This window comes from Pseudopipra pipra, chromosome 1, assembly GCF_036250125.1.
Source record: "Pseudopipra pipra isolate bDixPip1 chromosome 1, bDixPip1.hap1, whole genome shotgun sequence".
In the NCBI taxonomy this organism is placed as follows: domain Eukaryota; kingdom Metazoa; phylum Chordata; class Aves; order Passeriformes; family Pipridae; genus Pseudopipra; species Pseudopipra pipra.
In genome coordinates, this window is record NC_087549.1 from 101,839,569 (window position 1) to 101,983,747 (window position 144,179).

The window sequence follows — 144,179 nt, forward strand, 5'->3', positions numbered from 1 at the left end:
GTTGCTTCACTGTTTATCTCAAAACCTGTAGTTATCTGCAGACATCAACCTATCCAGTTTTTATTTGCATTAATAATTTTCCGCTTCAAGTTCTAGTACTTGCATGTAGAATTCAATATTGAATAATTGTATGTTCACACTATATCTTAATTGCGTTATTACATTCTACTTATTAAAATAAAAGGAATATATATACAGCACATAGTAATAATAAAATAATGAATAATAAAGGCCAATGAAAGGTTAGGAGTGTTTCTGTGTTTTAAGTCTGTTATCTCCTTTCTGATTTATCCAAATTGCCCACTAGCACACGTGAGGTGGGAGCAGGCTTCCTCCCCTTATCTGCTCTGCCTGTAGTGCCCACAGCTCCTAAAGGCCAAGGAGTTTATGAATCTACTCCTCATAGTGCCATGAAGGTGGGTTGACATTATGCAGGAGTCATGATGGAAGAGAGAACAACTGAGATTAGCTCCATTGGATAGAACATGGTGCTAATGACACTAAGGTCATGGGTTTAATCCCCATATGGGCCGTTCACTTAAGAGGTGGACTTGATTCTTGTGGGCCCCTTGCAACTCATAATACTCTGTGATTCTGTGAAACATACAACTTCTGTAATTAAGGTGGATCCAAAGCTGCAGTTTTTTTCTCTCTTACTAAGTTAAGTAGGGAACCAGAAAGGAAGACTTGACTTTTACAGTAACTTAATTAACTTTGATTTGACACTAGGCTAGGCAAGCACAGAGATGCAATGGCAAGTTGCAAGCTAACCTTGCTAAAACACCTTTCCTGTGTTTTGATATACAAAATATGTGTGGGTATCTGTGTTATAACACAATATTTGTATATTATTTTTAATTGTCCTGTATCTGGACATTTACAAGCCTTTCTTGTTTTACATGACAAATAATCTAATAGTTTCCTGTTGAAAAAAAGCAAATAAATGTAAATATTGTTTCTATGTAAGTCATAGAAATGAGAGAAATATTACAGAAGAGAGATATAAAAAGAACTATGGTAATGCTACCATAAGGATTTGTTAATTTGATTAGGCATTATACACTTGGAAAAATATGTAATAGTTGTATTACTCAGAAGAAGGAAAAGGTGAGCTGGAGAAAGGAGAACTGGAAGGGCAAAACAAAAGGGAAGAATAGAGAGCAGGGAAGGAGAGAAAGTGTGCTTCAACAGAAATCCTCTCAGCTTTTGCCCTGGGTCTGCAATCAACCTTACAGGGCCAAAATGTTTGATAGTAGTGATGTCACTGGCCTGTGTTTTGTATGGATACTCGGTCATTTATGACCACTGTGTTGACACATCATATGGTATGTGATTTATAACAACTGTAGGGTAAATGATATTCCTCTAAGCAGGAATTTAAGGATAACCAATGTGCACATGAGATAAATGTGTACAGACTCACACGTGCTCAGAGTGCACCCATAGGACTATATATGAAAATCTGTCTGTATAGAAATTGACAGAAATATAGGTGATGACCCAAGTGTGGATACATTTTCAGTCTGTAGCACACATGTATTAAAATATGTGTGTAACTTATTATAGTTCTTTGCATTACAGTAAGAGATATAGAGTGATACAGAAAGTGCATTCAGTATTCAGTTTGTGTATGTTGTCCAGTCCTATCTATTTCTTGTAGCTTATAGCTTTAAACATTTGCTGTAAGGGAAATACTGATGGTATAGCTATAGATGACTCGAAAAGACAAGTGGCTAACTTCTGCTGTCCACCTGTGTGACCCAAAACCACCTTTGGGCACAGTTAAAGATGATAGCAGCTTCTGTTTGTGTGTTGTCTTTCTGGTTCAGGCCCTTGGGACCCCACCAGCTGAGATCTTACTCAAGGAGATGGGGCTGGATGCTCTGCTTGGTGGCATTGTAGAAAAACCTTCAGCGATGAATCACATTGCTCACCACACATCAGATGTTTTTCACCCCACTGCTACTCCCTCCCTGTGGACCCCAGAGCAGGGCAGATGAAGCACAGGAGACTTTCCCCTTGCTGTAGTCGTTTCTGGCCCTACATACCCGTGGGGAAGCAGCAGTAGCCCCTGTGGAGATGGGGCTGGGAAAGGCAGGTGTTGTTCCCACAACCAGAACCCGGCTCCCAGGGGTGGAAAGTGGGGGTCAGGAAGTTAAGAAAGGTCGGCCAAGTCCCACTGGCTCTTCCTAATCCTTTTTTCCACACACAGCCCCTTGAAACTCCCCTGATTCCTCCCAGCACAGTGTCTGGGGGAGTTGCTCTACTGCTGCAGGATTCAATTTATTTTTCTCGCTTCCAAACTATGCTTCTGCAGAGTCTCAAGCCAGTTTTGTTTCAGCTTGTGTCAAGCAACACACAGGAGAGATGTGACTCTATTACACTTATTTGTTTTTCTTTTCCTTCCTTTTTTTAACCTTTTTTTATTATTATGATTTTGACAGGAAATCTTGCTTCTTTTTCTCTTGCATAAGTATGATGTAACCCTGTGAAAACAAATACAGTTACTTGTTTACATGTGTAAAACTGAAAGGAGAGTTTTGCTGATGAAGTTATATCTGAAGGCTAGAGCTGTATAAAAAATTTATTTATTTGTATTTGTTTGCTAGCCAAACCAAAAAATCAACAACAATAAAAAAAATTCTTTTGGTCCACCCAGAATTAAAATTTGTCTATTTTCTTGCCAAACAGCAACACACAAATTTGAAAGAAATGTCATTTCAGGTCAGAAGACATTTCATGTAGGATTTTTAACATTCATTAAAGATGAATATATGTAAATTTCAAAAGAAATCCTTAATGCAAAATGAGAACTGGACAGTTTCTGTTTGAAAACAATCAATATGCTCTTTTCTGATGTTTCAAAATGTTTCTTTTAACACAAAAATTTCATTCTGTAGTTATAAAGATTGTTCCTTGCAAGGAAATTAGAGCAAGCTTTTTGATACTGATGATGCTTCCTTACATAGGAATGGAAAGGTTAAAAAGTGGTTAGCTAACAATCTTCTTATGTATAGCTGGAGAGTGTACTTTTTTATTGTGGCTTTATGCAAAGCATCCAGGCAGTAAACCAAATTAAAATAGATAGACTATAGTGTCAAGGGAAAGTTTTATCCAAACAAAATTTAAATAAATTCATGCATTTCACTAAGTTAAAAAATCAAAAACCAAATAATTTTGCACATAGGTAATGGTCTTAAGATTTTGTCATTTCTCTTCCACTTTTAAAACAATAAAACAATAAGACCCAAATGTGGATAAAATCTTCTTACTCTTCCCACTCAAAGCAAGCAACTTTTTCCAAGTTCTTACGCTGACAAAATGTGTTTCTTAGGAATTAATGTTTAAAACTATATAGAATAAGTGTTTTAGTGCTCTAGTTAAGGAAAAATAAACAACTGCATTAGCTAATCTAAGTTCAAATAAACAGATGCATAAGCTGGTCTATTTCAAAGCAATACAGAACTGAACAGAGACCATTAACACTCAAAACACTTCGTAAGGTTCAGAGATGGTTAACCTCTTCAAAGCAAAATGTGCTTAGGTCTTGTATGGCTGCACTGAGGGAGTGAGTAATAACACCCCTATGTAGTGGTAAGCTGTAACTGCAGATTTTCTGAGCGTGTATGCTAGTGCAGAAGGCAGCTCACATGAACTTAATTTTAAAGACGAAGAGAACAAAAAATGTGGTCTCATTTATTTTTCACTGCAGCCAGCAAATTTGACCGAACATAGTGGTGTCCAATGCTCTTTTAAATCTTAGCAAAAAATCTAAATTTTCAGGAGCTTTAACTCCCATGTGCCAGAGAAAGACCCTCTGAGATATTGCCCAAATATTGTGACATGGTATTGACCCTTGCTTATTCAGCTCTGTGTATAAATGATTTGTGGATCATGAAAAAACTTTCATGAAGGAAAATCCTGGCTACCTGCACAGCTTAGTAACAGAGATGGAAAGCACAAAATCTGTGCTTTGGTGCATTGTGAATTTTTAAACAGATCTCTCCAGTTTGTCCCAAGTCCACAGACTGTTTCCACACAACACCCTCACCCAACAAAAAAACAAACTGCCCCCCCCAAAACCCCCAAACCAATAAAAGTCAAATAACCACAAAAAAGGAGACTAGTATTCTAAAAGTGTGTGTGTTAAATACAGAACCATTTGACGTAGCAGAGACTGAAATAATTGTATATAGGTCTCAGAAAACATAAGAAATAAGAGGGCCTCATTAGGTACAATAGTGCTGATATCCTGATGGGAAACAAAAAATCTGCCAAAGTCTTCTTTCGGGCATTGTTTTGCAAATGTTCTAAATGCAAACCAGCATGGCTTACTTTGTACAAAATTTTGATTCAATAATTTTTCTTTATAGTTCTATAAAATAATACAGAGTATTGCTCAACTTTTTAGTTTCTTGAGGGGAAGGGGGAGACATTTAACACTTTCTGAGAAGCACCCAAACAAGATTTTTTTTTCCTTAGGAGTCCAGCCCAGGTTTTACTCAGATTTCCGTACAAGCCAGGCTAGGATTTAGGTGTTTCAGCCAGCACTAAGTGACTATACATACAAATGTAGGCATGATCAATAAGGTTTCTAGTTACAGAGATCACTATTAAAACCTTTGCAATGAGCATTTGAACATAATTAACATTATTACATGATTTACAGTATCCCCACACTATGAACACCACAGTAGATAATAAGGTAAAAGGTTGAATTGTAAAAATTTGAATTTTTTATTCCTTAATAGGGAGTCTCAATGCTGTGATTTAAGAAACTCCCAATAAGTACAGAAGCTGCAGGAGGCTTTACATGAGAAAGGAAGAATAGTATTTCTTTTTAGAGCTTCTTAAAACTTTGTTCCACTTATGAAATCTTCTACAGTCTGTACTATTATAACTTAAATATTCTATACTATGACTCCAAATTTACATATTTTAATTACTTTCTGTTTCTTTCTCATGTAGAAGCGACTGTTTCTTCTGTTGGAAGAATTCCACTTGGAAATGCCAACTTCAGGAATCAATAAAAATGCTGTAAGAACTCCTGACAGGTTTGAGGTCAAAGCTTTTAAACAGGTTTCCACATTTGCCAGGTTTTACAGCCCATTTTAAAAATATGTGCTAATATCAAAGAAGCCCAGCTGCGCTGAAATGATAAACATGACTGGGGATGGTTCAGACTGTGGATGATCTCTTCAAAACACAGGAATGAGGCTTGACTTTTCAGGCAAGGGAGAGAAGCAATTCTGGCACCCTAGGGACTTCCTGCATTGTTCTAGGTGGGTACACACCTTTTTCCAAAATGTGGGCCCAGGGAATGCCCACTTTACACTAGGAAGCCATAAGCTACTTCAGCTGAGATATGGTATCTCTGTGTCACCCCACAGCTTGCAGTGTAGACAAGTCCTGAGTGTTTTTGAGCTGTATGAACATAATCACAAGCTGAACAGTTTCGTTGTTCAATACAGTTTTGTGCTGTGCTTGGAAATTGAATTTATAAATGCCTTTCCATAAAAGCATCCTAAGGGTAACAGATGCCTAAAATACATTGGTTCCATTATCAAGGAGTAGATTATTCAAGCTGAATACACAGTATCAGAGTTTACTGATTTGTATATAATCTACATTCTTAACATTTTCCCGGAGTGCTGTTAGTTTGGGTTAGTGGGACTTACTGTACTCTCAGTGTTGAAAGATGAATAAGCCTGTCAACTGAACAGCATAATAAATTTGTTAGGCTGCACATGTTGTGCTCCACCTCTCCCTCATTCTTCATCATGTATAATGTAGCCTAATGCAATATGGCAGCTGTTAGCAGAAAAATGGTGCAGCAGCCATAAAAAAGTGATTTATGTCTTAATACCAAAGCAGCTAAAATTAAGAAGCTGGTGTTTGGGAGGGCAGAAAACAAGTGAAATGTGAAACACAACACACACACACACATATATATAAATAAATAAATAAATATGTATGTATATATTAATGAAACATAGGAAGCTGTGAAATGTTAGACTGACAGTGAAATTCTCCCTGGGTATCCACTGCAAGGTCAGATTAATAAAGGGGGTAATTGATGGTGATGGTTGTGGATGTTCAGAGTTGCCTGCATGTCACAGCTGCTTATGCTGGAGTATTGGAAGCATGTTAAATGTATCTCCTGACATGAACCCAACGATCCTTACTACCAAATTGCACAAGAAAAGCTAATTTAAGGTGGCAGCTGGCAGAAAGAAAACATATCAAGCTGAAAAGTTGTTCTTAGCAGCCATAATGTAGAGAGGAAACAGTGGGATGGGAGAAATAACGTGGGCCTCATTCCTCTGCTTTGCTTTTCTGCTGGTATAAATTCACCAGTTTAAGGCTGCAGTCATGGACTAGGGGTTTCTCCCTGGATGCTGAAACTCTGAGCATCAGAGAAAATTCTTTATTTGGTTTACAACATACCCAATGTGACTAAACATGATCATGTAACATCTTGTCAGTTTTGCCACTGAACGATGTAACACATTAATCTAAGACACAGTGAATTATAACTACCACATCAGATTACTCCTTGGTTTCTGTTCAACATACACTGTGTGTATATATACTATAAACACACATATGTCTATGTACGTATATACTCAGGCTGCTGCTAAGTGTGATGTTTTTGCTTTAGTGGGTGGCACTATTCCTTCTCAGTCAGTACTAAACTAGTTCTTCCCCCCATGGTGCTTAATGAATAGTGGAATATGGTCAGGTCAGAGAGGTTAATAGCCCTACTTTTGTGAAAAGTGCCAGGGGATCTTTCTTAGCAAGCAGTGAGAACCTCACATTAAATACCATCTGAAAGACAGCCTGTGACTTGCTCAGAGTCAGACTGGGGTGTTGCTGTAACGCAGAAATAGGGGGAACCATGCTACATATTTAAGTGACTGAGTCATCCTGCCCCCATAGATATTTACCAGGTGCAGTGAAACTTTGCTTATACAGAGTTACAAAATAATAACCAAAGGGAGTATAGGCGGAAAAGAGCTTCTCTTGGGCACATTTTTTTTTTTAATAAATATGAGAGAAGCTTTCACCTGATTGTGTTTAGTTGTAAATAATCTGGATAGGGATCTCTCAGACCCTTTGCTATCTTATTCTGGGTGCAATAAGTACTGAATAAATTGGAGCAAGCAAGACCTGTGGCAAAAATGGGCATGCTTTTTGTTGTTACTAGAGGCCTCATCTTGGACAATTACAGTCCTTTTAGGAAAGGGCTATGGAATCCTAGTTCCTATGCATTAGATCCTGAGTCACTTTTTGTCTACCAGGATAGAGATTATTTTAAAAGGATGTTTTATGTTTTGGTCATATCCATGATAAAGTGCAACAGCTAGGAGGACTCCATTTTGTGAAGCTCTTTTGAGCTCTTGCCTAGTCTTAATATTGTGCTATAGGGGGGTACTGTAACTACAGAGCATTTCTGTACCTAAAGACTTGTTAGGTCACTGCTACCATACTGAACTGTTCAATCACGGTTCAAATCACATTGAGGTCCTTAAATAACCATTTCCCAGGGGCATCAATGCATTAATGACACATTATCTTCTAACATACTGATGACCAGTTTCCTCAGGATTCAGCTTCATACGTGGCTCCTCTCCCCTCCTCAGCCCTTCAGTCCAATTCTGCATGTGCAAAGGAGCCCAATCTGTGCTAGCCCATTGGCAGTGACTTCTATCTCCACAAGCCACTTGAGGATTAAAATACCAATCTTTGATACATAGTCCCATTTTAGAAAAGCATATATGGTTTGGGTTTATTTTTGCAGCACTGCTTTATGCCAGGGGGAAGGACCGTGCCTTGCATTTCCATCACAGGAATAGGCTGGCTCTCTGCAACAACATACCAAGGAGTTCATGCTGCTTCTGCACTCATGACTGGCTTTGTCTTTGCCCTGAGCACCATGCGTAGGGAACCTGTAGCTCCTAAACATTGTAAAACGGCTTAGGAACAATCCTGTTGCACTGAAGCAACAGGCCAGAGAAACATGTGCCTAGCTCAGTGGTATTCTCAGGAAAAAGACTTAGCAAAGACAGCAGGATTCATCTCACTACCTATGTGGGATTGAGATGCCTCATAATTGTGTCTCACCATAACTGTTTTCACAGCTGTGTGGTTAAATTCTACTGTGTAATTACAGTATGATACTATTAAACATAAACTTTCTCACCAGTTTCTCTGCAATCTCTCTATTGTAGGATACAAAATAGTATCTTTACATTTCTGGTAAAAAAAATTCATAAATCCCTTTGTTAGCCAATACTGAAATAGTGTTTTTATATTTGTTATAACCACTGTTTGCTCACTACTTGTCTCTGGAAAATTGTAATTGTTTCAGATGTCCGAACTAGATATTCAGAGTAATTCCAAGTGCACAGCAATCAGTCAGACACTGGTATGGCCTGTTACCTGATTAGATTCCAGAAACTAAGCACAAATCATTTTAGGAATTACTTCAGTTGTCATTGCTTAGTGGTATTAAAGGTGAAATGAGGAAATTTTTAAATAGTGAGAAGCAAGATTGCATAATAATTTAGGTAAAAAAGTGAGTAACATGGCACATAGCTGAGACGTTAGATGAGCAGAATGTAGTGAGTGTAGAAGAGCAACTACCACGCATCATTGCCATAATTCTATTAGACTAGCCATTTCTTGAAATTCGAGTAAAGTGTTAGCATTGCTGCCAGCAACAGCTTCTACAAAGACAAAATTTGATGAAAAAGGATGGTTTGTATTTTTATGGGCACTGATTAAAATGTATTTGGAGATAAAAGGTACGAGCAATATACACATATTGGAAAGCTGAAGAAATTGCTTTTTCATGAAGTGTAGCAGTTATTGAAACTGCAATAGAAAGAAGTGATTGCTGGCCACCACAGAAAGATCTTTTTGCCCAATTAGAAATGTGTATTTGATATCAGAAACTAAAGCAGTGCAGGGAAATTGAAGCAGGCTGTACTTCTTTGCCTTTCTCTTTTGGAATGACTGTGCAACATATATGGACCAAAGCAAAGGGCTTTTCTTGTGGCTGCGATCCCTGCCATTTCTCCTTTCTCTGCCAAATAACACAAAGACATTCCAAAACTGGGCAAGTTTTTGTCAGATACTCCTAATCTTAAAGAATTATGATTACATGGAGATTTTACTGAACCATCATTTTTTTATTATTGTTATATTTCAGTTTGGTCAAGTATGCTGCTGAGAAAGAGTGTTTCTACCTGTTTTCTATCTTTCAGTGGCAATATATTCTTTGGTTCTGTATCCTTCCAGCTTCGCATGAATCACTAAAGCACCAAATCCTTTACTTTTCAACAACTCCCTTAGTGGATGCAAACCTTCCTTTGATAGAAGTACCATAACTACCTTGTTTATGAGGACAAGGACTAGGGCTCCATGTAATTTTTCATCTAAACAAATAACTAAATTTATATGCAGCTTTACTTCCAAATCAGAACTCTCATGCTGGTCTTCAAAATCTGTCTTGTTTTTCTTGCTATATTTTGGAATACTTCTCTGACTTCGTGCCTATTTACTCTCTTGCCTGACAAAGTATATACAAGCATTGCCAGGATCAGCATTATAAGTAGTATATGCTCCTTCCACCCCAGAGTTTTCTTCAATGACACCCTGAACATCCTTGCAGAGTTGTAGAGCCTCTGTTCACACTGGTTGAAAGTACCTGGGCTTGGATCAGGCATCAGAAAGCATTTCAAGAAACTATGTGCCTGTGCTTATGTACCTTTTTGCTTTATGTACCTTTTTTTTCTCCTTTTTTTTTTTTTTTTTTTTTTTTTTTTTGTGTTCAATGAAGGATATTTTTGTGCTTGTTTATTCTTAAGTTTGCTAGATCCTGATTTCAGTCATCCTGGACTACATCAGAAGTAATACAAATGCAGTAAATTGAATCCCTTCTGGTGTCCCTGAGATCAGGTCTGAGTCACTTCTCCTATACCTAGTCTTTAAAATCAAATCTGTTCTTTTTTTCTTTAAAACTGTCATTATGTTCTGCTGTACTTTAAAGTGTAGTATTACTTTGAAAAAAAGAGCATAAAAATGACATTTCAGGGTTCTATATTTGTCTGACAGTTGTTTCTGTTGCAGAAGTGCTCATTTTATAAGTTAAAAAGCTGTCTTTCCTAATACAGTGTTATGATTCAAGTTATTGACACACCATCATCAGATTCTGCGACCAGTGTAGGCTATATTACATTGTAAAGCCTCTGTCTGCTTGCACCACCCTGTCTTCTTTAAATCATGCCCCTGGTAACACCTTTTGCATTGCATAAGCACATTGGAGGTCTAAAGGAACACAAAATGCAAGGCAAACATACACTGCAGAAAAAAAATGCAGCTCAGGTTTTGTGTTAGAATGGCAGGGATCACTAGTATTAATAACAGTAAAACTTTATATTTCCTACCAGAAACAAACATAGATCCACTCAAGGTCATTCTTTGGAGGCCAGGTTTGAGGCATAGAACTTTCAGTACAGAGATCTGGTCACCGTTCTGCTAAATGTACCAGAAAAGTTTTAATTTTATCTCAATGAGAATCTAAGAAAATCTAGAGAGTACCTTTCAGTTTTTCAGAAGTGGTGATCTGTTCAGCTGCTTTGGCAGGAAATGTGTTTCTAAGGATGCATAGGCAGCACTTGGCTGGGAAAGGGGTTACCTGAAAGTGATGGATGTAGCACCAAGCAAACTTCCACATATCCTTGCAGTCAGAGGTCTGCCTTTCATTGTATTTTATAAAATATATTAACCAATTTGGCATTAAAAGTACAACTTTTGTCATATTGAGAATAACAACATGTTATACAAAGGAACTAAGGCTGGAAGTTGAGGGAAATTAAAAAAAAAAAAGGAAGAAACAAAGCAAAAGTGAAGACATGGAGCAGTTGTGTTTAGTATGGGGGGGAAAAAAGAACCCAACATCTTTCCCCTCCATTTTTGTCTTTTTTTTTCTTTTTTTTTTTTTAATATACTTGAAAATGCAACATTTGGAAAAATCTACATGTCTAAATTTAGGGTCTGTGTTACTTTACTCTGCATTTCTTTATCACACTTTAGTCATCCATATATCATTTTGTAGAAAGCATATGTGTCAGGCTGATGCATGTCTTATTTTATAAATATTTATTACCCACTGGTGTGTTCCTATCTTTGAAGTTACAACCACTTCTCCTTTTCAGTCCATGTTCCCTCCTTTTCCCTGTTAAAAAAAAAGAATCTTGTCAAACAATTTTGTTTATGTGGAAATGCTATGAAGACTAGTTTAGTTTTGGTTTTAGTCTCATCTTTATTTTAGCTTGCCTTGCTCCCCCCCTCATCCCCCTTACTTTTCTTTTTAGAAAGTGTAGGCCCAGAATATTAATGTAAACAACATGATCTCTGTTGCTATTGCGTGAATGCAGGAAGGCAAACCTGGCTGTTCACAGGCTCATGTGCCCATTGGTCTGTCTCCCCAGGGATGCCTTGAAACAGTTTGAAGGAAATGTGACTGGCCTTTGAAGAAGGCCCAGAGACAATCATCAGAGGCTGTAACTGCTCCACAATGAGGATAATACAGTTTTGTGATTTAACAGGAAGGGATCTTAAAAGCCTACCAAACAAAATAAAGCCCAACAACAACCAAACAAACAAATAGTTAGCTGCATCAGAAGGATAACCAAACTGTCTGGTTTGCTGCAGCATAACTTTAATTTTGTCTTGTGACATGGAGTGAATTCTTTCTGACACACAGGGTCAATGTTTGCTCATAAGATGATCCACCATGCTGTTCTACTAGAGAAAGTGTGATATTATACTTAGGTAAAAGTGACATAACTAACTGAGAATCAGAAGCAATCAGCTTTTCCAAGCAGAAACATGATGACCTAAAAATTGTGTCTTATTTTTCTTCCCTCCGTCTATTCCTCTAAGGAAATTGTATGTGAGGAGTTAGAGTGAACTGTACTCTGAGAGAGCAAAGGGAGGTCCAATTGCTCTCTTAAGCTGTCTAGTGAGAGTTTCTGTTTTACCCTCGTCTGCCATTCTCTTTTGATACTGAAGCTGGCTCCCTGCCAAGTCTCCAAACCTTACCACAAGAAGTGTGTGTCCCCCCCCCAAACCTCAGGGAGAAGAGGGAGAAAAACAACTAAGAAAACCCGAAATGAGAGAGAGAGACAGTTAAAGTGATATATATAAATATATATAAATATATTTACACTTATGTTACAGTTATATACAATTGAAATATATACAATTTCACAAGGGAAAGGGAAGGGGGAAGGGAAAAGAAACAAAACCAAAATAAAATATATATATATATATATGTATATATATCCCGATTAGTAGCCCAATATCTAACAACTAAAAGAGTTAGCAAAGAAATATCTCACTACTCTCCTTGGGACAGCCGAGAGTCGCTCTGGAACGATCGCTGGCAACCTCCGCCTCCCAAGGTCGGCAAGGCCTAACCAGGCCTCGCTCCCCAACATGACAGACTCAACAGCAGGGAACCTGCACCTCCAAGCCACCGGAAGGAAAAAGAGCGAAGGCCATTCCTCCTTTCTTCTTATAGTCTGGCTTATGTAAAAATCGTAGGGAATGCTGGGTAAATCTGGACCCTTCCTTGGTTACAAACTGGTCACCAAGGAAGGCCTAGGCCAAACTACCACAGATACCCAAAACCATGCCTGTGTTTTCCAGTTATACCAACCAGTCTAACAAAGCAACAAACGCTGTCTTGACTAGCAATCCCCTAATGTTCAGCTTGCTTTTCTTACTGATGATGAACATTTAGCTCACACTGATCATTATAATGCTCAAGTCCCTTCTTGAGGAGCAGCTAATTTCTATGCAAGTGTTGAAGGCCAGGTTGGATGGGGCTTTGAGTAACCTGGTCTAGTGGGTGGCATGCCTTCCCATGACAGGGGCTGTGAACTAGATGATCTTTAAGGTCCCTTCCAATGTGAATCATTCCATGATTCTATGATTACTGATTTTCAGCTGTTCTTTCATTATTTTGTGAAGTTCTTTAACAACTCCATGCCATCAGCCATTTTTCATTCCCTTTTTCAGATTTTCATGCTCACACCACAGTCCCTAATGCTGAGCCAGGCACTCATAACATCTCTCCTTTTCCTTCATCTATTTTAATTAAAAATTAGGGAAAAAAAAATAAGATAAATTAGTTTTGTGTGTGTGTGTTGTCTTCTTTATTGCATGATGAGTTGGTTTCTTTAAGAAGAGTTAGTCTTTGTAAATTCTTCCTGGAAAATCCAAGCTGACTATATCAGTGTGTTTTTCTTTCCATGAACTTGCTGATTCCTTCAGAGAAATGAAGCAGGTTTTCCATATAACAAGCACATGTTGACCCTTATTGCACTTATCTTCTTAACCTTTTAACTCATTCTTAGATATTACAGATTTTACAGGGTGCTCTGATTCTTTTCAAACTTAATGTAATATGTTTTTAGAATTATTTACTGATGTTTCTCTTCCTTTCAATTTTTCCTCACTTAAATATTACCTTATCCTGCTGACCCATCATACTGGCTTTTGGGGTCTTTTCCAGTACTGTGACTTTAATACAGTGACTTTAATACAGTCTACAAACTGCTTTGAAATATTTTGCCCTTTCAGCTGTGCCTTTCAGCTTCTTGAAGTCTTCGTAGGTTTTTGCAATTTCTCTTTCTGAAAACGCATTCTGCTGTAGCAGAGGTAGGTAGAAATATGGACAAGTACAACTTACCTTCTTCCTATTTCAGAACAATGTTATGATAGTAGATTATTACATTGGGTTATGCATAGAAGTTTTCTTCTTTTCTGCATCTGTCTAGATGCTCTCTGAAGAGCTCATGAGTGATAGCAAAAAAATTAATCTCTGCATCATGACTTGATGTCAATGTTACTACATGGGAGTAATTGGAGACACCCGCTCTTGCTGTGTTTCCCCTCTTTGCAGTCCCTCTACTCTTCCTCAGATGCTGCAGACCCTCTCGGTATCTGCAGTGGGTAACTAGCAGGGCAGGTCTGGTACTGACCTGCTTCTGTTTGGACTTGGAGTTTCTATTTGTAGAGAATGTCTCTTATTTGTTGACATAATTAATTTATTTATCTGATCTTTCTTCTTCCTGTCCAGACGTGGGGGTGGCAGAAAGCTTCTATACCTGAGAGTATTTTTTTAGGCTATGGAAATAGGAATGGAGGAGCAAAGCCTGAAGCCTAAACCTAGAGATGATTTCGCCACAACAGCTGTGTACAAATGACCAGACTGTCCACTGAAAGCGTGAGAAAGGAGTAGGATTTGCATGAAAAGGTATGTGTTTGAAAGCATGCCAAATTTGAACCTGATTCATACAAAGATAGTTTGCCATTGCTGAGAAAGACCTGAATTGCTTCTGAGGGTTTTGTCATGTGCTAGAAATTTTTTTTAAAAAATTGAAATAGTGTGATATCTCAGTTGTTAGCCAATCTGTCTGCCCAGACTTCAGATACATTTGTAGCCTTCATACACTCTCATGATGGCAAAACCAATGAGTGTCGAAAGTCTGAAAATGGTGCTGTGTCTTCTTCCTGCAATGTGTCATTTCTGAGGCTAACATGACCCTGGGAAGGGATGTGTCAGTGAAAAATACAAACAGCTCAGTTGAGAACTAAGATTTCAACCTTTGAATGGATTCCTTCAGTAGAAAGACTATGTGAAATTGCATTCTGTACCTGGGAATTTTTCTACCTCTACCCTGATTTCAGTTATCTTCACGTTTTCCAAAGGCATTCAACTCTGATCACTCTCATATGTAGTTCAGTAAAGTGCCCATGTCATCTGCCACCTTACTATTTGCTCTTCTATACTCAGTGATCTTTCTCAGAAAATAGGGCTTCATTTTACTTTCATTTAAGCCATCCAGGTCTGTAATGCCCATCTGACTTCATTAAGATTGAGACAAGTGCATCTTAATTCAGCCATAAGACGCATTCTCGTGTGTGCCTAAGTTGTGGAGGAGCAGTCTGCTCAAGAGCCCCTCTAGGGGGCTAGGATCTCTTGCTAACTTTGCTCTGAATGATTTTTGTTTGTTTGAATTAAGCTGTTACGTTGGTTTTGTCTGCTGTTATATGACATTCTGGAAGCCATAACTCTCTTGATACACATTTCTATCTTCTCAGAAACAGAGTAATTTTCTCATGTAATAGAAACTATATGATTCATATATAAAAATATAAATATGAATATATAAATATATAAATAATATCAATAATTCATAGAATAATAGAATGGCCTGGGTTAGAAGGGACGTTAAAGATCATCTAGTTCCAAATCCTCCAGCATGGTCAAGGACACCTTTCACTAGACCAGATTGCTGAGAACTCCATCCAACCTGGCCTTGAAGACTTCCAAGGATGGGGCAGCCACAACTTTTCTAGGCAACCTGTGCCAGTGTTTCACCACCCTCACAGTGAAGAATTCATTTCTATCACCTAATCTACGTCCACCCTGTTGCAGCCACTCTCCCTCGTCCTATCACTACATGTCCTTGTAAAAAGTCCCTCTTCAGTGTCCTTGTAGGCCCCCTTCAGGTACTGGAAGGTTGCCCTGAGGTCTTCCTGGAGCCTTCTCTTCCCCAGGTTGAACAACCCCAGCTCTCTCAACCTGTCTTTGTAGGAGACATGCTCCATCCCTCTGATGATCCTGGTGGCCCTCCACTGGACTCACTCCAGTAGGTCATGTTCTTCTTATGTTGGGACCCAAGATCTGAATGCAGTACTCCATGTGGGGTCTCACAGGAGTGGATTGAATTTGCCCCTGTGTCCACGAACTGCAGTATCACTGTTCAAAGGCAAAATAAACCCATTTCCTCTCACAGTCTTTATAAGACAAAGATACATAGATACTGTCTAGTCATGTGGACTTTTCTTTCAAACCTTTCACTTCAGGTGCTCAGAGTTGCTGGCTGTCTGATGGGAATGGGAAATCTCACTGTTCACTTAACTCTGTCCTGCAGAGAGTCTTTGGGACTCTATAGTAGATGATGACTTTCTACACTATTTTTCCAGCCAATGCAATTCTAGCAAAGCTGATGAGAAACAGTAGTAGACAGGAGAGATGAGATCAAATGGTGACATTGTGTGATACAGCTCTTTTGAAACCAGGAACCACACAGAGGTCATAGAAGCTGGGCAGCAGATATTTGCAAGCCATGGATTGAATTATAGCCACTGTGCTATATTTCTATCAGCAGCACAGGGGAGGACAGTCAATCTGATACCTAGACAGTACTTAAAATCAGTCTGTGTATTTCCAGGAAACAGAAAAACTTAGGTAGGAAATGAGTCACTGAGGACAGCCATAGAACTACCAAAACTTTGACTCTGTTAACCCTGTGACAAGCATGCAAAGAATCATGATATGCACTGAAACTAACCCAGTGACTCAATAGCTCAAGTAGCAATGTGAAGATGCTCCTCTAAGGAAGGAAATCCACACTGAGTAGACACAATCTGTGTATCTGTTTTGAAAAATCATGAGGTGCTATCTGCTGTTGTCTGCATATTATTAACTTGGTCTAAGTTGTTTAGAACAGTTTTTTTTCAGTATTAGCAGATTGTTCTACTTGTGCAAAAGGCAGTTCTTAGTTCTCCACTGTTCTTTTCAGATGGAGCATTTCAATGAGCTTGTACAATAGCAGCAGTTCTCAATAGCATTCTTAAAATAAAAAGGAAATAAAATGGCTTCAGAAAATGAAAAAGAAACTGTGCACTATCTAGTACTGCATTCTATGTCATGACAGAAAAAGGATAGCTCCCTGTTTTACATCTGAGATGTAAGCTTCATTTGTACTAGGTTATACAGTTGGAATACAGTTGGAAGTTTATGCAGTTGGAATCAAGTTACCTTTACGATTTTATTGTCTTAGAGCAACTTCCAAATCCAGCTGGATTAATCTTTGCTGGCAGTAATAATTATAGAATCATTTAGGTTGGAAAAGACCTTTAAGATCATTGAGTCCAAGTGCTTAGTGATCATAACAAAGGAAAGAAAGCAAATATTCAAACATGTCTCAGTTCTAACCAAAACAAAGGCTTTTTCTAGCTCTACAGGCCTGTCAGCCTGACCTCAGTGCCTGGCAAGGTTATGGAGCATCCTAAGTGCAATCACACAGCACCTCCAAGATGGACAAGGCATCAGACCCAACCAGCATGGGTTTAGGTCCTGTCTGACCAACCTGATCTCCTTTTACGATCAGGTGACCTGCATGGTGGATGAGGGGAAGGTTGTGGATGTGGTCAACCTGGACTTCAGCAAGGCCTTTGACACTGTCTCCCACACCATTCTCCTGACAAAGCTGGCAGCCCACGGCTTGGACAGGGGCATTCTGTGCTGGGTCAGGAACTGGCTGGAGGGCCGGGCCCAGAGAGTGGTGGTGAATGGTGCTGCATCCAGTTGGTGGCCGGTCACCAGTGGTGTCCCCCAGGGATCAGTGTTGGGCCCAGTTCTGTTTAATATCTTTATTGATGATCTGGATGAGGGGACCAAGTGTACCATTAGCAAATTTGCAGACTACACCAAGTTGGGGGAGAGTGTTGATCTCCTGGAAGGCAGGAGGGCTCTTCAGAGGGCTGGACAAGCTGGAGGGATGGTCTGATTCCAACAGGATGAGGTTCAACAAGGCCAGGTGCTGGGTTCTGCACTTTGACTGCTACAACCCACTCCAGCACTACAGGCTGGGCACAGAGTGACAGGAGAGCAGCCAGGTAGAAAGGGACCTGGGAGTTTGAATTGACAAGAAGCTGAACATGAGCCAGCAGTGTGCCCAGGTGGCCAAGAAGGCCAATGGCATCCTGGCCTGTATCTGGAACAGTGTGGCCAACAGGTCCAGGGAAGTGATTCTTCCCCTGGACTCAGCACTGGTGAGGCCACACCTGGAGTACTGTGTCCAGTTCTGGGCCTCTCAGTTCAGGAAGGATATTGAGGTGCTGGAGCAGGTCCAGGCTGGTGAAGGGACTCGAGCACAGGTCCTATGAGGAGAGGCTGAGGGAGCTGGGGTTGTTCAGCCTGGAGAAGAGGAGGCTCAGGGGAGACCTCATCACTCTCTACAACTACCTGAAAGGAGGTTGTAGCCTGGTGGGGGTTGGTCTCTTCTCCCAGGCAACCAGCAGTAGGACAAGAGGGCACGGTCTTAAGCTCTGTCAGGGGAAGTTTAGGTTGGATATTAGGGTGAAATTTTTTACGGAGAGAGTAATCAGACATCGGAATGGGCTGCCCAGGGAGGTTCTGGATTCTCCGTCCCTGGAGGTTTTTAAGATGAGGCTGGATGTGGCACTTAGTGCCATGGTCTAGTAACCATGGTGGTGTTGGATCAAGGGTTGGACTTGACGATCTCAGAGGTCTTTTCCAGCCCAGTTGATTCTATGATTTGTTGAAAATATATTTTCAGTGACGGGAAGCCAATTCAGTTGTCTAGCTTTTGTAGAAAATGTATGATTTCAGTGCATGATTATTTAAAGCTCTGCTTATAGCTGTGGTGGGCTATGCTTGAGCACTGTGCAAATAATCCATTTAAAGATCAACCTCAGAATTCTTGTTACCCGATTCTCATCCCACTGGAATGTAGCCCTAGTCCATTTATCATCGTAGGAATGCAACGACTGGTGAAAACCCTTCATAAATTCACTTTACTTTCAAATATGAGAGTGTTCAAATAATTTCCCACTCAGAGCAGGGGTCAGCTGCTTGTGATCAGGTCTCTTTGATCATTTCATCTGACTACCAATCAATTTATAAACTAGTGCATGTGAGCTGACAGCCCTGCAATTTTGTCTCAGTAATGAAAATTCTCCTTTTATCTGTGTGAGCATCTAATTCTGGATTATTCAAGGGAATTATGGTGATGGTAGTTGAAGACCTAACAACCTGCAGGCAAGGGAAAGTTGCAGCTGGCTTTAGCTTTTGTACTCTATGTGTTTCAGAAGTAGTGAACAACATAAAATTTCATTACTTGAATTCAAATGTCCATTTAACAAAGTCACACCAAAGAGAAAGTTATCACCCCGTTCATTCCAAAGAGGCATCCATGCGTTTCACCTTTAAGGTGATTTTTTTTCTGTTATTTCCCAAGTTCCCGTTAATTTCCCAACAAGGAAAGCATATTAAGGGACGATTACACAATGCTTGGTGAAACTCCCTTTATTTATTTCACTTGTGTTGTTGCTGCTGTTGTATAAGAAAGAGCAAAATAACAAAAAGAACAAAGTAAATTAAAATAATAGCTGATCCAAACATTTTCAACACGCTGAAATCCCATTCCAAATGCAAAGACTCTTTCTTTCTGCCTTTTCTTTGCATTGATTTGCACAAGCATTTTCTCTGTGAGCCAAATACATCTCTGGTATAACTTCACTGAAGTCATTGGACTTACACCAGAGGTGGTTTTTGGTCCTCTGTCCTGGGTAAATACAGTAGGAATAAATTGGTCACACAGGCAGAGTATCTGGCAATAAGTGCACTGAGTGGTCCTGGCAAACCAATAGGAAAGATCTAAAATAAAAGCCCAAATAGGTCTTTTACTTAACAGAGGGCCTAAAAATCTACTGGGAGCTGCTGAATACTGCCCACTAACTGTACAAAGTATAGGTAGCATGCCTTCCAAATATCAAAATACCAGACGGAATGCCGTGAAAATAAATAACTTCTAATATAAACAAATGAGAACATATCAAACTGTTACCTCTTTAAACATAATGTAAATAAAAAAAATACCAGTCCTTCTACACAATAAATATTAAGAAACCATTGACATAGTTGAAATGTACTCATATAAATTAACAACTTTAATTACATTAGCCAAACAGACATTGGTTAAAGCACTGCATGTAGTATGCAAAATAATAATAATAACAATAATAATAATATCAACAACAAAACACAAAATGATAAAAACAAAATAGGCTTCATAATATCTTGGCTTTCATAATTTATATATATGTATATACATATATATAGTTGTGTGTATATATATACTGTAGATATATATATAAGATGTATGTATACATACATATATATATATCTTCAACCCATTGTCAATGTATTGTTTTTGAAAGTATTTAAATACAAAGAAACCCACTGAGAATTAACACAGATTCACTATATCTCAAAAAATAAATAGCTATATAACCCAGAAGTGCTGCTTGTTTCAGCCCATGAAAACCTTGTTTATAGTTGTTCACAAAAGGTCAGATTATGACTTTATTTACTCATACTGAAAACTGTTTACTCCACAAGTAGTGTAGTGAGAGCAGATGGGGAGTAAAGCTTTTTTTCAGTGTAAGGAAAGTGATTAGCATCTGATTCTTTTACTGATGCACAGTATGGACATGAGGTTTAACTTTAAGAACTTAACCATTTCCATCACATCTACCTATGCCTCAGAAATAGATTTTGCTCAGTTTTTTGATGCTGACTGGTAATTTTCTAGGAAAGGAGACCCTCTGAAAATCAACGGCATTGCTTACAGAGTAAGGCACAATTCCACATGAATAATAGTCCATAAAAAATTTAATCTTGCACATAGACTTTACAGATGCCTGAACTTCTCTACCTTAAGAGATATTGCTGCCAGCCTCTATATGATCTTGTGGCATCACAGTTAAATGAACTTGATGGCTTAAATCTCAACGAAATACAAAAAGATATAATGGAGTCCTACTTTGCAGTGATTTGGTAAGAGGCTGTTTCTATTGAAGTCAATGGCAAAACTCCCGTTTCATTCAGTTCTAGAGTTTTGGGCCCTAGATCAGTATTCTGCTGTGAGATAAGAGTGCACAATAATTATAAGCATTTTTAAGCATTTTCTTTTGCTAAATCTGAAGAATACAAGTACATTCAGCCCTCCCAAAGAAACATCTTAACATGCACTTCTGTCAGTTTTGTAGGCTTTGTATCCAGTGAGCATCTGACTTGGAGATGGGGAAAGTCAACCAACTGTAGTCAACAGTGAAGCAAGAAGATTGTGGATGTACTAAACAAATATATTTCTATAATTAAGCATATACTGAAAATGTATTTTCAATATAAACAGAAAATAGATTATATGGAAATGAATGTTCTAGTAGTTAAGGGCTTCTCTCTTTTTTTGATATAGTAGCACTTGAAAGGAGAAGTAATTTTTGAGGCTACATGCCATAGGACAACTGCTTAAATATGGTATTTTTAATGCTATTATAAGTACACGCAGATTTAATTAAATCAAATTATCAGGGATGGGGTGTTTTGCTGGGATCAGTCAGTCTTGATTAAAATCCCAATTTCTTATTTTACTTTATCATACATTTTTTCATTTTCCCCAACTTTAAATAACTCTGACCACAAATCAAAACCCCATGACTGAATCTAGAGACTGGAAGGAGAAATCTTTAAAATTTGTGACCAATATACACATACAAATGAAAGCTAAAAAGGAGGGCTTAGGAATCAGTTACTTCTTGATTTAAAAACCTTTTTCTGTTTTTGATGTATCTACCATGAAACATGCTCACAACATCTAAAATCTTATTTTCTTTCCTCACTTGGAAGTTGTCTCAGGTTAGTTTCATATTTTCCAGGGCCAGTCAACATTCATCGCATAAAAGCTGGTATCAAACTCTGAATCAGACCTCTTTTAAAAGGGTATTTCTCCTTTGGCCAGGAAAACCATGGGCCTAAACCTACTATGCTTGCAGTCAATGGGAGTTTTGCCATTCTCATCTAGGGGAAGGTTGTGGGATTTCAGGTCTCTGACACTTTCTAAATAATCACTGTAGAAAATAATTTTTATCAACGTGAGCCATCTCACCTGCTTTCCCTGGCCACTACGTTCAGAGATGAAGCATGATGCAAGCAGCCTGGTTTAAATAATTGAATTAAACAATGTTGACTATGGTGCCATTCATTCAAAATCCTTTCTCTCCCTTCACAATGCCCACAGCAAAAGAAACCTGTGATTCGCCCTCGCGTACCTTTACTCATGTAAATAGTGTTACTGCTCTTGCACAGAGACCAGTAGACATCAAAGAACCTGCTGACACGAGTAATGGTTCTGGGACACCCAATTATATGAATAAGGGTTCTGGAGCACCCAATTTTAAGGCAAAGTCCAAAGTCTAGTGAACTAAAAGGAGCTCTCTAACGACTCTCACAGACTGTGTCCCTGCTCCTGCTGTTTCAAAGCCTGGCTCTGCTTTTAGAAAAATCAACTGAAATTCTGCTACTTGCTTTAAATAAGTGGGATCAGGAACTTGGTTTAAGTTATAAAGATAAATTAGTTGTGCATCTTTGTTGTTTGTTTTTTTTTATTTTATTTTAAATAATTTCCCTACTAGCATTTGGTATCCCTCCCTTTCCCCAGGAAGAAAACACAAAAAACCCAACAAACTTCTGCAAATAATTTAAACTAGAAAGCCTTGATATTTTACAGAATACTTTAGTAAATTTAGAGTTTAACCAATTGTTATATTTTTTAATTTTTTTTTTGCAAATTGCAAACAAGTCTGTAAAAAAATGCATTGTATAAAAAGTACATAAATGTATAACCCATTAGCTGTATTATGCAATCTAAATATTGTGGAATAAATTAGATAGAAAACTTAGCTATAAGCACATATGTTGATAGCTATTCAACAGAGGAAGGGCTTTTTTAAAATTTTTCTTTCTTTTTTTTTTTCCTTTTTTTTTTATTCTCTATTAATACATACAAATACGGACATGCGCCCATGTGCACATACATAAGCACACACACAGAACACACACGCACACATGCACACGCAAACAGTTTTGGCTGACAAAAATGAAGGCCCTGATTACACTGTTTAAAAATGGTTCTTGCGATGAAGGTGCTAACACACTATCCCTAGCCAATGTGACTGGGTTATACTGTGCTATCTTTTTTCTTCCTTTTTTTTTTTTTTCTTTTTTTTTTTTTTTTAACTGACTGCGCTCTTAACAAGTTGGGGAGCCACGTTAGTGCTTCTTTCCGTGAGAGGTATTTTGAAGCCTGTCCCGTCAGAAGGCAGCTAACAGGGTCTTGGTTCAGCAAACTTATGAGAGTCTGAAGCTTCAGGCTCAGGGTTATCAAACTCAGTGTAAACAGGGCCTAAAAGTTTCTCCCATTCGCTCTTATAATCTCCCCCTACCCAAAGACAAATGTTGTAAGTTTAACATTCTTTTAAATATGACAGCGAAAAATTTGAAAAAACAACAACTATCTACCTATGCCCTACGGGTTGGACCCTTCAGGTTAGGTGTTGACACTGAACATTAGGTCTTATAGGTGATGCGCAAACCCATTAAGAGTTGTCATGCTAGAGGGTGGTCGTTGAGACACCAGTCTTTTGGCAAAGACTGCATTTCAAACAGAAATCCTACCACAACTGCCTTTTTCTGTATATTTGGAGGGGCAATGGTGGAAAGGGCCCAAAGCTGCTTGCAACTTTACATCAACACTTTCTAAGTGTATACCAGTACTTTAGGTTTCTCTCACACAAGTACCAATTTTGAACATGTAGCCTCCCACTTGGCAGTAAGAAACAAACAATCTTATAACATACTGTGCTTTGCACACAAACATTCATTGTTTTAAGAGCAGTAAAATGAAGCCAGAAGTGCTTATACCTTGTGTATACATACATATGTACATACAGAAATATCTATCTCTATATATATGTATATCCCTTGGACAAAGTTGTTTCCCAACAATGCACAGTTGCTGTGCATCTGGGCCAAGTTTAGTGTTGTACGTACAAAAGAGTACAGTTATGCTTAGATGTACCTCAGATCCGAGCACGTTGGATCCAAATCTCAGAGATTTTCTGGGCTTACTTTACATGGCAATTTTCTGCTGAGGGCACTATTTGAATTTAACTGGTTAACAGAGATTCTAGCCTGAATGTAATCAACCCACTGACCCCTAATTCAAACCCTAACTTATTACAAGTGAATGGTACCAACCACAAACAGACTTTTTAGAGGCTCGCACAAATGTCTTTGGTGTATGTGTCTATTCATTTTAAGGTACAAAATAATAATAATTATTATAATAATAAAAATAGCTATTTTGTGTGCTGTAGCAGTTCTTGTATAGCTCACAATAAGTGCAGCTCTCAACCCCTCCCACACCCAACCACCCTCCCTTGCAAATATTTGTTAAATAAGGATTAGACAGGTCAGACACCATTGTAGTGCAAATAGTAAACGATTAAAAATTTTTTTTACAAAATATAGAAATGTTTGACTCCAGTAACTGGACAAACATGTTCCTTTCAAGTATCTCTCACCAAAGAATTTTTTTTAAAACAAGTTACTTCCATTTAAAAAAAGTCTCTCTGATTTTTTTTCTTTCTCTTGCAGGTAAACAGTTTCAAACCAACTAGGTTGCATAGTTCTAACATTGTAAGCACCTTTACAGAATGTAACTTTTATTCTTTCATTCATTTTTTATTCTGTTTTTTTTCTTCATTTTTCTTTTTTCCTTTTTCCTTTTTTTTTTTTTGTAAATGTAGTGCAGAAGATGAAGGTGTATACACCTGCACATTGTTGTTCTTGATCAATGTTAAGTATATGTATGTGTATAGTGTCTGTATGTATAGATATGTATATAAATACATAGTCATATACATATACATACAAACACTACACACCTATTCAGTTTCTCTGTAAATGCGGGGGGAAAGCGCTAGTGACTGTATTGATCATACACATGGCTTTTCAATGACATTTTGGACTTTGTCCAAATTGATGCAAGTCAGATGAGCTGCTACCATGGCTTGAACTGATGGGTAACTAAGGGAGGGAACAAAACTCCCCTAGTAATAACTAATGTTTAGTATACTATGTAATAAGACAAGGAGCATACTGAAAGGAAGGGGAAATCCCCAACCCATACCGCTGTTCAGATGCATCTTATTCAAGCCCGGGTTCATGAAGCTTTCTTCCTTTTTTATATCGGAAGTCTTCTCTAATCCTTCATTAGTCTTTTTTTTTTCCTTTTCTCTCTCTCTTTTCTCTCTCTCTTTTGTTTTTGCTTTTATTTCTGATGATTGTTTCATTCAAAAAAGGTTATACCATGTCTGGTCTTTCCTCTTCTTGGGCTTTTGGTACATTTACTTCCCAATGAGAAGGGTTTTGCGCATACACGAGTCTACGAACAGCCACACTCCTCCACAATCATATTCTGTATGTCTTTCTTAATGATATTCTGGCCATCATCATAGTAGAGCATGGACATAGGCCGCAGCTTGGTGGGCACACAACATGACTTGAGGTTGGCAAAGGGGCTATGGCCCCGCATGCGGTAATGGTTGATGACAGTGGAGTGGAAAGATAATGATGAACCAGATGTGCCTGCTATGTGGCTGGGGCACTCTCCTTCGCAGTAGTTGGCATGATAACCCGTAGGAGCAATGATCCAGTCACTCCACCCTATGTCCTTGAAGCTAACAAAGAACTGCTTCTTGCAGCAGATATTGACTTTGCCATCACACTCCAGGCCTCGTCTCCGCCGCCTGTGCTGGCGGTCCTCTGAGTGCCGAGCAAGCATCATCAGGAAGGGCCGATGCGATTGCTCTTTTTCCTCTTCTCCTGTGAATTCTCCAGGTTCCTTTTCTTTCCCTTCCCCATCATCTTCCTTTTTCTTCTTCTTGCCCAGTAACACCAGGCTGGCTCCAGTCTCTTGGCACAGGTCACAGGCAATCCGCACATCCAAAGAGTTCTTGCCTTGGTCCAGGAGTCTCTGGACACTGCTGGAGACAGGAAAGATGTGCCAAGTGCTCTTACGGGTGTCCACTGCCTTTTCTGAAATCAAAGTCTCACTCCTTTCACCTTTCAGCCTCCCATCCTCCATATCTTCTGCTCCTTCAGAGTTGCCTTTTGGCTGCCACTGCTGTTGAAAGAGGCGGATGGTGACTTTTGTCCTGCTCCGGTTGGCTTTGGAGACCTTCAGGAAGAGCCACACTTCAGCATGTTCAACCAGTGATAATTCACTGCCTTCCTTTGAAATCTCAAAGTGCAACATTTTCTTGGCTGTGCCTGATTTAGTAAATGGAAATAGACAGGAAGAACTTGTTAGTATGTCTGCTTACATTCTGTTAAAGAGACTTCTGTTAACTTTTGCTACAGGCATGAAGTTCCCTAGGTTTCTACTTTCTGAATTTTTATGGTTCTTCTGTTCTAATCTTCCTTCACCTCACCCCCTCCTCAGTTTTGCATTTTGTGAAAATTCTTTGTTTTGAAAAGTTTGTATTTGCCTGTTGTTTTCCAGCATAATATTTTAACCAGAGTGTTTTGTTATAGCAACAATATAGTCATTATTGTAAAGCATCTTATGACAAATAAGCATGAGTGGCTGCTAAGAGTTCATTTGCCTAATCTGTCTTTGTGATCACTGTTAACTGAAAGGCAAAAATGCTTTATGATGGCAGTCCATATATATCATACGCATAAAAATCTGCACTTAATAGCTGGTTAGGAAATGAGGTCCAGTCCTGCCAATTCTTTAGCAATATTTTGGAAATTATGAGGGGAAGAGGTTTGCCCTTTCTCTGTCCATAAAAAGCCATTCTTCATATGCATCTTAAAATTAGTTTTAAATGTCAGTTGCTTCAAAAACAAACAGACACTAAAATATGAGCCTCAGCTTTAAGAGTTTTGCAGAGTTATATTGTAAAGAATTGCAGAACTGCAGCAGGCAGATTCTTCCTCCCGTGAGATGTTAGCTGTAGATCCTGTTCTTAATTTAACATACTGTACTTGCAGTGATTATAGTAATGGTGAATACATTGAGAAATGAGCTAAAGAACTGTATAATTATGGGGATGGTTCTCTGGCATAATTGTATCAACTTGCTGAGATGTCATGATGATGATTGTGATGGTGAGGAGGTGTTTCTCTGATACAGAGCTCATATCCCTGGCAGAAGTTGGAATGAATAATGGGGGCTGTTTAATGATTTGATCACTAGAGCATGAAAAAGTTAAGAGAGAATGAATTAGCTGGGGGATGGTCGTGATATTATTTTCTTAAGAGAGGTACTTTTCTATTTTCTTGACAAAGAAAAAAGCCCTGATGACATCTTTTGTTCTTTCTTAGCATGGAGGCCAGGATGGACTGGGGTCACAGATTTTCAGTGTGGAGATACCTGAATTTAGTGAGATAGAAACAGTATTCATAATTATCAATTTGTCATTGATATTATTCTTGAGCTACCTAGAGTTGTTAACCCGATTTTCTGTGCAGTAGTTCTACTTGCCAGTGAACTGGAATTTTGCACCCTAAAAACAGCAGATGATCAAAACAGAAGTAATTGGACACATACAGGAAAAATTGCCCTCACAGTATCAAGGCTCTTCTCCTTGCTTTCCGTTGCCACTGAACTTCACTAGTAGGGGTTTCCTGGCTATCTCCCTGCTCACCCATTCTCAGGTGAGACAGAAGTGGGGCAAAATCCCAAGAGACATCTACCCTGTGTATGCTTGCTAATTCAAGAGTTGCTGATATCTGAAGTTTGTAGGCAGGCTGTGCTGACCTTTGAGCTACCTGTTCCTTTTCTTCTCTGTGAAGTACCGGCACTAACACATTCAGATTTCCCTCGTGGCTTTCCCAGGTCAAAGAGACAGATGTTTCTGAATTACAGTGTCCAAAGAGCACAGCGTTTTGTTTTTGTTTTCCATCTGAGAGTGTGAAATTGTAGACTTTAACTGTCACTGAGATAGGGAAACACATGGTTTGTGTTAACTACTTCTCACAGACAGCTGATGCCAGTCTCTGAAGTGAGTTACATTAATTTCTCAGGGAGCTGCATGAACCAGTGGGACTGTGACTTAGAAAAAGAAGTAGCTAATAGAAAAGAAAGAGCAAGCTGACTGGTACTGTGCGACATGATGGATTTACTGTTTTTCTATAATTTTTTAATTAAGATTTATTCGATAATGACTGAAAGTTTGCTAATCAGTTCTTACCAGCTAACATAATTTTTTTTCCATTCTGGAAATCAAAATATGGCAAAGTTGCCAGCTGTGTTGGAGCAGACGTCAGGTGGTAGATACTAATCCCACTCCTGACTTAGTTTGAGCATGAGGAGGTGTACAATGACATTCTTCCAGTCCAAATAAAGTCTGGTCCAAAAGGCTGGTTGCCTTGTACACATGGATGTTATAAGGAGTGTTCTTTATGAGAATGGATACTTCTAAGGTCTGTGAGGACCAGCCGGCCTGTGGCTTCATTCCCTCCAACTCTCTCTTCTATAGCAAGCTTCTAACTTTAGTTTATCCCTTTCCTTAGCACAGTCCTGATAAACCCTTTCTGAGGGGAATCTGGGCCTTAAGTGAACCTGAAGGCAGGTGATGTGCCAGGAGTCATTCCTGCCCATCCAACCTATTCTGCTTGCTGCCTCTATCCAAGGAAACTTTGGTTGAAAAAAAGGCGGTTTAGACAAGGCCACAGAAGGTGTTCTGGCACCCAGCTGCTCTCTTTCCCCAGAACTCACAGACCGGTGTGTGGAATAAGGATGTATTGCTGGGAATTGCAAAACTTTTTCTGTATTCCTGAGAAACCATCTGGGCACAGACAGCAGTTCTGATACTAGCAGAGATCTTGTGCATGGGCATATCAGCTGTGCTGGATATGGACACAAAAAACGTACACTCTGGAGAAAGCAGGTGGGTGTGCAGACCTGGCTTGCTCAACAGGGTAAGAAGCTGTATGATCCATCTAATCTGAAAAGCCAGGCAGTCCTGTGTTACAGAACAACCTAATGCTGTTAAGTGTTAATGTATGGTATTTTACATTCTGCTGTTTCCATGCTAGTGGTAGTTGAAAATAGTTACGAATTGACATATCTGCAACAGCAAATATTCATATGACTTTATGCACTGGCCAGAAGCATAGTGATGCAAACACTCTTTTTGACAAATATTTGAAAGAAATGAAAGAAACAGGATCTCAAGAATCCTTTTAATTAGTTTTTCAAATGCTCATCTATGTGTTAAAGTTGAGTTCTTCCTTATTACAAAAAATATTTGAACAGTTCAGTGAAAATACATAAGTATTGCCTTTTCTTTACTTGAGAGTAGTGAGCTTGAGCAAGGTAGCCTAAAACATGACCTTATACAGGGAGAACAGCCTCCCTATATGTTGTTAGCTATAATTTCAGCCTCTCTGGATGTAGTTATCTACATTTTCACAAAAAATTGTGAATTAAGATTCTAAGGAAAAAACATACAGGGAGTTTATCTGAGCCTAATATTTCTGAATGAAAGAAAATCCTGAGTCCTCAAACCTGCATAGCTAAAAAAAGTTTTGTAGTGGTTAAAAAACACTTTCCCTTTCACAGGTCTTTTTAGAAGGAGACTGGGAATGGTGCAAAGTTGGGGATAAAAAGCACGCTTTCACATTAGGAAAAAACAAAGCTTTTCTGAATTCTCTTCACATTCACAACTAGTTTGTTACGATCACACAGTACAAATGGTATGAACCCTGCAGTCTTTAAGAGGTCACTATGCTCAGACAAGTTAATTTTGAAATCAGAGTTTGGCCTGTGCTAAAACTAAATCGAGACCTCTGGATTTGGATTATTATGGTCACACATTCACTTTGTAACAGGATCTTTATTTTCAAAAGGTTCGGTGCTACAATAAAACAAATTCTTCAAGAGTTCTGAGACAAAAAAACCCCAAAACTGTATTTCAGTTTCTCCAGATATTGCTTACGGATTTAGCAGTCTTTCGTTTTAGGTCTCAGTTAACAGACAGGATCAAAGCTTTGGAAACACATACTGTTCATCTAACTGAAGGTAAAAGAGAGACTCCTGAAAGTTGCGAGTTGTATCACTTCCATAATTACATTTTGTTTATCCTCTTGTCCTGCCTTTATATCTACCACAGCTGATTTGTAAGGGTCTTTTTCCATTTCTAATCATCCTGCTCCTCCTGTCTGACTACTGTGGAAAGACCCACAGCCCAACACTGGTAATGCCTTCATCACTTTCACGTTCATATAAACAGCAATGTCAACAGCCTGGATTGTTATCATAGCAGAAAGCAGCTGAAAAAGGAGACAAGGGATTACTTTGAGCCCCCTTTGATTTCCTCATCTCCCTTTCTTAAAAGTTTGGAGAGGCCACCTCTCTGCTTTATTGCTGAATGAAGTCCCTTCCAGGATAAGAGCTGTGATGCCAAAGGAGCAGTCTAGCAGCACAAGTGACACCAGCAAATGCTGTGAGAAATGGTTAAAAATACAAGACCTAAGTAGTAGTGCATATATGGTAAAAGGTTTAATGGAAGGAGTTACTGAATGGAAAGAAAGCATAGCATCAGTATATATAGCATGGGAGTTTGCTGATATCTGTTTTTCTCTTCACTAGTGCTCGCACACATTTTTAAGAGAAAAACCTGAACATGCAAGCAGAGGAGAGCCTGCACAGGTACCCTCCTCTCCACCTCTGGAAGGGCTATTCAGGGCTTATGCACAGGACTCGGCACTCAGTACCTGCTCCCAAGCAGCCCTTGGTGACGGTCACAGCACAGGAACCCATGGAAAGACTGACAAAACCCTTGAGGGCCTAGGCACAGGGTGACTGGAGGGGCAGCCCTGCATGGGCTCGTGCTGGGCTCACGGGAGTAATCTGCAGCTCCAGTGTGCTCTTCCTCTGAGGCTAAGGATCCTTCCTTCAGTATGGCTGGCTTTAACTGTGTAGTCAAAGTTCCTTTATTTGCAATTTGCAGCAGGATTCAAGATAAAGCCCTGTTAGTTCAAGCTATATACTTATATGTATACTAGGTAGAGTCTAAACTATACGAATAAAAGGATCTTCTGTTGAGTAAAATGCTGAGATACTTGATGAAATTTTAACCATATGCTGTTAAATAATTAAGGCTGTTTTTTTTTCATAATGAAGGTGATTATCCTTTCTGACATTAGAGTGTGACTTATTCTTAATTTCTTTTAATACACAGCATTTAAATTTACCTTTAAAAATACTCACTGTGTAAAAAGATGCTGTCACTTTAAATTTCTATGCTTCACCGATGCTTAATTTTGAACCATTTTTGCATTAAGTGAACTGTTTTTCCATACAAAGCTAGCTTTTTTTTCCTTTTTTAGTTGCTAACTTTACTACTGCCTATGTTTAGATTTGGGGGAATTTGTACTGCGTGCCAATCTGTAATTACATTCAAAAGCATCCTTCCCTTCACTTCTCATTTCCGTTCCCCAGGAGACAGAAAAAAAATAGGTTACTAGAAAGGTTCCTCTAAAGAGAGTGAAGAGAAGAGCACAGTTATTGAGAGATAATTGCTCAAAATGTTTACTAATGAGTGACCACTGGAGTCAGATGAATTGTTTGCAGTGTAGAATTTATTCAGTGAATTCAGCACTGTTATCGTCTGGCAATTATCCCCTAGGCACATTGATTATTATAAACATCCTATTACCATGATTAGACAGTGGTCATTTCTGTAAATGCCTTTCAGCCTATGGAGCACTGGCAAACAATTTATTCTAACTATTCATTATCCGGCTTATGTGACTGGTCATCCAGGTTGCAAACTTTTATTCCTGCTCCCTAAGTGTTGCCTCTTACAATGGGAGGAGAAATTACAACACAATTAACAAATACCTTATCTTTATGCTCACCTATCATTTGCTTCCAGAAAGAGGAGATTTTGTTGTAAGAGAAAAATAAACCAAAAATGAAAATCAGGAAAAAGAACTATTCCCCAAGCATTCTTAGGGGGGGTGGGAAGCGGTCAGGGAGGGGGAGAGGGAGGGAGCAGGGAGGGGGGAGAAAGCAGCAGCAACTTTATTTAAATACCTTTTCTTGAAAAGTTAACCCAAAGAGGCATTGACAAGGTCATTTAGAATGTGGAACAGTTCAGTTCTGGTGAACCCTGACTCTCTCCTGCTATTTTGTTAGGAGGGAAGCACTTTACATCCACAGCTTTGAGTTCTTTCCAAATTAAAAGCCCTTCCTCCACATGGCTTTAAATATTTAGAAACAAAAAAGGTGTTTGTTTGGTTGAAGTGGGTTTTTTTTTACTTGATTTTTGCATTTATGTCTGAAATAGCTGAAGTGAAGTTTAGGGTCATTTGCACCAATAACATATTCCAAGGTAAAAACAATACCAAGTCTTTGTCTTTTATAAAAGAGATAGCAATTTTTTGCACATACTTGTAATAATTTGTTGTAAAATCTAAAATTAAGTGGATTAGAAGACGCCAGTCTTTTTTCACTAAAATATTTAATTTCTGTGCACTAAGGCCCAAACCTCAAGCCCACTAAAATGAATAACAGAACTTCTAGTTGCTCTCCAGTAGACTAAGTTTCAATGCTAAAACAATGTTGCAAAACTCTGTTGCATTAAATGAGATTGCCTTTTCATAGACTTGCATTGCCTTTTCATAGCCTTTCATTGCCTTTTCATAGACATATCTAGATATAAGAACTTCTCAGCATGAATAATTTACATGTATGCAGTGTAGGTATATCCTGCACACAGGGAAAACGTGTGAATACACATACTTTTCCACAGGAATGTTATGTGTATAACTACACAGGTATATAAGCATGTCTGCCTCAGCATGCCTGTACATAAGGACATATGTGTGCCTATACACACATACAGGCAAACACACGTTCAGATATTCCTAACCGCCTTTCCATACAAATCTGTAGGCATGACTACACACAGATATGGACACATACAGTACTTTCTGTCTCTCTCAGGTATCTTTATCTAGACTGGTTCCCACCTTCTCAGGTTCATCTGTGCTTTCTCAGGTTGTTCTTTAAACAACCAACCTCCCTGAATTCTCACATTTTAATACAATAAAACAGATTATTACAGAATGGCTTTCCTCTTCTGGAATTAACTTGCTTTCATTTCCTAAACTTGAAATCTTCAACATAGCATACCAGAGGAAAAAAATAATCAAGGGAAAATAGGCTTGTTTTCTAAAAGCCAAGGAGACTGCATTAAAAAAAGATGTGAGCAAACCATCTCAGATGATGATTCATGGTCACATTTCTCAGTATCTTGTAAAAAATAATATTGATAATTTCTGATCTTTCTAGATTTCCAGAACTTTTAGCATCCATCAGTTTATCTTCTTCCCCTCTGTCTGTTCCCTTCCTGTATTATTTTCCTTGCAGTTTTCCACTCCAGTGAATCTCTGCCTTTTAAATAAACTAGAAGAGAGGAACAATCTGCACTCAGAGAATTTACAGATAAGCACAAAGATCTCAGAGAGTCAGGATCCAATTAGGTAAAATAAGAGTTTGAAGGAAGGTTGCCTCGTGTGAAGCAAAAAGCCTTTGGAGTGTGCCCTCTCGTGGCCGTTCTTTACTCAGCACGAATACCTGTACTACTAAATACAGTTCCTTTCAAAAGAAAATTGATGACATTATTCATAGAGACATAAGCGATACATCCTTTTTTTCTTCCCGAACTCCCAGATTGGCTACATAGGGGTAAGTGTCTTCCTAGGAAAAGGCATGAGTATATACAGACATGCATCCATCTGCACATGAAAGTGGGAATCACATGATCAAGGCAGTTAAACTTGAGTTCAGTATGAAGTGGTATAAAACGATAGAATTGGTCTAAATAGCTGTCAAATATCTCCTTTTTCCCCTGGCAGTTCTCCTAACAATAAACCTTTGGATTTCAGTATTTCCATCCAGTAATTCCTATCACCTTCTCGGGGGCTGATGTTAGCGTTTCATTGGTAGTTTAGTTGCCAGGATCAAATTCAGTTGGCAAAATCCCAGATCCGCCTAATAAGCTATCTACTTAAAATAATAAGTGAGCTAGTAACCAATTATATTTTATGAGTATTGAGTATCTCTGTTATAGAACCTGTTGGATTTGCTTGTCGCAAAGTTATATGACTCCTCAAAACACTCTTTAAAGACCTTGAAGTAACCCACAGAACTCTGGCATGGCTACCCTCATAGTACAACTAACCGAGGTTAGTAATTTTAGTTTGATACTCAAATAGAAAATCATTTTCATGTTTTACTTGTGAGAGTGCCAAAGGACAGTAGGGTGCATTTGTAAACTTTTGCCCAATACTCACAGTCATTAGTTTTGCAGAGATCTGTCTGGATTTGTTAGCTGTGAAAACTACCTGCCAACTGTTTTGCTGATTTCCTGGACATAACTACACCTGTGCTTCAGACAAGTTCACTGCATTTATTTCCCCTCTAATTGTCTGAAGTCTGTGCTCATTTGAACTTTGCTATTTTAGAAAATAGTCTCAAGCCAGAGCCACATGCACAGGGCACTGTTTGTTCATTCACTCCGTTTCTTTGTATGTTTGAGGATATGGCTGATGAAAGATGGAAATACTACTTTTTTATGAAGGCAAGTAGTAAATGTGGCTTCTGAAAGGTATGAGGAATGGCTGGTTTATGTCAAGCCATACCCAAAGGAACAAGAAGCCTAAAGTCTTATTTTTCTTTTCATAGACCTTTATTTGATACAACATGAGATGTTTCCATTCATTTTCATTGATTTCTTATTGCCCTCTATTGAGACAGAGTGAGTTCCACATTAAAAGCAGAAAGAACATTAACCCAACTGTGAGAGGAACATGTTTATTCTCCTGCTTGGTGTTTAAACTTCTTCATCCTATTCCCAGTTTTCACAGAATGAAAAGTGGGGACTGTCCGTGTGGCTATATTCTATTCCTGTCTTTTTAACTCATACTTCCCTTGTCTTTGCTTTTGCCTCACTTTCCTTAACAGGAAAAACATAGTGCTTTAATATTTGACAAGCAAAACTGCCTGTGCAGAAGAGATCCCATGTGGAGTTTATTTAAGTTGTTGCAGCATTAGCACCTGTAAAATGTGGTAGATCCTCTGATGTTAGAAAGACACCAGATATGAATGGCTATAGATGAAGAATATGTTTCAGCAGTCTGAAGCTACTCCAGAGAGTGCAGTTATCACTTCCATTATAAGCCCAAACCTAAAGAGCTTGGTTTCTAGGTTGCTAATTGCTCCTCCATTGTCCCAAATCAAAGCCTAGCAGGTATGGGAAAAAGGTACCGACTAGCCCTCCTGCCTTGGCTTCCAGGATGCCCCTGTCCTTCAGCTGTGCAACTCCATAGCATAACTGCTCTTAAATTAATTTTGCTAGCAGCAGTTGGACAATGCTATGTAAATCAAACTGAGTGATGTGTCAGTATTGGGTAGCTGGTGGTGGGGGGGATCGGTGGCAGGATGATTGGCCAGTGTGTGGGCAATGGCATGATTTTTGCTGCTCACGTGACCCCGAGAGCCAATGGCTTCGGGAGCCGCTGTTGGAGGGTGTCTTACAGAGTAGGCATATATCAAATTCCAAATTCCTTTGTGTCAGAGCTCAGGAGAGACAATAATGTGTTTACAAATGATTGGGACTCACACAGTGAAGAGAAACCACTGTTCATGCCATATGTGTTCCACTGTGCTCAGAGCGAGCTGCTGAAAACCAGGTGGGGAATCCGACTCATAGATAGCTTAGAGATTTCCTTGCTTTTACAAATTCATTTCTAAACTAATGTTGAGCTGCCCCTGCTTCTAATGACCTCTGGCATTGACACCTTCTGCCTGCTTTCTGAAGAGGAGGGGATGGAAAATTTGAAAAGCCTGAGCTCTCATACTGAAAGAACTGATGATGTGTGTATTGACAAGGACTCCGAAGGCAAGGATTCCTTGTACAGTTGAAAATCAGACAGCTAGAAGGAATGTCTGTTCTTAAAAGCATGCACACTTCTTGTGCACGGCTTCCCTGCAATCAGAACATCTGAGTCAACAGGTTTTCAGGACTGGAAACTCTGAGTGTTGTCTTAATTGTTTATACTGCTGCAGCAAACTTTTAAACAAAAATGTTTGGAGTTCCTTTGCATACTTTGCCTACCATATGCTGTACCAAACAAAACAATGACATTCTTTTAAAACCGTCTTGGCAACAGGAAAAATGCTTTGGCTAGACAGCATCATAAAAAGTTGCTGTTAGTTTGATGATAGAGTTATTGCAAGATACTGCTATTGATGCATGCATGAACATACTCATTTATAATAACAGATATATATGCAGATGTAGATACGTATACATTGAATTAAAATGGGTTCTGGTCCTATTCGTGTAGGAATAGCACAGCAAAGTACAACTTTAGAGCAGTTTCCTATAAGCAGTTGAAAGGAGTCTTAAGCCATTACTTAGTAAATATATATATTCTGAGCTCTTATTGTGTAAGTGTTAGGGGAAAAGAACTGTGAAAGAGTTCAAAATACACCATATCAAGGTTGCATTTTTTGGCTGGAATGTTTTAGGAACAGAATCTTTTTTCCAGTATGCAGAAGTCTGCATTACAAATTGGATCAGCTACAGCAACTTGTCCGATTCTATTGCAGTCATCTGACAGTCCTTGCAACTCTTTATTGCCAAAGATGCTGTGTTAAATTAAAAAGAAAAAAAAAAGAAAAAGAAAAAAAAAACAAACACAAAAAAGCCCTCTCACTTTTAACAGTTAAAGCTGCTTCATCTGATTTTATAACTTCCACTCTAATTTTTACATGAAAGGTTGTTTCTGAAGTAGTTTGCAGCTCACTTTCTGTCTTGATAAACTCTCCAAAAGGCTTCAGACTTTTTTCCTTCACCATCAACTCTGCAATCCAGTACTTTACTGCAAGTACTCTGGCTTCACAGACACAGTTTGGAGGACCCTGCTGCAGCCTGACTTCCCTGTGTGGCTGACTGTACTTAGCAAGTGTAAGCTGTAGCCAAGACTAAGTCAGAAAAGTCAAATTCCTTTGGAGTCCTATACCACCCCCCCCCCATCCCATTCCTTCTTCTCCCTTCCCCCAAGTCTCATCCTACAATCTTTCAGAAAACATTATTGCTGAGGAGAAGAAAATAACTTAATTGCAGTTTTGGCACAAAGGATATTTTACAGTTTTGCTTTTCAAGCACTCACCTGATTCTGCAAAAGTGATGATTTCTGAGGTTTGCTCCACAACTTCATTCATTTCAGCTCTTCTTCCAACATCATCCTCTATTTCCACATAACCATCCTCTCCCACCTTTCCCACATGGAGTTTTTTGATGGCATTTAAAAGTGCTGCCTTGGGCACCGGCTGGGTGATATTAGGTCTGTCCCTCAAGTGCAACATGTTCAATATGTGCTTCTTTACTGCTTCCACCATCTCAGGCTGTGAGCTGGGCACATCCTTTGAAAGCGTGGCAAGGGCACATGATGGACAGTCAGTGACTGAACTGTGCCCCTCGGATCCTGGGGTTGGGGAACTCCTCACTATAATCCAGCAAAGCACCAACAGAAATCCTCTCTTCCAAAGCAAAGGCATCCTGGCAGCAGAAGTTGTTGTGATTCCCTTTTTGAAAGGCCCTGCTTTTCCTCCCCCTTCACGAACAGTTTTTTTTTGGGGGGGCTGGTTTAGTTTGTTTGTTTGTTTGTTTGTGTTTTCCTTCTCTTCAGCAAATTCTCTGGAACAAGAACCAAAAGTTTTCTGTGAAGTTTTGTTTGCAGGTTCCCTCTCTGAATGCAATAAGTGCTGTAGATGTTTGTGGCTGTCAGGGAGAAGAGTTCTGACTCTGTCTCAGAGTAGGAGAGAGACACAGAGAGAGGGAGAGAGAGAGAGAGGACGGATTGGCCTAAAGTGAGTGAGTGAATGAGAGAGGGAGGGAGTTTTGTCTGTGAGTAAAGGCTATGATTAGGAAGGGGGAGGAACAGGCAGGCTGGCTTCCTTATGCTCATTGCTCCCCTAACACACACCTCTCTTCAAATATCACTACTCGTGGTTCCTTCCCTCCTCCCTTTCTAAAATCTCTTCTCATTCCTGTAAATTTACTCTTTTTTTTCTCTCCCCGTTCGACCCTCCCCCCCCAGCTGTTATTTCCCCCTTTTTTTCCCTTTTTTTCCCACTTTCTTTTTGTTTTGTTTTGTTTGTTTTATTCCTTCGACATATCACTGGCTTAACTAAACAGAGGAAACATGAATGAATGAAAAGGGTGAAATCTTTAACGAGCACCTTACTCTTGGTCCTGCCTGGTATTGTTAGGGATAGCAGGAGATGTTAAATAGCTTGTGAAAGAGATGGGGATGAGGGGAGTGGCTCCAAATATTTTGGACAGAACATTATTCTACCCCGAGTAGAAGAAAAGATCTTTTCTGGAGGTTATTAACACTGGCAAGAGATCTGAAGGATGCAAAATCACACTGTTATTTGGAGGGCTCTATAATACATGATACACTCCCCAGCTGCAATATGCAGTCAGGCACTGAGAGTCTAAACATGAGTTGGTACAGCACATATCTGTGATGTGAAGGTAGTGCCCTCCCACCAGAAATACCCCTACTTTTATGCTAGTCTGTGCCTAGAAGTTCTCAGGTAGTTATATTTAGGTTTGGGTTTAATCAAGCAATGCCTGAAAAATGTTTTGAAGGTAAAAATTGTTACATGTCATCTGGCCAAATCATACTTGGTTCTGGCTCAAGCAAATCCCTCATTGATGCCAATAATAATTCTGTCTGAGTGAAGGCTGAGTAAGATCTTCTACATTTGGCCCATTGTTATTAAAAGGCATGTATTGCTTCATTCATTTAAATCATGCAGAGCAATCATAATATTAGAATAAGACAGTAGGAATTAAAAGAAATCTAAAGCCTTACTAGGAGCAGGAGTTTCAACCAGTGCTGGTAGCCCCTTGACAGTTTATGCTCTACAGTGAAAAAGCATTCCCGATGTCACTGCCATGGCTTCATGTTGCCTTCAGATTCTGTCTCCTCTCCATTCTGTTCCTTACTGAGCGAAGTTGAAGTTAGCCAACTCGCTTACATTTGAATTTGATAATGGAAAATTGAAAAATTACAGCTATAACTATAACTTTTTGGGATTCTTCCCCTCTGGATGTTAACTTGTACAGATTTTCTTAGAACAGCTTCTTCTTTTTTAGTGTTTACCCTTTTCCTTCCTTTCATTCTCTTTCTAACACAGGTCTATCTTCTCAGGTGTGCTTACCTCCTACCCAGCAAATATTCCACTTTTAGTATATTACCATCAACCATTGTATTTCACAGTGGAAAGGAGTAATTTATAAATATAAGCATTTAGAAGTCTCTAATTTCCATGAGATGACTACAGGCACATGGGCTAAGAGACAGGCAAGGAATTATAGTTAGAGTAAATGAAACACACAGAAGTAATTGAACAATCAACCAAAGTTTTACAAATGTTATATATTGCAAGTCCTTTTCAATTAAGCTCTTTTATAAGTCTTTTACTGTTATAAGGCATCCACAGTACACCCTCATCTGTGTTTTACTGACCTCAGTTGCTATACAGTTATATACTGTTACACTTACAGGTCTGTCAGCATTATAAACCCTGCAGCCATTCTTATAAACACATCTTTGTAACACAAACCTCACTATAATACATTGAAATTTCTTGGATCTTGTGAACAGCCCAAAGTCTGTTGTAATTATACGAAGTCTGAAAGTCAGCTTGAAATAGAACTAAAAGTTTAATTGGACGAAAAAATAATTTCAGATGAAAATATGCATTCATGATTAGATGTACTAACAGATGACATAATTAAAGGAGTTATTTATAGTTCTAATATAGCACCTATCCCAGTAGTGTCTGATGAAAAGGAAAAGATAGACATAAACCAATATAAAATACAGACAAGTATGTTTGGGTTCTTGCTGCGGAGTATACGTTGCTTGCCATCTACTAGAGGTACACTTATCGCATACAATCTCTATTACATATAGGGATAGCATATTTCACTTGCATGCCATGATGATGACAGATTTAACATTAAAGCATAACTTTCTAAAAACCACTGTTTTCTACAAGAGTCTGTCAATACCGCTGATTCCAGTTCATTTGTACTTACATGCATATACATATGTGTACAAAAATACATAGCATACATTGAATACATACAGAAATGGTGGTTCAGACTCTTTCTATAAAATTACCTGAGCTGCAAAGGTCTGTATATGTATTCATGCAATATAACCCTAGCAATATGCAACAGCATGCACAGGAATTAAAAGTTTCGGTTTTAAAAGAAAAAAGCCGATTTAAAGTTTTACCTCTCTAGTCCTGACTCTCAGAAGGAGACTGCTGTATTGTGCACTAAGAACTGCTGAAGTTCCTCTTTGTGGTATTTATAATGCGAAGCTTTGTACTGTACTTCTCATGTGTACACTCACATATAACGTCTGTCAAAAGTAAGTGGGCCGGATCACTGTGCTGGATTGGTTAATCCTGTTACATCAGCATTGACTGTTTTTCCTGTATGAGACATACTTCTGGTAATTATCTAATGGAAACTCCTAATTGTCTAGCATGACAAAATATCGTGGATTCAGCTTGTAGTGGTGATCTCCATTTAAAGGATAGAACTTAACATCAGACTGAAAGCAAACATTATGAGTCAGGAAGACACACTCCAGCTTGTTTCATTGCATAGCTATATAGATATTATTAGATGTAGATTTCACTGATTTAGTTTAAATATAGTATTTGCCAGATATTTAATTACCAGTTTGCAAATTGTTTTCTTCTTCTTTCATACTTCAGGATATATCAGATACTCTTTCTGCAAATTTGGATCCTTTTCAAATTCAGGAAAATGCATTTTATTAAGAATCCTTTTGCTGTGGATGATTTTTTTTTGATTCAATCTCTGAATAAATATGTCCTTCTGTTTAACTTAGGGATCCCTTTAAAGCTCTTAAAAAATGAATCATGTTGCTTCTGCCCAAGTCTCCTGGCTTTTTGACATGCAGATTGCATCACACTATTAAAAATGGCTTAGACATCTAAAAATAAAATACAATGAATGACAAGTCACATTTTTTGCAAGTGCGATATTAACACTTGTGGAATAAAATAAAAAGCAATTTTCATTTCATTTTACCTTAATGAAAATCAGAAATAACTATGCCAATTAGGCAGTACAGAAGTAACATATATATATATATATATAATATATATATACACACACATATATGTGTATGCATATATATGTATAAAGTCGAAAGTAAATCTAAAATCCATCTCCTTTCTTAAATACACATAATAACTGGCTTTATGTGGTACCATTTATGACAAATGGCATGATCATGCAGTCTTTACTCATTCAAAACACCCACTGATTACCAGAAAATCCCCATCCTTCAGATTTTTTTTTGGCCTGAATCGTACTTATAATTGTATTTTTATGTCCTGTTGGTAATGTCAGTTTAATCTGTCTTGGAATATGGCTGATCTGGATCAGAGAAGAAAGATTTAAAACTTTCAGTTTACAGTGATACCAGAGAGTCCTTAAAGCAGTGTTGATCCCAACCAGTGTATGTGCTGTATTCACACAACAGCTTTGGTAGAATGAGCAAAAAATCAGAAGTTAATGGGAAACATATGACCAGATAGGTTGTTTTGTTTCCTATTTTTAATGTGCATACAAGAAATTTTCAGGCTGTAACATGATGTGGATTGAAGCCTCTTGAAACAGGTTTCAGTAGCTTTACTGCAGTCTGATTTTGGTGGTTCCAGTTGTTACAAAGAACAGCTTTTTTATGGTTTCTTTTTCCTTTTTTTTTTTCTTCTGTAGCAGTGAGAGACTTGCTTCAAGAAACAGATAATGAGCATGCATATATCTAGCTATTCACAGTTATTTTTAATGGGGATCCTAAACCGAGTTTTGGCAAGAGACTTTTCCAGTTTGCAATTCTGTTTTTCTCGGGACCAGAGTGAGTTTGGTTTTAACTGTCATCCTAAAACTCTTGAAATTAGTTACATACTGGTAGTGCAGGGACTGTTGCAATTTGGCAGCAGACGTGCTCAGCAAGGGATCTTGTATTGCACTGGTTTTACAGAGAATGGAAGATTTGCCCTGAAAGTAACAGAGCTATCTTCTCCTTGGACTCACAGTAGTGTGGTGCTCCACTTGTAGCAGCTGGTATGAAGGCTGCTGACCATCTACTGATGCAGCACCCAGCCAGTCCGGAACTTCTCCCACAACGGCAGCGAGTCAGAGAATTCCTGATGAGAAAGCGTGTGGTCTGTGACAAAAAGAGAAAGCTACCTAGTGAAGTACAGCAAGCATGTATGTGATTTATAGTGCAGGATAACTTCTGAAAGGAGTTTAGGAGAAGTGAAAAGCATTATTCATTTCAAAGCATGCTCCTTATTGCCTCAGGGAGTTTGTGTATAGCTTTACCAAAGGCCTAATGAAAGCTTTACTCAGTGACTAATTTTTTTCGCACCTATTTCTCTCTTTATAAATATTTTTCTCCCCATCCCCCCCGCACTTCTTTTCATTTTGTAGAACACAGCAACACCTGCTGGCAGTGGTCCGGGAGTACTGCTGGAAAGACCCACTGATCTAACTCTTCAGACCAGCTGCCATTAAGCACTGCCAAGCCATATTAATGAGCTGCCTCTATTTTTACCCCTTCCTGCCAGAAAGGGCAATTGCTCTTGGGAAAGACTGTAGCTGGTTTTTTTGGTTTTGTTTTTGGTTTTTTGGGTTTTGTTTGTTTGTTTGTTTTTTGGGGTTTTTTTTCTGATTTTTTTTCCTGTCAGCTTCAGAGTCCAGCTAATCATTGTTCATTTACTGAAGCTGGGATTTCTAGTTTAAATTCTGATACCACTGATTGAGTCTACATAAAACATCAGAGTGATGCTGAGCTCACATGCATATTTTAGTTCTAAGCTGGATCAGAAATAACTAAAGGAATGGGACTGAGAAAGAAAGGTTAGTATTCCGGCAACCTGTCTCCTTTTTCCTCAGTTGTGGATTTTATCTTACAAACCATAAAAAAAGTGATCCAATACCACTTCATTATTCACTCAGTGGATATTGTGTGATTTACTGATTACTTTGGAATCTCGAACTGCATACAACATATTTTTCCATGTCCATTCCTGCTTTGAAGAGCAGCCGTTAGAAAACATATTGGCACAGATTTCTTTGCAAATCAGCTGGAATTTCACTCTGTTGTACCTTATTTTCCTGTAATAGCAAGAAAAGATATGCCAGAAACTTATATTTAGAAGGTTTATGTTTCTACTTTTATGTAAGTGGACCAATTAAGGCTGATCTTGCTGTTGCTACTAACTCAAATGCTTATGTGCTCTTTAGAGGGGCCAGTGATTTCAATAATAATTAGTGAGCTGGTCAAAATATAAAGTTCATCTGAGGATAAGAACTCGGTCTAGAGCATAGGGTAGATAGTAGCTTTCCATTTCTCACCTTTTTTTATTTTTAATATTGATGGATGACACTTTTTGTAGGGGGGTAGGATAAGTATAAATGTTCTGTTTTACAAAAATCTTATGTAAAGTCAATCTGACTAACAAAAGCAAGTATGTTAATTTTCTTTCTAAACTATACCTATATCTTCTGACCTGACATTCATTGATCTTTTTTTCTTGCCAACTCATGGAACAGTGAGCTTTAACAAGGATATTTCATGTCCATGCTATTTTAGCATTTGTGTTGCCTTCTTATACTTAAAATAAAAACCAAGGCATATCAATACATAAGGTGGGTGACACAGATGATGTTATTAGCATGATGGGATATCACTTAAATATGTGTCATAATCAGAACTTGCTCAAAACTTCCCATTTGGGGGTAAACCTATTTACAAAGGGAATTTTCTTGAATTTATAGAAAGAGTATGTAGTTAAGTTGTAACTGGAGAGAGTAGTCCAAGGAACCAAAGTTTTTCACACAGCTTGTTCATTTGACAGGGGATTTTTCAGTACATTACTGGAAAAGTAATCTTTTTTTTCTTGAGAAACAGCTCTATAATGTGTAAAATGTCTTCAGTGGTGCTGTCCTCAAAGATATTTTGAGGTTATGATTAAAGTCACATCAATGATTCAAACCACACAGGGAAGGACCACCAGGTGATAGATCCTGTTTGGCTCCATGTAGGGTGAAAAATTTATGGCTGAAGTTGGAGCAGCATTTAACATTTATATGTGAATTTATATGTGAATTTAAGCTACTATTGAAAGTCCACTAAGTTAATTTGCATGCTGTTGGAAACTTATATCGTTGCACAAAGCATACATTGGAATAATTCCTTGTGTAATTGTACTTCAGTCAGCATAGTTTTATCAAGGACGTCTTTGGACCAAGTTCAAAATAATGGGAAATAGCATTATTTCTCTGACAAGCACTGAACTCTCTGCTCTGTGTCCCTTTTACTACAGTTAGTCAAATCACAGCACAGACAACAGTGTAAGTACAGACTACTGTTATCTTTTGGCTTCTAGGACCAACTCCCGCTGCCACTGAAGTTAGTGCTGACTGTGGGAGTAAAAATCAATTGAATCAAGCTTTGACTCTAAGGATAAGTATTAACCATCAGTGGATGGAAAGAGAAACAAAAAATCGGGCCTTAGACAAAAGCTGTTCAGATGATTATTCACTGATATACTACACAAAGTAACATTGTGGATTTTAGAAAGATTTACAACTGTTTTTGCAACAGGAGCATTGGACCCTTAGTTAATGTAAATGAAGGTACCTCTTCTGACTTCAGAAATTGGGTTGCATCAGTAGAAGATCTGATGTAAAGTCTATTTGTTTAATTTAACTTCTATGTATTAATGTCTTGTTTTTAGCTTTTCCTTTTAAAAACAGATCCTAGTTTTCGTCTTGTATGAAAAGTCCAATTTCATCTTGTTTTAGGTCCCTCAGTAATGGGGATACACTTTGTCTATTACGTTTTGATTACTTCTAAATCTGCTGATGTATGGAAGGGAATTGAATGAAGCTTATAAGATTGCCCCTTTTATTGAGCTGAACTCAACCAGAGACTACACCCGAAAATCTTCCAAGGTAGTCATCATGCACAGGTCATTGGGAAAAGTTGCAGTGCCACACATCAACAGATATTCCCATCTGTGAGAGTGGCCAGCAGAGAATTGCCATAAGTGAAATACTGAGGACACGAACAAGTGACTTAAAAAGGATATAGATCTTCTGCATTGTTGCTGCTTTGTCATTGTAAATCCTCTGTAGAGCAAATCACTGTAGATAAAGTGAATACATCCTGCAGTGAAAATGGTAAGAGGACTCCTGACTGCTTATAACTGTTTAGTGAACAGAGTTTTAAATGGGGACAAGAAAATCTGGATTCTATGGCTCTGTTCTTGACTGCAGAGGACAAGTACCTCATGTCCCCCTCTGTAAAGTTGAAAGAATCAATATCTGTTCTGAGATCTGTGGGGCAAAAATATCGAACCAGCCCTTGCTGCTGTTTGGTTTCTCACGGCCACTGGTTTCCATGAGGGTTATTTAAACTAATGTTTGGACTCATGTCCAATACACACACAGGTTAAGTCTGAGATATGGGTTGAGCTTCAATGATCATTTTCATGGAAACACAGGAAATTACTGAGAGCGCTTCACATGTGGGGAATTGAGGGGAGTGGAATGAACAGTTATCAGTTACTGAGGTAATGAAGGTGCCCACCTTCCCCATACATAGTCTCCCACCTCCTGCCTCTGTTTTAACAAGCACTAGAGATTACCCTGGGATTCCAGGTTCAAATGTAAACCTGCCTAAGTTTTGAGAATTTATCTCAGATTTTTCCTCAAATCTGGGGATTTAACACTTAAGATTTGACTTGGTAGCAGGAAACTGAACCTTTGGAGTGGATATGGGATTACCAAATCTGGATTTAATTCACTAATCCACTTCCGTTAATTTTTCTCATGTGACTTCACATTTTATGGTCGAAATTTTATACTTGTGGTTCAGTGCAGGTGGGACGTGTAACACGTAGTCAGTTAAATACCTACTTGCCAGGTGTCTGATTACAGACTGCAATGTGCGGGAACTATTAGGTTAAAGTCTGTTTATTGGTGAGCACAAAATAATACCCGCCAAGCTCAGAGGTCTTGGAGAAGTGCTTTTAAAATGAGCTTTATAACACCCAGTAACAGTTAGGGGAACAGAGGGTTGATAGGCAGCAGTGATGGCCAGTTGCCTAGAATATCAGTTCCTCTTCAATAACTTTTGTATGCCAACTATGAACTTATAAACAGTTATTTTCTTTATTCATTGTCTGCTTATTGGTGTCATGCCCTCATGATGACTCCTGCTAAAAGGGGTGACATAAGGTAGCTCAGAATAAAGTTTTTGTGTGCAAACAGGGCTCAACTGTGTGTCTATGCACACATTTTTTAATTGCTCCTTTGAAGCTGCCCATTCAGGGACAGTAACCAAGCATCTAGGAAGTATAAAAACAACAAAGAAGTGTTCAGATGTTTCTCATAAAGCAGATTCTTTTTGGGGGGTTAGTTCTGGTTCCTTTTTTTCCCCCTTAAACTGAATTTAGGTCACGTGATCAGAGTCAAATTGACAGCTTTGAACAATAACTTAATCTGCTTGCTCACAGGAGAGAATAGCAGGGACAGCCACAGGACAATGTTCCTCCCTCACCCATGTTCTTGGGTACACAGAGACTAGCTCATGCCCTTGGCTCAACAAGTTCTTGAGACGTTCAACAGAGTTGCCTGTTGTAGTGTTTTGCTTTGAGTGGGAGCTGAGCTGAAAGAAGTGAACGCTTTCATACAAATCAGCAAATAGCCAATCTAGAAGTGGCATTCAGGGAAATATTCATGAGGGATATCTGCAGACTAGGGAGAGAGGAATCTTGGATGTATTATTTAGAGGTCTCCAAACTTAAAAGTGTAATGTGAAGTGGCAGTTCAAAAAGGCAACAAAATGTTGGATGTTGTCAGGAAGAGTGTGAGAGCAAGACAGAGGGTACCATTTTGCCACTAAATATATTTGGTGCACCCACGAAGTGAATGCTGTCTGCAGTTCTGGTCTCTGCATCTCAAGTAGGATATATTAGAGTTACAGAAGAGACATTAAAATTATTAAGGTTTTGGAGAAGCTGCTTAATAAGAAGAAAGGGAAGAGCAGCTTGGAGAAGAGAAGGCTGAAAAACCATATGCTTGGGGTTTAGAAAATCATGAAGATGGCAGATAAGGTGAATGCTGAACTGTTATTCCACCAAATCCTGCAGTACTAGGGGGAACTCGTTGAAACTAGTAGGAGAAGATTTAAAACAGATACAGTGCTTACACAATGAAAAGGGAGCTTCTGGGATTTGTTGCCACAGGAGGCTGTGGAGGCAGACAGTATCAGAAGACTCAAAAAGGTCCATTAAAAACTACCAGAGGGAATAGGCAGGGACATATCCTTTAACATCCTTAATACAACAATTGCAGATGCTGGGGAGCTTGAAGGGACGGGCCCACAGAAAGCAGCCAGGCTCACATTCTCTCTGCAAATAGCATCTACTATTGCCACTGCTGGAATGAAAAAGGGGGTTAGATAGACCACCAGCACAACCACTCAGGGAGTGTCCTTATGTAGTAGTGAGGCACTCCTGTCTCCATGCTGTGGAAAGAAGAAAGCTCCTGAAGGTGATTCAGAGTAAGATCTAACTGTTCCTGCCCTGAATCACCCTCAGGAAAGCCCATCACTCATCACCAATTTCAAAGAAAATTTACTCTAGACAAAAGGAAGTCTTGTGAATAACCACGTTAATCACAACAGACACAAGCTGAGTTTGAACTCTTGCTCTAGAACAGAAAAAAAGTGTCATATATAAAAACTCAATCCAGGCACTCCACAGTCATTTTGGTGAATGCTTTTAAGAGCAAAAACACTGTATCAGATTATTGGTTAACTTTGATCACCAGCAATTGGAAACATTTCCTCAGCCAGTGATGTTGAAGCAGTATGTCAAGCTCTGGTTAAGATGAAAAGTTAAGAAAACATTTTTTGTATACATTAGACTGCTTTCTCATAGTCTCAAAGCTGAATCACTAGGAAAGACTGCCTCTGCTGTCTAGCTGCAAAGCTGGTCTGAATCGCCCAGGTACGGCCAGATGTCCTAACATTTATGGGAAGTCTGCTGCATGTTAGCATCTGGAAATGAAACAGGCTGTGAGGCTGGAATAGCAGGATGAGTTCTGACTCAGAAAGAAGGGTGAAAGTCAGGATGTGATTCTTTTGTGTAAAAGCTACCCCAGTAGATTCATTTGAGCACTCCAGCTCAGAGACATGAAATAACTGCTTAAGGGACAATTAAGTATTTCATGACCTGATTTCTACATACAGTGAGCTATTTGGATGTGCAAATATAGACATATTTAGACATAAATTACTAGAGTTACACATGTGAAACATTTTTAGGTATCTGCTGAAAACCTGGTCACTCCAGAAAAAAAATTAGCTATTCCCAAGCATATTCTGAGGTTCAAGAAAAGGCTAAAATACAGTACAAACTGCACAGAATCTAAACTTACCTTTTGAATGTTTTCTAACTGTGAAGTTAATTATAAGGGATAAAATGACTGATCTCTGGTAGCACAAATACTTGGTATATAAATTTTCTTCAGAAATCAGCTGATTAATCACCACTAAATCCTTTGAAATAGCTATATGTCTTTTTTAACTTTGAAGATACGAGGTGGGAGCTTGCTCAAGGTACTTAATTTGCTGTTCAGGGCTACCAAAGAAGTCTGTGGTCAGGATGGAAATGGGAACCTACCATGATTCTCAAGCTTTTTTCCTACTTGCTAAAATATGTTTCTACCTACTTATGAACTGTAAAACCACACAAAGCTGCACAAAGCCTCTGACAGAAATGTTTAGAATACAGTTAACTGGTCTGCAGTTGACCATTTCAGTATCTGTAGTACTCCTCAGCTCATCTTCTGGCTGAGTTTCCAGATATTACCATTGGGACCATTATTCACTGATTCAGTTTAGAAAATTCTGTTTGTTTCACTCACAAGAAGTCTTTTGTGAAAGTGAGAATTACAATGTTATTAGTGTTTGGACAAGTAAACAGTTAGCTTGCACACTCTATCTTTTGTTTAATTAATGTTCAGAAAGGGCATTTGAATTTCCCAGCTCAGAGACAATTTTGGTAATATAATGTCCAACCTCTGCAGCTCCAATTTGGAACTGTTTTCTTAGTGCTTGTGGGACAGAGAAGTTGAAAGTAGTTTCACATGGCCTTTATATTATCAGTGCAACTGCTGTACACCTCACACAAAGAAGTTAGTTTGATGGAAAGAGCCCAAAATATCTGACTTTCTCTCAGAGCACCCCCTACTTATAGTCTGGGCTGCACAATGTAAATGCTGTTACTCCACGGGCGTAAGAATTCAATTTATACTGGTAGTGTTTTCACAAGAGCATTTCAGTTCAGTAGGTAAATATTTCCAGGTGGCCAAGTCTAATTTTAGGGAGGGCAAATTTGCAGAGGTTAAATAGCAAACAAGATTGTTATAAGTCTCTATCAATTTGAAAAAAAGAAAATGTAATTTAATACAGCATTCTTCCAAAGATTAACCAGAGGCTTGACACACTACATAGCATGTCTGACTGTGTTGTTGCTATTAAAATCCATGTTCCAAACATTCGTAAGCTTCTTTTGTAAAGATATTCTGGAATTAGCAATGAAGAAAAAAGATATCACAATACCAGTAGATGAAGCAGAAGATGTGGATCATGCAGCTTTATGTTAGAAAGGCCATTAGGGGAGTTTTTTACTAGTTCTGAGTCTGAGTGTGTGTGCATTGAATGAACAGAGAAAGGGAAGAGCCTGCTTCAGCCAACAGAAATATCTTGCAACTGTAAAATAAAGCAGAAGAGTTTAAATGGTGGCTCCTATTCAGAAGTTCCACCAGAAGTGTCCTTCCAGTTTCAAGGGCCCTTTGTGATGTCAGATGCTGTTAGCCCCTTGTTAGTCATTGCCAGAGGAAAAAAAAAAAAAACCTCAGCAACACACAACAAAATTTGGTCAGTTTGCTCAGCTGCTGTTGATGTCACCCCTTGCCCACTAAGAGTAAGTTACTGTAATAATCCTCCCCTTTTATTAATCATAACTTTGTAGAAAGCAAGAACTGAGTGACATCTTTATTGAAGACGACTGGGTCAGCTTTAGTCAGCTTTGCTATAACATCTCTTGTGTATCACATGAAAATAATTACCAGCTCTCACTTTCCATGTCTGACCAATCAACCCCTTTTTCCCCCCTTATGAGGCTACAAACCTCTGCCAATTTCAAACACCTGCTGAAGGTGTAATATATTTAGAGGTGAAAGAGACTATCTTTAACTGGAAGTTGGGATATTCCAGGGGATCCATATAATATGAGGCCACTTGCCATATAAACCAGTAATGGTATTTATTATAGTAAAAGCATCATCTTCCACAGTATAACATATTAAAGTGCCTCAGATACAGGCTATCTCACACTCTGAATGTGATTTCAGCATTGGTATATTCCAGTATGTTTTTGCTGCTCTGCTTTTGTTTTGGATAACATAAAATGTTTGTCTCCTTGAACAACTATCTATATAAAAAAAGACAAATAAGCTAAATTTCAAGGGCATTTTTTTCATTGTTGATTTTTTGAAAGATATTTAATTAGTTATTTGCTAAGAAGTCAATGCCTTTTTGTTTGCTGACCTATTGCCTAAGACTGAAGAAGAGACAGACTCTACCCTTCACTTTTGACTCCATATTTCAGTCGTTTTCAGGACAAAAATACCTTCTTACTTCAAGAGAAGTGCAGTTGAGAAGAGGAATTTAGACAGTAAGGGAAGGTTATTTCATTAGGGCAAGTGATTTTTTCACACCAGGGAAGGAAATACAGGAGTTTGAGTTAGACAGTCTGTCATGTGTCTGTCTTCTAGTTGAGATGTTTTCACTATCTGATACCTTCTCTTGCTGTAGAGACTTGAAAACTGTCATTAAAGTTACATATTAACATTCTTTTTGGAAAGCTAGTTGTTTGAGATTCGTAAGTTTTTCACTGATGAACAGTCTCCTCAGGTGAAGTTATTCTTGTATTTTTTCCAAAACCTTTATGATTTTGTGCCCCTGCCTCAAAATCTCTTTTTTTAAAACAAAACCAAACCAAACAGGAAAAAAAACAAAAACCCCAAACAAGCAAACTTACTTTGTAGTTTCATAAACAGAGGAAGTACCAGTTTGTTACTTTTTTGCAATACAATACAAGGAGCTTTGCTCATTTTGTTTATTTACTGTGACCTTTTAAGGTTTTCCCCTGGGGCAAAATGCCACCTGCTGTATGACAGGTATTCTCTGTTGGAAGGTGTATTGCATTGGTCTCCATGGTACTAAGAAATCTGTAGCACACTTAAGAAGAACTTAAAGAAGTTTGGTCAGCATGTAAGATAGGTCACCTATACAGATCCACTGTCAACTAAGCACTCTGCATAAGTGATCTATATTATTATTATTATTATTATTATTATTATTATTATTATTATTATTATTATTATTATTATTATTACTTTGACACCAAACTTGCATTGCCTTTAGCAGTTTCTAGCAATGATTTAATATTATATTCTATGTTGTGTATTCAGATTGCAATACTGAGACATTGGAATGTTCAGTGGAATTAAAATGATTTGCACTGTTCTAAGCAGTTCCCAATGTGCAATAGAAATTCTTACCCTGTGTACCTGTTCTAAACTTAGGAAACTCTGACTTTTTAGGAATCACATAGAGTGTAATGAAACTAAGTCTTTTTTTAATAGCTATAAAAATATTAAAATTATTTTTAATATTTCACTATATTTTATAATATTTATAGATAAATATTTAATTTATGTAATGCATTTTACACTTGAAAAAATGCATTTAATCTGGTGTTTGTTAACATAAATACATTATGGCAAACAACATCTGTAGTTATTGCTAAACTTGAAAGTAGTCCATTATAAAACATGCATGCAGTCTCCCATTTTCTTTTTTACAGAAAAAAAACATGGAACAGAAATATTTATCATTCATGTTTGCTCTTTTTCCTTCATTACTGCTGACATAAAAATTCCAAATAGAATTTCACTTCATAAATTGGAGGTGTTCCATTTACGCCTGATTTATAAATTAGTTGGGACAGGAGGTATTTCTTTTTGCAATTAACATGTATTGATCATAGAGTTTCATTAATACTTTTAGCATTCCTCTGCATCTAATTTATATTCATTGAAATATCATGCTGTTCAATATTTCAGCAGAATCTGTAATTTTAATGGGTTATCAAGAGCTTTAGGGGAAAAGGAAAATCATATCACTAAAGAACACCCATAAAATAAGATGATTTGGAGAAATACACATTACTACAGATAAGCAACACTTAATCTGATGTCAACTGATCAGGCTTAATCTTCCAGTCCACTTAGGTTAACCATAAATTGCCATAATGTTTAAATTATCCACCTTACTCAAGGCTGTCTGATTTATATTTAACATCATGATATTTGTCATATATACCATTTTGCCTGATTTTCTACTTCAGTCTGTCTTGAAATGATTCTGTGTGATTCTGTGAAATATGCTATAACCTTTAAAAAGAAGTTGACCATGTCAAGTTTGAACAGTGTTACTGGAAGAATGCAGGAAACTTGCACTGCTTCTGTCTGTAAGATACTGTATTTCGTGCATAAAGGGGATTTTGGTCCCCAAGCCATTAATCTGGCACCTTTCATGAACACTTAATTCACAGCCAAAAAGGTTTAGCCTAGGAAATATAGAATTCTGTATCCTTTTCAAATCTCAAGGAAAATATAGGCAGTTGGAAGTTAATTAGAAGCTTAGAATTTGGCTGGAATTACTTAATGTGCTTATTCATGAAATTCAATGTGCCTAGATTTGCTAACTTGCCCCATATGACCTCACTCCAGTATTTGCATTTTCACATGATAATACATTTGAATGTGTATTAGCATCACGCTGAAAAACATGCTGCTCTACCAAGCAACATTATAAACTTAAGTTATAAAAAATTTTATGTTGTGTAGTATTGGCTTGATTAAGTGAGTTTCTGTATGTTCATGTATGATTGCATCTACATATGTATATATATAGACATGAATAGGTAAGTATGATTTTTTATGTGTGTGAAGCCAAGTGCTTCACTAGCCAATTTTTCAGAAATAACAGGAAGGAGGTAGACTTTTAAAGTATTTCTATATGGATTGTCCTGTCAGTTTATGTTTTTTAAGCACAATTTCTTTGGCCTGTATATGCAGCACAAATATCAACCTCATTCCCTCAGAACAAAGAGCAAGGGCAGATTTAGGCACTGCACATCTTCCTAATGGTTGTGACAGTAGGGCTGAGCATTGTAAACACTGCGTTGTGGCATTCAAGTAGATGAAGCCCACTGCTGATTTCTTAACTGCATTTAGTTATCTTATGCAGTTATAGATGACTGAGGCTTCCCTTTTTCACACCAAGTGCACCAGGCCAGTTCAGCAGCTCTCAGTTCATATGGTGTCTTGCCAAATGTTTTCTTGACACTTCTTGTGAAAGCCTTCTTGTCAAGGGCTTTGCATCTTATTTCAGTTTCAGACTGTGACATTCATTTATTATATTTGAGGGAGTAACACTTGTGGAGTCTCATCTCCAGAGATTCCTCTTTGAAAGAAGGTTTCTGCTCTTCTAGAAACTAGTCTTTCTTTTTCTAGTACAAGGCAGAGATTGCACAATAGGAACATCATGCTTATAATTGCTCACAAGGTGACCAAGGCTGTTATGACTCCTAACACCTCAGGGAGACAAGTGAACAGACCACTGGAAAGACTGGATGCTGGTCATCATCCCTCATGCCAGTCAAGAAGGGGTCAAAATGCTTCTGAGTTTACCACAGGCACTGATGCTAAGCATGGCTGTCACCATAGGTCTGTGAGATCCATCAGCTGTGGTCCCATTTCACATATTTCCATTTCAGTGGTTGTGTGCTTATTGCCATGAGATGTGGCAAGTTTGGTACTGTAGAATAGATTGATAACTCTTCTACTTGTCAAACTTATCTTTCAGGGCAGAGTTCTCCAACTCTCATGCATTTATAATGCTTGCCAAGCTGGATGTCACTCCTGATTGGCATCTTTGTCCTTGGATATTTCTTCTTTATACTCAAGATTTAAAGTCTCTTCCAATGACGGCCCAGATTGCCAGTAATATAAATGTCATTGCAACCATTATCTCTGGTCTTTGTAGCTGTCTTTCAAAGTTTTTTTCCTAGGAGTCCTATTAGTCCTAACTAATTACAGGTCCCATTTTCAACCATCATTCTCTTGGAGTTCCTGAAGACTTTAATTAAAAAAATCCAGATTATTTTCCTCAGAAAATCACTGGGAAAGTTCTACCCAATATAGAGGAGAATTTTTGAAAATATCAGAAGTTCTCCATGTTCTGTTTTGGGACATGACTGAACTTTAAAGCACAATACCTCTTAAAGTTCCTAATAATTTCTGTTGGAGTATTATAACAAATGTTTTCTTGAAATACAAACTGTCTTACTTTTCTAGGAAGTTGCTGTTAATACCAAAGAAAGATTTGTGGATGTTCTGGCACACAGTATCTCTGATGAAACCCTGTTCACTTTTTACTATTCAGCTGCATGTAGCTACATGCCCTCAATTACCCTTTTCTTTAAAGCCCTCATGAGATCAGTCAAAAGTCCTTTTTTTGCCTGGATCACATTTCCCCCCAATATCTCTGGCAGCCACATTCAAAATTTGCCAGTAATTCAGTGCTCCCACAGCTTGACAGATTGATTAACAGATTGTTACCAGGCTTACTGTTTAACAAGCCAATTTTTTTAAAAAAGAATTTGGGATGGCAGTTACCTTGTGATTTGAGCATGCTTAGCTGTTTCAGTTTTGGTTTTGCTTCAGATGTGTCCATTACAAAATCTCGTTTACATTCACTCTATAACCTTCTCCTTTAGGCTCAACAGCTGCATCTTTGCTTGAAAACTGAGGCAACGCAATCAGATCATTGTTGGAACCACACCTTGAGTCCTGTCTGACCCTTTCTACACAGCAGTAATTCTTGTTATTTTATTATTTGAATCGAACAAAGGACCTTTTCCTGTTTTCTTTAAGAAGTGTCAGGAAAGCCATGAAGTCTGTGTGCCTCAATATAACTTCACACTTCTTGACCTCCAATATGCAGTCCTGTTCATGCATACTTAGTTCCTTTTCTATAAAAGCATCTCTACATAATCCTAGTTTTCTTCTTGTATTCTTGTCTGCCCTGTTAGATCTAGAGCCTTTTTCAAATGACTTCTCGTATTTTACGAAATACAAGGTAAAAGAAAAGTAACATTTCAGTCTACTGAAGTCCTCAGAACTGGCAGAAAAGAATAAGGCATGAAAGCTGTTAGAATATTTTAAAATTTCTCAAGCTGCAACAGAATAAAAAAAAATAAAAATCTGAATAAAACATTCAGTTTATGACATTTTCTATCTACTTCAACCATTTTTATTTTTTCTACATGTTCATACTATAATTATTTGAGAATGCAATTTTGAAAGTGTTTTCAAACCCCATTTGTCAATTTCTGAATGATTGGCACTTCTGCTGGGACAAAAATTGAAGGTACTTTTTCTGTCTTTATTTCCCAGGGAAGATATAAAGGAAAACTTCCCTTTTCTATTAAGCTTCAGCTTAGCCAAGTCAACATTTTCTCTGGAAAAAAAGTTGCATATGATGGAACATTTTCCATCCAAATAAATTCATTTAAATTTTATTATCCAGAACTGCATTATAATGCAGTGTCATATTAAGCCACTACCTTCTGTCACTTGGCTGTCCCTTTCTTTTTACAAGATGCAAGTTCATTATATGCTGTAGTATTCTGATTCCAAGGGATTTAATCATACAAGCTAGGGTATAAAAAGTGTAGCAATTTGCCTTCTGCCAGGTCCCATCATTTTTTACTGTATCAAGTTAAAATTATATGGATGGATCAGCATTAGATGAAAGGTATCTGTGTGAATGGAGGAGGCTGATGAAAAAGAGGGGTTTTTTCTCTTAAAAGAACAGGTACAAGTATGTCAGAAGCTGAAAGGATTAATACTGAGATAGAGATAATGCCTTTGGGAGCATAAGCAAGGCCAAATTTCTGCCCACTTGCTGTCATTAAGTGTCCCAGGCTAAAGGAACTTTCAACAAATTATCTTCTTCAGTCTTGTCTCTTTGACCAGTTCTTACTTGACAGTTACATCCTATTCATCTAACTTTCCATCACAGTTCTACCTGCATGGTATCTTTCTCAAAGCCTCTCTTCACAGCAAAGCTATAATGTTTAGAAGTTGTCATCCTTCACTTCTGAGCTATTTGTGCTCAGCTACCAGGGAAAAGATCATGCAGTCCTAGAATCATAGAATATGCTGAGTTGGAGAGGACCCAAAAGGATCATAGAATATGCTGAGTTGTAAGGGACTCATCAGGATCATCAAATCCAACTCCTGGCCCTATACAGGACACCCTTAGAACCATTGAGTCCAACCCCTGGCTCTGCATAGGACAGCCCCAAGATCACACCATCTGCCTGAGAATATTGTCCAAACACTTCTTGAACTCTGTCAGGCTTGGTGCTGTGACCACTTCCCTGGGGACCCTGTTCCAGTGCCCAACTACCTTCTAGGTAAAGAATCTTTTCCTAATATCCAACATAAACCTCCTCTGACACAGCTTCATACTGTTCCCTTGAGTCCTATCACTGGTCACCAGAGAGCAGAGCTCAGCACCTGCCTCTCTGCTTCCACTGTAAGGAAGCTGTAGACCATGATGAAGTCTACCCTCTGTCTCCTCTTTTCCAGGCTGAACAAACCAAGCAACCTCAGCCTCATGCAAATTCCCCTCCAGAACTTTCACCATCTTTGTGGCCCATCTTTGGATTCTTTCTAATAGTTTTATATCTTTCTTGCATAGTGGTGCCCAACACTGCATACAGCACCTGAGGTGGGCCCACAACACAGGTGCAGAGTAGAGCGGGACAATCCCCTCCCTTGACTGGCTGGCGATGCTGTGCCTGATGCCCTCTAGGAAAAGGTTGGCCCTTCTGGCTGCCAGGGCACACCGATTATTTATGTTCAAGTTGCTATCAACCACGACCCCAAGACTCCAGTGTCTCATTCCCCAGTCTGTATGTACATCCAAGGTTGCCCCATCCCAGATGCAGAATCTGGCACTTGTCTTCATGAAGCTTCCTATGGTTGGTGATTGCCCAGTCCTCTGGTTTGTCAAGGCCTCTCTGCAAGGTCTCTCTGCCTTCAAGGGAGTCAACAGCTCCTCCCAGTTTACTATCATCACCAAACTTACTGTATGTAACTTTGAGTCCTACATGCAAGTCATTTATGAAGAGCCTTGAGCCTAAGATGGAGCCCTGTGGAATCCCACTAATGACAGGTCACCAGTCTGATGTTACCCCATTCACTGTTACCCTCTGTGCTTGACCTGTGAGACAATTGCTCACCCACCACATGATGTTTATCCAGCTGTGTGCTGGACATTTTGTCCAGAAGGATACTGTGAGAGACAGTATCATAAGGTTTACTGAGATCCAAAAAGATTACAAGCGGCTTACCTTGGTCAACTCGGTGGGTAACCTGGTTATAAAAGGACGTTAAGTTTAACACACTTTCTTCTCTTAAAGCCATGCTGGATGTGACCAATTACTTCAGGTGTTTTTCAACAACTCCCAGAATAATTTTCTCCATAATTTTACCAGGCACTGAAGTGAGACTTGACAGGCTTATAGTTACAAGGCCCATCCCTCTTGGCCTTCTTGAAAATTAGGGCATTTACCAGCTTGCAATTCACTGAGATGTCTCCAGATTCCCAAGACCACTGAAAAATCATTGAGAAATGTCTTGCAATGACATCAGCCATCTTTTTGAGTACCCTGGGATAAATACCATCAGGCCCCATAAACTATAAGGATCCAGTTAGTGAAGTGCATAATGCTCATTTTCATTTGTGATTGTAGAAGGATCAGACAGCTTCAAAACTGTCGTAGTAGCTTCCACAGATCTGATTTCTACCACTTGTATGCTTAATTTCACCTTTTGCTCTATAGACAAAAAAGTATGTGTATTTCAGTGAAATTTAAAATGTGTTCATTCTTTTTATGCTCCACAGATCAAAAGTACAAAAGTTATATTATAGTCTGGAGTCTAAATAACAAGATTCCTCTTTTTCAGACTTTCTCAATGGAAACTGGAAGTCTTCTGAGAACAGTGGCTCAGCAGATAGTGTATTCTTCTTTTTACCATTGTTCAACTCGAAATAAAATTCATTTATAGCTCTGTCTTCCTGACAGACAGTAATTTGTATCTTGAAACTTAAGACCACTAACTCATAATTTGCAGAACTTGACCATTTCTGGTCAGGAAAGTTTCAAGTGTGAACTCACACAGAGACTGAATTATCTCTGCCCTCATGAGAAATAGTCCCTCCAGGTCATGGTTGAGGTCATTATTAGAATGTTTTCTAAAGGCTTGTCAGTATTCAGAGTATACTGTTTGCTTGTTCTTGGGGGATTTAACCCTGCAAATTGCTGAGCATTTCTGATAGATACTGAGCACCATCAGCTTTCATTAGGATTAAGATAAAATTGAGGACACTCAATCTGTCTTGAAAATGTTTAGTATTTCATAAGATTGAACCTTGACTGATTTTTTTTTCACTTTACAGTCCCTAAAGAATCTTAAATTTAATTACAAAAATTCTGCTGAAGCTCAGGCAGAATGGACACTAGTAAGTGCCAATGGTATTTGAAACTGTCTGTCAGTGGAGTATTGAATTGCTCAGTCTGGGTTTTAATAGTTTGTACTTTCTAAATGAGTACAAAAATATTATTTAAATCCTATGTAATGTAAAGGTAAGTAAAATGTACTTTTAATGCAAGACAGTACTTGTAGAAATTGTTGGATATCTCTTCTGTACTTAGGGGGGAAAAAAAGACATTGGGCTTAGGAGCTCTTTTTAAAAGTCTAGTGAGGGCTTAACATTTTTCTATGCACTCCTTCAAATCAGAGATAACTAAATGATGAGATAAGTGGGTAGCTCTTTTTTTGTTGTTTTTAATTCAGTGAAGGCCTCCCAGTGCATATTCCTGTTGGAATTGATGAATAGCTCCTTTGGGGTACTGTAAGCTCCACTCAATGTATTTATGGAATATCTTCCATTTACACAGACCACATTTTTCTTGATCGGCCCATAAGGATGAGGAGAGACAAAAGGAAGCTGTAGGCTTCTTTTCTTTTTTCTTTTTCCCTTCTTGTCACTATTTTATGCTCTCAGATTCCATCTGACCTTAACCTTAGAAGATATCCTCCCAAACCCTAAAGCCATCCAGTTAAAGGGTCCATTAGCCATTACTCTTCCTTTTTAGATTAAACAGTTGCACTCTACTTATTTACTTACTTACTTACTGGGAATGAATGGTAAGAAAAGTCTGTTCTTCACCCAGCTCATGAAACAGCAGCATTTTTGATGGACTGTCTTTTTCAGCTATACCTTTAACACAGCCTCAAATGTTTCTTATATTTCCCTTACAGAGCCACTGGCAGCAGATCAGTCAGTGTACTGCAACAACATCCTTAGAGTTTTGCAGTATGTATCAGGTCATGTGAGTTGGCCCAAGGTTGCATACCTCCTCCATGGGCTTCTCTAGCTTTTTCAGACCTGCCTGATGGCTAAAATACAGTGACTGTAGCACTGTTGATGGGTGGAAATGAAAAGGAGATGAATTACAGACGATAACACATGCTTCCATCATGAACTCCTCTCCTATAAGTGAGTGGGAGGTGAATCTGATTCACACACTCCAAGCTAAATGGATTGAAAAGTTTTAGGTAAAGAAAAAATATTCCTCTGTATTAGTGTAGTGTATGCTGGGATGTTTCTGGTTTTGCCTTTTTACAGCAAAACTCGTGCTTTATGTCTCAAAATCATTCTACCCTGAAATGATGATAGTTCCCAGTACTTAAATGCTGATGATGCTTGACGCTGTATTCTTCCTATGGCACATTACAGTTCTGGATGCTCATTATTATTCATCATCTTTCTTAATTGTGTTACATAGGAACTGTTTCATGGCCTGTGACATGTGGAGTAGATGTTCTGTGCACTGTTTATAATTAAACATCTAATTCATAGTAGCCTACAGTGCAAGGAATGGTTCACAGATGGTTCCAGATGGTCCTTTCCAGTTCTGTGTTCTCACATTTTTATTACAGTTAAAGGGTAGCACCAGCAAAAGGTAACTGGCAATCTCTGTAACTTCTCTTCTGTGGATTTAAAATGCTGTTTGATCTCCATTTCCTTTGAAAGAAATAAGGAAAAATATGTTACTTAAAATCAAATGCAGAAATGAAGAGTGAAATGCAAAGTTAAATTATTTTGCTGTAGTTAGTTAGAAGGTTCTCACAACTGTATTTTATTCATTTTGTGTTGAATGGCAGTGGAGCTACCAAACCAAGAGGTCACCAAATGTTTTTATCCCTCAAACAACATCTAAGAACATCTTGCCTCTTCTCTGTTATTAGTAGATCTAAAATGCCCATGTGTAGGAAAGCATCAAGACTTTCCAAAACTATACAGATGCTTATCTATATCTATGCCTTTATCTGTACTTATATCTTGCTAATAACTTGCATATGAAACACTTCATATCTTGCAAAACAGACACATGACACTTTTGCTGCTGCGTAAATATTCCATGCTAATGTTCCCACATGCTTTACGTAACACACACATGCATTCTGACACAGGGGAATGAAGCAACCTGGTGGGGGAAGCTGCAGACCAAAGAGGTCACTGAAATGCAGAAGTGGGAGAACAACAGATCTGCTACAGGAAAGGTCCCAGACCTCCTCTGCAGCAAGTAACTCATGAAGAATTACCACAGTAAACCGTTCCACTGAGTGTACAGCTTGTCCATGTCAGACAGGCACACACACAAAATATACCCTAGTTAGCAAGGCCAGGGTAGTACTGAAGAGCTCATTTTACACATAGTCTGTAACACTGAGTTTCATGCTCCTTCAGTCATTAGTTATGGGGATAAGGATTCAATTAAGCCGATATATGTTTGAAAGTTCCCACTTAGGGAAGTGCATGTGTCTATGTTTCTGTGATTGTGTCGGTGACTGTGGCTCTTTGTACTAGAACTGTGGGTGAACAAAACTCTAAATCCAGAATTAGGGAGACACAGGGTAGACTTTGAATTCAGACCATAATCTTGTAGTTCAGATTCATCCCTGTTGTAAGAGTTTGTGTGGCTCTGGATGAGTGGTAGTGCTTATCAGTGTCTGTACAAGCAATTGCGTAACTAAGACTGACACAAGAGAGTGGAATGGCAATAGGACTAGTCTTGCCCTTTTGCTGAATCAAAATTTCTTTTCAATTGAAAGACTCTGTAGTGTCACTCTAGCATATTTTAAAACAAGAAGTTTTTTTTTTAAATTCTGTTTTTTAAAAATTCTGGCTGTGGGCCAGCACTTGGAAGGAAAATCTCTAGTTGGTGAATAAAAGTTAGCCAATCTTTGAACTAGACCGGGATCTCAAAGCTGAGAAGGAGAGGGTAAATCATGAAACAGTTGTCTCCTGACACTGCAGCAATTTATGGGAAATGAGAGGCTTCAGTGCTTTTAATATTAACCAATTTTTACCTGAAGAGTAAATATTCTGGACCAAATCTATGCCCCAGACCTGTTCCTTAAGGCATTCAAGAAAAGATAGATTTGGTTTGCTATGTATAAACCCATTTTTGGTGTTTCAGCCTGAAGGGATATTCAGCTGGAGGTAAAAAACTGGATTTAATTCTCCATTTGAATAAGTAATGGGGAAAGAAGCTTAATCTGATATCTTTTTTCATCATGGTTTTCATACATTTGATTTTTTTGTTTTCTTTTCAGTCTGTTGAAGTCCCAACAGTGACCTTGACAAGTGATTTCTCTCACTTCTTCTCAGTGTGAATAATCCAAATTTTTTCTGTGCTTATGGATTTCCTTGAGACTAAAAAGCTTGAAATAGCAGCTTTTATCTTAAAATGTTTAAACTTGATTGAGTCACAATAAGTCTCTAGCTGTCTGGATATGTAGATAGATATCTGTTCTTGGCACCTATATGGCCTTCACTGATATAGTCTTCAAGCATCTGAAAATCCTAGCAGGGTTTTAGTCCCACTACCCCTGCTGATGGAAAACTAAAATGTGGCACACAGGGAGGCGGCCTGTCCAGAGGCTCCTGGGAGGTCCAAGTGCAAGTTCACAGCAGCATCCACTAGATCAAGCCTATCTTCTCACCATATTATCAGAGCAGTTGTGGGAAAAAAGGAAAAAGAGCCTTCTTTATCATATGTTAACACACTTTCAGGCTAAATTTGCCCCTTCATAACAGTCATAATGGTTTAAAAATAAGTTTAAACATGGAGAATGTTGTTTTAAAAAATACACTTATACAAGCAAATCAAATGGATAGCTAAGGGCAAGTTCTCTTACCAGGCTGTAATAAAAGCAGACTGATTAAGACTCAGGGACTTCAATAAACCAGTTCTGGATTTGTGGTGGAACTTGAAGAAGCGAGTGAACCAGCAGAGTCAACACTAGTGAGCATCTGTAATGACAAAAAGTGACAATCCTTCACCTGCTATCATTGAAAGAAACTTCTTGATCATTTCAGATGAGACATTTTTCTGGTTGGCCCATCAGAAAATGCCATATTTTCCTTCAGGATTGATGTACACCATCAATTAAATTGATGTTCATATATACAGTGAATCCAGGAGTGTAACTGATATGTAATCTAATGTAACCCGTCCCACACTCTGTTTACAGAGTTTGTAAAAGAAATGTTAACACGGCAACATAGAGAGGAAGGTAGTGGTTTGCTGAGGCTATCAGCTTACAGGTTCTGCTATGGCTGGCTTCACCTGAAGCTTTTTTAGTCCTTAAAATTGACTTACCCATCTAGACCTTTTGCTTCTGCAGTGTGAAATGGGAATAAGGATGTACTTATCCAGAACCAAGAATCACAGAACCATTTGATTTGGAAGGGAACTTTGGAGGTCACTGCCCAAATTCCTGTGGAGAATAAGGCCAACTTGAAGCCATACCTGGCTTCAGGGTTGGCTCAGGGGGCCCAGGGATGTCACCGTTTCTGCTTGGTATGTGAGACCTCATGCAGCAGATTATGGGCTAGGGAGAGGGGGCAGAGGGACCCCTTGGGGCAGGGTCTTCTGAACATTATTTCCTGATGCAGGTATTAGAGGGATGCTTCTGGCTTTCTGAACATCACAGGAGGCCAAGGCTTGACACGGCAGGTGGGTGGGATGTGGGGTCTTCACTCCAGAAGCCCCTTGGTTGTCTCTTCACCATGCAGGATACATGCCAGGCCTAACAGAGAGGTAGGACATGACAGAGTAGCAGGAGGACAGAAGCCAGCGTGCCATAACTCTTGCAGGAGCAGCTGTGGCTTCCCCGTGTGTCCATCCCTGCATCTACTGTAGGCTGGGAAAGGGCAGCAGTAGATTGAATGAGGAATCTCACAATCCCCAGGTATAACACAGGGTACAGAATAGCCTTACTGCTCCCCTGCCTTGGGGAAGAATTTGGTGAGTGTAGTGAAACAGGAAAGTAAGAAGAGAAGCTTCTGCAGATGAACTGCGGTCGCTGCTCTCCAGCAAGCCTGTGACCTGCGCCCTGGCCACCGCTGTTCTGCTTGCACCCTCCTCTGCATGCGAGCGAGCTAATCCCGCGGAACGGGAGCCTGCAGCCGGAGCGGTAATTAGCCGCGAGTGCTCATTAGTGTAACTCCCGCGCTTGGTTGGTGTTCGGGCGCCCTCTCCTGGTGCGGACCGGCCGTGCGGGGGGCAGTGTCCAACGTCAGGGAAGGGAAAGGGGGACTACCTTTATCCTACGCCTTGCTGCCTGTATGTAAAATCCTGTACCGCCTGTAGGACGTTGCTGAGCACTCAAAACTTGGTCTGGTCAAGTTTCCCAGACGCCCTCCTTTCCCCCTTCCCCACCCACTAAAATTCTTCCCTTTTGCTTCCCTTTCCTGTGTTTTTTAGTGTCTGTGAGAAAGGTTGAATTATCTTGCATTTTTTATGTCACTGGCTTCTCTGATGGTCTATAGAGACAGGCATTAACACAGGTTTGCCCCTTAGTCTTGTTCTGTCCCTGTCATAGTTTTGAGCTATCATCTCTTCCAAACACCTGAGTCTGTGTTGCTGCAGACAGGCCCTGGACCAGTTAATCTGAGGAACTTAATGCTGGTTGCATATTGGCATATATGAAAGATTCTTCAAGAACAGCCTTATAATTGATTGTATGCATCTTACTGTTTTGACACCATGACGCATAACTTAAAAAGGCACGGTAGCTAGAGTAATGATCTTGCAGTGAAAATAATTATCCTGCAGAACAGTCTGGATATAAGTATAATTTTCATTCATTTAAGTAACTTCTGCTACATTCAATGAGCTATAATCCAGTGTAGACTTTTTTCTTCCTTCAATCTGTTCCACAAGGAATTCTTCAGCTTCTTATAAGGGATGAACTCCAGCAAAATAGGAACTGCATGAACAACCACAGTCATTTGCCACAGGGACCAGCAAAGACTAAGAGCATGAGAAAAAAGGAGCAACTTCTACATAGCTGTGAAAAAGTACCTGGGCTGCCAGAAAAGGGAATTGCTCTGTTATTGGACACAGATTGCTGTCACATGTGCAGGAGGTTCAAGGAAGCTGGGTTGAATGAGGCAGGAGCATTCTTCAGAGTCAGAGAAGACCCTTGTTCTGCACTGAGATCAAATGTTTAACATCCTGTCTGCTACTATCTGTAGCCTACCCTCAGCTTTGTTTCTCTCACCCAAAGATCCAGGGAGAAGTCAGTAATTGTGTAAGGCTGGAGATGCCATGTGGTATGCAAGGGAGTGGGAAAAAAAGCAAACCTTTGGCTTACAGGCCACAGAGTTGACATAGACTGAGGTTGTGGACCAGCCACAATTGTCTTGGGACTGCTGTTCTCTTCTGCTGGCACGTCATCTGCCTGCAACAATATGCTGACTGAGCTTGCTTGTCTGTTGTAGCACTTATCCTACCACTCCTTTACCCTGTAGAGAATTTCTGTATTTCAGTTGTAGATCATAGCAGCTGGTCTTTTTCTGTTCCTCTTAAGGCAGGAACAGAAGCAAGAGATTTTCTTGTGAGCACAGATACCATCCTAGGATGGGGGAATGGGCTCCTCAGATTTCTTTTTGCTTTTACCAACCTGTGAATCTTTCTTTCATATTCGTGAAGTCCATGTCAGCACTTCAAGCTTTGGTTGTGGTATGATAGCACAGAAGAGTGTCACACAGACAGCCCGCCTCTCTGCAGAATCTGACTACACAATGCGTGTTGCAGTGCTGTGGGTAGTACCCCACATATCCTAGTAGCCTGCAGAAGGTAGAAGTAATATGTATTCCTAGAAAAGAGAGTAAGGAGAAGTTAGAGATGAACGTGTTTTATTCAGTGAACTCTCTGCAAACACAGACTTCAGAAGAAGCTTCCTTTGAGAAGGGTTCCAAAGTGCTTGTGGAACTGGCATGTGCAGATAGCAACCAAGATGCCTATGGGTAAAAATGTGTATCAAAATAAAAATAAAAAGAACAGCTTAGAATTAAACTTTGGCTTCTCTTTCTGTGCTTACTCAGGAAACGATATAGACTAGCAGCAAAATGTTCTCAGCATCAGCAAAAACTCTAGTGCTGTCCAAAAGATCTGACATGCGTTAAACTTCTGCAGATGCAAACTGAAGTCATGTCAGATGTGATCACTGAAGGAACTGTGTGCCCTGAAATTTCACAAGAAGACATTCCCCGCAGCTCTCTGAATGCCCATTGGGACACAAGGTTCTACTTACAGTCTAAAATATGGGGAGGAGGAGTCGTAAGCATTCTTCTTTCAAAAGTAATTTTCTTGCCATTGTGGCGAATGTGGATAGTTATATTGACAGCATGAGATGAAGAGGTGTAACAGTGCATGTGGCCCCTTGAAGGACCTGTGGGAATAGCTGGTGCTGCTGTATAACAAATAAGTATCCAAATACTGGAAATTAGCTGAGAGCTATGATTCCCAGCTGAGAGTTAGGATTCCCAGCCCAAAAGGAACAGAGAAGACTAGAGGCACATCTTTTCAAGGGATAGACTTTCAGAAGGGTCGAGGGACTAAGAGGCTGTTGCTAAGTGAAAGAGTTTTTATTCCCTCCTAGATTAATTTTAAAGTGCATTTCTTTCCAGCTTGCTCAAAAAATGTTTATCACACAGCTATGGCTTTTGTTGTCCTTGGCTAATAGAAAGCAAAACCAACCTCAACTGTGTACTCAAAAAGAAAATTGTGCTTAACGCACATTTTCCCTCATCATCATTCTGCTGTTCTCTAACCTGCTTTGGAGGAGGATTATCTGGAGGTGACCTTAGATAATGTCATTGTCTTTTGAATGCTTGACCTCCCTACTAGGGTTAGCCAGAGGGTTGCAGTGGTGCTTTTCATGGTACTGCATGAACAGGACTGCAATCACTAAACTTATTTTATTCATTTCAGGATACAGAAAGTAGATCACAACAACTTCAAGTCATTAGTGTAATGTTTGACACATTTTCTGTTTCACTTTCATAGATGTTGCTTATTCCAACACTTGAGACTGAATTTGCATTAAAGGCATACTTGGAAGAGGTACAGATTTTACCTGGAAAATTCAAAAAAATCTACATCACTACAGATAAGCCCATTCCTTCTGGCATTTTGCCACTTCCACATAAAATTTATTCCAGAGAATTCCAGCAGAAAATTTAAATCAAAACTTACTGAAATAAATGAAAATTATCATTCAGATCTCAGTATTTCTGTCTGAGTGTTGGTAAGGTTGTGAAAGGGAATTATTTATATGAGCTGTTTCCTCCATTGCTAGTAAAACTTTATCTGCTGATAGTTGCCACTATTACTTGATACTCAGCTGGGTGTGGGAGGCAGGTGTGGGCAGGAGAATGCAAATGTGTCCAAGGTGCTCTTCTCACACACTCTTACCTTTTAGAGCTGCTGTTACCTGTTTTATAACAGCAAATCTAGATCTCGGCAAAGCTCAGTGTTACGTTATGTTTCTGCTAAAATAAGGATGAACTCCCTCCTCTCTGCTGAATTGTCCTTCACTGTCCTCATCACATATGATCCCCTCAAGCTGCAGTGTGAGGCCAGTTTTCACCTCTTGCTTCACACTGCTGGCTAGCTGGGATGCCACTTGGATACCACACAGGCAGCTGGGACAGCCATGTCCACTGTCTGTGGTTGAAAGCCTAACCCCATTGTGACATTTCTTTCTGACTTGAGACGTATTTAGTCTGTTCTCAGGTGAATATTCTGGCTTGGTACTGTGGCTGTGACCATCAAGCCGGGGAATAGTTTTCTATGTGTCATTCCTCACAGAATGTTTTTCATTTGCTGTTTAACAGAACTGTAAATACACTATTGTACTTATGTATTTATGACATTCTGAACATCAATGCCCATATTCATACATTCAGCAGCATTAACGCTGAAGAAGCCAGTCCTTGCTCAGTGGTGCACTCAAAGATCCAGTCGGATCCAGTTACACATCTTTACTAGCACTTTGTGCTGTGTTTAAGGGAGTGAGGTTGCTGCAGCCTTTCTCAGCTGTCTCATTGCCCCATTAATGTTTTGAGCAACTGATACACCTCGTTGGCTGTTCATTTAGTAACTTGAACTGCTGATATTCTTTGCCTTGCACATCATGATTTAATATGCATAAGCATTGACACTGTATAATTGTTTATTAGTTTTGGCTTCTCTTTGAATTTTAGAGTAGAAATCATGTTCTAAGAAATAGGCTTTTAGGTCAAATTCTCTCTTACTTTTCCCATAGTCTGTCATTTCATGAACTTGAATCAGTTTTTTTCATTTGTGTTCTTTGGACTATCATGTCTTTTATCTAAGCATATATCCCAGGCCATAATAAAACTTGCCTTGCCTTTTGCTAACCTTTTTCAATACCTTAAATACTATGTTTTTCTTAAACTGCTGAAATCATCATATTTCTCCTTCTGACACTACAAGGTTCTGTTAGTTCTTTTCTTTCTCAAATGCCGAGATTGTGGGGCTTTAAATGTTATTTGCTTACTCCATCCTTATAAAACTGTGGATTTTAATTAGTGCAAAGCTAGAGGGGAGAAATATATGTCTGGGATAGTTTTCATACTCTGTGGAATGAAAAAGAATGGACTTTATTGAATGGGCTTTATTTTTAGTTGATGTAGATCCGTTTATTGACTAGCTAAGCATACAGCTTCACTTGAAGTTGAATTATTTTCCATATCGGTTGCAGTTAAAGACTAAAAAAATAAGTTTGTAAAATACATTTTTCAGTTGGAAAGCAGTAAATTTATATAAATAAAGTATTATGCTGTAACAATAAACCCTGTCAAAATTCTCTATATCAATACAGTTTTTGTGTTCCATTTAGGAGCAAAAGGTGGCTGCAGTGTTGTTGATAGATGTTGGAATAGATAAATCACGGCCCTTTCTGCAATAAGTACCTGTTCTTCTGAGAGATTCATAAACAAGAAGGTAGCTTGATCAAAAAAAATATTTTAAAATAAATAGACAGAGTTCTTGGTGGCTGAATTGTTTGTCTCTATGTGTCTCAAGGCAACACAAAAATTACTTTTTACAGGAATATTTTCAGTAAGATACAGAACATTCCTCTGTGGCTTACTGCAGTTGAAGACACCCACAGAGGTTAGTAAAAATTGCCATCATCTTCAAAGTAGTGTATTTGCTTCAGCTTTCCTCCCCATCATACCAGAGTGCGCTATATTCTGCAGGGGGCAAAGGATGCCAGCCATTAACTTGCAAACAGTTCAAGCATGGACTGCACAGGTGACCTCATTCACATGCTCACGGGATGTGAGCACAGGCCAGGGAACAGAAAATTGGGCACTTGTCCCCCTGTGACAAAGTACCCCAGCAGCAGTTGTTGAGGCTGGAGTCAGCACACTCCTGCAGGAGTGAGCTACGGGCATAAGGATCACGCTGAAGCAAGAAGATACCTGAAGTAGTAAAAAAAAAAAAAAATGCTGTTGTAAATCAACTCTTTCTACTTGGTTTTGATTCCTGGGTAGGTGGTGTCTATTCAACCAGATTTAAGTTCAGCATATGTTTCTGTATTACACAGAAAAACCGTCTATGTCTTTCAATATGATCAACCTAAAAACTCTTCTGTAAACTGAGTCATTAGCTATTGTAAATCCATCACTTCCCTCTTTCCTCAGGGATCACTGAGTCTGATTTTGGGAGTGTTTAGGGAAAGAATAATACTGACTTAGCAGACTTTATTTTATATACCTTATAATTACTGTGAATGTAGATAATTTTTTTCTCTAAGCAAGTTCATCAATGAGTTTTTTTAACGTGTCTGCAGCAGGTCAGTCAGATATATGAATGCTCTGTTTGACATTGGGCAGATGGCACAGAGATGTTGTTCTTCCTCTTCAGTAATATGTGCAACAAGTCCAGTGCTATGGCTGGACTGCAAGAAGGGTTTTATGAATCTGCAAATATTTTTGGTGTTGGGCTTCATCTGTATTATCAGGCTGAATTTTTATAGAAGCCCTTAGTCAATGGAATTTCTTTTGGCAGAAGGATCATTACAATTATTGATTTGCATCTCTTTGTGAGACTTTTTTTTTCCATATCATATAGATCTGAGGGTTGTGCTGGTTAGCCTCACTGTACATGATCTATAACATCCACAGCAAGAGTCTTTTCAACTAATATCAAAGCTGAGCAAGTATTTATCCTAACATCCGAGATACAGCTGTGTTTCTGACCTAGAGGACCATTGTTTCATTAGGCCTGATTAACTACAGCATTATTCAGTTTTGCTCTGTGTGGATTTATATCAGTGTACAACTTCAGTAATATGATAAATTAAAACCAGTGCGCCAAAACCTGATTCAGCTGAAGTCAATAGCAGCAGTGCTGCTGACCTCACGTAGCAGAATGACCTGTTTGAAAGCAGTTGTAACATCCTTCTATCTCAACCTCCTCATGGCTTTTTATGACTGAAAGTGGAAAGAAGCCAGAATTTTTTTGTTTGTTTTAGCTTTTTGTGTGCTCTCAGCAGCATGCGATTGTGCTGCTTTTGCAAAACACAGTATATATGTTACAGTCTCCAGTTCAAAGGATGCAGCTCTGCTGCCGTTGTCTGTTTAGTTATTGTTTGCCCTGCGTTTGCTAGGCCTACAAAAAGATCTGATTTACTGCCTTACTGTTACCCAACTGAAGGACATTTTTGTGGCTTTAACTGTTTCATGTATCCTTAAGAATGGTTTTAATTTCATTTTTAAAGCATAATTGATCAAATAAAGGAATATTTGCTGCCCACGTGCTTGACCCTTATTTAATGAACAGGAGCTTTTCTTTCTCTGTGAACCATTTATTCTTCTTGAGCTTGCTATCTGGATTTTCACACTTTAAAGTCTTTTTCTGATGATGTAACATGCACTGTGCCATTTGATAGTGGGGTTTTAACACCATTTACCTCAGTGCGGCTCTAACAGTTTTACCAGCTGAGGATTTGGCCCTGATCTCTGCTGCATTAATTCACACAGGGTCCCTTCCAGCATCTCTGGTCAAGGTTAAATCAGCTTTACACAGCAGTCAGAGAAAACATTGTTGATTCATTCTATATGGTACATATGAGCCTTGATATTTTTCCTGTCTGTTTTGAGATGTCTATGTCAAGTGCCAAGCAGCTATCTAAACACTGAATATCTCCTTGTAATAGAGTTACATGGTTCCCTTAAAATCATATTTGAATTCCAAGTTTTAAGTCAGTAACATGAATCAGCCATACCACAGTGCCCATGGTGACAAACGAAAGACAAAGGTGACAGATATGTGACATAGTTCTTGAGATTACTTTGCTTCTTACATGTGTTATAACCTCTCTCTCATGGTCTTTACTCTTTTCTTGTGTGAAAGTGCGGTGTATGTACAGGGAGAAGCGCCATCACATGAAGAAATGTCACTAAGTACATGTGAGGAGCCTTCTCTGTGAGGAAAGGTATATAAACTGTCACATAAAATCCAGTTCTCCTGCTCTAGTTTTTTCCAGTTGTAGTGAAATTTTACTAGATTGATAACTCCAGCCTTGTTGGAATAAAATATCTGCCCCTCCAAAAATTCAGGAGTGCTGTGCCTCATACAGACTGTATCATATTTATTTAAGGAATAAGCACTCAGCTTAAATGTATTTTGTATAGCTTCTGGAAAACTGTAGCTTATGTTGGGCACCTTTATTAACTTACTTTGAACCTCTTGTCACTGATTTAATAGCATAAAAATTCCATTCTAATATCATGGTACCTATATTTACAGTGTTCACACCATGTCATGTATATCATCTTCGGAGGCATCCACTGAATATGGGAAAATCAGATAACTCCAGCTGTTGTTATTACTTTTAACCCAGTGAGCTTTTGGGAATTATTCCTGCTGTCTCTTACATTGTAATAGTGCAGTGCATAGTTTTGTATAACATCTCAATTTTGTTATAATTAATGCAGAGTCCATAATCTAGCAAAAGAAAGTTTTGATCTGATTTATGAAAGAGTAAGGAGGAGTGGAGAAAGAAAGTTAAAAATTTCAGAGATTTTGATATTCTTTGGCAATGGCAGTTGTAGATTACACAAATTAATCCTGCATGAAAATGTGATTGGCCTTATGCATACCCTAGCTTCACTTGAAATGGATGTCCATCTTACTCCCATTGGTAGATTCATGACAAGGAAATATTTGGATATGCTGCTAAACCAGTTTTGCAACCACAACCTGGGTTAAGATCTGGATTTACTTTCCAGTTTTCCATATGAGAAACTTTATAGGGGACACCTGCTTCCATACAAGTGACATTCAAGTTCTGCTGGGTTTATATGAAAAACAAAACATTCAGTACTTCACCCGGGACACGTCAGGAGGTTGTGCTTTCATGTTCTATTGCACAGTAGGAATGATAATACAGCCACATCATTTTGAATGCTGTTGCTTCATTTTCCACCTGCCTTAAATCTACTTTGCTGTGCACCAGTGTCTCAGCAAATGTCAATTCCCAGGAGCCACATCTGCCAGTTTCCTGCCATAACCACCAAACCACACATGATGGATTCTTCCCAGTACATGATGTATTCATTTGGCCTTGGAAACCCAGCCCTGTTGTGCCTGATCATCTTTAGACAAAGTCCCTCAAGGTGCTAAGAGACAAAGAAATTTGTAATGAAGAAAACTATATGGTGTCCCTCTGTTTAAATCTCATGGGCAGATCAGGGGTATATTGTTCCTATGCAGAGCAGCAAGGGAAAAATAATTTTCTTTGCTGTTGCAAATGGAGAGATCATGACACTGGAAGAGCAGGACAGAAAAACCTCAGATAAGACTCTTTTTAAACATCTTTAGCTAACAACATAAGGGTTTTCTTCCTTTGACAACCCATAATTTTTACATTGCCAAATTCCAACTCAGACTGATTACAGTGGTTTCAAAGTGCTGCATCCATACCTCTGCATGGGCATTTGACCCTTGAAAGGGGAAGCTATGTTAGGTGGCCTCCACGTTTCCCTGATCACAGGTTTCAGGCAGGAGGATGGGTAGTTCTATGAGGCTGAGGAGTCATAGCTGATCCTGAAAGAACTAAATCAGTAGCAGGAAAGATTTTGTATGGCCAGTGTAGATGCGGGCAGTTTCTGTACCAGCCTTGTATATGGGGTATCCACTAGTTGAAAGGTTTTGTACTGACAGTAATTTTTTTCTCTATGTCTTAATAACAATTTTCTGCCTGCAGCTGTTTGCATTGCAGAATGCCTATGTTAATGCCACTTAATCTGAAACAAAGAAATCTGAATAATGAAAGTGATTGAGACTTCTGGAAGGAATGATAGTTTTAGGATAATTTCACACATTCAATGTGTTTGCTGCTTATATTTTATTTCCATAGCAAACATCCATTTTTCCATTTTACTGTGCAACAAAGCATGAGGTAAATTTGTTCTGTGAATCTGAATACCCTCAGTTCACAAGTTCCTGAACTTTAGTTGCTAGGAGTATCAAAGTCTGAGCCAAGCTGAAGGGCAGCCCATTTCTGTAACGGTCAGAGTAAAACCCTTGATCTCAAACATCACTTATCCAAGAATCAAACTCTGGCCCAAGCTTCACAGCTTTAGCCTGATCTCTCACAGTGATACTAACATTCCGCTTTTATCCAGAGGGTGCTACCAAGAAACCACTTGTAATATCATTAATCGCAAGATGTGCTTGTGAGTGTAAGAGAAGCTTAGTGTTGCTTAGTGTTCCTCACCTCGGCTTCTGGCAGAGTTTGCATGACTGGTTCATAGCAAAGAAGGGACATGCTGCACTAGCTTGCTGCTGAGCAAAGAAAGTGGTTAACCTCGCGTATGTCTGCACTTCTGTCTCTCTACAATGTGCTCGTTGTTGAACTGGACAGCTATCGTGGAAAGACTGCTGATTCCCTTCCCATGTTCTTTAACTGTAGTCACATGTGGCCAAGCTAAACCCCCGCAGTGCAACTGTTTTTTCCTATTTACACATGTTACTAAGAAACATCAGCTAAGGATATGTTATTACAAGTTTGTGAATGACCCTATTCTTGGCACAGGGCCAAGCCAAACATTTTATTTCATTTAAAAAAGCAAAATGTGATAAAGTCAGTAGTTATGATTGACAAGCAGAGGTGGAGTGCTACTATGAAACAGAGAGACGGGAAATTCCAATGATCCTAATTAATAGGCATAGTCATTAATTCCATCAGTGGAATTATGAAACAGAAATGTCATTCTGTCTTAAGAGCAGTTAGGCCAGGAAAGGTTACAGGAGACAAACTGTAAAACAAAGACTGATTCATTGATCAAGGCACCTTGATATGACAAAGATGATTTTTTAAAAATCTTATTTTTGCTGGATTCATTAAGATTCAAGTCTATAACAAAAAAATAAGGGGGAAACTAAAAAACAGGAATATAATTTAAGTAGCAAGGGTAAAAAATGAAGGGTAAAAAATCAAGAGACAGATCTATGAAATAAACAAAGTAGAATCTAAAAGACTTTTAATTATCTCTAAACTCAACACAGAATGCTTTCTCTTTGTCACATGAGTACTATTGTAACCCATTTGTCACTCCTCCCTTTCATCTGTTTATATATACAAGAAGGAATATGTCATTTTCTCTTTAATGGTCTTGTTAGAACATATAAACCAGAACATTCTAGTAACAAAATTACCCTCTTTTTGTGGTTATTTTCTGAGGAGGGATAGCAATTCAGAAATTACTTTTTCCCCCTCTTTGTACTGGTTATATCATTGCGGACTCAAAGTGCTGGCATGAGGCACACTGACTGCACTTGGAGTAGAATTTGGAGGGGATGTTACTGGCTCACTCACTTGCACCATTCTGCTTGAGAGTTTGTCAGTGTTTCAATTGCAAACTGTTCCTTGCACAGATTTATAATTAGGTCATAAAAGTTCCCTCCCAGCTAAAATTTGTACTTCTTTTAAGTTTTATGACACAAGCACAAAATAAAAGTTGGGATTTTTTCATGGAATATATTTCATCATAAGCCATAAAGATTTATGCACTTAAATCTCCTTGTTTGGAAGAGTTACACATCAAACTCCATGTGCATGCATCAGCATAGAGTTATAGAGGCAAATCATCACCTGGTTGTCCCTAACCTCAGTGAAGCCCACAGAACAACACTGATTAACACCAGCCAATCTGGCTCATGGTTGGTGTTCTTCATTTGCTGGCTGTGGCCAAAATGTTTTTGTCAGCTCTTTGATCAACGCGCTTGCAACAAACGTGGGTAGAGCCCTTCCCAAATCTTTGTTCACGAAGCCTAGCCATGATGATGATGATCAATATAATTTCAGTATGATTTCTAAACTGATGGTAAAGGAGAGGGAGGCTCCATTTCAATGTACCTTATAAATCTGGAGTAAGGACAAAACATAACAGATATTAGAGAATGAAATACACTTTCTTTTCATCTATCAGAACTAACAGCCTGAACCGAAAATAAGTGGGGCCCATGATGCCCATTGGCCTCATTGTGTCTTGTCAAAAACTATAGAAAGCAACAGCTGGAAAAGCATCCAGAATATCCACAGCCCCGTTTCACAGGATGATCTCCACTGTTATGCCAGATACAAGGTTTTATCACAAACTCTGAAAGAATGACCATTTATTTGTTTATGAGTTATATTTCATTCCAGACATAAGAACTGATGCACTGTTTTCATGTCTGTTACTATTCGTGGGAAAAACTGTGCTTCAGTTCATGAGCACCATTCACCAACATTGTATAGGGCTGGCTGCTAGAGAAGCATATGGGCCATTGTATCAAAGGTTCACTTCCTTCCTGAAGATTTAGCAGACCTATCAGTGATTTGTTTCTTTCCCAAGAGTACTGACTGTTCTTCCTCAGTTACTGTGGATTCTTGGAAGATCTTACCATTCATCCGAAAGCCAGATCTTCAGGTAGTTGTGGTGAAAGCTGTGGGCTAGACAATTAAAGGATAGTGCAGTTGAAATGGTGCCAAATTCATTCTAAGTGCAGGCTTTTTGCAAAACCACCACAAAAATACTTAGGCTGTCATTTCATGTTATACTTTTTCTAATAACACTGCTGCTATTTTACCAATCTAGTTTTCAGGGATTTAGTTCTCTTTTGTAGACACAGCCACACTGTATTTCCTTAGCCAATAACTAGGGCTATGTGAAATACTCTCTCAAATCCCAAACCACCAGGCACTGTCCTGGTTTCAGTTTTCTTTATGCAGTGAAAATTCAGACTACGAGGGTCTGTTGAGAAAAGGGTTTGTTAAGGTTCACAAACCTTGCAAACAAACTTTGGGCCTATTTTGATTAACTCTGTTTCTAATGGGTGGAGGCATGTTTGAAAATCAGGTTGACGATGGCTCCTCCTGATGCATTTCCCAGGTCTTTGGCTAAGCCAACCAGACAAACCAAGCCTCCACTTAGACACTGCTTCTGAAGAAAATTTGTAGTGCAGTCTGGCACTCTTTACCTCTCAGGTGGTTAACCTATGTTGGAGCATAACAATGAAAGAGCCATTTCAAATTATTTTGAAACATGCCTCATTCTCAGTACAGGCATGGAACTAGCTAACAAGAACTGCATGGATATAGTGTTCAGACTTCTTGGTCTTCATCCAAGGGTAGTCATAGCTCAAGGTCTTAAGTTACTGTTAGCTATATATTCAGAACAGAATGACAATTTTAACTCCTAAATAAGGTGATTAAAAAGAAAGCTCCCCTCACCCTCATTTTTAACTCTCTGAAACAGCTCTCACCACTACAGCATTAAATGTGCAAGCGTGTATATGCATGATGGAGACACTTTTGCTTTTGTTTTTTGTCTTTCCTGATGTTATATTCCTGAAACACTGTTTTATCACCAGATGAAAGTGTTGGAAGTGAAATATTGCCGTGTGGCTTACATTAGTGATAGTAATAGTCTGCTCCAAAATTACCCACCCAAAATGCCTTTGAATTTGTTTGATTGAATTGACCCAACAAGGTCTTGGACATGGCTAATTTTTGTTCTCTGGCAGCTTGTCTTCATTAGGATCCTGCAGAAGCAGCATTCTGCTGGAATAGTGTCATTTCACAGTATGAAGTGCTTAAGGTTGGTAGATTTGTTGCCTCACATTTAATAAGTATTGAGTTTTTCATGATTTTGGTTTTTTTCTGTTTTCTCGATATGCATTCTAGCTCCAAAACTGGGGTTCCTCATGCCATCTCCTACTAAATGGGAAGCTAAAATAGGCAGACTGTACAAAAAGGGAAACTCTTTGTGTGGGAGAGGCACTAAATCAAAGCATAGGTTGTGGCACTGTTGAAGCTAATTCTGGCTAGCAAATATGAATGAGACTGAGTAATGCTGCAATCTATCATATCTCACCCAGGGCAGTGTGACAGCACTTGCAAGGCATCCCATGTAAAAATAAAACATATCTTAAAAAGTGTTAGAAACTGGTATAAGGTGACCTGCTTGGTTTGAAACATGGAGTTATCAAAGAAACCAGCCCTCTGTCAGTTCAGGTGTACCCATGAAGTAGCAGTCCATAGTGCATGTGCTGTGGGTTTCTAAAGTGCCCATTCAAAATATTTTCATCTCTTTCTTTCTCAATACTTTAGTTTATCTATATATTTAGATATCCAGCTTTCCATTCTTGATGTTCTATTCAAGATTACTTCACTATATTGAGTAAGGGAAGTAAAAAAATTTTTTCCTCTGTGGCTAAGAGACTGATCTATTTCCATCTTAGTGAATGGAAGCAGAAAGAAAGGGAAGATGCATTTAAGAAGGAAGTAGGGGATTTGATGTACATTTTTTTAACACCAAGCATCACAACATTACCTGAAGATTGGGACATATATTGAACATAAAAGAAACACATCCAAAATTATCAAAAGAAATCTTTTTGTCCTTTTTGAATCTACCATAGTCACTGCCACAAGATGTTCTTGAGATTAAGAAGAAAATCTCAAATTTTCTGGAGAAAGGGACAATGCTTCAGATGGAAGAATGATGAGAAGACTACAGGAACCAACAGAAGGAAAAAAGAAAGTGATAGTGGATGAGATGGATGAACTTAGTGCTGGCTTGAAAAGGAAAACAGAATTAGAATATACCTGAGCAGAGGAAGGAAGAGAGGGAGGGAGGGAGAGGTGTACTAAAGAGGAGTCTAAATCTTGAAGCAATAAAAAAACCTGAAACTAACTGACTGGGGAAATCTTTAAAGGCAAACAGCTAATGACAAGGTAGGTACAAAGACTGTATATATCCTATGTGTTGGAATACTGGAAAGGGACATACGGCAACAAGGAAGGGTAGGTGGTCAGGGGCAGTTGCCCAGAGGCTCACTGCCATAGAGCAGCAAGAATGAATAGATAAGGAGCTACAATGTAAAATGGTAATTGAGGCTGTCTGGACAATAAGACTGGGACTGGGAGAAGAAAAGGGACTGTGCGCAAGCACTCCGAGGACTCAGATGAAGAAAGAGATGTGCTGAGAGGAGCAAGTGGAAAGGTTTCATGACAAAGATGAAATTTGGATTCTGAGGCAGCAGCAGGGAAGAGACTAATGAAGGCAAAGCTGTGTCAGAGGAGGCGAGACAGGAGATTTAATGCTGACATAGCATAGACAAATAGCTGAGGAACATGGAATAGTACATGTGATATTTAGGTCCACTCACAGTTCCTCTGTCGTCAGCAAAAGTCTGTTTAAATGCTAGCAGAGTGTGTGTCATCCCACATCAGTGTTGCCAATAAAGAGGTCAGCAACCTATTACTATAAGCTACTCCGTTAAATTAAATTACTTAGACCTGTATGGAAAATTCATATGGTTGGCAGTGCAGCACTTACAAGTAGTTTCATGATGTAACTTCTGTTTTTTCGCTTTGCTTTCAAAAAACGTAAAAATAAGCACAGAAAAATGCATATTGATAGTACTATTAAAGTTTCATTTAAGCACCTGGAAATTTTAAAATTTCCAAAGCACTCTGAACTTAGCAATCATTATTATGTTTCCCTGCCCTATCCCATAAATTTGCTCTCCAATACCATATTTAATTGCAAGCATACTGGGGTTTTTTGTTTTGTTTTGTTGGGTATTTTTTTCTCCACAGGCCATTTGCACACTGACCTGCTTTGGGAGTGAATCAGGAATGAGTACTGGGGAAAGATATTGTCTTTAATACTATTTCTTCATTTGTTACACAAACCAATGAGATGCATAGTGATGGAACAAGGTGGCTGTAGGAAGGAGAAGAAGAAATCACATGGCTATCCTAATTGAATACTGGCTCATGCAGTTGGATTCTCTCTCTTTCCCATTACCATTCAGTCCCTGATTGCCAGGCATCACACTTTTCCACAGGTGGTCACTAATTGTGTTTTCCTCATTTCTGAGGTCCTGACAGGAGACTCTAGGGTCTGGTTTGCAGAAGTGCTGAGCATTCACAGCTGCAACTGAAGTTAGTGGTACTTGCGTTTTTAACACATAAAGGACTGTGTAACATTATATACTCTGAAATATCCATATGATAAATTTTAAGTGAGCTGGTTAGTGAAACCAACTGGCATGAAAAATACAGGGATTTGAATGTGGGGGGAGTTTGGAATTTCTCAAGTCAAAAGCAAAAATCTTTCTGTAATTTGGATCTCAACAAGGTGGGTGGAAAAGACATACCAAAAGGGCCCCAGCTTCAACTGAATGAATAACCATCTCGAAAGGGATATTAAGACTAAGCAGGGAGCTTACAAGGGATGGAAAAAAAGGATCGACCAGCAAAGAAAGCTATGTCTTGGATGTCAGAAAGTATACAGGGAAAGTGAGAACTGCCAGGAATCAGACAAAGTTGAACTTTGAAAAGAAAATTAAAGTAAGCAGCAAGAAGTTCTTTGGCTATAGAAATAAATAGAGAACAAGAGAAGAAATGAGATGAAATTGCAATGATATATAAACTAAGGATATGGCAGGGATTAGATTCTCAAAGTATAACCAAAAAAAAAATAAGGAAGTACTTTACCTCACTTTTCAAATACGGGGTTGATGGATGGGTAGGTTGACAAGCAGGAATGAGAACCTGGAGAAACCAAAATGACGTGAAGCAAAATCCAAAATCCTTGCTACAATGAAGTGAGGAGAGTGGATAATCTTCACTTCTGAATACTGGCACACGAAATTGCAGGTCACAGGTAAAGTAATTTAATAAATCTATAAAAAGGCTAGTACCAGATAACTAGCAAGAGTAAATGACACATTACTTATGAAATTATATTTAATATTTCTAGTAAAATGAAAGAACAGGTTTAGTGCTCCTGAAAGGAAGGTAATCTGATTTGGAGAATTTACTTGCCTTCTAGGCTAACCTCCCTAATATGCAGCATTTTAGTCTATATATTTTAAAGATAAGGAGAATCGGAAATGGTGGGGAAAAGAAATAAATTGCAGTTGGAGTGTATCACATTTTGTTATGCCAGGATAACCTAATATCTGTGTTTGATATTTGGTGGATTTTGTCTGTGTGTATTTCACAGAAAATTTCTTCTACATTATATATGGATTAAGGAGCAACAGACAGGGTTTAACATTGAAACTTCAAGGTGGGTAAAAGAGTATGCAGGAATTGCTGAGACTTCCTGCTGGCAAGGGAACACACGTAGGCATTCGCCATGATTGTTTTTGTGACTACCTATTTGAATATTTTTATTAATGATGCTGTCTCAGAATTAATGGTATATAAAATCTGCTCTTGATTTCAAGATGGAAAGCACCATCAAAAAAAGGAGATATCCAAATATCTTATGCAAAGAATCGTATGACACTCAGGACTGGACTCTTTGTGAGTTCATGCACATTAAGAGCTAAAGCCAGAAATTTCTGCTCTAGGCTTAGAACCCATCAGTTTCCCAATGCATGAGGAGGAAAAAGGACTGGGGTTTTGGATCACATGGTGACAACAAACATTCATGTCATTTGAAGGAGCCCAGGAAGAAGCAATTGAAACTCTTGAACTATGTCAAAGATAACTTCAGTAAAGATAGAGAAGAATTAATACTATTTTACAAGTCACAGATGAGAGCCGAGAAGGGTATGCCTTGAACAGTTCTGGCCCTGTGTAACAAAGAATGATGAATTTAAACTAGAACCTCTATCTTATAGGAGAAAAATAAAAACAGCTTTGCTTGCTTTGTCTGGTAGAAAAAAAAGGCTAAGGCAGGAAATTGTTAATCTCTATAAATACATGGGAAAAGGTTTGAAGGTATGGGGGCAGTGAGAAGGAGAATAGACACTACTGGATTTCAAGGAAGAGTTCTCTAAGCTAAAAAAAAACTAAAGGCAGAAGAATTCAGTGATAGGAACTACATGTGTATGCATTAGCCTAGGAACTGCGATGAACTCTGTATCAGAAGTCTACTGAAAAGCTTCTGGTAGAAGAGAGGTGACCATAAAGGCTATGCCACAGCTGTAGCTAGCATCTCTCCACTGCATACTGACTTTCCTGCTACTTACTTTCCCTGTGACTGGCAGCAGCCTGGATTCCTCCCTCTAACCTCCATGCGGGTTGCTACATGTTCCCTTTAAAATACGTTTGTTATTGCCATGTTCTTTGTGCCAGTACTTGCTGATTTTCTGAGGCCAGACATTACAAGCACATAAGTCACAAAAGAGACAAGGAATCTTGTCTTGCCAGCCCATTACAGCGTCATAAGTCTCACAGATGTTCAAATATATTGGTTTTGAAATTAAACTCCCACTATGTGGTTGAATTATTGCTGCTAGTGAAGGACCTGCTTCCATCCTATCTGACCTCCCTTTATTGTTTGGTGATGTTTTCATGGTTGTTTGCGTGTACTGGCATATCTTATTTCCAGTGATGGCTAAAGCTCCAAATTTCCAAATACTAGGCTTGTTTCCATTTGTTATAACGCATGGACTGCTGCTCTTATCCCATAGCAATATTCATGTTTTTCTCTACCCCTGTCTTGCATTTGCCCACAACAGTGGGCTGGGTTAAATTTGAAGGTATCCCTAATCCAGTATCTAATTTCTGAGGATGCTCAAGGCCAGATGTCTGAAGAAGGCTGTGGGAAGAGGAAAATGTAGTGAGACTTCCTCAAAATACTCTTCAGGTTCCAGGAATTTGTGGCTCAGGCAATTCCTGAGCCAGAGATGGGGCCTTTGTTTTTAATGGCTCTGATGGATTTTTCTTCTGTGAATTTGTTCATGAATTTTTAAATGCAAGTTAACTTGTGGTATGCCACAACATCCTGTGGTAAGGAGTTAGCTGGCTTTACTGTGAGTTAAGAAAGTTAAAAGCTACCTTTTTATTTGCTTGAAAAATGCTTCCTGCTTTTCATTTGATGCCCTCTGGCTTGTATACAAGAAGCAGTGTGTAGTTGTGTCCTATTTACCATGCTTATGCCACTTGTGATTTTGCAGACATCTATCATATTGCCCCCTAGGCTGAAGGGTCTTACTGTGTTTATTTTTTCCTTAGATGGAAGCCAGTTCATAACTTTTGTCAGCCTTGGTATCCTGCTCTGAACATTTACCAGATTTACTAATTATTTGGGTGTAGTGGATAATGGTTCCTCCTATGACAGTTTGTACTGGGATTTCATGGCCAGCCAGTACTGAAAGGCAAACTGATAGCACCCTTGAATTCCAAGGAGCTCATTATGATGGTGGTTTGTTTTTGAGCCTTTAACGTGGCTCTGTCCAGTGCTCGAAGCAGTGCTCTGAGCTACCAGCTTTGCAGACTTCCTCAACATGTGTAACACTGTCCCTATTCTTCCTTTACTTATTTCTGCCACTCCCTTTTCATTGTCATTATGCATACATCCTCTCTGGCTTTATGCAGACCCTTTCACCCCATCTTGAGTGCCTCCATCTCAAGAATAAGAAACATAGCTCTAAAAAGTAAATATCTTCTGACTTACAAATTCAAATGCCAGCAGATCCAAGCCTACCTAGGTTACCTCTCCCCCACATTCCCAATCTTCAGTTGCTAGCTCCTACCATCAATTCCTACCTATTTCTCTGGTTTTCTATTCCCAAAGCCCTAGCGTGTCTCTTCCTCACTGTCTCCTGCCCTTGCACCTCCTGCCTATGCTAACGCCTCTGGCATAGTCATCATAGCTATTCCCCATTTGGTAGCTGCATGTACAGAGATCTTCAGCCTAATCTCAGCCTTTGGTCCTGTCAGGTTCTTATCCCTCTGCCACTACCGGCTCAAAGTGAATGCCCTCATTTCAAGTGGCTGTCAGAGAAGGGGAGAAGGCTTCCAGAAATGAAGAAAAACAAAAAAATGCAGGAAAATGAGAGAAAATTTTGAATTGCTTGTTTCTCTCCTCTTTCTTGCAATTGTCTCGAGACCACACAAGTGAGATAGCCCAGCTCAAAGCTTCTGTCTTCTCAACCCCACAGACTGAGGCACTGTAGATTATTCTTACCCTTTTTCTAGGTCCATTTGGGACCACACCCGTGTGGTAATATTGTATGTTAATTGTCTAAGGCAGAGCTTAGAGGAAGCAAAGGCCAGAAAACCAAAGGGCCATACATGTAAACCAGTGGATTTCCCCTTTCATCTTCTGGTCTAGGTATTGCTTTTATCTCTCTCTTTCTCAGGTCTGACCAGTACCTCTCAGAGATCAAAAGATGTCTGGCTTCCTCTTGTCTGCAATCAGATACATTAAACTCTTAGTACTTGCTTGGGAATTGGTTGTGACTGTTACCATGTGATTAACTGTTCTTGTCACCTTTGGCTGCTGGAACAAGACTTCGTGAACCACACGCTTGGTGCTTCTGAGTCCCTCTAGTTAGTGACAGGTCTAGTTCTCAGAAAACTTGGGTAGCTACATTTGTGACAATAATATTGAGACTAATGATAAATTTCAAATGGGATGGCAAATAGTCAGGTGACTGGTTCAGCACCTCAAGCCAATGCTGACATCAAGGACACTGAGCACTTTTGCCCAAAGCAGTATTGGTAGTAACTCCCCACCTTACTGCGGTAGTGAGAATCTTTTCAGGATTCTATTATGTAGCACCCTTTCACCTTTCTTTGAAGGCTTTCTCTTGATTAGTACATCACTAGTTTATTTTGTGCTAGTTTTTCGCTGTAATGGTTAATGATCATTCATAGAACTACTGTTAGTGACTTTAGCATGGCTAGAATTTGAGCTGTACAAGTCATTTCTGGCTTCAGCTGGTCTGGTGCCTTGTGAAATGTGGCTTTCTACGCTAGAAAATATTAAACAAAGTAATTATTCTTGTCCTGTCTCATAATGAGAAAAAAATCTGAGTTAGTTACATGATTTGTGCTGACCTGCTATTAGTAGGTTGGCCTGTCAGTGACACTAAGCTTTGCATTCTAATATGGTTTTGTGTACATGAATGTATTTGTTTCTTCCTGAAAATTTGCACTGAATAATAATTAGTGAACTGATAAATTAATCCAGTCTCATATTTCTTACCTACCAGTGCTGTATTTCCAACAGACTAGAAGTCTGATAAGTTTGTTAATCTAATACATTCATAGAAACCTTTCTGGTGATAGATTAATTAAACATGAAAGGCACTTTAACTTATCATTTGCTTGCTACCAGTCCAAATCTTTGCAGAGGCCAAAATTGCCATCTGTGCGAACCGTTTGCTACATTATTCCCATGGCCTACTGATGCCTAACTGCCCTGAACCACAAATCATTTGCTCATTCTTGTTCAAGCCATCAGTCTAGCCCTCTGGGCTTTCCAGAATCCAGCAATAAATCTAGCTCTGATGACCCAGATCTTCTGAACCCAAACCTTAAAATTAGGGTTAATAGTCCAGAGACCCCTAAAAGCAAGAGAATTAATCACAAGCCATTTGTCTCTGTTAGTCTAGCTGCTAGTCCTACAAGTCATGCAGTACCCAACAATAAAACTACCTCTTTAGTCCTTGCTGTCCCAAAAGTAATCTGAACCCTAACCCTAACTTTTAATGTAACCTGAAAACCAATATCATATCCTGAATTAAGAAAGTGTCTTTAATCTGTGGTACAATTAAGAGACATCATCAGTTAGACTTGATGTAGATGACATCAGAAACTGAAAAATAATGGCTTACAGTTATCTGCTGTCAATTTCCATGCTAGCCCACTCATGACAGCAAGTCACGAATGAGTAAAGATAATTTCTGATGTTATTATGGTTAGAAATGCAACTGAAACTAGCTGGCAGGAATGTTTAGTTTTGTGGCTGTGATAAACAGACAAGTTATAATTAGGAGTATAACTGGGTATAGAAAATGAGGAACTGATGAATTAGCTTTGCAACCAAATAATTTCCTCTTCAATGAGGCAAGGAAAAGATCTGGAGCAAGAATCTTCTAAGGCTGGAAACACAGAAAAACGTAGAGGTAGTCTGGGCAGATGCTCCTATGTTCTTCAGATCTGAAAGTACTGGCCTGAAAAATGTAAGCTGAAATACCTAATATTGAGATGATCCTTATTCTAATACCTACATAGAAACAATCCTCTTCAGCCTTGCAATCTACAGAGAAACAATTTGTCTTCAAAATCCTAGACCTAATCTACACAATTTTCAAGTGGCCAAGTGTACTAAACTACATGTTCTTGCTGAGGTCCCATCACCCTTTGTCTGAAGGACTTAAAAAATAATAATAAAAATATTCTCTCATAGTATCTCCTGCTCAGAAACTTTTCTTGTTCCAAATGCTACTGTTGTCTTAATGCTAGTATACAGGCCAAGAATAGGTAATGACTCTTCTGGTACCTTCTTTAGTATCTGGTCTTTGAACATGGCTAATCTGCAGTCCTGCAATAAGACCTGCCAGGTAATAACAATCTAAAGTACTCAGTTCATGCTACTCTCAATGCTAAACCTAACCCAGCAGTTTCCATGTGCTGGCAAGGAGAAAGGACATCTTCTGATTCGGATTTGAATATAGGAATGTTAGAAAGTAGTTTAGGTTTACAGGAAGCTTCAGAAAGTGAGAAATTTTGAGGCTTACTTTACAGAGAAATTCTGCTTTTCCAAAATTAACAGAAACTTTGCTATCTGTCAGGTTCAATATTGAACAAAGGAAAAAAGTAAGCTCCAGAATATTAATTTTTTTCCTCCTTATAAAACATGAAGATAAATACTGGTCTTCATACAGGTGATATTAAAGCCTCATATGCTGGCAGGCTTGCATGCAAACTTCTGGCACTGAGGCAGCAGTGGAAGCTCTCCAGCTGTGTTCATTTCTCATTAGCACTCTTTATATCCCTTCCAGTTTGAAGAATATCAATCGAGGAAGGAAATGTTAACAAAGCACACTGAATATTTAACAGCTCAGCTGAGACTCTGCACCTTGGAAGCTGGGAACTGAGACGATAAGGGAAAGGTGCAGTGTTGATTTTTTGAAGGAAAAGTCTATGGGATTGGGGTGCTTTGATCCTCTCTTTCCTGAGGGAGGAAGACACGAAAAACACAGCTCCAGGCAGTTCTTGCCAAAAATAACGCTAAAATCAAGAAAATCAGCCTACTTTAGCTGGCAGCAGAGGAACAGGCACTTCTTGGTCTGCCTCAGTGCTGGCCTTGGGTGATCACCAACAACACTGCACATGCAGCTTGTTCTCAGTCCACCTGCAGCCTGCTATTAATTTGATCATACATATTAGGCTGGAAAAAACTCCAGAGAAAAACACCCATTTTATGGATTGGGTTTCTTTAAAAAAATTGTTTGTCATCCTCTGTATCCTCTTCAATACTGACTCCCATTTTGTTCAGTAATGTTTAACTTGCTCATCAATGACTCAGATGAAGGGGTAGCGTACATCCTCAGAAAATTTGCTGATAACACAAAACTGGGACAAGTGTCTGATACCCCAGAGTACTCTGCTGACATTCAGCAAGACCTGGAAAGGATGGAGAGTTGGGTGGAGGCACCTAGTGAAGTTCAGCAAAGACAAGTGCAGGTTCCTGAACATGGGGAGGTACGACCCATGCACCAGTACAGGCTGGGGGCTGACCTGCTGAAAAGCAGTTTTGCAGAGGAAGACCTGGAGGTCCTGGTATCCATGAGCCAGAAATGAGCCCTTATGGCTAAGAAGGCCAAGGGTATCATTGGATACATTGGGAAGAGCATTGCCAGTAGGTTGAGGGAGGTGGTCCTGCCCCTCTACTCAGCCCTGGGGAGGCTGCATCTGGAATTCTGTGTCCACTGCTGGGCTCCTCAGTACAAGCGAGACACGGAGCTCCTGGAGAGGGTCCAGAGGAGGGCAACAAAGATGACTAGGGGACTGGAACATCTCTCTTGTGAGGACAGGTTGAGGGAGCTGGGCTTGTTTAGCCTGGAGAGAAGAGTGAGAGGGGTTCTTAACAATGTGTATAAGTATCTGAAGGAAGAGTGTCAAAAGGTCGGAGCCAGGCTTTTCTCAATGGTGCCAACCAATAGGACAAAAGACCATGGGCAAAAACTGATGCACAGGAAGTTCGACCTGAACATGAGGACAAACTTCTTTACTGTGCAGGTGACCAAGCACTGGAACAGATTGCCCGTAGAGATTGTGGAGTCTCCCTCACTGGAGATATTCATGAACTGTCTGGATGAAATCCTGACCCATGTGATCTAGATTGACCCTGCTCAAGCAGGGAAGTTGAACTCACTGTGGTCCCTTCCACCCTTACCCATTTTGTGATTCTGTGATTCTCTGATGAGCGTGATTCCTGTCATGGGCTTCAGGCTTCTTCTTCAGGGTAGGGTTTAGGTAATGAAAACTGTGGAGCTAGATTTGTTCCCAAATCTAACAGCCACTGAGAGGGTAAGATGTTGCATAAAGTTAGTAGGGGAAAAGAAGTTATGACTAATATCTGATGCCTCATCAAGTGTGACTAGATTAAAACAGACTAGGACTAAACAATCTGCGACGTCATGTGAACCATAAAATTAATCATAGACCATTTGATCTGGAGGCTACTTACCTCATGTTGGTCCTGTTGGCTAGTTCCCAGAAGAAAGTTCCCGAAGTTCTAGACTTCCTCTTACCCGTTTTACTTCTGCCCCAAAAGACAGGTTCTTAAAGTGTTGAAATTATTTTTTGCTGCTATCTGTGCCTTTCATCTTACCTGTTATTTGAGGGACAAAAGCGTAAAACTATTCAGAGACATTTTTCCTCTCAGTTTCAACCATGAAAGAGGTTTGCCTCCTTATAGAAACAAAACTTAAATTTAATTTCTATCAAATAAACGCATGACTCTGGCAGAAATTACAAGATTCTAGAGTAATATTTTTACTTCATCTTTTGTGAAAGAAATTCTATCAGTACACCTAGCCATATGTTCTGAAACAGAAATCAGAAACCATTAGAGAAGAAAGGAGTTACCTGTGAACTAATTCTTCCTGCTAACTACATTGCTCTGTCTTAGCATAGCAAGACTTGCAAGACTCAGAAATAAACCTCAATTTATATTTCTCTTCTTTTCCTACAAATCCTAAGTATCTGAAAGACATGCTTACAACTCAAGAAAAGTTATTTGAAAATCCAAGGTTTTATGTTAGAACTAGCTGTTAGTTTTCTTTTCTTTAAAACTGACCTAACTATAGTATTCATTCTGAGCTCAGAGGCTAGACAGAAAAAATCAATCGCACACCTTTACTCCACTCTAACAACTGCTTTCTTCATCCTTCTTTACCAGCACCTGCAAGATTGAGGGTTGTGTTTCATTCTAGTTTTCCTTGTACTAAATTTCAACCCTGGAGCTGACCCAAACCTTAGGCTAAAGGCAGTAAAAGTAATCCAAGACAGTTTACATTACAAACTTTTTTGCAAAATTTTACATCGCAAACTCACATTTTTAAGCTGTATCCTTCACCTACTTTTTTGGAGTTCCAAGATTCAAGAAGAAAAGCAGCTTCTTGCTTTCTAATCCCAATCCTTGTTGGAAACACACTGGCTGTGCTGCTACTGTGTGCCCTGGTGCTGCTAGGCATCCCAATGAGTGCTTGGGCAAGGCAGCAGGAGAGCAGCCAGGCGAAGAATGTGAAATTTGCTAAAGCAACCCATATGCACATCTGACTAAGTAGAAAGCCAGGGTTGATCATTATAGGGACAAATATGTAACTGGCTGCTGCAGCTGCTCCTTGAGCATATAAAAGAGAGTAAAGATGTCCTTCCTAGATAGTTCCTAGTTTTATCTGCTGAATTTCTCATGGAAGACCATTTTTTCAGGCAGTGACAAATTAACTCCTTCTCCAGGGAACACCGTCTTATTCTCTTTATTGTTCTTTGCCATAAGATGTCCAAACACACCTCTATTTCCCCTGTTCTGTGGTAGCAGGAAGTGTGGAAACTCAGTGGGCAGTCTGTGGAGCTCTGGCCTTGAGATTTAGGTCTGCAAAGTTGTCAGGTACAGAGGTTGTCATGGACAGAGCTTTTCTTGGTCTCTGCACCTCAGGTCTTGGAGTGGTGTGAGGGGTGCCCAGAGGCTGCCCACACTGAGGTGTCCACTGCCTCCTCCTCCTCCTTTCAGCTGACATGGCATGCTGTTGGGAGCCCTGGCATGCCAAGATCTGTACTGAGAGGTGGGATTGTTTGCTGCAACATCCTAGCTGTCAAAGAGCTGCTTGACAGAAGCAAAACACCTATTTCTAGCAGTTTTGTACTGCAGAAAAGCGGTTTCCAGTGTTCAGGAACAATTCAATTTACTGATGTATGTATATCTTTATACATAAAAACTAATCTGTGGGAACTTCTTCTAAAGGTGAAGGCATGGGTGGCATAGTTTCCTCCTCATTATGCTCCTTCTCCTGACCCTGCAGGCTCTACTGGATGCATCAGAAACCATACCTCTTCTGCTTCTGGTTTCTGAATTCCAAAACAAACTTAGGCCTGTTCTCAAGAGTAACCATGAACCACATCTGACTCTGCCCATGCAGACAGATCTTACAAGGGCCATACAAGGCCCAGTTATAAGTAAGTTAGGCATTTCTGTTCTGGAAGGAAGAATGTACAGGGAGAGTATGATAAGGGTTTATAAATCTGTGGTGGAATGGAGAGAATCAGTGGTGATCATTTGTTTACTATCTCATTCAATACAAACCTAGGGTAACCAATTTAAATCAGAAAGATGCCACGGTCCGAAGGGGGGATGGGGCCAGGACACAGCACGGATGGGTTCAGGAGACAAGGTAGGGTGCAGGTAGAATGCTTTATTGAAGCATGCATGCAATTTTTTATCAGCTCAGGAGGGGAAAGGGCCAGAACACGGGGTGGAGCATGAGACAGACAAGCGGGGGGACAAACCAGGATAGGGACACGGGCAAAAGGGGGAGGAGCGTAGAAGGAACCGGGGAAGGAAAGGGTGAATGGAGGCTGTCTCCTCTCTGCAACTTCTCCAGCCAATCAGCAGGGAAGCAGGGAAGTGAACAAGCCTGGACATACCCGGGAGATACAAATTCTGGGGAAACATACAATATGTATATACATAATAACTGTAAAGTCTGTATCATAAAGTCCTTTAAATCGCTGTACATATTTTTCCACTTCTGAAATTGTTCCCATTCTTATTCTTGGTCCTTGACAGGAAGAGGCATGTTTCAAAATGCTGAGGAAGTTGATTCTTTTCAGATCATATAACTAAGGCTGGATGACTTGGGGATAGTGTTTACATGTGCTAAAGGTGAGGTGAGACTAGACAAGTTCATGAAATTGAAATCCATGGCTGAATGTGTGGTGTATTGTCAGCTTACTCTGTTTTATACTCTCGGCATCTTCCTATTATCATTCTCAAGGCCAATTGGACTGTTGGTTTGACCTTCTAAGGCCAATTCCATGTTTCTAAGTCCAAGCTCTACATGGCTTTGTCGAATCCGATCAGTGATCTGAAACAGCCACAGATCCAGCCATAGCCACAAGCTGCTCTCACCTGCCACATCAAATCAGTTTCCTAACCAAGCTGAGCTCACAGTCAAGAAGCAAATCAAACAGGCCAGTCCCTGCTCTTCTAAATCCTAACCCTGACCTTAATATGTCCGTTGAGTCTGGGACACTAATTACAGTTCACTTTTCTTTGAAAGACATGCAATAAAGGATTGAACATAGCTTCTCAGACACTGTCATTTTGAAGTTTAAGCTGATACTTTAGGTGTAGCCAAAACTAAAGGTGTCTCAGAAATAATCTTATCTTTCACCCTTCCTTATTCTGTTCCTGCAAGTCTTGAAGGACGTAGTAGTAATGACGTTTATTTTCATCTCTGCTTTTCACATCTCTAACGCTTGCACTATACCACAGCTTTTTGACCTCTCATGTCCCAAGCAGTAAGCCCTTTGCCAGCGCTGGCAGTGCAAGCTTTCCACTTGCTCTGTGAGTCTTGTAGGATCTGGCAATGAAATTAAGCTCTTTTACAAACTCTAATGCTGTCATCAACCTTAATGTTAGTTTTCCCAGTCTTTCCTTTAATCCCGACACCACCAGTGCTCTTGCAATCTCTTAATCTGCTGAAAGCTGTTCTTCCTTCTCAACTGTCTGTATACTGGGAAAGATTTGTTACACCCTGCACTTGTATTCAGTGGCTGAGAATGTTAATTTCTGACTTTCATGTTCTTTCCACAGTAGGTACTCTGAGCCATGATTTTCAGTCTAGCTGTGTCCTGAGTCATTGGCTTCTTTATCTTGCATCTACGTACTTGTTCTGCACACTAATGACTGCCATTGGTTTGATTTTTCCCTTGGACAACTCCTGTGCTATTGACATGTACATGTATTTCCCCAGGGTAGGAGATGATTCTCTTGATATGTTCTCCTGCAAACTGAAATCACATGTCTCACAAATAATGCTGCTTCTGATTAGAGATTCTTTTTTGTTTCCAGAGTTACACTGGATACCAGAACTCTCCACTGTGTAACTCACATATCTAACACCCTGTACTTGATTTCAGGTAAAAACAAAATATTTACCCCACCTCCAACTCAAATCCCATACCTGTCCACAGTATCCTTCTGCCCAAAATCATGATAACTATATTATTCCTGTATTTCCCAGCCAAAGTATGGCATATGAGATAGAGACATTGCCTTATTAATCCTTACAGTCAGTTCCATATTCTGGATCCATTTTTCTTTTGTACTGCTTTAGTGATTATGCAATATTACTGTCTAGAAGTCCAGCTTTCCTGTGGAGTGAGTCAGATTGCTTCTCTCCATAAATGTTGCCTTGTTCTCTTCTAAAACACTCACCTTTCTTCAGTGTGAGCATTATTTCCCCACTACTTCTGTCCTAGATAATAAAATGGCAGGATTTCATTATCCTTCCATTAAAGAGGCTCTTTATTAGGAGAAGCCTGTTCGCAGATGCTACAAGTCAACTCTAGCTAGTACTATGACTACATAATGCAAATAGATTGGTGTCTCCTACAGACTTTCTTCTCTAGCTCACACTCCATCTATGTTGTTGCATCTCTAAAGAAAGACTCAAGCAGTCTACACAGTTACTGGTATGGTTTGAGTTCTTTTCAGATAGTGTGAAGACCTCAGATAGGAGAATTTTGCTTCCAAATTCCTTGTTGTTTGGCTTACGTGGCTACGTTCTCATGGTTAACACTTCTCAGCAGAAGCCATTTTCAGCTTGTTTATTCAGTGACAAGAAACCATTCATTTGAGTTCTCTGATTCAGCTCAGGACAGTATGGAAGGGCAGGGGGAGGAGAAAACAAAACAGGGTGGTGGTATTTCCAAACTCTAGTTCTGACTTAGATTTCATTTCTGCTGACATCAGATCATTGATCCAAACACCGCTACACCCAATTTGTACTAGTTCAAGTAAAATTCAGACTGGCAGACTTGAACATACACTCTCTGATAAAAGCTTCAATTGCATCTTTCAGTTGCTTTGAAAACAGCAATAATATAGTATGTGTTTGGCCTGGTGTTTCAGGGGACTGTGCTCAATTCACTGATCCCTGAGCTGCATTGCTTTACAGACAGAGGTTTGTTTCATCCAATCTGTGCATAGTTCATGCAAAGTGCCCTCCAGTCACTTCTTCCTCCAATCAGTACCAGGAATTTGGCATTACTAAGAAGAGGTGGACATATTTTGTTTCATTTCAAACCCACTCACACACTTTTGAAATGAGGAACAGAACTCCAAAAGGATTAGATTTGTTTTCCTTTTAAAGGGGGCAAAATATCAACTTGGGCTGATGTGAAGAGAAGGAAGTTCTGAATTAACAATGTATGAATTCCTAGCAGTGGCCAAACACTCTGTCTAAGTTATGAAGATGATAAATACCATATTATCAGTAGATCCTGTTCTTACAACTGCACCCCAAAAGCTCTCTCATTCTTCTGGAAAGCTCTCCCATTCTTCCCATTTTCCCATGAACCTATTCTGCTATGGACAAAAAGTGTACTCCTCACATTTATTCATCTCTGAATGCTGCTGCTGCCACTTCAGCCACTGCTACCCAGGAATATAAACTGCATGCAGGGTAAATGGAAGATGTTTACATTTGAAAGGAGTACAGATGCCAAAATACTCAGCTGAAGCTCTGAACAAAGTGTTTCTGGCCATGCCAATAGTATAAAACTTTCATGTTAAGCTCTTTAAAAAAGCAGTGTCCTTCAAAAACAGGGGGTTAGTTGCTTCAGAGCAAAGCCACTCTGCAATTTTTTATAGTGGTATATACCTTGAGTTTTGCTGTCTTATGGCACTTTGCCTTTATGCCTTTGCTGCTGCTGGGTTTCAGATTCAGTAGCAACGTCTTGCATGTAGCAGGGCAAGCCTGGGTTTCTTTAATTTTTTTTCTCTCTAGACAAAGAATAAAGCATCCATTTGCAGAATCAGGCTGCTTTTTTCACAGCAAATGAAGACAAGAGATTTTGGAAGGATAAAGGCCCATCTATCTCCCCATGTGATAATTTATGTGACTTATTTTTTACAGCTGTCTAAATTACTTCTTAAAATATGCATATTTTTAATAGCTCTACCCATCATTTGCCCCTCCACTTCAGCTTAAGGTCACTGCCTCTTGCCACTGTGCAATGAAGCTGCAGTAACAACAGTGAGATTGGCAGGTGTAGCCTCAAATTAGAAGAGGTGAAGCTAGGTAACAGTGGGTTAGGGCAAACAGCTGGCATGATGGAGCTGTCTGCTGAGACAGCTGGATATCTCTGCTCCCAGCTGCTGCTGCCGCTGCCAAAACAATTTCTGTGCTTCTGCTCTTATTTTTTTGCTTCTCTGCTTGGGGCTCAAAAAGCTAAGCAAGGACTCAGACACTGTTTTTCTGATATGTTTATAGGTAGCGTCATAGTTTCTTACAGATATGTAGTACAATCATAATTGCAAACCTCTTGAGTGGAGAAGTCGTGACTCAGGACAGCTCCTTCCAGAAGATGTGGCGCCTGGATTTTGGTTTAGTTTCTTTGTCATTTCTTTCTTTTTTCTTAAAGAATAAAAATATTCCTAGATAATAAGCTCGTTGCAGAAGCTGAGACCCTGAAAAAGAAACACCAGTTCTCATTATGGGTGTTATAAAAATTGAGAGGCTTGGAAACCTTGAGGTTTTCTGGCCATTCCCTGTACACAGCTAAGGGCAAAGCACTCCCTCTGAGATGCTTGGGTGTGCAAGAGGCAGTGTCCTGCAAGGTGCCCAGGATTTAGAGGTTGGAGGTGAACACCCATATTTTCACTCTCCTTGTGGGACCTACATGACCATTATTGTTATTCTAGCAGAAGCAATGGAGTAGGAACAGGAAAAGGAGACTTATGAGTTTTCCAACTCTCTCTATTTTTTTTTTCCCTAAGCCTAGGATTTTATAAAACTCTAACTCCAAAAAAGTCTGAGCTGCTTACAAAACCTCCAGCTCCACAGGGTTTGCTTATCCCTAGTAATTATCACTTAATATTTGGCTCGGCACAGCTATCTTTCAGTCTTATAAGGATAAATGTATTTGTTTCACTGCTATCTGAGCTCTTTTTCAGCATCAGACTGAAACCTATAGTTTATTATTCCTGGACAGAGGCCTACACACACTATATGTTACTTCTGTAGTTCCCTCAGTCAGTGGGAAATGCTTTAGTATTACTATCATTAAATATTTTGCCAGACACTGTGGTCTTCCAGCTTTCACATAGATAGGGAGGGAATGGATGTGTGGCTAAAGTGCAGGCTTAAGAGATGGGAGACAGGAGAGTTTTTTCCTTATCTGTGCCAAAATGCTTAGAGAGAAAATTCCTCTGGTAACAAGAAAGGCTATAAGGCCCTTAACTAGCTACTATCTCCTTGTACTCAGGCTTTTCAAACCATTAAATTAAATGAAGCATTTAATTACCACAGGTGCATTTAGCAGTAAGGTTCTGGCTTAAATAACCTATGCAATACTTCTTTGCATCATCATTTTTTGGTGTGTACAGAGCAGCATAGGCTTAGTTCATATTTTTAAAGGAGAAATTAGAGGATCCTCATTACAAAGGTTGATTTTTTCAGTTGGTTTAGTACCTTCTCAACAGTTGTATTACTAGTATCTTCTCAAATAGTATTATTTTTTGTTGTTGTTTCTACATATTTAATCTAAAGGTTCCAACTGGAACTGTAAATAATGGAGTTTAAATGCATAAGACCTAATACCAATGTATTTAATAATGCTGCAAAAATAAAAACTAGGGAATAAATGTTAAGGTCATATCTTTCAATGTCCTAAGGTTCTAGTTCAGAGTGGAAATGATAAATGCTGGTTGGTTTAATACCTACAAAGCCTTTAATTTATGCAACATTTACAATTTTTATTATATTAATATTATGTAGCAGAGGACCTTAGTCTGAAAAAGCAATGTCAGAGCTGGGTGAGGCTCTGATCATGGCAAAGTACATTAGCAATAGGAAACACACTAATTTCAGATTTCTGTGCCAACTGCTCTCTAAATTTGTCATTCCTGAACAAAGACCCTGAAGCTTGTTTATGAGAGTTCCCTAAGCCACTGCCCGGAAACAATGTGGGGCAGTCATCTCGTCTGTGCTGTAGTGTCTATCTAATGTGTCTGCAGTTTCACAAGGTATTTCCCACTGCTCAAAAGGGAAGGCTTACAGGCAAGCACTAGTGCAGTCATATGGGAAAAAGAGCAAGAGGAAATATTAACAAAGAGCTGACTCGATGGAGAATCAGGGATCCCCAACTCCCATAGCAGTGGTCTTACTTTGAAAGGAGGAGGTTCACATCCCAGAGTTTCTGTTGGACTGACTTTCAGTCCTGCAACCTCAGCCAGAGTTGCTCAGATTTGGAAATCTGGCCCCTTCAGGTACAGTTGGAGCATATTGATTTCAGAGCTGAACTTGAGGAAATTCCAGTCTACTCTATAACCCATCCACCTGCACTTTGGGAGATGTAACTGAACCAGGAAAAAAATAGGGCTCATAGTTTGGCAGAAAGACTTAATGCAGGTGGATGTAGAAGAGCCGTATTGCCAAATGCAATAGGATGCTGATCCTTTCCACTCACCCCAGGAGCCACCTGCTTTTCCCCCAGCAGCAGAGGCCATAAGGACCAGAAACTCCCGTGGTGGCGAGCAAGTTAATAGTTCTCCTAATGGCCTACATGCGCTACATGCATCAAATGAAATGAGTAGGAAAATGGTTTATTACCTTCCTTAGATCCAAGGTCAGGTTTTTCAAAGGAATTTAGGTACATAAAGTTGCAGGTGGACAGCTAGTAATGTTTACAAAAGCACTCATGTGCCAGATTCCCGTGGATTTCGGTAGAGGCTAGATGCATGAAGATAGAGTGTCTTTAGGCATCCAAGTCCTTTGAGAGGTGAAGTATTATTGCAGTGTCCTGCAGGGTGCATAAGGATTATTACTATAGAGCAGCTTGTGTGCTGTCAGTCCAACATACTGTCTCACTCTGCAGTGACTTGCTCGTCTTCCCATACCCACTGGAAGAAAATCTGTTGCGTCCATCCCACGTATCTACCACCCAGGGAGCAAGACTTATTTGTGTTCTGGAAGCCTTCTCTTGACTTTACTTTTCTTATTAAGAAATGAAAAGTATGGGGGAAGGTAGGAGGTGGAGAGAAAGAGAGGCATCAGTGTCCAGCACACAGCACATTACCAGCTACGCTGCCAATTATCGTGCCAGGATTCCCTCGCTCGCACATGTTATGTTGTTTTGATGTAACTAAACGACAGTTGCATTCAGCTGCTTCTTTCTATGGGAAAAACATCTTCAAAAGAGCAGATGAGCGTGACCCCATTTCTCATTTTGTTTCCTATTACTTTAATTGTATATACATTGAGTGTATCATCTATCGTGGAAAATTGCTTTCGTCTCTGTAACATCTGCAGGACACTATTATGGCAAAGACTGATGCATCTGCTGATGCAGCTTTTGTTCTCCCCATTTTTTATTCCATTTCATATTCACGAATTTCAAACCTGTGTTCCTAGAGCTGTACTGCTAAACTCACTGATTTCACTGGGAAGAGCAGGTGCTCAGCGACATGACAGATCTGGCCATTTTTGTTTAGGTGTCTAAATATGCCTTTACTAGCTTAGACATTTGAACTCAATGTTTTTGCTCTGGGAGCATTAATCTTGCATCTCAAGTGTACACTAAATTCCAGTTGGCTTCCTCTGTCTCAATCTGTTAAAAATTTGGTTCCATGTTTTTATTAATACCATTCAGCAGAGGATTTTTATGTTGTTTCACCACACTGTCAATCCACTGCTTGCTCATTGGTAATCCCAGACTGATCTACATGTCCCATACAATGTTTATTATTAGAAGATGAATTTAACCCTTATGCTGAGGCCGATACTTACAATTTCTTTGCATGCCAGGTTTGTGTGATTAACACTGAGGCTAATTTATTCTGTGAATGGCTCTGTTTAATCCCATGACTGTCTGTGTGCAGCACATGCATATCATCCCCAAATGCCTTGGTACACATGTTAACAATGGGAAAAATACTTGGTGGAAAAATGTAACTTTCAAACTCAGCTGCTGCAATTGGCAGAGGCCAACTCTCTTCATCCACAATTTGTCTTACTTGATCTTGTGACTGCTTGTAGAAATGCCCCAAATTGTTTTTCTCGCATTTTTCACCTGCGAGACTTAAAATTAGAGACAGGAAAAGCATTTCAGAAGTATTGAAAAAAATGTTTTTCTAATTGCATGCTTTAGTTTTTTTAACTGAATTTTTCAAAGCATTTGTTTAAAGATGAAAATACTCTAGTTGGGAAAAAGAAGGAGGTAGGAAACTGCTGACTTTCACATGCTGAGTTCTTTTTAATCCTATTTTTAGGGAAGTAAAGACAGTTTGCTTCTCTTCAAGTGAGCTGTCAGTTTACTCTCCAAAGTGAGTGGAAGTCTTTTTGAGAGCCATAGAGATGCTGGGACATCTGCCAGGGACAAAGATATTCACGACAAGGTTCACTACCTGGTCTTACTTCCTGCCTTTTTCTATTCCACTCAGTAACATCACCACACCCCAAGGGCTGCATGCCCCTTGTGAAGTCAGAGCCAAGATGAATATTCAGGACTGGGCCTGCAAGTCCTTTTTGCCCACTCCTCATAGTACCAACAGTTCCTTCTCAGATCCCATTTGTAATAGAACCTGCCCAGTGACAAGGCCTGGCAAAATAATGCTTTAGGAACATCTCAAATTTATGTGTGTGTGTGAAGGCCATTTTTTTGTGCTAATAAAAATTTATGTATATATATGTATAAAACACATTACACATTCCTAGAAAATTAAGTATGATCTACTCTGGTTTGCTTAAATCCTAAAAAACCCTGAGCAAAACAGAATCCAGGTTAGAGACATTGAGAACATTTCCAGAAGCACTGAGCCCTGACTTGCAGCTCCCATTCCATTGTATTCAGTTTCTGAGGCACCATCTCTAACTGTGTGTGCCTGTAAATTCTTACAGTGTTTTGAATCTCTCCTATATTGTACCTTTGATCAGATTGAGTTCTTTAAAAAAAAAAAAAAAAGGAATGGCTTCAATTTTGTAATATCTTTGGTGAGCAATAATCATCAGGAAATTTATTAAGGAATAAAGCTGGTTTTGACAAGGAATGAATCTGAATCATAAGTAAAGCTTACAGCTGATTTTTAAAAACAACTGAATAGGTAATTTACTTCAAATGTCTAAATACTCATATGTAACATATTCAGAAGAATGTGAGTCTACTTCTCAGAGGCATGCAAGTTCCTAAGTTCCTGGGACTTCCTGTGGAAATTAGGCTTGCTAGATTTTACTCACGAAAAAAACCAAACCAAACCAAACCAAACCAAAACAAAACAAAAAAAACCAAACCACCAAAAAAACCCCACAAACAAAAAAAAAAACCCAACCCGATGTTGATGCTTTTAAGTCACTTTTGGTGCTTTGCAAACATTACATTCCAATCAACTCAGTCCTTACTGTAAGCACAAAAGCTGATATTTTCACCTGAAAACAGATGTTCCATTCTTTTGCTGGTCTCTTCCTTGCTTGATAGAGACCTTCCTTTTCCTTTTCTTGAGTCACAACAGAATAGCCTTACAGCAACCAGTAACCTTCTTCTTGGCAAAATGAACTAACACACAACTATTGTAAATTCACCACAAGCTATAGATAAGAAGACAGGAGCTTACATTAGTGCAAACATAAACATGCATTTAGTGTATGTATTTAAGCCATTTAGACATTTATACCTCATTCCTGTGCACAAACTATGAGAATGATAACAAGTGTCAAAAGCTGTGGAAATAGGATTGAAAGAATCCTTGTGGGTTTATTAGGAAAAAAAACCCTACTTCCTTTTCTAATTTTTCCATCCCTCACTCTAGACATTTTGCTGGGTCAATCCTCTGTTGAAGTCAGTGGGAGTTTGCTACTGATTTCAGTGGAAATAGTTTTTGGTTCTTTTACTGTAAATCCCCTCTTAAGAGAATCCTGCTGATCCATAATGACTCACTCAGAAGCAGAACTTTTGAGCTATTTAGAAAAGCCCTTTTCTGTATTTAGCACTGCTTAAAATTTATTATTCAAAAAGTCATATAATGAATTAGCTCAGGAAATACAATTGAAGTTTCCTTTTTCCCTTAGACCCAGCCTCTTCCTCTCTCCACCCAGCTCCTCCCCCTAAAAAAAGAAAAAAGGAGTATACAATAATGCCAGTAATTATGTGTTATGTGATTTTTATTGCTTTGCAATTTATTACAAATGTTTTTGTGGGTGGTACAAAGTATTTGAACAGGTTTTAAAACTAGTCAGAAATTTATTAAATATTTGTGATTGTTATTACAGGTTGTGTTTTATGATCTAAGGTTGATTTATATGTACAAAAACCAAAAGGCAACGCAGTGTAACTCTTTCAGCATTCTTCTTTGGTGACACTCTACAATGCACTGCAAGCCTCTCTGAGCTGAAGGGGCTCTACATATGCTGAAGAAAAAAAAGTGACCACTACTGGAACAGAAACAAAAGCCAGAATATTCTGCATGCCCTGCTGCTTTCACTAACTCTGGTTGGGTTTCTAGATAGTCAGTATTTACAAAGAGCTTTTTGCAAACTTTACGAAACTTGAACTTTAGATGTTGGATTAAGAACATTTTGCTAAACTAAATGTTGAAGATCACTTGAAATGCACATATAGAAATATTTTCCAAAGGAGAAGTCAAATAATGGCTGTTATGATGTACATCTGATTGAAAATCTGTATTATTTATTCAAGGAAAGGCACAAGGCAGATAATGTATAATAGCTAGGCCATAAGGTTACCCAGATTATTTCATGATGCACATATTTTGAACTGTGCAGTAATGAGTAAGATTCCAAAAAAGGACACATGGATGTATTTGCCCTGCTGATACACTGCTATTTAGCTGACTTTCTCAAAAGTGCTGGTAGACCTTCCATATCCTATCCTATTTCAAATACAGATCATAACATCAACCACACCATACAAGGATTCCCCATACATCTTCTCTCCTCATTTATTTTATTTTCCCTGTTGGTCACCCATCAGAAATTATTCCCATCCTGACTGGTTTGAGAACAGATTATAATGAAGAGCAACCAACCACAGAAAATCTTAAATTTGAACAGGATGTTTTCAGATAAATAAGAAACATGCTTGGAAAAAAAAAAAAAGGAGAAAGAAAAAAAAGAGGAAATTCAAATGAGATGGCTCTTTATGTGCATAAAGGCTTTTCCCTCTTTCCCCCTAGCTGCTAGAAAACTGTAGATTGCTGGTAAATTTAGAATTGGATTTTTGTTTCTACTTTAAGATGGAATATCCCAAGGGAAAACAACAGGGCTGTTGCATGCACTGAGGTGGCATCACCTTTTCTTTACAAACCTGGCGTACTTGACCTGGTAGACAAGTATCCTGCTGGCCCAGAGTCTGGGCAGTAACTTGTTTTCAGCTGTTGGAGGTAGTGGTGGTTGGGCAATGAGTCACATCTTCCTCTGCTTCTGTTGAAGCAGAAGTATTGCCAAATTAATGACCTGCAAGATTGTCTAGGTTTTTCAAACTGTAAGGTCACAAAGAAAAACAAAGCATGGCTTGCGCTTTGAGCCGTCTCTATGTACTTCCATTGCAGCCAGCAGAAATAGGTTTCTGCTTCATTTCAGCCTTCAAAACCCATGGGATATTTTTTCTTACGTCCTTGAAAGCAATGCAAAAAGATTGGTATTCCTAAGCATAGAAGGAATTGGTCCAAGTGACCCTCTGGACTGACAGGAGAGGGGAAAAACCCAACAAGACGTATTAAAATCCATGGTAGGCTGCTGAAGAATAGTCTACATTTCGATCCAAGTTCATTCTGGCCTTGAAAGCAAATTCTGTCTAAGCCAAGCAAGGATCCACATGGACATGTTCTCTTCAGCTCTTCCCCTTGACTATGCTGTGCCTGTCAACATATTCCCAACCCTTGGCTAAATTAAAACATGCCACTGCACACACAGGTCTCCCCTAGGTACCAGATGAGAGAAATGTCATATAACTTAAGCCACCTTTGGAAAGTCTAAAAGCATTATACTGATGTAAAAAAAGAGTATCATGCCGAATGACAACAGAGTCTTTTATTTATTCATTGACTCTTAGAGATTTTGGTTGAAAAATTCTGTAAGCTCTAAGTTTTTGGCGCAGGTTTTAAGTCTTTGTTGAATCCATTAAAAAACTAGGTTGTAGCAAAGAGGCACATCATTCCTTCTTTAGGCATTTAACTCCCATTTACATCAATGGAAATTAGATAATTCACACATCTGGTTTTCCATCTAATGTTTCCAACTGTGTCCTTGGGGTGCTGAACTCGAGACAGTAAAAATGGCCTATTTTTAATGCTAAGCAAGTCACTTTCAGCATTCTAGGTGCTGTTATATTGAGTAAAATTTGGCATTTTGAAGTGAAGGCACCTAGAGTCCCTAATTTCTTTTAATCTATTTTGTACCTTTATTTGCTTTTAGGTAAAGGCAGGAAAAACAATATACAGCTTCTCTAGCTATATTTGTATCTTCCACCTCTAATTTCATCTTAACAAGGTCATGGATTCAACCCCTATTCAGGCCATTCGCTTAAGAGCTGGACTTGATGATCTTTGTTGATCCCTTCCAAATCAGAATACTCTGTGAAATCTCTGAATATAGGGTACATTGATAAACATTCCCTTTCCTAACTTTGAGGAAGGTTTAATTTCCTCCACTATTCCTTGAACCATCCTAAATGTCCCTCTTCATATTTTCTATTCTTACTTTTCAAATTTATTACAAAAAATGCATACATGCACACGTGCCTATACACAGGCATGTACGTGCATAATTATTGTTTAGGTGATTACACATAAAGGCTGTGCATTTTGGTTGATATGGTAAAAAACTCATTAAAATACAGTTTTATTGTGTAGTATTCATAATGTCCATTTCAGCATCATTCTCACTATGCATTTCAGAAGTATCTTTAAATTCAATGCAGCATATAAGACAGACAATTGCTTTTCTCTAAAGAACTCATTTTTCTGTAGGTAGGTGAGACACTTGCTTTTAATTGTTCATCACAGAACATTTTTTAGAGTCTCTTGATAACTTCACTGTCTTTTGCCTAGAACACTTCCAGGTAGTTAACTAGTTTCAGGAATAAATACAAAAATTCAGATGATATCAAAACCAGTGCTGATCTTACAAGGTAATAAGTACCCTGAATACAATCCAGAAAATACATTTATCTGTAGGCACACCCTGGTAGTGTTTGTGGCCCATGACTGAAACTTTAAATACAGTCAAATCAAAGTGACATTTTCCTTTGAGCTCTGTAATGCCAGGGCTTTGCCCTGCAAGTTTGTAATCAATGCATTGTGAGCACATTGCTGTACAGCTTGGAAGAGGGATCCTTATCTTCAGTGACCCCCTGCTCCGTGACATTGCACCCCATGGCAGTGCTTCAACAGGGAAACTTCTCATAAAGTGCTAAGTGTGTATTTGGGTTCAAATAGAATGACTTTATTTTGTGTCTTCCTGGACACACATCTAAACATCACCTAGGCAGCTTGCTGGGTTGGTTCTGCCTCAGAAATCTGCTTGGTGGCTTTTCTAAAGAGTAGCTATAAGAAGCCACCATGATGCAAAACTCAGGCTTAGTATGCAGATCATATTCCAGGTACTGGCCTTTGCAAGGGACTTTTTCTTTTTTAACACAGAAAGTAGAGAGAAAAGGACCCAAGGGTTCGTGGTGGGGACACTGCAATGGCCAGCAGCTGAACATGGGTGAGTCCTGTGTGAGAGTGTGTGGAAAACAAGGATGGGCTCATCCCAGCCCTTGCATTCACAGAAGGGGTGACTAAGCCAGGACTTTGCCCTTTTTCAGAAGTCTATGATTTTCAAATTCTTTTAAGAGTACCATGTCTGTGGTTCAGACATTCTTCTGCTTAAACTTTGATCCTTGCTTTCCCATCATGTTGTCCTGGTGGGGGGGGTGTTAAACTGGAAGTGTGGAAATGCTCCCCTGAAGCCCCAGATGAGTTTCCAAGAAGTGTGTGTGACCCCCAGGCAATGTGGGGCAGGGCTGGGAGCCCTACGGGTTTCACCTCCCCGGAAAGGAGTTGTTGGAGCTCTGGGGCTCAAGGGAGTGCAAGGAAGAGGGCGTTTGCCTCAGAAATATCTGGTTTTGAAGCAGGTGGGACTCCATGGATTGAGCCCACTCACAGCAGACTGGTGACCTTACACAATGAGATTGAGCCAGGTTGTGACAGATGGTGTCCCTGGATCTGAGACTGGGTCCTGGCTCCTACTGTTTAGTTAATTAATTGTGAGGAACATAAAAATTAACTTGATAAATTGTGAATACAGTATAAACCCCTCTGATTTTGTAGATAGCTTGAATCCTCTGCTGGAGTAAAATGACAAGGATAATCAAAGTTCCTGGTAGATTTTGGTGTTTTTCTCCTGGCCCTTGTCAATTGATTCACAGAAGTAATTCTGGAAGAGCAGTGCTAAAAAACATATGAGCTGACGAGGTTTGTTGGATAGGCAGGACTGATGGGATAGGACCATTCCTGGTGCTCCTATGTGCCTCAGTAGGGTTTATCTCTAGCAAGTCGTCATAGAAAAACTAACTTGGTGGACTGTATTTTTCCAGAGCAAATATAATCACCTAAATGATGTATCATACACCAGGTAGGCTGGAAGTCTGATTTCTGAGACTGCTGCTTGAGATGTTTTACATAGTTAAGAAAGAAAGAGAAAGAGACAGAATTATCCACCCTCTGCTGACACTGGCAGATGTCCCTGTGCCAGTGGGAGATAATGGGTAATTGGATTTGTTGCTGTGCTTTGGGGTGCAGGCTGCCACTTGGGGAAGGGCTGTGCCTGCCAGATGCAAACCATCATTTTGTGTATCTGCAATGGCACATGGAACCAGGGATGGCAAGGCAAGGGTGAGCATCGGCATGAAGACTTTTCTTGCAGGCACACCCTCCGTGCCAGCAGCTTGAGAGGAGTCAATTGTCCCAGTTAAATCCCCAGAGGAATGTCCTTCTCTTTGGTGAGATTCCAGATAACAGACACACACTTTAAAGCATTTTTCTATCCCAGCAGTGCCAGTCTCAGGGCAAGAGCCCCATTCTCTTCAGTGAGTTCTTTTGAGATGTGGGTGATGTCTTTGTGCCAAGATAGTCCATTTACCTCCACAGTGGATCTTTCCAGCAGGTTTCCAGGAATGAGAAGAACAGCTGGAGAAACTGAATGCTATGCTTCATTGGTGGGGGGGAAATTCTCGTACTGCAATATTAGTACTCACTGCCTGTTGTGGTCACCAAGCGCTGTCATCAAGGAGGTTTCAAGGGGCTGGTAAGGAAGTGGGATGTACTGAAGCTCTCACACTTGAGCAATTCAAGTCCAGAAGGGTGATGCAGGGAGTATGTAAACAGTGAACAGTAAACAGTGAACCGACTGTAAAAAGGGAAGTTTTATGCAGTGATGGGGATGCGGGAAATGAGAAATGACAAATTAATGAGAAACCCTACCGAGGTTAAAGTAATTTACTGATTAATTTTGGTTTCACTTTGTTTGGTCAGAGTGGAGGGGGGAGAAGACATAACATTTCATGATAAATCTTTTATTGGCACAGATAACCAGTATCAGTACCAATAGCTTATGCTGTACCATTCTGCCAGCCAGATGTGCCAGCTGAACAGCTGTTTCAGATAATTTATTTTAAAATCTGATTGGAAATCATCTTTTCTCTGTTTACCTGTAAAGCTCCAGTAGGGTTTTCTGGTATTTATTCTTTAGGGGGATTTTTAAGATATAAATAAGTCACTAAAAATACCACTGTAGCAATACTGTGACTAGAAGCAACCCAACTTCCCAGTCTAATTTCTTGGGACCTTCCAAGTATAGTTACAAGGTTGTGTAGAAAATCAGGAATCTCCCCTTTCCATTCTGCCCATGTCTAACCCTCAAGGTCATGCAGTAAATTACTTCCATCCAATATCAGGATTTAATCTGATTGCTTCTTTTTGCCAAGATGATATGTTTGGGGATTGTTTCTCCAATTTGAGGAAAGGCTGCGAATGGTGAGATGGTAGAGGATAGCTTCATTTTTAGGAGCAGAGATGAGGCACAATTCTTAAAGGTTGGGTTCTTTTTAGTGAACCTCCTGGAAATGCACAGTTGATACAATTTATGACAAAATGATAATCACTAATTCTATAGATATTAGAGTAATAACTTGTAGCCCAGGACAGTGCGATTTGAGGTGAGGGAGAGGGTTTTTTACTAAGATAGGGCCAAAGGCAGGAACTTCCTTTGCAGCAGAGTTTCAATTATTTATTAAACCTTTGCCTGCTTGAAAAGTGCTCAAAAGTTTAGCTGTGACACTGATGGTGGCAGAGAGTGCAAGCCTCAAGTCAATGTCTCAAAAGCACAAAGGTGTATTCAGCTTCAAAGTATTTTGCTTTGTCCTTCACTGAGTTATATCCCACATATGGGAACACTGGCAGTATATTTCAAATTGGAAAAGAAGGAAGAAAGGATGGAAGGAAGGCAGAAAGGAGGGGAGAAAGGAAGGGAGAAAGAAAGTGAGAAGGGGAGAAAGAGAGAGAGAAAGAAAGAAAGAAAGAAAGAAAGAAGGAAAGAAAGAGAGAGAAAGAAAGCCTGCCACAAAATAATTTCCTCTTACTTTTCAAATGTAAAAATCTCAAATTAAGTGGCAATGTGCTGCAACAAAGGCTATTTTAAATGCTGAATCAGTTAGTCAGTGAAGATCCACTGATCTTTCAAAAGCAGCAGTGGCCAAATTGAGGGAGGTGATTCCTCCCCTCTACTCTGCCCTTGTGAGACCCCATCTGAAGTGCTACATCCAGCTCTGGGGTCCACAGCACAGGAAGGACATTGACCTGTTGGAGTGAGTCCAGAGGAGACCACCAAGATGATTAGAGGGGTGAAGCAGCTGTCCTATAAGGAAAAGCGGAGGAAATTGAGATTGTTTAGCCTGGAAAAGAGAAGGCTTTGGGGTGACCTAATTGCAGCCATGCAGTACCTACAGGAAGGATGGAGAGAGACAATTTACAAGGGCATGTAGTGACAGGACAAGGGGCAAATGGTTTCAAAGTAAAAGAGACTAGATATTAGGAAGAAATTCTTAATTGTGGGGGTGGTGAGGCACTGGAACAGGTTGCCCAGAGAAGTTGTGGATGCCCCATTCCTGAAAGTGTTCCAGGCTGGGTTGGATGAGGCTCTGAGCAACCTGGTCTAGTGTGAGATGTTCCTGCCCAGAGCAGGGGAGTTGGAACTGGATGATCTTTAATGCTCCTTCCAACTGAAGCCATTCTATGACTATGATCTTATGAATCATCCAGCAAGAAGTGGGTGTTTTACACTAAAGAAGAGAAACTAGGAGCTTCCCCACTGCAGTTTCCAATCAGAAGAAGATTGTGCTGTAATTCTGGCAGATTGCAAGATGCCAGAGTGTCAGCATACCAGTGTTGTTTGCCACTTGTTGAGAAAACTGACCTTCTAATCCTAAAGACTGGCTTTCGTTCATTCTATTTTATTATTAAATGGTTTAGAGCATTACAAGTTTCACTCCTGAATTTGCCAAGAGAAATCAATGGGTTTTTCTAGATATCCCAAGATATTTGTACGAACAATTTCAAATATTAGGTACTAGAATCTCACAAACTGATGGATATTGAATCTCCATTCATCATAATTTCTTATCACCCTACTTCCATCTGCTTTACCTGCCATGCTTTCTTGTTTCTTTTTCATCTTAGCCCCTTTTTTGGTCATTATAAGAGAAGGAACTTTGAATAAAAGCTTTCTAGCATATAACATGTATAATTACATAAGCATACAATATTGAAACTATCATTCTGAAGCATAATAACTTATGAGCACAGCAGACATCTGGAATTATGACTTAGAAAAATTATCTGACAACTTGATGCACTACTACAAATTCAAACAGAAGAGAAACTTTCAGCTATAGTGGATCATGGTGAGCTCTCGGATGAAGGAGGATTGGGAAAGAGATGTTTTTAGAAACACTTGTCTTATCCTACCTTGGTGAGAGGCAGGAATGTTTTCACATGGAGAACAGGAAAAACAGGAAAGTGCAAAACCCAGCAACAAGTGGTTCAATTATTCCATAGTCTTCTGTAGATGAAAAGAAGAGAAAACATCACAGTATTGGGTAAGAAGGGCAGAGTCATGATGACAGGGAAGATTTTGACATCAGATTTGGCATGCCACAGGCCATTTTAGGGCCTTCTGACTGCCCTGTGTTTTAGACGGGATGATGCTGGATTATCTATGCTAAATTGAAAGTCAATCTGTCTGTTTCATCTTCCAAAGGCAAATTCTTCATTCTTCATTCTTGGCCTTCAAATTGGGAGCAAGGCTATAACATTATATGTGCAGGTACACTTATTTGTTCTCTTTATTCTAAAGCTGGTTGGGCATGAAGAATTCAGAGCATATTTAGTTCACACATAATGCATGCTTCTAGCATGCAGCTGGCTTGCATTTGACCAGCTCAACACTTGGGAAAAAGAAATCTTGTTTGTTGTATTCATCCCTTTAGATTTGGCTCATTTGGTTTTGCTTGTTGCAATGTAAGGTAGTTTATGCAATATTGCTGTAAAAGCAAGCTGGACAGAAATAAGGAATTTTGGAGTTGCTTCAGGAATGTTTTCCTCTACTGTAATCATGTTGCACTTGTACTTTATGACCAAACTGTTAATTCCTTGAATTTACAATATCACTATGATCTGGATGTACAAAATTAATCTATTAACAAGGTAAAAGCATGTGAGAAAGAGACAATATTTCCCTCCAGATTGCATCATATGAGAAAAAGTGGCCATTTGGGAAATAATTGTCTTCCTTTGACACACAAGAAATAACAGAGGGGAATTTTAAACATGAAATATCTGCACAGACTGAAAGCAAAACTTTTGAAACTTCAGAACTCTAACAGATGAGACATGCCTACAATGCTGACAATTCCTATCAAACCCTGCTTGCAAATATTTTTAACTTTCCAGGTGATACAGATGTGTGTCTCTATTTCAGAGCATCAGAGTTCAGTGTTTTTTGTCTAGAAGTACAGCTTTGACTTTCTGTGTATAAACCAAGAGAATAATTTCTGGATGTAAATCCAGCTTAGGACAAGGTCAAGCCTGAGTTCAAAGAAGTCTAACGTTTCAGTTCAGACTTGTTTACTCTGAAATCTTGCCAGACCTCTATTGTCCATTATGTCCTCTGTGTCTTTTAACATAGCAGTACAGTGATGGTGATTAATACACAGGAGCCCACAAAGAGCCTCTTGGTCATGTTTTACCACCTAATTGAAAATAAAGTTGAGTCTTCTTTTCTTCTCACGATGCTGATGGAGATGTGGTATCCCTGGGACTCATAAAAATATTCCTATCTGTATCACATTTTATAACAATAAAACTTTTGACGAATAAAATCCATCTCCATGTTCCAGCTTCTCCCCACTAATGATGCCTATTGTGTAATGCTGTCATAGTTACTGCAACTTATTAATGTAAAAGCTCCGATAATCCCTGTATCTAGACCAAGAAAGAGCTAAATATTTCTTGATATATCTGTGAAGAAGTTTAGAAGACCTAAATGAAAAATTTGGGTCCGTGAAAATATATAACCATTTCTTCATAAGGCAGGTCTCTTTTTGGGCCCCTTGATAAATGACTGACATGTCATTTTGCAATATGATAGCTACAATTCTAACGTCACACTTCTGGTGATATTTCTACAGTCAGATCAAAGTATTTCTACCATCAGATCTCAATATATCAGCTGATATCCAACTCGAAGCAGACTCCTTTTCTGCTAGGGGCTGTCTCAGACCTGAAAATTCACAGTGCCTGAATCCAATAACCCCACTCATCTTTGGCATTTTGCATATCAGGGTGCTTGTGGGTTTTGATTCGATTATCCCCTTGAGACCCAGTATGCTGGATGTTTGGATTTGCCTTCAGTAGTGCCATTTATGTGGTAGTTCTCAGCATGAGCAGTTTGTCAGAATGAGGGCCTTTCACTGTAGTTCAAATGTTCCTGAAATCCAGAAGGGCTCTGATTTCATAGGTCTAGTAGAGGTTTCTCACAAAACCAATGGTATTTTCAAGATATCCAGAACCACAAATTCAGCCCCCATTGAATTTCATTTTCCCCTACAGGTCATAATTGTTTTCACCACTTTATGGCAGTACTGGCCAAAATCAATTTTTTACAACTCCACTTCCTATCCATTCTAAAAGGAAAAGGTTGGGGCATTTAATTAGAGCTATTTATATTTTCAAAATGAGGAAGACATTCTGAAAAAGGAATTGTTTCTGCAGCCAATTCCGGGACCTTCTGTCTACAAAATCTGCTCTAGACACTTTCCCACCGCAACTTTCTTTCCATTATTAGGAGCTTACACCACTTTGTATTTAGCTTGGTATTTTGCCAAAAAATATTCTTTAGGTCTCTATAGTACAAAATCTGACAGAAAGCATAACACAAGGAAAAAAAAGGTATTTTTAAGTCCTGACTTTTTTCCATTTTCCCATCAGAAAAATTTTTAAAAAAATATTAGTAATATAAATCCATCTCTGTTCCAGTTTTTGCTCTGGTTATTTATACCTTTTAAATATGATCCATGTAGAGAAGTCAAAAGTTATTAAATCCATTCAGATAGTTCTTCAAGCTATTCAGGAGCTGAGTGTACCTGGCACAGGCACCAGATATTTCCTTTTGGTTTCTGAGCTAGAAGTAATACTTGAAGTAAATTATTTTCTGCTGTGATAATGATGATACTACCAGACGTCCTAAGTGGAAAAGGCCAGGGAGGTTCTGATCCTGACTCTTGTTCTGATATTGTCTCTTACTTTTTTACCCTAGGAAAACTCATCTCAGATTTCGTCTGTGGTTTTCAGTAAGAATAGTGCTTTTCCCTTCTTCCTGCACAATTTTTTTCAGACAGATAGACTGAACTACAAAAAGGTCAAATGACTTACTTGAAGAGTAAACCATGAGTCAGTTGCACAGCTAGCTCTGAATCAAATCCTTTCCTGTCTTCCAGTCCAGCCAGTAGACAACACATAATTGCTTTCATTGACCAGAAAGCTTTAATGAAGTCAGCATTAGCTGTGGTGTATTGCTAGCATGAGTCTCTGAACAGTGTTAGTATACACTAATATGAGTCTGCCAAAAAAAGTCACCTTCTACCGGCAATTAATTTGGTATGTGGCAGCCAACAGACCTTGAGACCCTCTCTTTGCATGCCTTGTGTCCTGTCTGTGTATGGCTGTTTGCACACCTTAGTCATGCAGCTGTGCTCCCTATGTTCTCAATCTTCAGTTCAGCTGCCCTTCCTTGACAGTCAAGAAGAGGGAAAAGGCCTATTATTCTGCACTGTAGTCATATGAGATCATGGTTTGGAAAATGTTCAAAAACACTGGAAAAGATAAACTCAACAATCTATTTTGACCTTAGACTCTACCGATATTTGGATTTATCTGGCCTCTATGCATGTGCACATATTTTAGCAGATAGATATCTGAAAAATTTGTAGGGAGCCTAATGGAAGATGCTCTAAAAAAAAGTAAATATGGCTGAAAAGGAACTTAAGCAGACATCCAATCTATCCTCATCTAAAGCAGGATGGGCTTTATCTACATCATTTCTAGCATCTCCAGGCAATCTGCGCTATCACTTCACAAATTATGAGGTTAAACATTCAGGGAACCTTTATTGCCCTCTCTTGTTGAAATGAGAATGTGTCACTCATGTATATAATGTAAAGTAATTAAAAAAATAGAGCTCATGCAATACAAAATGGTACATATTAAAAATTCAACAATACAGAAATGTCTTTAGTGAGAATTTCCTTTCTCTTATGGCATATTTTGCAATACAAAGAGCTTTCCACCCCTTCTCTTTCTACTGAATAATGCTTGGTTCTGCCTTTCTCCTAATAAAGCTCTATTTGCAAAGATTTTCCAAATGTTATTCTACACAACTGCCTGAGTATGTGAAGAATAAGTAATAGGAAAAAGAAATGGTTTTAAAATTACACTAAAGATTTGACTTTTCAATTTTTCAAAGCCAGGAAATTAATATTGAATCATCTGACTGTGCTGTGCTGTGATGTTTTAGCTCATATGGCACACAAGATAACCACTGTTCAGTGACCCTGTAGTAACTCAGCAAAATGGGATGACTGGAAGATGACGCTTCTGCTATAAATCATCAGGTCTGTAGTGTATATATGTAATAGACAGGACTTAGGAAGTAGGGAAATATGGGATTCTTATGGAATGCCAGAAGGAGCTTTTTAGCATGATTCTTTTACTGATGACTGGTTGGCAGCTCAAAAAAAAAATTCTCTAATGTAAGGTCTCCATATAAATTAAAATGGAAAAAGCTACTATTAGATCATCTTTTCCATCCTCCCGACACTGTGGAATTGTTCCCTACAGTGTGTTCTTGAGTGTTTTGTCCAGTCTTCTCTGAAATAACTTAAGGAACAGGATTTCCACTGGTTGTCCTTGGAATCCTCCCCCACATTGTAGTAGATCTCGTTAGTAGGAAATGTTACTCTAAAGCATAAATTTTCCTGCTCTCCATTTCATCTCATTAATTCCACTTATACTCCCTTCTCTGGTCCTAATCAATCCCTTTGCCTCTTAAGTGTTTATATCCTCCTAGGACTTATGGGGAATTGTCATACCCCAATTAGATACCATTCAGCCAAGATATGTGCAAAGCCCATTCCCTTCATTTTACTTCAGCCCACATCTAAGCCTTGGCTCATTTTTTCTCCTCTCTGAAGTCCCTTCGGTTTGTCATCAAGTTGCCTTCAAGCTAAGCTGAAGAGAGTTCTGGTCCCTACACTGCAGCTGGAGACACAGCGATCAGGTTTCCAGAACACTAGCTACCCCCAACTCACCACGAAGTCGGATGGAGTGGCCACAGAGACCACTCAGGAAGAAGAAGAAAATAGAGGAGAGTAGCAGTTTGCAGGGAAAGAGCAATTTAAAATGGCAACAAAACAGCACAAGCTGCAGCCCTGCAGGGAGAAGAACTGCAGCAAACCTTTGCAGGAGCGCTGGGAGCTGCATCGCCCCATGGCAGCGAGGTATGGCACCAATGGCTCACACCCTGGCTGGCAGCCCTGAGTAGTGCTAGTGGGGTAGAAATGCCCCCAAATCTCTCCGTGCCCATGCCTCTCCAGTTGTGCCAGACAGAGCTGGCGTCACCACTTTGCCAGCATTGCAAACCATTTTGCAGTGTCCCGCGCCGTGACCTCACGAGCAGCAGCAACCTGGGTGAGCCTGTGTTTCCCAGATGGACAAAGCCCACTCTGTGTACAGGTTTTTTCCTTGTGGCTGTAAAATTAAGGAGTGGGAGAGAAACCTGGGCTGTATCTTAGTCTCCTGGTGGTCCACCCCCTCCACCCAGCCCTGCAGACCATCCAAAATGTTGTCATTTTACCCCAGAAGGCAAGCAGGCCTAGGGTAGATCCAGAACGGATTACAACATAATTCAATTCACAGGGAGGGGTATTTTTGAAAGAGGATTATTTTTTTTCTCTGGCTGGCTGCCAAAAATAAATAAATGCTGTAAGTATAATGTAATGTTTTTAGAGGGCATGGTGATGGAAAGAGAAGGCTCGTTTCCATATTCACATTAGAGAGAGGGAGAGGGTAATTTGATTTTTGCAGCACTGTGCAAAACAGTCTGAGGGTATGTAAGGTATAAGTGCTGGCATTTCACAGAGGAATTTTAAACACAGTATAAGTCTGAAGAAAGCAGTGCTTCATTTCTAATCAGAACAATGTACTATGGCTGTTTGGTCTGCATTTCAGCATCAAAAAGCCTCTGCCTGAACCTTTTGTGACCTTCAGAGAGTTTTACATAATTAACTTTATTAAAGACACAGCACAGTTTTAGCACCAGGGACCAAAAACCACAAATTACTGAGGATCACATGTTTTGCAAAATAATACCATTCATGTGATTATTTGTTTTGCTCTCATCATTTTTGAAATATTACTCCATTGCTTTGACTTGAATTGCTGGTTGTAAAAGATAGCCAGTTCCCAAATAAAATGTAAGTCTTTACAAAAATATTTCCATTGCATAAAAAACTGTTCTTGGATTTCTGTAATGTCATAAGGCTGAGTTTGATACTTGTATTAGGGATATGATTGAAAGACACCAGCAGTACAAAGGCTTTCAGCTATGTAGGCTATCATTTCACTGGGCCTTTGTCAAACTTTGCTTTTACCATTTGCATTTTAGTGTGTTAATCTCAAATTTTAAAATGTGATAAAGCCAATACAAAAACAGGTCAAGAATGCATGATGATACACAGCTGGACCTTTGCATTCAGGGAACATTGGGTCATCTTACAGAGAGCAGTTTGGGGGCTGCTTTTATCAAAGAATCCACAAGATAACTGCGGGGACTTGTAAGAGAGGGGAGCACAGCACTAATATTCCTTGGACTGTGCAGAGTAGAGTTTGAAAACACAGCACATGACCAAAGCATTGCCAGAATGGAGATACCTGGCAATGGGATCCACTTACCTCATGCGTGCTAAAATGGAGACCACCTAGTTGTTTTCTCTCCACTCACACAAGAGGTAGTAATTTCCCATTGCCTGAGGGTGGTAGAAAGAAAAATGCTCAGAATGTCCCAAGCATTCCAGATGGAGAGCTCTTTTACAGGATCCTCATCTGCTGCCAAACACCATTTTTCCTCATTCCTTTGGTACAGGATGGCTGTGGATCCCTGCCCATCCACTTGCCTTTTCTAACAGGTTTCCTGACACACTCACTATCTCAAACTGTGTAAAAAAGGAATTGGGCAAGTGCAGTTGGGTTCATACAATCTGTGTTCACGTGCCTATACAGCTGTGTAAGGCAAAGCTTACATTTTGCTCCTCTGTCCTGTTTCCAGTAACTACCAAGCTAAAGAAAATGATCAGCTACGTTACAGAGCTTGTAAACTGTTTAAAATAACCCTGCCCTCGTCCACACTTTACCTACAGCCTTCATGGTCTGCTGGAACTGCTGCACGGATTTATGCAACCCTCTGCTGTTAGCACACCCTCATTGCTGCAAAAGATCTCAGCTTGAGACCTTCATGTGTTAAAAGAAATTAAGGAAGTTGCAAAATCTGTTGGTACAATAATAACAGTGGGTGTTCTTACAGAAACCAGTATAAGCTGGTTGAGTGGCACATCTGGGATGGTTTTAAGAAGAAACTTGATTAATACCACAGATGATTGCTATTTAAAGCCATTCATTTTTGATGCATAGTTTGGGGGAGGTTCAGTTTACCCCTAAAGAAAAAGCAGGAGTTAATACAGACAGTGAGTGTTCGTGCCCCACTGGATGGTATTGATCACTGGCAATTTAGATTTGATATTTTAAAAGTAGGGAACTTGATTAGAATAAATATGAGGACATTTCAGTGAGGCAAAAAGTGCAAGAAAAACAGGAGCAAATCCCTCTGCCCGTTAGATCAGACATTTGAACTGAAGGTCAGGTGTGACAATGTCATTTGGAAAGTAAAGGGGAGGAGAAATAAAAGGTCAGTCATGATATGTGGTTAAAGAGGAATCTGCTGCAGCTCACTCCACAAGTCTGACAAACAAACAAACAACCCTTTACCCAAGGAAGGTGAGATGTAAATAAGAAATTAATTGGGCCATGACAGTAGATGTAAGTAGGAGAGGACATGAGGATAAGTCCACAACAATAAACACTGCTTTTTGGATACCATGTATGAAAGTTGAATGCCAGTGAGAGAGGATTTTGGAGCAGATAAAAACATTTTCATGTTGGTCATTCAAAGATTCCTGTTTCCAACACTCTATTTGCAGGGATAACTTGTAAGGTTATGATCAGGGTGAAAGACTCAGGTTGGAGGAACTTGGAAGAAACTCATATTCAGTGAACTAATGGGATAGCAGAGAACTCATCCAAAGTGAAGTATGAAATAATAGGTGAGATACGGAACAGATATATTTTCTAAGTAGCTACATATAGCTGTTTTTAACCAGGACTAGAAAGTCCACACAGTGACTATTCGTGTCACTATAGATGATAGGAAGAAGCTGGAAACCTTTTACTTCAGAGGGGTAAGCCTCACATCCCTGAGAAAGTGAGGAGTGAGTTAGCAAGAGTGAAGGACTAAATTTGCAGTGTACAGCTTACAAAGGACCAAGGCCACATAGACTCTACTAAGGAAATTCAGCTCTGCTCTTTGCCAGAGAGCCTGATCTGAGCATCTGTGTTCAGAAGTAGGTGGAGATGGGTGGGTGAATCATCCATAACACACTGAAACTTTTAAGAAGCCCTATGACAATGTCAGTGTCTTTGTGGGACACAGGGAGGTACTTCTCTTGGTATAAGAGAGGCTAAGATCAATGCAGCTTTTGGGATGAACAAACTTTAGGCAACATTCAGTTCAGCATACGGCCTAGTTGCAGCACCATATGGAAAGAGATGATATTATAGCAATAGATGTAATGGATCTGATTTTGATCTGGCTCACACCAGTTCTAGGCAGATGTAACTCCTTCAGCTTTAATGGACTTACCACAGCTTCACACCAAATGAAGTGAAACAAGTTTGGGGTACAATATATCTACATTAAGCAATGAAAGACTGGTGATTTGTGTGATATCTTTTTTAATTTATCTTTTTTTTCTTTAACTAAATTGCTAACATGTTGTGTGGGGAGGCATTTTTAATTCTTATTAACAGTTGGCATTCTGTTTGTTGTAAGCTGTGTGTGGGTTTCTGTGCAAGACAAAGGCATGGCCCTGCTCTGGCTGGGAAGCTTTGTGCCAGCTCTTCACTGAGGAACTTCACAGCAGTTTTGGACATATTTTTCTGCATTGGGAGTGGAGGGAAGACAACAGAGCATGTGTGCACAGCAAAGGCAAACTTTCCAAACCTGGTTAATCTCACAAAACTCTTGCTGTTCAAACCCTGGCTGCTCTAAATTAAATGAAGCTGGAGGAAGAAAAAGCACAAGGAATAGAAGAGAGGAAAGAAAGGAGAGAAGCTACAGAGAACGTGAGGAGGTAGCAAGCTAGGGAGAGAGCACCAAGCAACACGCGGTGGTGATAGCAGCGCTGTTCTTAGAAAAGAAGCACATAGAGGGAAATATTTTTTGCAGATAAAAAAGACCAAGAGATTTGGAGCTGTGCTGCTATTCCTCTGTGTCAGAACTTGCTTCCTGACAATCCATTTCCCACCACTAGTCATCAGCTTTTCCGGAGAACGTGGCTGGAGACAATGGGCAAATGCTCTTCTAAAAGAAGAGCTCCCAGCTTGGTTTAACATGTATATGCAATTCCCCCTCAGCTCTTGATCAGCATTCGGCTCTTCCCATAGCTGCATAAATTGATATTGCCCCCAGCAAGCAACCCCACATTTGGAAGGACAGGGAGGAAAATGGGGGAAGGTTAACTGGGTAGGGAAGATGGGAAGCAGCAGAGAAAGTCAGGGCTGAAGAAAACAGCAAGAAATTAATTCTACGGCCCTCCTCCTCCTCTTCTAGCCTCCTTCTTGGCTGTGGCTGGAGCACATCTGAGGAGCATGCAGCACTCAGGGCCCAGGAATTTGCATGGCCTTGACATTAGCAGGAATAGCCTTTTACAGTTGTTAGAGATGCTTTTGTCTTGTCAACATGGAAAATGGCCTGGTTAAGTCCAGGCCTGGAAGGCAGTTGCAGATTAGGGAAATTGTCTTTGGAGTTGTTTGTATGGGCCAATGTAAATTTGAAAAGGACAGTATGCTATTGCTTTACTTTTTTTTGGCCACAGCTAAATAAAGAAAATATGTTGTCAATATAAGAGGTATCTACTTTCAGCTTTGCAGGCTTAAAAAGACTGATGATCTGGATTACAATCAAAGTTGGGGATTTCATTTTCCTATAGGCTGCTTTGATGAAACATGAAGAAAAACTGGCTTTTAAAATGTTATTCTGTGTGCAGAAAGACATTGCCGATTCTTTCAGCTGATTTGTTGCCTTTGCAATTTGTTAGCTGGTTGTCAAGTAGAAGTCAATAGAAGGATGTGCTGCAACAGCACGGTGGAGGAGCTGGAAAGGCATCCCAAAAGATGAGAGTATGTGATACCCACCTACCTCCACAACAATTCTCCACACCACGGTAGTCTTACAGAACAAGAGTAACCCACCGAACTACACTCGTGTAAGACCAGGGCTTCAGCTGCAGAGAGAAAAAGTTTGATGTGACCACAGACAGCTCTGCAAGACACTCCATGAGAGCAGTTCCTTTGCCCCTCTGTCTCACTTCTTTTCACACACAGTCATCCTGCCCAAGTTTGCTGAGTGAGACTTGGAACAGCCAGCAGAAATGATCCTGTGTCATTTCTCTTTCATATTTATCTGTTGGGCCACATGACTTGTCATAAACAGCAGAAAAAGAGAAATTCATTGACAGTGCAGGGGAAAATAATTGTTGATCCAGTGAAGTTCCCATGGGTGCTGGGGAAGTGACAAGGTGGAAGTGCAGCACAAGTCACACCATGTGAGTGCATTAGCCATACTTGCAGTCATTTGGGTTGCCACAACAGCTGTGCAATGACAAGGGCCAAAGTATGCACTTCTGCAGAGTTGCAGAAGGGAAAATGCAGCATTTGTTCTGCTTTTAACTCAGTTGATGTCAATGGATTCATAATCATCTCATGTGAAAGGAAAAGCTTTTCTGTTTTGTTTTTTAAATGTTTTAATCTGTTCCATAGTTCTATACCAATAACTTGCCCTTGAATGTTGCAACAATCTGCATTATACTTAATATAATAATGTAATTTTTTTCTAATATGCCAAATGCTGGTAAGAAGCTACTCCTCAGTAAGGACTAGCTGTGTGGAAGATTTCAGCTCTTGGAGTTCAGCTGGTTTTAATTACCCACATAGATAAGTGTAGCCATTTATTTTCTTTGAACTGGAAAAGGTTGCTTTTCTATTTTTAACCCCTGAAGACAGCTGAGTAATTCAAATTAAAGTCCTCAGTCCAGAAATAACTTTTTTTTCTTATTCCCCTACAAGGATTAAATTGTTTCTCATGAGCCAAGATTTAACCCATACCTGCTCAGTTCAGTTTGATTATATTCAGGCCAGGTTTTTGCAGCTTGGTAATAACCATAACCATAGTATCTGATAAACAGCGGGCCATTGAGCAATGTCTTGTAATTTTCTTTTGAGAGAGAGTCCTTTTGTAGCAATATTCACACAGAGAGGCATTGCTTAGGAGGATTCTTCACTAAGATGCTACTCAACATGTATAAGGGTGACAAGATCTGGTCCAAAACAAACATGTATGACCATTTTTCCAAAAGATCCCAGTGTGTTGCTGTTAATGCCACAATGGGGAGAGACTGCGTGCTAAGCACTTACAGAAATCTGGCCCTTGTTTGAATGTGAATGGGGGCTTGAGCTCTTTAGAAAATCTGGCTGCAATTGTGGGTGCTGAGTACTTAGGAAGCAGTGGTGGTCTTGAACTGGGGCTGCCATTACTGATTTACACCCTTGTCAGCCATTGAATTTTAACAGAGTTACACCCTTCTGGAATTGGAGCAGCACAGTCAGGCTGCTATCATTTATAAATGAGAGCACATATAGATAGTTTATTTTATTGTATTGTATTTTATCTTATTTTCTTTATATTTTATATATTTATATATTTTTAAAGAAAATTCTTTTGAAATATTACCCTGTTGCCTGAATCCGGACTGCTTCTGACTGTCTGCCAGTTCCCAGATTAAATGTAAGTCATTATGGAATGTTTTCCTCATATGGGAAAGACTGGAGTGGCTTGGTGTTAGTTTTGCCCTCCGACATTAATTCTAATTACCTCAAAATGCAAACATGTTTGAATTTCCAGCAGATGACATTATTTTCTCTTTGACATCAGACATCAAAGAAAGAAAAATAAACATGGGACAGTGACAGCATTAAGCCTCTAGTCATTTTTCAGAAGGTTTTTCATGTTCTGTTCCAGACTGGTTCTCCTTTAAGTCTTGTCTCGGATATTAGGGAGGGGAAAGGTTTACAGACTCAGAGACTGATGGAGTCTTTTCCCTTCCAATTCTCTTTAAATGCAAGGCGGCTGGGGAGAAGGAGAGAAACAGTCTGGTTTAGATCAAGGTTGGAGTCTTGGTTTTTAGAGACACACCCCTGCCCCAATACTTTGGTTATTTTCTGAAATTTATTTTTAGTGTTTCTTCTGAATGTTTATGGATGATACTGCTGCATTTAAAAATTGCGATAAGTCAAAGAGGACATAAATTTGACAAATAGGGACTGGCAAACACAAGAGAAGAACCTCAAAATTTTGCAGATGTTTAATACTTTTGAGAGATCATTTTTTGTCAGGTATCACTCCTACTGAAAGCTGATGTTGCCAGATATTCCCTCTAAAGAGCACTGCCCTTTCAGACCTTTCAAGTCCATAGGATTTGAAAATGGACCAGACAAGGGAGCTGCCTCTCCTTCTACATGTCAGGGTTTGGGATGTGCTAGCTTGCACCCACACGACTTTAATGAAGTTGTTGCACTGACAGCTCCAAGTCAAACTTCATGCATCCTCACACAGTGCCAGGATCCTCTCACCTGCACCCCTGCCTGCACCCAGAGCCCACTTCTTCCCTGGTTTGTTCAGGCTCCTGGGGTGACCCAGGAGCAGAGACTATCTCTGCATCTCAAAAACGGATGCTCAAACTGACAGACACCACGGAGAGACATAAAGGTTCAATGTCTCTCCTGTGTGCAGGAGACCCTGACTGTGCTTTGGTGAGGCAGGCTACAGGAAAGTCCATACAAGAAATCAAATTATGGGAAAATTACAGAAGTCTCTTCCCAGGGACTAGGATAACAAGGTTATTGCAGGACATGCACTGTGCTAGCAGGGCTGTGCAGGGAAGCTTGGACAACATATCTGTGCTACTTGCATACCATTTTCTTGACCACTAAAACTGGCTCCTGAATTTTAGAAAAGGTCATCTTGTGATGGACCCAGCCTGCAGAAGCTGGTGCTGTGGCTTTGCAGTGCACCAGTTCAGCATGCTCCTTTCTTCCCCTGATGGAAAAATAGCTCCTTCCACTGCATGGGGCAAGTAATAGTTTCTTATAACACGCAGCCCCCATCCCACCCCCCCCAAACACACGCACACATGCTCCCAGCCCCATCTCCATTTAAGAAGCGTAGAAACAAATCATTTTCAGTCAATAAATAACAATAAATAAATAAATAAATAAATGAGCCCTGCGCTCCCCAGTTGTTGCCTGTGGTGTGAGCTCTAGTATTTTGAACTGTTCTCATTGGGACCCACAAATGTTTGTAATAAATCTGACTGGCAAAATCTTGGGCTGGAGCCTTTGGGCTGCTCAGCCAGCTTCACACCCATCCTCCTGACCCATTTTCCCTTGATGCGTGTCCAGGGCAGGCAGCAGCTCCCCAGGGGCCCTGTAAGGGCTGTGGGCTAAAGTGGTTGGTTGGGCTGGCGGGCATCAGCCAGCTCACCTCTGGCTCCCAGGAGTTTATCTTCATGTTGATACAGCTGAGGATGGGGGAAAGATGCACTAAAATCATTTCTGCTTCTCTCCTATCTTCTTGCAGTGGACACAGCTATAGCCTAGAGCCCGATGCTGTCAAATTGAATTTTTTCCAAGAGATTTTATTTAATCACTCTCTGCACTACCTGGAAACTACACTCTTTCAGCCAGGAAGCATTGTAAGAAAGACCATGGTAGAGGGAAAATACTTGATTGAGGAACATGCTTTACCTTTCCAAAACCACCTACAGTGGCTCTGAGAGAGGTCTAGCAGGAGACATCCTGAAGGGCTCTTTTGAAAACGAGAGTACTGAAAATCTGCCCTACAAAAGTCAGTATTTCCATTTAGGTGCTCAGAAATGAATGTACTTAAAATCAAACTTTGTACGGAAATTTAAATCAGCCTGAATACTAATACTGGCGACAGCTCAGCATGTTGGTAGAGCATACCAGTCCTCTTTAGGCAGAGTATGTTGGTTAGGAGTATGTTTTCAAAATCAGATAACCCAAAAACTCTTACAAATGGCTTTGATTACTTCCTGTCTATACAAGACCAGTTTTTTGTAAGGGAATGGACAACTGCCTGAGGAGAAATGGTGGTGGAGTATGGGAGTATCCTTTTTCACACACATCAGTGCATATTTGGTATATGAGGTGGTGCTTACACAGTTTTCGCTGTTCAGGCAGCCAGTTTTTTAAAAATGTGGTGGGTGGTGTTTCTGTTTCTTTGATGTTTTCAAATGGGATCTAGTTATTTTAACTAGTTAGTTTATTGTATCTAGTTCTCTTCTAAGGCCACCTCAAGGCTTCAGAGGAAATCAGACTTTATGTTGTCCAAGCTATTTCACCAATCCCTAATTAAAAAGAAAAAAGCTGTATCCTCTGGTAAAATGATATTCACCCTTCATGTTTATGAAGTGAGAAATCCTCTTGATTCAGAAATGCAGAGTCCTTCCTTTCCACTTAGCGGAGAGTCTACTAGATGGTAGAAACATTAGGCCAATGAAAAGTGGGTGATTTGTTCTCATCTCTTCTGGATGCTGCATGATGGATGATAGAATTATATACACACATTTTGAATCAGCCTGGCGCATCACCCAAGGTTGTAAAATGAGACCAATGATAACGGAGCAGGATTATATCTTCAGCAAAACCTGAAGAAGGCACTTCTGGGACTCCACCAAGAGAACAAGCCTTACTGAAAGCAGTTTGTGCTCAAGTTTTTGCTATAAACTGCGGTGTTTTGCATGATAGGACAACTGTGTACAGCACAAGCTTACTCACGAGGGTTACCTGGCAACCCCAGCCATTTGCTGGTATTGTTGCATGTACAGAGATTGATCAATCATTGCTCAGGTCAGGTCCTAGCTAAACTTTATCACTAGCAACTACAAAGCTGTACAAAATTATATACGTGTGTGATAAGTAGCAATGTATCCATTGTGTGACTTGGTGGAAGTGCAACTTCAGAAGTGCTTAGGACAACAAGATATTGTCTGTGGGAGCCATCTAGTTTCCTCGTGGAAAATGCATGACGGGGTTTTGGGTAGGATTGGATGGATTTTGCTGCTTCGAATTACTGTATGGATGACTCAAGATATTTTTGTCCTGTATGATCTCTGTTGAATAGTTATTTCTGCCTTGATGGTGCATTAAAGTTCCCGTTAACAGTCAGATTCTCTTCAACAGCAGATATTAATCTTTTTAAATAAAAATAAGCATGTAATTTTATTTTTAATATTATTTTAAATAAAAATAATTCCTTTGTTATCAATACCTGTTTGGCAGTTTCACTCTTTTGTGAAGCATATGTCTGGACAGGAGTCGGAGCTTGTTTTGGAAGAGATGGCCTGTTGCCATACCCCCTTGCTGTTTCTTTTAAATCTGACTGTAGTGCATCTTTGAGCTTTGTGGAGGGTTTTTTCCTCTCTCTCTGTCTCTCTCAATCTCTGTTTCATGCCTAGCAGTGGTGCTTTATACATTCACTAAGAATGTCTAGAAACACAGGAATTTGGGAAACTGTAAATGTTATCATCTCTATTGTTGGTGTAGGTAGAATGAGCACCCCAGAGAAAAATATTGTTTTGTATAAACTAACAGCTGCTGTTGCTGTAGGTACTGAGTGAGCCTGTGCTGCAGCCTTGTATTCCTCCTGTAGCCCTTCACTAATGAGAAATAAAAGCAACATCACTGTTTGGGGATTAGAAATGGAGATGGCATCATTCAGGAAGGAAGACCCAAATCCACTACTGATAGTAGCTGGACATCTTTTCAGATAAAGCTTGGACTTTTGAGCTAACACTGCTTAACTAGTGAAATAGTGTCTGGGTGCTTTCAGCAGTTGCTGTGTTTTGGACAGGAGGTGACCTTCATGTGCATGTTCATAGTAACTAGGAGGGGGTGGTATGCAAAAGTACACCATTCCATGCTGAACCTACCAGCAGCTAGAACCTGTTCACAACTGTGTGAACACCAGTAGAAAGCTCCCATCACAAGCTAGTTTATTATCCATTATCACTGTGCAGCTAGTACACAAAGGAATGATTGCAATGAGAAAAATCATTAAGTACTTATAAACATGATGTTTTATACTTGCTTGAAATTTTAAGATCTATTGGGAAGAAAAATACACCTTCCAAACCCAAAAATATAGGAGAAACATGAACAATGTGTGCTGTGCTTCTCTGAACTACCAATGTTTTGATAGTAGTTGCTTGTTCCTCTCTGCCGGATATTAACCTGGCAGTATATCTGCAGGGGCACCTACAGAAGCTCTTCATATCATGTTCAAGATTAGCTCTTTGGGAAATGCTGAATAAGAAAGGCAACAGGCAGTCAGGATATTCTAGTGATTTACTGTGCGCTCTGTGGGAAGAAAGTGAGTGCCCTGTCAGCAAGCCTATTGTGTGTGCGGTGCTGATGCACCAGGCAAACTGGGCAGCTCTGAAGTCCTCAGGAGAAATTGATTAAGGAGGGTTCTGACTTCTAGCCACTGCACCATGTCACATGTTATGTGACATTCATTCCAATTGTTCTATATGCCTCCTGACAGTCCCACTACAGAAAATAGCTTTTGCACATGCCTTTCTCAGCACACCTATGAACTCCTCAATGCGCTATGGGAAACACAGACCAACCCTTCCATAAGGGAGGAGAGAAGGATTTATAGATGTTATCTATCTGGACTTCTATAAGGCCTTGGTCCCCCATAACGTCCTTCTCTCTAAATTGGAGAGATAGAGATTTGATGGGTGGATAAGGAATTTGGTTGCATTTGCAAACTAGTGGTTAATGACTTATCTGGATGGAGATTGATGACAAGTGGGTGTCCCTCAGGGGTCCATACTGGGACCAGTGCCGTTTAATAGCTTCATCAATGACAGACAACAGGGTGGAGTGCACCCTCAGCAAGTTTGCAGATGACACCAAGCTGAGTTGTGCAGTTGACATGCTTTAGGGATAGGATGCAACCCAGAGGGACCTGGATAAGCTCGAAAAGTGAGCCAAACACAGTAGTTAATCCTCCAGCTTCCTACATCATGTCCACTTCCTACATCAAGCCAGGTGGTTAGCAGTCGTGGCAATTGCTTAACTTATTTTACACCTTTAATTTGATATTTGTAGTGTAAAGAAGGTGAGGCCAAGGTTTAAATTGAATAAAATAAGGCTCTTACAGCCAATGCTGCTAGGGGTGTCTAATTCTTTTTGATTTCAAATGCTTCTGAAAGTCAGAACCTAATTCCATATTGTGGCACCAAAGCACTCTAGTTTTGAAATGTAATGAGCACTAACTAGGGCAGTCGAAACTGGAAACTGAGACCTCTCTATCAGACTGTTTATATAAGATATCAAAAAAAAGCTTCCCCTTGTTCCTGTAAGGTTCCTGTTTGTTTGTAGTTCCAGAGCTTTCCATAGCCTTTTCATGGCACACACATATTGCACATACATTTCAGTATGAAGTGTGTGCGTGGACTAATGTTTTTAGCAGAGTCCAACACCCACAGCTTGAACAGTGCTCATCTTTTGCATACCAATTAGTAAGAAACCAAAAGGCAGACATATTATCCTCTCAATATTATTGGCTTCTGCCTTGAACCATGGGAAGAAACCTTCTCTATGTAAACATAGGGATTGGAGCTAAGACTGACCAAGTGGAATGGAAGAAAAAGAAGGACTCGTGTATTTTGGAATTATAAAATGGTACCAACTGGAAGCAGGATGTACCGACTACCTGGTTGTTGGGTGAGGGGGCAGCATTTTGCGGTGGAGGCATGTTATAATAAGAAGTTCAAGGAATCCATTGTGATTCAACAGCTGGTTCAATCAAACCAGCTGAAACTGCCTTCAATACCATCCTGGACCAGATTTTTCAGAAGAATTCAGCAGCTTGGTAGCTAAGCCCTTTTGCAAAACATCTTGCCACTTATTGTCACAATAGAAGCTGCTGGATGCTGACCACTTCAGAGAAGCTGGACCAAATGCGAGATGCCAGGCACTTGAAACTCTGGCACTGGGCTTTAGCAGAGAATTCGATCCATTATGTGCTGCTCCACTTCAAAGTGGTTAGCAGCTTGTGACAACCGTACAGCATCACAGCAAATGTCACTTTTTGTGCAAACATTTAAGCAACATAAAGCGGCTTTTTAGCATGGTAGTAAATTTTGCATAAATCTCAATTTGCTTTGATTTTTTTAAAATTTTTTTTAGAATTTTCACTGAATGGAAAAGAAATACTGGGTTTGGGCCTTTCTGATGAAAGTATTTACAAAATTTTTCAGTGTAGCTTGGGGTGCAGGAATGACACAGGAAAGTAGTGTTTCCTCACCAATCTTGTTTACTGTTTTCTGATACAACAAAAAGAACATTATTGTCACAAGTTTAAAACCAGAAAGAGAGACAAAACCTATTCTTCTGAGATTTTCTTTGTTTTCTGCACAGTTTTTTGTTTTAATTTTGGGAGAAGAGAAAGGACATGCACCTTCTCAAAGGAAAACAGGGAGACAGTTTAGCACCAAGAGCTGAAGTTCAGCTCTGCAATCCGAGTTCAGACCCATCTCCAGCTTTCAATATAATCTTTCTTTGCATATTCTTTTTTTTTTTTTTTAAATCAAAACCAGGAATTATACAGCTGTTGAGATAAGAATAATTAAGAACAATGCATTTCCTTTTAAAGCTCCTCAAAGGATAACCTCTAATAAGATGAATTGAGCGTCTCATTCAGGCCACACACAAATGATAGCTCATATTTAGTAACAACATTTTTTGGGGCAAAGATAAGCTAATTTTGCTCAAGAGCAGAGGGTGGTCTTTAAGCCTTGCATTTGTCAAAGAAACAAGCACTTTTTTATCTATTGCATATAATCGTCCACAGCTCAAGAGGAATAATATAGAGGAAGGGAAATTCAGGCAATGTATTTATGTTGGAGCACAGGCCTGAGTATTTGAACTGAGCATAAAGTTAAAGAGACAATGGGCTGTTTTGGGAAACCTCACTTGCAATCTGAGATTTATATGTGCTGATGCTATTACTCCCATAGGTATTCAGCCTTGCAAATAAGTGCTGCGTGATCTGTGATCTGGGTGCCACAAAGTTCGTTTGGATTTATAGGGAAACTGAAAATCAGTTTCTTTTAACTTCCACATCTGTTGCTTTTCTTAATGCCCTTTTCTTTTTATGGAAAAGTTTCACTATTGATCTATACAGAACATCATCAACATCATCACAGTGGAAGTGAGCCTGCAGGATGCTGGGGGATCCCTGTGGTCCTCTGTTACCTACCCCAGATCTGCTGGGATGTGTGCCATCTGGCTGCTTAGCAGTGGATAGATAGATGGTCCTGCCCTGGCAGTATCCAGAAAGACACAGTCAGATAAAGCATTAGGACCCATGTGTGGTATGTGGTCCCTTTTGTTCTGGATATCTGTTAAGGTGACTGCAGTTTGCTCTCATGCACACTAGTGTGAATCCAGAGAAGCACAGTGAGGATGCTTCTTGGTAGCCTTTGTGCAGGGTCTTGGAGAGTACTTCAATCTAGTCCTGGTTCTCTGTGCTCAAGAAACTGGCTTCATTTGAAGAGTTCATAGGAGAAAGCCTAAATATGAAGAAAAGGCAAGACATAGTGCAAAACATGCCAGTGACAGGTCCTCCTCCTCCTCTCAAGACATTCTACCTGAAAAAAGAGAAGTACCAGCTGGAGTTATAAATGATTCCAGCTCCTAATTGCCAAATGCTTTCCCTCTCCCCTTTGTATCTGTTACAGATGCATCATCCACATATGAATGTTTCCTGGAATTTGGTTCCAGAGATTTGAGCCTGTGAAGTTTTGGGGCCAGGCTCACTCAAATGGAACTCCCAGGGAGCAGAAATTGCTTCTCTGTTTAAATCAAGAGGCTTATCAGGGAATGCTAAATGATTTTTTTACAGCTAAAAGTCAAAAGATCTAACCAGTCTTCTCCTTGCTATTTGCTGCATAGCTTTCAAATTGAAAGAAAAACCTAAACCCAAAATGAACAAAAACAATTAAAAAAAAACAAACTCTTTCCAGTCTCCATGGTCCTCCAGACAGCCAAGTCTGTTTCTGTCACCACCCTTCTAATTACTGGAAAGACCCCATTTGGCTTGAGAGATCAATGCAGGATTGTTTTACACCAGCACAGATATTTTGCCTGTTTAAGCACAATCTAAAAGAGTAACAGAGTGATCCATTAGCCAATGAAAGAGTGTTCAATCAAGCAGTGCTCTGTATTTCTCCAGCATTTTTCACTCAAAGCAATTAAGCATTCATTGATTACAAGCATTAATTAGGTCTAATCACATGCCTGCAAATGAGGCGTTATGGAAACATGAAAATGAGTGCTGTGTTTTGAAGTGGATTTTGATGGTGAAGAAGGAGATGGGCATCTCATGGGATTCCCAGGAAGCCCTCATGCACAAAATTCATAAAGACATGGTACTGATCATCTCCCAAGAATCAGGCCCTGCTGGTCCATCCCAGGCAGGGCTGTCAAACACGGAAGCCTCTGATTTTCTTTTTAGCTGAACTTCAAACACTACTCCATATTACTCCATTGTAATGAAATAGAGCACAACAGGGGAGAACAGGCAAGTGAGCCGGAGGCCTTGCAGCACTGAGATCAGTGCCACAGCCACCCTGGCCAAGGACCACACACTGAATGGGGAACTGCTGGGGACAGGAGTAACTCAAAGCAGTTGCAGAGTTTGCCAGACTCCCTAGGACTACCTGGTGTGATTATGCTGTCATTTTTAATCCAAAGGTTGTTTTTCTGTTTTTGTTTGTTTGTTTGCTTGTCTGCTTTGTTCGTTTGGTTTTTTGTTTATTTATTTTAAGGCAATACAATTTACCCATATACCTATATGTATTTAATGATTTTAGCTAAAGGCAAAGTCACCTGGTTTGCTGAAAAGTAGCTTACAAAAGCTCTGTTAGTAACTCTATACCTGTCTGTGCTTTCTGCACCTACAAGGTTGTTATTTGATGCATTTGTAGCATGGCTATAAGACAACGCCTAAACACATAAAAGGGCTTTTCTCTCCCAAGCCTGGTCCTGCTTTTCACAAACTCAACCTTCTTGTTTTACACACTTCTCCATTCCACTCTAATTTCCATTGTTTAATCTCACCCAGCTCTTTGTGTCCCTTCCCTCAGCAGGACACAAAAAAAAAAAGGGCAAAGCCATCATTTTGTAGTGTTGCAAAGTTGGGTGGGTTCATAGGAAAATATCAAAACAACAAAAAGGAAACCCAATCCTTTCTCCCAGTACCCGTGGCTTGATTCCAGGCTGAGAAAAGAAAAGACTGCAAGGCTGCATTCACAAGGGCTAGCATGGACACCTGGCTACACGGCTGCAAGGCTGCCAAATTGCTCTTCGGGAACAGTATAAATCATGAGTGATTTATGGATCTTCCCCACAGTGTGCCCACACTTAGCTTTTTGTATATCCCTACACCTACTCCTTTTCTAAAAGTTAATCAAATGCAAGGAGACAGGGAGACCCAATGTGGTTGCATGAGTAAAATCAGTAGGCATGTAAAACCCACAGTCTCATGATAAGACCACATTCCCATCCCAGTCTGGCCTGCTCCGCCCTCCCTCTGTGCATGGCGGTGGAAAGCTGATGCTCAGACTACCATTAGCTCAAAGGCTGGTTTTGTTTGCACCCAGCATAATTTACGTGCTTAGCTTCTTCTGCATGATGCTGCAATCCTTTCTGCACACAGAGGAGGGAGGCTCATAGCCCTAGTGTCTCCGCTCTCCGCACTTTCGGAAAGGCCTACTTAAAGAATATTGCTTTGACTTTTCTCTTGAGAGCAAAAATGAAAAGGAAGGTCAGGGGCATAGCACCACTGTAAACCAGAACATATGGCCCAGTATGTGGTGGAAAGGCAATCCCTCACTAGGGTGATAATGATTATGATGGGGTATATTGCAATTAGGGTACCGGAAACAAAGCCTTTCAGCATTAAATCATTAAAGTGATTGCAGTATATGACAGTAATTTAGGAGGGAAGAGAAATCTGGGCACCAAATGGTACAGCAAAGACAGGACCTTCACAAAGCCTGTGAGCTGGGATGATGTGTAAATGGCAGAATGCAGATGCTGACATCCTTGTAATACTGTAAGGAGGCCCAAAACAAAACAGGTCTAGATAAACTACTGACTGCTTACTCCTGGAGATGGTCCCCCACGGACCCATGGATAAGCTAATGGGCAAAGCAGATCACAGAAGACCTTGCCAGTGCTGCTGCTATTGCTAAATGGATGAAGTGTTTGGGAAATGCCTGCTGTTTCTTGGCATGGCAAGTAGGGTGGCAGCATCTGAGTCTCTGCTTTCTTCTGTCAGTGTTTAATGACTCTACAGGTCTCAGTGGAGTTGCCTCCATATAAAGTGGCACATCAGCAAGCCAGATCAGGCCTCAACATCTGTAAAATGGGATAGATTCACAAGGATTTAATTCCCTCTTAAGTATGTACAAATCACATGGGATGACACTGTCTAATTCCCTGCATTTCTACATAGCACGGTACTGTCACTATTCACTGGGAAAGAATTTCATATTTGCATTTTTCCAAATGCAGTAATACTGGCATTGCTCATCTTCTCCCAACACTCAATAGCAATAATTTTTCCCTCTGGAGAAAAAGGCACAGATTTTCCATGTTGCATCATACTGCCTATGAGGGTCCTTGTCCTGATTCCATCACCTCTGCAGTGAAGTGGAGAGTAAGTGGACAGTAGGCACATCTAATCATGCGTGCTTAAAAATCAGAAATAAAAGCAAACATAGGTTTTTACCTCTGGCACTTTTAAATCTGCAGACCAAGTTGAAGTTCTGCCTGCAAATATCTACTGGTAAGTGCCGTCAAGTAATATAGGCATTGGAGAGAAGATCAACATCATGCAGTGCTTGCCTCAGTTACTGGCAAACCTCCAAAACAGCTCTAAATCTGGGAGTATTACAGACCCATTGGGGACCAGGACTTCTTGTCTTGGGTGCAGTACTAATAACTTGACTTTTCTTTCGAGAGTTACAGAATCTCTTCACGTGGGTCCATGCTGAGCAGCTGTACCAGCTCAATTGTCTGCACCATGTGACACTAAGGGTGCTAGATCTTGCTCTAAGGGTGTAAGTAGGGTTTTTTCCTTGAAGAGACAAAAAGTTTTTGTTTTTGGCTTAGAGGTTTGTGCGTCCAGGCAGCCTCAGGAAGTCCAGGAAGTGTGATAGACTTTGCTCTATACTTAGATGACAGTCTAGCTCAGTGTAAGAATATAGTCACTTTTTAAATGTCATATGTTGTCCTTCTGAGTGCCAGTAGAGGGCATGTCCCAGCCCCAAGCTGATGCCTGAGGTTCTGCCAGGTACTTCAGAAGTGCCTCGTGCCCATGCTAAGGCACTAGATCTGTACATGCAGTACAATCAGATCATGTGATTTAAAGATCTGACCCTGCTCTATTGGTTTCTGTCAGTGCAAGAAAGAGTCTTAAAGGACAGCATCTGACTTTTGTCAGTGAAGAGGTGACATTCCTACCCAGAAGAGATTTTCTGAAAGGGTTCTCTCACTAGACAGGGACCTGAAGCCACTCAGGTGTTACCCAAGCTTGCCCCATTCTCTAAAGGGCTGTGCTGATCTGGAGCACAGATTATTCCCAACTGTCAGGAGCAAGTAGAGGAGGGTAAGTTGGCTGTGGTTTTTGCTCTGGGTCCAGCTCCCAGAGGCTGTGCAGATCCTCTACCATTAAACAAAGCTAAGCTCATGAGCTATACTTGTGTTGCCGTTGTCTTTGCTGCTGTTTTTGTTGTTAATACCTTGGCCACTGCTAGTATGTCTGGTGTTTTTAGCATGGGAGCCAAGAAAACAGCATTAACTGAACAACTTCAGTGCAGCAGAGTTTGCCAGGTTGAGAAACTCTCTGATGCCGGGAAACAAAGCAAACGTCTCTCCCCGCTTCAAGTCTGTGACATGTGTTGGCTTACAACCATGGAAACCTACTGAATGATGAGGGTGGTAACTACAAAGGCTAATGGCAGGTGCTTGCATTTGATTATATTTTTTTGTAAACCACATCTGTCAAAGGTGAGAGTGAAGGTGTTGGATGAACAGGCTTGGAAACACTTAGCGGCTAAAACAGGGGAAAAACAGTGGGTTATATTGGGGATTTTTCTAATTGCTCTGAATTATTCACAATATCGGTGGTTTCCTGTGACATCAAGCTTCTGAACATTGCCTGATTGTCATGAACTGCAGTGCATCCAATTTTCCATTCCCGACTACACCCAAACCGCAGTTCATCTGAAAAGCTGCTTCTGCAGAAGAAGAGTACCGGCTGGCAGCTGAATAACTGATAGATGGGGGTAACACAGAGGCATCTGGTATGGGGTGCTCAGTACTGGCATGGATGGATCCATGTGATATCTTTCCTTGTATTTCAAGAGAAATTATGACAAAACAACTAATGAGTCAAAGAGAGCAAGTGAGAGCAGAGGCTAAGTGTGTGTGAAAGACAGAGCTCTGTGGATTGCTCTGCTTGTGCCAAGAACTGGGGAGTTTCTGTCAGCTGCTTGGGAAAGTCGAGCAGCTGGAGCGTAAACTACTGTCTTGACTGTGTGTCGTCTGTTTGTCCGCAAGCACCACTGCCCTCTTTTGGGTGGAATTAGACCTGTGCGGCTGCTTCATCCAGCAGCACACGCTGCTGAGTAGCCTGGGTGCAAGAAAGTGTGACCACTCCTACAGCGGTGCTGGCAGTGATGCTACCGTGAGGAGAGCTGGGCAGCGTAATGCTACGTGGCAGGCTCTGCTCAGCAAGGATGCTGTTTGACAGCACCGTGGCCAGTGGCATTACAGGTGTAGCACATGTCTGCCATCATGTTCTGAGCCAGCTGTGGCAGGCTCCTCAGACAAGCTGCAGTTCCTTGGGTAAGCTATAATATCCAAGCTGCAGACCCTTCATGCAGTGCATTTCCCCATCTCTGGCACTGCTCTGCCCCATCATCTGCCATGCAACAGGAACAGAAGAATGACTGAGCAGCCTTTGGCTCCAGCCTTGCTGCAGGCAGGTGATTATGTCAGGTGTTGCAGAATGGTGCCAAGTTCTGCTGAAAACAGTACATCTGAGACTTTCACCATGGAGACATCAAAACTTGTTTTGTTGGGGCAAGGTGCACCTTGAACCAAGCTCCCCTCCTTTGTTCAAGTACTCAGCTGGAGGACCTCATAAGCTGTAAGGGCTGTTGTTAGCAGAGGCATAGATTCAGGATATGGCTCGACCTACCAGTTCAAGTCAGATCTTGGAGGAAACACGTGGTGATGCCATTTGTCTCAAACAAGAGAACATATCCTTTTGAGAGCCAGCTCATGCTCCCAGACATATCTGATTATACTTAATTCAGCTTCCTCAGCTACGACCATGCCCAGTCACAATCTGACAAAGTCCTTACAGTGACCTACACATAAAATTTGATGTGATGAGTGACACTTTTTATAAGACCAACTGTTTCATTATGAAACTTTTGAGGCTGGAAAAAAAATCCTAAACAAATAAGAACATACCTCTGTTAAAAGGCTGTCGGAGCATTTTTATGTATCCTCCTTGCAGCAATTGTGGCTGCATGTAAAAGGCAAGCATGCTTTCTGATCGTGAGAGAGTGGCTAAAAAACATGAGTCACACAGTCGAACCTTGTGACTTGGTAGAACTAAGGAGGTCTCCTTAAAGGCAATTTGTGGAAGAACTGGAGAGAAACGCAATTTTTCAAGGTCAGCCAAAGGCTAATGAGCACTCTTTCATAGTGTGATTGTATTGCCTGAATTTCTGTATTTCAAAGCCAGTCTAACTACTTTATTGCTGAAGCACTGTAACTGAAGAGGCTGTAATAATATTGACAAGTAATCCTGCCAGAATCTGAGATGGTATTCAGCATAATACGAAACATTTTCTCCTTGCCTGGACAAGTACAGAACAAAGAGTTAAACAAATATGTAGTTCCCCAGAGTACCACTTATCTTTCTTCCCAAAGGGCATATGTACAGATGCTTTGTAAGTTGGGTTGTCAACAGTTGAGCCTTGTGGCCAGATTCACATGTTCTCCACCTTTTGCTTGTGAGCTGCAGGAGACTCATCTCCAGAGGGACAGTTTTTCATAACTTAATTAGATTGGCGCCATTTGTGCAGCTACAATTTCGGGTTGGCTCAGCTTTACTTCTGCTCCAGCTCTCCAGTTCAGGGGATTACAGTAGCACTGAAATTGGTTCTGAACTAAACATTTGGCAACTACCTCAGGTCAAGGAGGCAATTCGTGTTACTGCTGTTGCTAAATTAGAAATAAATAAATAATCAATGTGCAGCCCTTAATGAGAGACTAAGAATGAGAGACAAAATGTTTTTGTAGCTCTCCACTGTGAGTGTACATAGGAATATGTTACATTTTTTTCCCATGAATGAACAACTCTAGTCTAGTAAACCACTTTAGTTGAAAGAGAGCAAGCTCAAATTGCATTCTCCTAGCACAGCTTTGCGCTATGCTTAATTTCGTGTAGCTTTAATCAACTGGGAATCTGGATGGGCTAACCAAAAATCAGCCAAACAAATGTTCCCACTGGAGTTTTCAGTGGTTTAACTAAACCAGTTTAGAAATGGAAGGGAGCAAAATCACTGTGATTTTTAGCAAAGAGACAAAGCCCTTAGCCTTGACTAGCTGTATGCTTCAACTACAACTCAAGAAAAAGGAGGTTTGCAAGCAGTGAGTGTAGACTGGAGGAAAAGAAAGAGCGGGGCCACCTTTCCAAGTGCCACATGTAAAACAGGCACCTCCTGCCTACGATGTACAGATGTTCATTAAGAACAATCTACAAGTGTGAGTATCTGGACTTGCTTCCATGCACCATGAGCCAGAGACTCATAGCCCCCACTACCCTCCTGCAAGCTCCTCAGTGTGGCTCATAGTGCATGTGGGCCTGCTGAGGTTTTCAGTTTTTACCTGAGCAGCTGGTAGCTGGAAAGCTGCTCAATTGTGACTTCTTTACCAGATTCAGTGATGGACTGCAACACATCTTGAGCATGCAGTTTTGAAGAAGCCAGCTGATAAATGACACTTTAGCAGGTGCCAGATGGAATAAATTAAAAGGCATCTGGCAAATCCTCTGTAAAGGAAGAAATATAGATGTTTGCAGGGATGGAGAAAAATGACTACTACTCATAGAGAGTTGATAAGAGGGGAAAACAAAGTATCTTTTCTGTCCCTTCTGAAAGCAAACCAAAACAGAGACAAATCCACAGTCCAGATTTTCTCACAGTATCACAGAATTTTTAGGGTAGGAAGAGACCTCTGGAGATCATCTAGTTCAACCCCCCCATCAAGGTGGGGTTTTATCACCTGGATATAAATAAATGCAATTAGACCATATTCTGTCTAACTCAAGATTCTTGCTGCAAAAATTTTTCCTGCTTCAGTGCTTACAAGAGTGAGTTTACCTATTTACTGAACGTACTGACTGCTTTATGACTTTTCACTTCCCCTGTGACATAAGCCATTTGTGAGCTGGAAGCAACCTGTGGAAATCAGGTAGTTGCTTGTCTACAATACTGAACAAATACTTCATAAAGAAATTCAAGTCTGTGGGGTTTTTGGTGACCTTTTTGGGGCAAGAGCTTTATTCAGATTCTGAATTATATAGGTAATTTCTGGATCTTCACAAATGGCCACGTGCATCATTTTCACCAGTGCCCAAATTGCGACCTTGAGAGAGAGCCTGTTGCACTGATTTTTCTGCAGAGGACTTTCTATAGAAAGTAGAAAGAAATTTAGTGCTATCCAATAGCTTACCTGGCACACACCAGGTCTCCCTAGGATTCTTTGATAATCAGGGAATGGGAAGGGGGAGAGAGAGAGAGAAAGAGAGATACAGAGAGAAAGTGGAAGAGGGGAAGAAAGAGAGGGGTGGGTCCATCCAGAAAGCATTTCAAAGCAGATGCTTAATTTAGGTACACTGAATCATCCCCTGCAGGAGTTTTTATCTTTCTCCATGGACCAGGGAGAGGCTAGAGAGACTGGCTGAGTGACTCAGCTGATTGCAGTTGGTGGTGTGAAATCTATCCTTGCTGAAGCCAATGAAAACATCAAGAAACAGAGCCATCCACAACCTCTTTAAGTAATTTATTCACCCTCATTCTTAAGACTTGGTGCCAGCTCTCTCATTTAATTGGGCTTAAGTTCTCTTCCTTGTATTGTTGTGATGGCTTTCTCTGCTGGATGGAGAAAGATTTAGCCAGGACTGTTTCTGTCTTTCATGCAGAAATCAAGACGCCTCTGAATCTTCTTTGTGATTACAGGAATAAACTCCTCTCCAAAAGTCTCTAATTCAGATGCAGTTTTGCCATTTATTGTGTGGCTTTTTGGCAGGTTTTTAATGCTTCTTTGGCAGTCATGCCTTGCAGCTGCAGCCATTACTCAAGGGCCAGACAGCAAGGCTGCAGTGTCCTGCTTGTCCCCTATCCCACATTGCCTTCTCCATGCCACCTCCTGCTCCCAGCCCAGGGCAGAGAAATAATGACCCAGGGGTTTTCTGCTTACCTACAGCCCAGCTGTGTATTACATGGTATTTCTGAAGATCTGAGCTCTCTTCAGGATGCCTCTTGAGATCCCTTTGGTACAGCTCTCAGGCAGACAAAGATGCTGCTGAATTTTAAAAGTTACCCTTTTCTTAATGGACTGGAAGATAATTTGCCTTCTTATATAAGATAAATTCCTTGCCACTTCTTTCCAATACAGAAGTAATAGGTAACTATTTCAGCCTTTTCTGCATCAACATTACCAGTTTTCCTAGGATTATTTTTTGTTCTTAATATATTTTTAAATTTCTTGTTCTTCCTCAATATGGAAAACCTGAATATGTTCTCAGCTGAAGCACTGTTTCCATCAAGGCCCATAGCTTCCCTTACTGCATTTTTACATTTCATGATGTCATCAATATTCTTTAATTTTTCCTCCTTCTTTGTTACATATTTAGTTAGTAGTTTCCAGTTGCTGATGAATTTGAATAAGATTTTAGCTTACGCTTCAAGCTTGAATGTGGAGGGAGGTGGATTAACTATCAATTAATTATTAATGTTATTAGTATTAACTTTTATTTTTATTATGCCTGCATAATTTTCATTAATTTTTTTTATATTTAGATATTTCATCCTAACTATATTTGGTGCAGTTCTCAGAAACTTTGAGAAACTTTTTGATACAACAGTTGGGTATATTAACCACTCCTTTCAAATCTCTCTTTGCCCGTAGAGAATGTAATCACATTGAAATCTTGTGATTTCCAGTTCAGGAATCAATCAGTTGTTATCTGCCTAAATGGAGTCCATAGTAAAGTCATCTTCTTCTGCGTGTAATCACTGTGTCAGTATTATCTATTAGTTTTAGAAACTCTAGATTGTTTCACGATGGTATCAATGGGACCTCAATATTTGTCTCAAACTCAAATCACCTATAGCAACCAATATTTTTTTTTCTTTATGGTGTAAAATAAAAACAACTGCTGAAGGAATAAATCAGCCTTTTCTTTTCTTTTCCTTGGCAAAGTGATCCTGAGAGCTCCCTGTATTTCTTCTTGATTTTTTCTGTGACAGCAGTCACTCAAATTCAAGATTATCTGTTCTGAATGAGTCCCCAGAAGATGACAGCACCCAGAACACGTTTGTCTTATTGCTTCTTCCATTTCTGATGAGATGACAACATCCCGACATCCTGGTGTTAAAGGTTTTCCAGCCAGCCTAATGCCATTATTTATCTCATTTCATCTTGCCAGCTATACCAACTTGCAGAATTTATATGTAAGCATCTGAAAGGAATTGTTCATTCTTTGAGTTAATTATCAGATCAGCTTGCTTCATTTTTGTTGTGCCAAATTTCAGATTCCTCTCTACTTACCTTGAGTTACTAATTTCAAATCATCCAGAAACTATGACTGGGAAGATTCAAACCCCTTAGTCTGAGATGTAAGGTTCTCCACGTGGGCTTCCTGCTGAACATGTATTCAGCAACAAAAACACCACACAGCCCCACTGTTTCCTACTGTCTTTAATGTCAAGCTCAAAAAACCAAAAATCTGTCAATATTGTTTGAATGCTTTTCTTTTTCATTCCCACTCTGGCATTTCTGCATGCTTTTATATGCAGAAGGTACCTTTGACACAAATAGTTACAGTGCTTTGATTATACAAAAAAGTATACACCACAGATGAAACTTTTTGAAGCTTTTGTCCTGTTTCTTTGACCTGCCTAAAGAACCTAAACAGCTTTGCTGCTGGTTGGCAGCAGCTAGGTGGTTTATTAAAGTGTGTTTCTGAATTAGTATCTTTGTACACTGTCACAGTTTGAGATTTGCCCCCCTGAGAGGCTGGGGGGGCTCAGAGGTGATTGGGTGCCAGGGCAGTGTTCCCTGGAGAGCCAGTCACCACTCATGTTGTTCGCTTCTGCTCAAAATCATATATCACAGCACAGGAAGCTGTTGGCAAGTTCTGTCTTGGTTGTTTTGCTGTTGGTGTCTGCTGCGTGTAGGTGGACAAGGCCAGGGGGTGGCTGGGCTCCCTCTCTTCCCCTCCGAGGGGGGAGAGGGGAGCCCTGCAACCCCCCAACTCAGCCTTTGGCTAGAATTAGTCAGCATTTGGAGTGTGTGCTGTGAAGGAAGAGATTCACAGCACCAGAGGTAAGAGGAGAGAGGCAGGCTTTGCAGCCAAGCCCTCTCTTCCCCCTCTTTTTCTGCAGTGAAGCTGTAGAGAGGGGCTTTTTTCTTTCCCTCCGCTGTAAGTGGAGGAGGGGCTCAACTTGAAGCTGAGCCAAGAGACTGGGCCGTGGAAGTAGGCACGGCGCTTGGGAGAAGAGTCCTGGGCAAAATTGGAGGCGAGCCAGGAGCTCGGGAGCTGCCTGCCGAAGCTGACCAAGGGCAGCTGAGAACTGATGTGGAGGAAGGAAGATTCCAGAACACAGATGCTTGATAAGCTACACTGCAGCAACCTATGAACCGAGGTGAGACACCGAGAGGGAGGAATCACCAGCAGCAGAAGAGCAAGGACTCAAAGCTATCTTCTCGGACTTCATGAGGAGAGAAACTGCAACAAACAACTTGAACTTGGTGAGGGGGGAGCGTTCGAGCCCAGAACACTCCCACAGCAAAAGACTGTGTTACATATCAGCCTTAAAGGCTGCTCCTGGACTAAAGTTAAAGGAGGGGCTTGAAAGGACTGACTGATAGTAATGTAATATATATATATATATATAGTTGCCTTTAGTTTGTATAGTATTTATTTGTGTAAATAAATGTATATACTTCCCCCTTCCCCTACAGAAGCCTTTGGCCTGAAAGTTTCTCTCTGGTGTTAGGATAAATTGTTGAGAAAGGGGGGGGAAGCCTGGAAATTGGATTTTAGATTTCTAATGTGGCTCAAACCGCCACATACACCCAACTTCTAAGCTGTTATGAAAGACCCAGTGAGCACCACCTTTCAACATTTTAACTACAACAACGACAACAAAAATTCAGCTCTACAGACTTGGGGTTTCAGACTAGGCTTCTTCCTAGTATGATGATGCACATGCTGCTACAATACACACAATTAAACTAACCCAGTTGAAGAAGAAGATTTTGTCTTGCATTTATCTTTTGAGAAATATTTCTAGTCAAATAAAACTATGAATTAATTAAATGAGCTTGTAAGAGAAAAAAACCAGTACATGTTTTGTTTGAAAATGGCATAAGTATTTTACTAATTTTTAGATCTATGTAGGCATTTTACTTTACAATCACAACAGAAATTATAGTTGGTCTTTTCTTTTACTAGTTAGCAGTTCTCTGCAGTTTCTATGCAAACAATGCTTGATGTGAATAGGAAAACCCAACTTTTAAACTGCCTAGAAAGGGAAAAAAGAAACTATATGTTTCTTGTTTCCTCTTTCAGTGGAGGCTGAGCCTGTGAAAGTTTAACTAGCCATCTCTCAAAATTGTATGTTTCTACTGAGGGCTGAATTTTTTGTGAGCAATGTGTTTTGTGTCTCTGTTTTGTTCACTCAGACTTGTGTGTTATCAAGAAATTGATTTTCTGAAGGCATTACCCATCTAATGTCTTGCACTTGGGTTGCTTTATAGTGTTTCAAATTGATAATCATAGAGCTGAAGGAATCAATAAGTATTAGTTGTTCCATTGTTGTTGTGGTTTTTTAATCAGGTCCCCATTAGCAACATTAGAATGTTTTTGTTTTCCATTCTTGTTTAAAATCAAGCCAGATATCAAAATCTGGAAATCCTCTGCAAGATAGGGCTTCCACTCTTCATACAATTCTCTGGTTACTTCATCATGAGTTCTCAAGATGGAGCCGTAAAAAGAAGACAAAATTTAAAATGCTACGAAATGAATTGTGCTTCTCATTGTTCTCGTGTTTTAACCATCGGCAAGTTATGCCTATAGATAGTGGACTTACAGTGATTTACCTTTACCCTGGCTTTGGCCCCCCCTTACCATAGTACCTGGTGAGGGCCTGAGCACCTGGGCTCTCGAATGAATCATCTGCACCGGCTTCGGAAGTAAACCTTCCCAGCGAAATAGCAGCAATATCCGGACTGGCCATCAGTTTCTATTCCGTTCAGCCTCAGCTGATATATTTCATATGTTTTTGTAGCTGAAGCTGGGCCAGGACTTCTCTAGCTTTGACAGGAGGGCTAAATGAGAGCAGGGAATTTTATAAGCCTCTTCCCACAGCATTCCAGTAACCATGCAGGAAGTCATTGATCAGGGGGATTTAGGCAACATGCACAAGAAAGGTATGTGTGTGTGGCCCAGTGGCCTCTGCTGCATGTGCTATGACAACACCAGCCTCTGATTCAGTAAACTGAGGGATAAAAGACTAGGTGGTAAGCCACACACACCATGGCTATGGTGTATCTCTGTACCTGAGTGAACACAGTGTGGTCTGTTTAAAGCCTATTCTATAAGGCTGTGTGTTTCTTGCTAATGCTGTGGTTTGAATGCAGTCATAGGAGAGTGATTTTCCTGTAAAATTGCTTAATGCTCTATCACAAACAGAGGGTCAGTTCCCTGACCCAGTGGCTCATCCTACAGGAACAGCAACTGACCTCTGGCAAAACACTTATGTTTGTTTGATTTTCCTGATCTGTATGGCTCCTCTGTACCATAGCCCAGGAGAAGAGCTGTTGTCTCTTCAGATGTCTGATATTCAGGCTATGCAGCACAGGGAGGGTAAAAGGGCTGGTGTGCCATCATGCTGAGCCAGAGCTGTTAGCATTAATGGTTTTACAGGGTATCTCTGCCCTAAATGTAGTCAAACTCATTCTTAGGATAAGTTTACTGAACTTACTGGAGTTGCATGGAAAGAATATTTATCCTGTTGTCATATTAGATATGCTGTGGACATAGAGAGGATCCAAAAAAAGTATTTATTCAATAAATGTATGTAATTTCTCTGTAATTGCTTTAGAGCATTGAAGTTGCCATGGAGAGGTCTTCCAGGCCTCTACCTTCCTACATTGCACCAGGCATTGTTATTATTGTAAAGGCAACCTCACTGCAGCAGGTTGTATGCATTAGCATGGAAGGTGACGGTTTGATTTTTCATCTTTCCTGTGCCTCAGTTTCCCCATTTGGCCACATTACATGTTTTGGGTTAGGATGCAGCTGTGATGGGGTGGACAGGGAAGGGGTTGATGTTGGTTCAGTGGCTCTGTCATTGCATGACTCGGAGCATAAACTAATGAAGTAAATCTGTTTTCCTTCTCTCTCTCTTTCTTATCTGTGATTTTCCACATAGAGAAGAAATGAAGAGGGGGAGGCAGAGAGAGGTTATCATTCAATGATGAGACGGGCTGTAGAGAAAAAGATGCTACTCCTTCAGCAATCCCAAATGTGCTCCCAAATCTCAAAAGAGCTGAATATTTCAGCTGAAAGAGTCAGTCATGAAATAATCTTCTCCCCGGACACCAAAATGGTTGTCGTTACTGTACAGCATCAACAGCCCATTGAGCTGAATGGGGGCAGCCTCTGCAGATCTAGTGTTTCAATCTGTCCACCTGCAGCCCAGTAAATAATGGTGAGGATAGTTTACTGTTACAGAGGGATTGGAATTGCTGGCTGAATGGTCACAATCCAAGAAAATGTGTTTTAATTTAGCTAAATGAAAAGTAATACGTCTGGGAACAAAGAGTTCAGGCAGTACCTACAGGACAGGAGACTCTGCCTTGGAAAACAGGATTATGGGGTCATTGTGGTAACTACCTCCACAAAAGCTGCTGGTTCAATGGGGATAAGAGAGCTTGGCTAACTCTGGGAATTTAGAAGCAAGTAATAGGACTTGGGGATGGCAGAAGCATCAGCAGGAGAATCTCTATGCCGCAGCACTAGATGGTGGTCTCACTGTTTGTCCACACCTCAGTGAGAACAAGGAAACACCATGGAGGACCACTGATGTGGTGGCTGGGAATATAAAAGCTTTTTTATCACATAAGGGTGAAAGCTGGCAACTCAGTCAACTTTTCTAAGGCAAGGTTTGGTATGTCTTTGTAGTGCTGGATCACAGCATTGCAGTGACAGGCCACTAAAGTTACTCTAATTCAGCTGTGACATGAAACCTTACTTCCTAATGGTGGATAATGCTAAACCTGCAGGAGATGGTAAAATCACCTCAAGGGGTTGCTTTTACAGATATGCCTAGGTCTACAGGACAGAAACTCTCCAGCATGAGTATGTAAAGTTTGATTGGGATTATCATCTCTGAATTCTCATTTCTGTTACTTTCTGTCATGGTGGTGGGGAAAAAAAACAAACCAACAACAACCAAAAAACACAAACAATAATCTGCATTTCCCTCAATTTGCTCATTGATGCAGCTCTTTGCTGAGACAGTGATGTTGCCCAACCTTCAGCTTTAAGGTTTGGGCTATAGGCAGTGTGTTTTTTGGTATCTCTGGAAGCACTGGATATCAATGGGGGTAAATGCTTTGGAAGATGTGAGCTGGTACAGTACATCTCTCTCTCCTTGGGAACTACCTATGGACTGTGGCTGCTACCTCTATGAGGACTTGCTGAGCATTGCCCTGCAGTGTGACCTCAGAATCATTTGCCAAAATCACTTAGTAACATTGCATGAGTCAGTTCCCTGCTTTGGTCTCTTCTAGTCTGTACATGAGGCACTGAGCAGCGTTGCTTTCAGAGGACTGTTGTGTCTTGGTGAGTTTGAAGCCTTCAGGTTCAGTGCCGATGCTGCTGATGTGCAGCACGGGAGCTCTTGCCAGTTGGTCACAGCAGGCTCATTTTCAGTCGTGAGAGGTGGGGGGTCAAAACACAATTTTGTAGAAAGCATCTAGTCATATCAAACAGCAGGTCCAAGTATGCAGTTTTCTCTGTGACTAAAAGACATGAGATCTTAAAGTACATGGAGAGGGATTACGGCCACCTAGGCAATATTTCTGGGACAGGACTCCTGCATCATCATAATTATTACTGACATTAACTTTGATATCTATGTTGTTTCATTTACTGCTTCAGGAAAACAAGGCAGCAGTTGGCTTTCCAACCTTCCTTAATTACTTTCTTTCCCATCAAGGAGTGCAGAAAGCTATTTCATGCTATGGCAGAATTTAAGTCTTTGCACATTGCTTTGTCACACCACAACCACAGACAGGCCTCACCTGCAGAGTTTGCAGTGCAACTTGTATTTGAACTTCTCCTGCTTCGTACCTTGGGTTTTGGATCCGCATTTTAGTAAAAGGAAGGCCAACTGAGATGAAGGGAGCTGACTCCTGCTTCAGACCTTCCTGAACCATGGGAGTATCCCTCTTGTGGAGCTCTGATCCAAGCCCATCTCTAAATAGAACCATAAAGCAACAAAATGCATCAAAAGAAAAAAATAGGAAAAAAAAGAAAATAAGTGCAACCTTCCATCCAACAGTGGTTGAGTTATTACCACAGTTACATCACAGCTGAAACAGGTGCAAGGAAATAAGCCTCCCAAAAGTTTTTATTCATGAGGGACATGACTGAAGAAAGCAGAGGGAAAGGAAGAAGGCAGAGGTAAGGGAAGGAGCCAGGGGACAGCGTGGAAGTCATTTCTCTTGGGATGTGGCCAAATTAGTAGCTGTCCAAATCCAGGAGATGTCTTGGATGCTCCTTCTGTTACTGTCTTTGCTTTTTCCATTTTAAGGCTGCCTTTTTGAAGAGTGAGTGATAATGCCAGTGTTGTGTTGCCCTCTAAATGCCCTGTTGCCTGGAACTTCCACAGTCCACTGAGCCACGTTTAGGCCTGATGCAAGCAGACACACAGTCTTCTGAGCAGATTTTATGTAATTTTCAAGGAACCCTTCAAGGACTCATTGGCTCAAATAATTCTCTCTGCCCCAGAACTGTAGGGAAGGGAAGCGATTATGGGAAAGCTCATGTTCTTCCAGCAGCTGCAGTCTCTTTGGGTGGGATTCATCTGACTAA

The 144,179-nt window shown here is 39.8% G+C and overlaps 1 protein-coding gene and 3 long non-coding RNA genes across 6 annotated transcripts; 2 read left to right on the plus strand and 2 right to left on the minus strand.

Annotated features, from left to right (window-relative positions):
- Positions 1-19,183: 19,183 nt before the first annotated feature.
- INHBA (inhibin subunit beta A) lies at positions 19,184-40,336 on the minus strand. Of its 2 annotated transcripts, XM_064668502.1 has the most exons (3): positions 40,142-40,336; positions 36,995-37,521; positions 19,184-26,068 (listed from the first exon to the last, which is right to left on the minus strand). In XM_064668502.1, the coding sequence occupies exons 2-3, from the start codon at positions 37,380-37,382 to the stop codon at positions 25,182-25,184; spliced, it is 1,275 nt and encodes a 424-aa protein (XP_064524572.1). In that variant the 5' UTR covers positions 37,383-37,521; positions 40,142-40,336; the 3' UTR covers positions 19,184-25,181. The 2 variants fall into 2 exon arrangements, with proteins under 2 accessions (XP_064524572.1, XP_064524580.1); XM_064668510.1 differs by lacking the exon at positions 40,142-40,336 and having other exon boundaries at positions 36,995-37,700.
- A 1,645-nt stretch (positions 40,337-41,981) lies between these two features.
- Positions 41,982-49,763, minus strand: LOC135419691 (uncharacterized). Its single transcript, XR_010433111.1, has 2 exons — positions 49,589-49,763; positions 41,982-42,115 (listed from the first exon to the last, which is right to left on the minus strand). It is a non-coding gene; the product is annotated as an uncharacterized LOC135419691 (long non-coding RNA).
- A 142-nt stretch (positions 49,764-49,905) lies between these two features.
- Positions 49,906-77,805, plus strand: LOC135419599 (uncharacterized). Its single transcript, XR_010433063.1, has 3 exons — positions 49,906-49,952; positions 76,647-76,720; positions 77,544-77,805. It is a non-coding gene; the product is annotated as an uncharacterized LOC135419599 (long non-coding RNA).
- On the plus strand, positions 64,377-68,612 carry LOC135419642 (uncharacterized). 2 transcript variants are annotated; one of them, XR_010433075.1, is made up of 3 exons: positions 64,377-65,897; positions 66,606-66,662; positions 68,464-68,612. It is a non-coding gene; the product is annotated as an uncharacterized LOC135419642 (long non-coding RNA). The 2 variants fall into 2 exon arrangements; XR_010433091.1 differs by having other exon boundaries at positions 64,377-65,839.
- Positions 77,806-144,179: the final 66,374 nt, after the last annotated feature.

What these genes read in the sequence shown, in the direction of transcription:
- INHBA (XM_064668502.1), bottom strand. Translation starts at nt 37,382, where the DNA reads ATGCCTTTGCTTTGGAAGAGAGGATTTCTGTTGGTGCTTTGCTGGATT. An exon ending in CATCACTTTTGCAGAATCAG is followed by an intron (nt 26,069 to 36,994) that starts GTGAGTGCTTGA and finishes TTACTAAATCAG; the next exon opens with GCACAGCCAAGAAAATGTTG.